Below are 144,179 nucleotides of genomic sequence, written 5' to 3'. Positions count from 1 at the left end.
AGGATTATTAGGATATATTTCCAGGAGTTGGATGGCTAGGTCAAACAGCAGTTCCATTTTTAATTTTCGGAGGAGATCCCATACTATATTCATTAGTGGCTACATCAGTCTGCATTCCCACCAGCAGTGTACTAGGGTTCCCTTTTCTCCACATTCTCACCAGCACTTGTTCGTTGATTTATTGATAACCATTCTGGCAGGTGTGAGGTGATAACTCATTGTCATCTTAATTTGTATCTCTATGATGCTTAGTGATGTTGAGCACTTTTTTCATATGTCTACTGGCCATCTGTATGTCCTCTTTGGAGAGTGTTCTTCCAGGTCCTTTGCCCATTTTCTCATTGAATTGTTTGTCTTCCTTTTGTTAAGGTGTATGAGTTCTTTATATTTTTTTTTTTAAATTAATCCCTTATCTGATGTCTCATTGGCGAATATGTTCTCCCATACTGTGGGTACCCTTTTCATTTTGGTGATGGTTTCTTTTGCTGTGCAGAAGTTTTTAGTTTGATTTAGTCCCATTTGTTTTGTTTGTTTGTTTGTTCTGTTTCCCTTGCCCTAGGAGATTTAGCAGCAAAAATTCTGCTATGTGAGAGGTCTGAGATTTTGCTGCCTATGGTTTCTTCTAGGAGTTTTATTGTTTTGTGACTTACATTTAATCTTTTAGGTATTTTTGAGTTTATTCTTGTGTATGGTGTAAGTTGGTAGGTTAGTTTCATCCTTTTGCATGTGCCTGTCCAATTTCCCTGACACCATTTGTTGAAGAGACTTTCCTTACTCCATGGTATGTTCTTGCCTCCTTTGTCAAACATTAATTGACCTTCCCACTTGGCTCTCTAATCTTTCAGCATCACCGGCTCTTGCTGGGTGGGGCTTATGCCCAGGCTCACTCCAGTCCAATCTCCTCCTCCTCCCGCGCCCATGCAGCCAGCCAGAACCAGCTATACTGGTGCAGATTTCTAGTCCAGAACCATTCCACTGGGGTGGGGGTAGGGGTTAAGGGGTTCCTCCTCTTCGCGAGTTGGGAGGATCCCTCTTCTTTCACAGGGCAATCTGTCTGCCCCCCCTCCCCCATCCTGCTCTTTGCCAAAAGTTATTTCAGAGAGTAATCAGACTCTCAGATTCACTGCTGTGTGAACCCCTCAGAACCCTCCGCTGGTCTGGAGTTCTGTGTGTGGCCCCTCTTACAGACACTGTTGGGGTGCAACTTCCCAGGCTGGTGTATTCAAGCACTCACTTTTTTGCCTGAGATAGTGCAGTGTAAGTCTCTCAGGTGGACCAAATCACTACTGGTCCTCACTTCCCAATACTACATGGGCTCCCCTTCCCTTCTATGTTGCTCTGTTTTGGGGGTTCCTGGTTGGACCCAAAAGCCCCATGCTTCCACGGGGCAGCAGGCTGGGCTCCCTCACCTTTCCTCCTCCTTCCCAGCCATGCTGTGCTGTGCGAGTTGGCTCGCCCACTCTGTGTCTTCTGTCTCCTCTCCGTGCTCCCTGCTCACATTATTTCAGATCAGCTATATTTTGGCTGGGTTTTCAAGTCGAATGTTCTGTAGTTTAGCCACAAGCCTGGTCCGGTACTGGGAGCAAGGGGACCGAACTTCCCTAGACTGCAGCCATCTTTTTCCTTGTTTTTAATAGAGAAACAGAGTCGTGACAACTGTCTTCATTATGTTACCACCAGGGCTAGTACATTAGTTTATACTTTATTAAGTCTTGCTGTTATTACTACCAACCCCCAAAGTGGACTGTTGATCTTGGAACTAAACTCATTTTTCTGCCTTCACATTGCTACTATAATGAAAAGTTTCAAACACAGACCTAAAAATTACACTCCTTGCTGGTAAAATTCCAATGATTCTATGAGGCCTCCAGCATAAAATGCCAATTCCCTTCATAATCTGTCACCAGAATTATTTTCCATTTTTATCTTTAACACTCATCAGCATGTATAGTAGACTACCGCCACACTCAAGTAGAGTGTGATTTATGCAGGAGGAAATGTGTGTGTGTGTGTGTGTGTGTGTGTGTGTGTGTGTGTGGTATGTTACTGTTCAAAATAAACTATAAATGAAGGTCCACTGATTGGTTTTCCTGAGATTTTTCATAAAGTCACATATTTTATTGTTTTTTTAAATTAATTCTTTTTCATTAAGACACCTATTTTAAATGTAACTTGACAGGATATTGAACCAGACTGACCCAGCTTTTTTCCCCCTGCCATTTATTCATTTTCCCTGGTAAATAAATTTTGTTCTGTGATTCTACAATCTGATTTTGATCACACACAACTCAGAATTGTGGAATCTAAGGAAAAAAAACAAAACACACACACACACACACACCAAAAAAAAACCAGACATAGCATCCTAAATTTTGACTCTGCCTCTGATTTGGATTTAGACCCATATTTTCCCCAGACTTTTTGGATGTTTCACCTCCCTTTCTTTGTTCCCCTTGCAGTTCTGCTATGGAAAAGTCGACACCTAAGGTAACAGAGGCAGTTTCAGAGCCCACAGTCACAAAGGAAAATGAGGTAAAGGATAGCGAACTCCGAACTACTCCACAGAAGGGGAAGCCGGTCAAGAAGGTGAAATGGTCAAGAGATACAGTAGACAATGAGCACTTGGGCCTGTGCTCACCTAAATGCTGCATTTAAGAAAAGCCTCGAGCCTTTGCTGAAAGCTCCTCAAAGAGTGGAAAAGAGGATGAGGAGACCCATGATGTCATACTATGTACCTGGAATCATCACAAGGGGGGTTGTAGTGCCCTTTCTTCCAGGGCTCCTAGCACTTCATCTACAAAACTTTGAGACCAATCTCAACACCTTCCTTCCCCTATGAAAGGCTAAGCTTCACTTAGGCTCCCCTATCCATCAAACTGAATGGCAATATACCCATGTTAATACTCGGGTATTAAAGAGTTTGACTCTTTTTTGATGTGTGCTTTCTCTCTCATTTGCCTGATGGAGAAGGTATCAGTGGAGGGAAGCAGAAAAAGAAAGAAAAGGGTCAATAGAATACCCGAAAGCTCTCGTACTACATGGGTACTATTTTCTAATTCAGTGTCTCAGGCTCTCCAAGCTACATGTGCAAACTTTTCTTCTTTAGAGACCTAGATTGTGTTCCTATCTCTTTCTGGTCAGCCTATTGTTATCACACCCCAAACCCCACTTCCCCCAGAGCTACCACTTTGTTTATACTTGTTACCCATCATAGTATATCATCTAATGCAGTGGTTCTCAACCTTTTTAATGCCGCGACCCTTTAATACAGTTCCTCATGTTGTGGTGACCCCCAACCATAAAATTATTTTTGTTGCTACTTCATAACTGTAATTTTGCTACTGTTAATGAATCGTAATGTAAGTATCTGTGTTTTCCGATGGTCTTAGGTGACTCTGCTAGCGGTTCTCAACCTGTGGGTCGTGATCCACAGGGTGAGAACCGCTGCTGTAGAGCCTAAGACAATCGGAAAACACAGATACTTACATTACGATTCATTAACAGTAGCAAAATTACAGTTTTGAAGTAGCAACAAAAATAATTTTATGGTTGGGGGTCACCACAACATGAGGAACTGTATTAAAGGGTCGAGGCATTAGAAAGGTTGAGAACGACTGATCTAATGAGTGTCAATTTATTCTTTTGTATCAAGAGCTTATTCATTTGCCTTATATTTATTCATTTCACCTTATTTTTGCTTTCATCTTGGGTGGTATCAATGTCCCTGTCAATGAGGCTTTATATAAATTGAATATTTTACCTTCACTCTTATTCAGCAAACCACAACAATGATTATACCATGGAACTGGTCATCATTAATACTTTTCAATCTCTAAGTTTTATGTTTAGAGATCTTACTTTATAATTCCAAACTCTTTTTACTCTGTCTTTCTTCGCATACAAAGCTATTCTGTGACCTCATGGAAACTCCTAGTTCCCAAATCTGTGCTAATCTCCCAATCTATCAACCTCCTGGGTTTAACTCATTTTCCACCCAAACCTATGACCTTTCACTTCAACAGCATCCAGTGTTTTCACTTCCTCCAACTTTTGCACAACCTCTCTTGCAAATTTCTAGGCATGATACATGGCTAAGAAATACTCAAAGTATTGGTGAACTTGGAAAAGCGTGATATCAAAGAAGCATCAGGGAAGTATTAGGAGACAGAATAAATAATATCTTGAATTTATTGAGTACTTTATATGTGTCTAGCATTGTCCTCAGGGTTTTATGTGTATTAACTCATTTTGGGAATGAGTTATGGGCAAGATTGCTTTTGCGACATTCTCTTTTTCTTGTCCCTCTGAGATTCCAATTTAAAATTATGTTAGCTATTCTTCTACATTTTATTTATCGTCTTTATTTTCCATCTTTTTTCAAATTTATATGAATTGTTTCTTCTTACCAGTCTTTTAGTTCACAAATAGCTTTTCAGATATATCTAAAAAACAAACCCATATGTTCAATTTTGCATTTTGTTCTTTCCCATTTCTATAAATTCAATTTAGTACTTTCCCCAATTGTTATGTTCCCTATTATAGTTTTGAACTCCTTGCTTAAAAATTTCTGGCTTGGATTTTCTTTCCTTTTACATTCTAGGCATAGTTGTTTTACACCCTGTGTCTGATAATTCCAGCATTTACAGTCCCCGTGGATTTGCTTCTGTTGTCTAACTTTCTCTCCTGGTTTTTTGATCATAGTTTCTTGTTTCCTTATGTGTCTGGCTTTTCCCTTGATTTTACACTAGACTTTGTTTTTCTAATATTATATGTAGAAATTTGAGGCCCAAGATGATGGTATGTTCCTTCAAGTAATTTTTTTCTGTACCTTTCTTTGGACACTAGAAATCTGGTATTATTTTAACATAAATTTAGGGCTTACTATTTTCTGGGCTTTTTTTAATCTGTAAATATATATATATATATATATATATATATATATATATATATATATTATTTCTTTATTGATTAAGGTATCACATATTTGTCCTCATCCCCCCATTCCCAGCCCACACCCCTCCCCACACATGCCCCCACCCCCCTGTTGTCCTTAACTGCTGGTTAGGTTCATATGCTTGCACACAAGTCCTTTGGTTGATCTCTCCCCTTTACCCCCACCCTCCCCTACCCTCCCTCTGAGGCCCGACAGTCTGATCCATGAATTTAAGCAGGACTACAGTCCATCAGAGCTCTAGTTTGGTTCATATTTTTCCTTATTAATGTAGTTCAGCCCATTGTGTTCAAAATCAAAGCCATCTACTCTTGGTGGACTGTAGACTCTAGATTTCATCCACACAACACAATGACATAACCAAAAATACAGATAACCTCTCAACCATGACTTTAGAAAAACAAATGTTTCTCTTCTTCAGGTCAAAGTCAGGCTCAAGTGCTGAATTCAGCACTAGATTCCTATTTTCTTGTGGATACTATCTACACTAATAAAAGAGTAGCATGCAAATTAACCATCATTCTGCTACACCAAGCCACGCCCACCAGCCAATCAGGAGTGGGTATGCAAATTAATCCAACCAAGATGGCTTCCGGCCACAGAGCTGGAGCAAGCAGGAGGCTTTGGTTGCCCTGGCAATAGAGGAAGCCAAGCTTCCCACCCACCCTGGCCAACCCTGGCCTCTGCTCAAGTTTCAATTATAGAAAATAAATAAATCCCAAATACCAGGGCCTCTGCTTGGGTCGCCGGGGGGCGTGGCCAGCCTACAAACCACTACAGGCCTCTTACCCAGGCCGCCCCACGCCCCAAGGGAACCCCCACCCTGATCCGGGACACCCTTCAGAACAAACCAGCCAGCCCCCACCCGTGCACCAGGCCTCTATCCTATCTAATACAAGGGTAATATGCAAATTGACCATCACTCCAACACACAAGATGGCTGCCCCTATGTGGACACAAGATGGCTGCCTCAAGATGGCCAGCAGGGGAGGGCAGTTGGGAGGGACCAGGCCTGCAAGGAAGGGTAGTTGGGGGTGATCAAGCCTGCAAGGGAGAGCAGTTGGGGGGAACCAGGCCTGCAGGGGAGGGCAGTTGGGGGGGACCAGGCCTTCAGGGGAGGGCAGTTAGGGGTGACCAGGGTGGAAGAGGAGGGAAGTTGGGGGCAACTGGGCCTGCAGGGAGGAGCAGTTTGGGGGGGGACCCAGGGCCTGTAGGGGAGGGCAGTTGGGGGTGACCAGGCCTGTAGGAGAGGGCAGTTAAGGGTGACCAGGCCTACAGGGAGGGCAGTTAGGGGCAATCAGGCTGGCAGGGGAGCAGTTAGGCATCAATCAGGCTGGCAGGGGAGTGGTTAGAGGGTGAGCAGGCTGGCAGGCAGAAATGGTTAGGGGCAATCAGGAAGGCAGGCAGGCGAGCAGTTGGGAGCCAGCAGTCCTGGATTGTGAGAGGGATGTCTGACTGCCCATTTAGGCCTGATCCTACCAAGATTGGGCCTAAATGGATAGTCAGACATCCCTCAAGGAGTCCCAGATTGGAGAGGGTGCAGGCTGGGCTGAAGGACACCCCCCCATACATGAATTTTGTGCACTGGGCCTCTAGTCTCTCTTTTTATGAAATCAGCTTTTATTCCCACTTAGTTTTATTGAGATATAAGATTCGTGATGCTGAGTATCCTATCTAATAATAGAGTAGTATGCAAATTAACCGTACCTCCGCGACAAAAATGGCGGCCCCCATAGCCACAAGATGGCGGCGACCAGTACGCTCAGCCCCGCCGGAGTTCCCCAGTCCCAGGGAGGGCTGCCGCTGAGAGCCGGGCAGCCCGGGTGTCCGGCTGGGAGGTGCCGGGGACCCCATGCTACCATCCCCTCCCAGAAGCAGCCCCCGGTGTCAGGCTGGGAGGCGTCTGTACCCCACGCCACCATCGCCTCCCAGAGGCCGCCCGGGGTGGCCGGCTGGGAGGCTTCCGCCCCCCACACCGCCATCGCCTCCTGGAGGCAGCCCGGGGTGTCCGGCTGGGAGGCATCCGCGCCCCCACGCCGCCAACCCCTCCCGGAGGCAGCCCGGGGTGTCTGGATAGGAGGCGCCCAGGACCCCACACTGCCATCCCCTCCCGGAGACAGCCCGGGGTGTCTGGCTGGGAGGCACCCGCGCCCCCCAGGGAGCGAGTCAAGTACTGATGATTCTACCAAAGGAAAAGTTTAGAGAAAGAGAGGATAGAAAAGGAATAGAAGGAGAAAAGTAAGAAAGGACAAAAGATGAAACATCAAGAAAAAGAAAGAGAAGAAAAAAAGGAAGAAACAACCACAGGATATCCCCTTTCCAAGTCTCATGAAATTCCTGTTTAAGGAGTTTATTTTATGACTCCTTTAGTTTGGGTTTACATTTTTACTGTTTTGTCAAGACCACAGCAGGTACACTGTCCAATGTTTTTTTTAAATAAATTTTATTGATTTTTTACAGAGAGGAAGGGAAAAGGATAGAGGCTAGAAACATCTATGAGAGAGAAACATCGATCAGCTGCCTCCTGCAGTATGTGCCCCCAACCAAGGTACATGCCCTTGACCAGAATCGAACCCGGGACCCTGAGTTTGCAGGCCGACACTCCATCCACTGAGCCAAACCAGTTAGAGCTGTCCAATATGTTAAAGAAAAACCCTATCTAATAAAGAGAGAATATGCAGGGGAGGGCATTTGGGGGTGACCAGGCTGTCAGGGGAGAACAGTTGGAGATGATCTGGCTGGCAGGGGAGCAGTTAGGCGTCGATCAGGCTGGCAGGGGAGTGGTTAGGGCAGTGATGGCGAACCTATGACACGCGTGTCAGCACTGACACACGTAGCCATTTCTGATGACACGCGGCAGCATGCTGAGGATGAAACATTTGCTGCTCCTGAGGATGAAACATTTGCGACTAGAGTCTTGGAGTTAGTTTTTTCCTCAAAGTGACACACTACCCGAGTTGTGCTCAGTTTTTTGGCGAAGTTTGACACACTAAGCTCTAAAGGTTGCCCATCACTGGGTTAGGGGGTGATCAGGCTGGCAGGCAGAAGTGGTTAGGGGCAATCAGGCAGGCAGGCGAGCAGTTGGGAGCCAGCAGTCCCGGATTGTGAAAGGGATGTCTGACTGCCTCTTTAGGCCCGATCCTTGTCGGGCCTAAAGAGGCAGTCAGACATCCCCCGAGGGGTCCCAGATTGGAGACTGTGCAGGTTGGGCTGAGGGACACCCTCCCCCAGTGCACGAATTTCGTGCACCGGGCCTCTAGTCTTTTTATATGGCTATTGGCCACTTGTATATCTTTTTTGGAAATACCTATTTTAAAATTTTTCCATTTTTTAATCAAAATATTTGCTTTTTCTTTTTTGTTATTTTTTTTGCTAATGAGTCAATGTAGTTGCTTATATATTTTGGATATTAACCTCTTGTCAAATTATGGTCTGCAAACATTTCTCCCATTTCTCAGATTGCTTTTTCACTCTGTTGATTATTTTCTTTGTTCTGAAGAAGCTTTTTAGTTTGATGTAGCCCCACTTGCCCATTTTTGTTCTTGTAGCCTGTGCTTTTGGGGTCATATCGAAAAAGTCAAGACCAGTGTCATGAAGCTTTTTCTCTGTCTTCTTCTAGGAGTCTCTAAGTTTCAGATATTACATTTAAGTCTTTCATCCACTTTGAATTGATTTTTGGGTATAGTGTAACATGACAGTTGACTTTCATGCTTTGTATTTGGTTGTCTAATTTTCCCAATACCATTTGTTGAAGAGGCTATTATTTTCCTGTTGTGTATTTTTTGCACCTTTGTTGAAGATCAATTGACAATGTATGCATGGGTTTATTTCTGGTTTTTCTATTCTGTTCCATTGCTCTATATATCACTCTTTATGCCAATGTCATACTGTTTTGATTACTGTAATATGTTTTGATATCACAAAATGTGATGGATCCAGCTCTGTTCTTCTTTTTCAAAACTGTTTTGACTATTTAGGGTCATTTGTGCTTCTAAATGAATTTTAGAATTGATTTTTTTCTATTTCTGAATAATGCCAATGGGATTTTAACAGGGATTGCACTGAATCTATAAGATTGCTTGGGTAGTATAGACATTTCAAAAATATTAAGTCTTCAGTCCATGAACTGTCTTTTTATTTATTTGTACCCTCTTTCATTTATTTTATCAATGATTTGTAGTTTTCAGTGTATAAGTCTTTTACCTCCTTAGTTAAGTTTATTTCTAAGCATTTCATTCTTTTTTTCTTTTCTTTTTTAAAATATATTTTATTAATTTTTTTTTAGAGAGGAAGGGAGAGGGATAGAGTTAGAAACATCAATGAGAGAGAAACATCGAGCAGCTGCCTCCTGCATACCTCCTACTGGGGATGTGCCCGCAACCAAGGTACATGCCCTTGACTGGAATCGAACCTGGGACCTTCCAGTCCACAGGCCGACGCTCTATCCACTGAGCCAAACCGGTTAGGGCAGCATTTCATTCTTTTTAAAGCTAAGATAAATGGGATTATGTCTTTACTTTCTTTTCATATTGTTGCTGTTAGTGTATAGAAACACAATGGCTTTTGTGTGTTTTTTATTTTTTCATTTATTAGTTCTATTATTTCTGACAGTTTTTGGTGGAGTCTTTTAGATTTGCTACATATAAGATCTTATAATCTGCAATTAGATATTATTTTACTTCTTTCATATTTGGGTATCTTTTCTTTTTTCTTGCCTTATTTCTCTAGCTAGGAATTTCAGTATTGTATTGAACACTAGTGGAAAGAATGGGCATCCTTGTCCTGTTTCTAGATTCAGAGAGAAAGCTTTCAGTTTTTTTTATAATTGGGCTTTTTATATGTAGCCTTCATTATGTTGATGTAACTAGTCTGATGTCTGCTTTTATTCTGAAAGTATGTTCAATTTTTTAAATGTTTTTTCTGCATCTGTTGAAATGATCTTGTGATTTTTATTTCTTAACTGTGGTATATGACTGATTGATTTTAGTATGTTGCACCATCCTTTTTGTCCTAGAGTCATAGTATATGATCATTTTAATGTGCTGTTCAATGAAATTTGTTAGTATTTGGCTGAGAATTTGCATGACTATTTATAAGGAATATTGATCTGATGTCTTCTCTGACTTTGGTTTTATGGTATTACTGGCCTCAAAGAATGAGTCTGGCAGTAAATTTTTTTGTAAAATTTTTAGGATTGGCATTAATCCTTCTTTAAATGTTTGGAAGAATTCACCAGTGAAAGCATCTGGTCTTGGGCTTTATTTTGTTGAGAGGTTTTTAATTACTGATTTAATATCCTCACTAATTATAGCTCTGTTCACATTTTCTATCTTTTTATGATTCCATCTTGGTAGTTTATATGAATTTATTCATTTCTTTTATGTTAACCAATTTGTGTAAGCTTATGATTCCTTTTTTATTCTGTTATAAATTGTAATGTATCCTCTTTCATTTCTGACTTATTTGAGTTCTCTCTCTTTTTTCTTAGTCTAGCTAATAGTTTCTCATTTTCTTTATTATTTAAAAAGACTATTAGTCTTGTTGCTTTCTATTGTTTTTATTGTCACTGCTTCATTTACTTCTGCTCTAATATGTATTTATTTTTCTTTCTTCTAGCTTTGGGCTTTTTCTTATTTTTTAAAGTATAATTAAGATTCTTATTTTTTAAAAATATAAATACCAGTATTTGTCACTATAATCTTGCCATTTAGTCTTGCTTTTGCTGCATCCCATAAGTTTAGTATGCTGTGTTTTCATTTTCACTTGTTTCATTTTCTAATTTCACTTTTTATGTCTTCTTTAACCTAGTATTTGTTCAAGAGTGCATTGTGTAATTTCAACATATTGTGGATTTTTCTTTTTTTCTCTGCAGCTCTGATTTCTAATTTTATTCAGTTTTGATTGAAAAATATACATGATGTTATATTGATCTTCTTAAAATTGTACAGACTTGTTTTGTGACCTAATATATGGTCTATTCTGAGCAATGTTTTGTGTGTTCTTAAAAATAATTTGTATTTGTTACTATTTGGTAGAATGTTCTACATATGTTTATTAGGTTGCTTGGTGTACATGCTGCTTAACTCTTCAGTTATATTGTTGTTGATGATGATGTTTTGTCTGGATGCTCTATCCATTATTAAAATTGGTGTATTAAAGTCTCCCACTATTACTGTAAAGCTCTCCATTTCCCCCCCTTAGTTTGTTCATTTTTGTTCATATATTTAGATACTCGAATGTTGGTTGCATATATTTTTTAATTTTTATATCTTTGTTGATAATTGACACATCACTATACTAGTGTCCCGGTGCATGGATTTGTGCACATTGAAAGGAAATTAATTAGAAGAAATGTTTTAATATTGCTATTCACATTTTGGTAATGAAAAGAAAATAGGATTCTACCAAGTCTCCTATCTACCTACTCTAGGACTTCTGTAATGATCAAATGAGATGAGACACAGGGAAATGCTTCATAAACATTTGAAGCATGTTTATGAATGTGTAAAATGTTTGCACCTGGCTATAAAGCAAGTCGGGTTCCTGGACTGAAGAAACTCCAAGGAGGCTAGTCACTAGTGAGAGGAAGCTGGGCATTGCTATGTGATATCATTACCTGGTGCCCACAGGCACCATTTCCGGGCTGGGCTGGGCTTGTGGATCACATTTTGCGCCATGGTGTCTTGGCAGTGTTGGCTGCGATTTTGTGGGGTGTTGCTATGGGGTGGTGGCAGGGCCTGTGTCCCACTTGGTGGAAGCCTAGTGTTGGTTTGTTGACACCAGATCCATGGTGCCATTTATTTTTAAATGGCCAGTGCTCATCATGGCAGTTCCTGCATTGAGTGTCTGCCCCCTGGTGGTCAGTGCGCTTTATAGCTACCATTTGGATGGATGGACACTTAGCCTTTTATATATATAGATAATGTCCTTCTTTGTCTTGTATAAATTTCCCCCCTTAAATTCTATTTTGTCAATATACTAGTAAGTATAGCTGTGGAAGGATAGTAAGAAGCTAGGAAAATTCCTGGGCAAGTGAAATGGGGCAACTGAGCAAAGAAAATTAAACAAGGCCAACCAGTTTGGGCAACTTGCAACCAGCTTGTGAATTGCAAGACCTTATCTCCCCTCACCAAGGACACTTGAGAAAAAATGGTTTATACTCTCCTCCCTAAACAGAAAATACATAGCTTAAATCACCTTGACCTGGGAAAATAGAGAACAAAGACCCAATTAATGCCATCTGTGCCAGCTAAACCCAAGGACAGATGAAGTCGGAAACAAATAACAAAAACCCCATTGATGCCAGGCAGACCTAAGATAAAAGTAAAACAATGAAACAGACCAAAGAATAATCCAAAACTCCCTTATATGCTCATTTTGATGCATCAGCATATTAACAGTGGACCTGGGCCCTGGCCGGTAAGCTAAGTGGTTAGAGCATAAGCCCATGCACCAAAGGGTCGCAGGTTCCATTCTCAGTCAAGGGCACATACCTGGGTTGCAGGTAGGCAACCAATTGATGTCTCTCTACACGTCTTTATTTTTTTTCTCTCTTTCCTCTTCCCTCCCTTCCTTCTACTTCCTCTAAAAATCAATGGAAAAAGTATCCTGTGGTGAGGATTAACAACAGCAAAATGCACTCGGGAAGCTGATGAATATTCATTCTACTGACACCCTCCTCCGAGAGTCTCCCCTACAGAAAAAAGGGTGAAAAGCCATCAGAACAGCCCCGGCTGGTTTGGCTCAGGGGATAGAGTGTCGGTTGCAAGTTTTGTGGGGACGCTTAGAGTGTAGAAAGAAATAATAGTTCATACCCGAGAAGGGGCATGGGCATGCTATAGTGCAAGCCTGCCCTGAGTCTTTGTCCTGAGGGTTTTTTATCCTTTTTTTCCCTGCAGGTGAGAATATTAGGGAAGGGCTTCGGTAGCATATTTGTCAGCTTTCTAGGTGCATTTTTAATATGCTGATGCATCAAAATGAGCGTATAAGGGAGTTTTGGATTCTTTTTTGATCTGCTTTACTGTTTTACTTTTATCTTAGGTCTGACTGGTTTAATGGAGTTTTTGTTATTTATTCCCTGAGTTCATCTGTCCTTGGGTTTAGCTGGCATTAATTGGGTCTTTGTTCTCTATTTTTCTAGGCCAGGGTGATTTAAACTGTGTATTCTCTGGTTAGGGAGGAGAGTATAAACCGTTGGTTCTCAAGTGTCCTTGGTTAGGGAAGATAAGGTCTTGTGATTCACTAACTGACTGTAAGTTGTTCAAATGGCCTTGTTTAATTATTTTGTCTCAATTGCCCCATTCCACTTGCCCAGCAATTTTCCTAGCTTCTTACTATCCTGCCACATTCTGACTTTCAAGGTTTCTGCTGAGAAATTCAATGATAGTCTTGTGGGTGTTGATGTTGCACAAAAAGTCAGTTAGATAATCCTTCATCTAAAAGGGTTTATTTGAGCCGAGGCCGGTTTGGCTCAGTGGATAGAGCGTCGGTCTGCGGACTGGGGGGGGCCCGGGTTCGATTCCAGTCAGGGGCATGTGCATTAGTTGCGGGTGCATCCCCGGTGGGGGGTGTGTGGGGGGCAGCTGGTCGATGTTTCTCTCTCATCGATGTTTCTGGCTCTCTGTCCCTCTCCTTTCCTCTCTGTGAAAAGTCAATAAAATATATTAAATAAATAAATAAATAAATAAATAAATAATAAATAAATAAATAAAAGGGTTTATTTGAGACCAAGAGAATTGCAATCCAGAGCGTGCAATCACATGTAAGTCTGTTAGAACAAAAATTATTTTATAGAGGAAGTGAGGAGAGCTTTATTAATTGATGTAGGTGTGAGAACGTCCCCTACAGGCCCTCCCAATTTCAGTCTTGGTTGAGGTCCACTTTATCCATTTTTTAATATTTCTCCCTTTTGATTAATATCTTTCTCTTAAAATATCAATAATCAACAGTCAGGTCTTCCAGTACTTTTTTTCTTTGATGCCAGGAAGTACTTTTTCTGGGTATTGTGTCCCAGATTGGAGGGAAAGTACATGGACCAGAAACTGCTCATGTTCAAGCTTGACAAGCAAAAGGGACAGAGCTTAACAACATGAACACACAGCAAAAATAATAACAACATAAACGTATCCTATATTATGGTTAAAAACTAGGAGCCCAAACCTGAACGTAGTAAAATAAGGGGTGTTTACTATCTTAGACAACTCAAAGCTCTTAATGACAGATCAAGCAATCAGAGATATTTCACCTTTTGCAATAGATCGGGAATTGTGATCAAGAGCAAGTTCCTTTCAAGAAAAAGAATGGAAATCAAGTAAGAAGCAAACATAAGAAAAGGATGTATAGACCAATCCTGTTGTCTTGGGAAAGCTGTCTCTTTTGAATGTTTCCTGCTTCAATTTTTGGACATGTTTGATTTCTTTCTTTTTTTTTTCCCTTCAGTTTTTTAAAATTAAATTTATTGAGATGACATTGGTTAATAAGATTATATTGATTTTAAGAGTACATATCTATGATACATGATTTGTATTTTACATTGTGTATCCACTACCCGAAGTCAATCATCTTCTGTCACCATATATTTGACCCCTTTTACACTGTGTCCCACCCCTTTTCCCTCTGGTCACCACCATGCTGGTGTCTGTGTATATGAGGTTTTATTTGTTTTTCTTGTTTGTTCATGTGTTGCTTTCAGTTTTATATCCCACATGAATGAAATTATATGGATATTAACTTTTTATGTCTGACATTTCACTTAGCATCATATTCTCAAAGTCCATCCATGTCATGACATCTTTTATTTCAAATCACTAAATAATGTGCAGGTCCAGTCAGTTTTTGGTGCCTTTTTTAGGTTTGACATGTGAATCCAAGAGTTTATTGGCGCAAGGCTTATTCAACATTACCTGATGGTGTTCTTCTCACAAAGCTAGAGCCAGCCTTTATGGAGGTATCTATTCTAGTATACAGTATCTCCAGCTTGCAGAGTGTGTTGCTTGGGTTTTTATCTCCTTGGAGCACACTGTAAAAATATTCCTCTACCAAAGCATGGTTATCTTCAATAGAAGCAATTAGGTCTTTACAACATTGAAGTATGTCAACCTTTATAAACTGTGAATGGAGAGAAGCAGGAGCCAAATGCATAACATTTCCTATTATCTCAAAGGGGTAGTGTTTATAAATTCCAAAGGTGGTGAATCTGAGATTTAAAATGACTAATGGCAGTGCTTTTGGCCAGGGTAACTGGAGGGTTTCTACACATTTTGCCAATTGTCTTTATTTTTTCCTATTTTGAAAAGTATTTGCTCGGTTTGAATAAAATAATTGCAAATAAAATTTAGCTAAAATATATAGACTGAATAGAAATAACTAGAAAAAATACAACACAGGACTTGATTTCCTTGCATTAGTCATAAAGTATGTGACAATTTAGAAAATTTCAAAATCAGTTATACTTATCTGAAAAGGGATTAATAGGAGTTACTGATACATCATAACTAGTAAACTTAAAATACAAATTTCCTCACATGCATTTCCTGAGTGAACCCAAATGATCATTATTTTTCATTTTATTGAATTTATTGGGGTGTTCACCACCCCATGCCAAGTCTCCTATCAGCATTTATCCCCCCTTTACTCTCCTCTACCTGCCTACTCCCCCACCCCTGGCAATCATTGCATTGTTATCTGTGTCCATGATTTTTTTACCCCCTTTTTTCCCCTCAGTCCCTCTAACCCCCCAACCTAGCCCTCACCCCAACTCCAATAGCTGTCAATCCACTCTCTATCTATGAGTCTGTATCAATAAAAATATATTTAAAAATAAAAAGGGGGGGAGGCCAGGAGGACAAAGGGAAGAAGAAACTTTTTCTTGCTTTGAAGAGCAAAATAATTTGTGTTTTTTTTAAATATGTTTTTATTGATTTCAGAGAGGAAAGGAGAGGGAGAGAGAGATAGAAACATCCATGATGAGAAAGAATCATTGATTGGTTGCCTCCTTCACACCTCCTACTGGGGATCGAGCCCGCAACGCTGCAACCTGGGCATATGCTCTGACCAGGAATCGAACCATGACCTCCTGGTTCATAGGTCAATGCTCAACCCCTGAGCCACACTGGCTAGGCAAGAATTTATTTGTATTAGAGAATAAACAGACCGTGCAGGTATGTCCCTCCACTCTGCTGTCAATGGTGCTCATCTGCCAACCAAACATTTCTTTGAGTCACAATGGCAACTTTCCTTAGGTTTCTAAGTTAAGGCTGGTCTGTTAGGTTAAAAAAAGGGGGGACACACTACTGTCATTCAACCCTTTGTATCTCTCTAGATTCCTTAATGTGTGGATAAGGCCAAAAATAGAATAATTGATTAATTAAGTCTTTGTTTTCTAAAAGCAAATAAAATAAGGCAATTACTGCATTCAAGTAAACCTGAGGAACTGAGGGTGGGGAAAACAATATGTTGTAATACTGGCCAAACAGTACAGAACTGTTGAAGCACCTGACCAGTAAAATGGGTTACCTGATCATTTTGTAGTTTGAGAGGGGTTCCCCACAATAATATTTTCTAACGGACTTTAGCCACAAAAGAGGCAGTAGCCTGTCTACAAAGGAAAGCTCTAGTTCAGTGAGCAAACACACAGACCATGACTAAAGCATATTTATATCCATGAAATGGGGGGATCTGTACGAAATCCACTTGCCAAAACTTGACTGGTCCATTAGGCAATGTAAAATATCAATGAGAGGTACAAACAGGCTTTCCTAGGTTATACTTTAGACAAGTGGGACAAGAGAGGTAGGCACTTTTTGTGGCCTTATTATTTTCCCACAAATATTGATGTATTTTTGATATTAGGCAAATAATAGTATGGAGTAACAATTTTATAGCCTCAGGTAGGACTTGGTTGTTAATGGTTTGGCCCAAACCAGAGCTTTCTCTTTTTATCAAACCAACAATTGTTGGATTCCACATGTGAGTGAAATCATATTGTACTTGTATTTCTCTGACTGGCTTTTTCACCTAGCCAGTACTTGTTTTTAAAAAACGATCATTTGTTTTTCCATACAGTAATGCCTCAGGGTTATACTAAGGGCCCTTTTGTTTTCCACAAGTCCTTAAAAATGATCTGGATGATATAAGTTTCTTGATATGGAGTGCACTGTGGATTCTCCCAATATCAGTTGAAAAATTTGCCCATAAAGAGCATGGCAGCTGATACAATAGGCACAAATGAACAGTGCTTTCAAATTCTTTCCTTTCATTATAAATGAAGGAAATACTGGTATATGCTGAAGTTCATTTAATTCACCTCAATAGGTCTTTGAAAGCTACTGTCAAGTTCTAGATTTATTTCCCCCTTTTCAGGAGAAAGAAATTCTGACATGATATTTTTCTAAGAAGTCTTGGCTTAATAAATGAATAGGGAGAAAAGGGTGAGTATCTCTTAAAGTGCCTATACAAAATAGGATAGATTTAGATACAAGGACTTGTAGAGGTGTATGAGCAATCCCCACTATTTGAACTGTTTTAGTACTCTGAGCCAGGGGCAAACACACAGACCATGACCATGTTTTATAGGAGTGATCTGAGCATCAGAGGTGTCGCAATGTTGTCAATAAGGACTCCAAGAGATTTATGCTCAATTAGGAAAAAAGAGTATTGAAGCCTATTAAGAGGGGGCTTTGGGAGAGCCCCTGTAGTTCATTGGAGCCCCGTCACTTGAAATTAGGACAACTGGAAGGCTGGTTATAATTCCAAAGGAACCTGAAGTGGTGACATTTGTGACAATTTCTTTTCCAATGTTCTGGCTCTTTGCAACAATAGCATAAACTGGGGTTTTGGTTTTGCACTGGGTCCTTTAAATTTTCAAGCTGAAAATTTAAAATTTTAACAGTCTGACTTCTATGTGACTCATCTAGTGTGTGAGCAAGCTGATATGAAACATTAACTAAATCTGGAGTGGACATAGTTTACAATTCAATTTTGTTTCTTTTGAGTAAAAGAAAAAAAAAGTCAGTTCAGCCTGTTAATAAACAAAGTTGAAGGCTCCCTGAGTGGATTCAGCATCTGAAGGAAAACCAGGATTTTCTTTGAAAATAATCTGAAGTCAATTATACTAATTATGAGCAGTTTCATCAGGCTTTGTGTATAAGCCTAAATTTTATTCCCATCAATAGCCTTTGGGAAAACCCCAGGCACTGCCCAATGAAGGTATTTAGCAATTGCATGAGCCTGGTCATGTAATAAATAAGTCAGCAGGGTGGTCTCCTTGTTGTAATGCTAGAGATTCTTTAGGATTTCCTCAATTGTCAGTTTTCATCCAATGTCGAACCTGAAACTCACTAACAAGCATGTGGGCTAACTGATATAAAGCTGAAAATCCCTCAGTAAAGTCTTGAAGATCCTCAGTTACTTTAGGAAACTCTTAATGATGACTCACAATTCAGCCACAGCCCAGGAAACATAATAAAGCTGAGGTTTATTAGGATACTCAGAAGGCTTAGGTGAAAAAATAGAGGTACTGACAGGCTCCGAGAAGGAGGGAGTGGGGAAAGATTCAGAGGAGGGGGAGGATGGCATAGGAGGCAGAGCCAGAGACAAAGAACCTGAAGGAGGCAAAGAAGAGGGCACTACAGGTGGAGCCAAAGACAAAGGACCCAGGGAACTGAGGCAAGATGGTTCCAGAAGCAAGAAACCCAAGGGTGTGTAAGACATCTTCTCTTTCTTTTTTAAAAAAATATGTCTTTATTGATTTCAGAGGGGAAGGGAGAGTGAGAGAGGGAGAGAAACATCCATGATGAGAGAGAATCATTGATCAGCTGCCTCCTGCATGCCCCACACTGGGGATCGAGCGGGCAACCCGGGCATGTGCCCTGACCGGGAATCGAACCGTGACCTCTTGGTTCCTGGGTCGATGCTCAATCACTGAGCCACACAGGCCGGGCATTTTTCTTTAAACATTTATTTGTCTCAGTTAATCTTAAATTTTTACTTTGCAAAGAGACAACAGACTCCTGGAACCCCCAAATACAAATCAAAATGTGTTCCATTTAGTTTTGCCAATTCCCAGAGCTATGATTGTCCAATTCAGTGTTTTTAAAAAGTAAGTTTGGGGATTTTATAAGTTCCCCATAAAAGCCATCGGTATTCTGAATTGCTTTTGGCCAAATAAGTCCCTTTATTTCGATAAGGGCATGAGGCTTGACCATGGCTTCAAAACAAAACTAGCCAGTGTCTCTGTAGGGGAGGCACCCCAAAAGTATTTAGATAACTGAAACCCCATTTCTCAGATTTTTTTTCTCTGGAACAAAAGTCCAAAACAGCCTAAACAACTTAAGTAGCTTAAATCATTTAAACAGCTTAAATAGCCCTCACAGCTTGCAAGCCCAATACCAGTCAGTCCAACTTAGAACAGTGTGATTCTGAATGAATTAGGTCAAAGGCTGAAGCAACAGTTTCAAAGAGACAACTCAGTCCTGTGGGAGTCAGGTCAGAGGCTGAACAGCAAAGTCCTAGTAGGTCAGCTCACAGGCTGGTCAAAGGCTGTACGACACTTTGAAATGAGACTGTCTGGTCTAATACGAAAGCAACGACTAGCTAATTTTAGTAGAAACAGTTTTGTTCAAGGGAATCATCAGGCTGGAGGATAGCCAGTCTCAAGAAACAGCCTGATCCTGAAGAAATCAGGCCAAAGTGTCATATCAAAGTACTTGCAGACAAATGGCCTTTAAAAGAAAAGTATGATGCCTCTGAAGAGATCTGTAATAAAGCCTGGAGAGCTTCAGAATGCAAAGAGAGAGGGATCTTGTATCCAGGAAAAAAAACTTTCCCTTAAAGTATTGGGTGGGTGGGCAAGAACATGAGCGAGATCAAGGGACTCTGTGGCTGCCTCTCCTGTTTGTTCTCCAGCCATAGTTATTGGGGGAGGGGGAGTCATTTCTGGATCCACCAGTGAGCCACTAAATATGTTTACCTAAGTCAAAAAGTCAGCCAGATAGTCCTCCAACAAAATTGTTTATGGAAAAAAATGTCTCAGTTGTTGACAAAAAGCATCTCTCGGGCCACAAACAAAGGAGAGAATGTGCCAATTTACCACTAAACCTTGTGTTGTTAACATCTCAGGAAATTGTGCTGTGAGTATTTTTGTGGTTTTTTTTTTTTGTTTTGTTTTTTTGCTTTTGTTGCTGGCTAAATGCATGATGAGCACAATTTAAAACACAAAGAGGCCATCAAGAGTGATAATGTTGCTAAGCGTGTGAAAAAAACAATGATCACATGCAATTGAAGACTATTGTTGATTTGGATAAATTGAAAGTAGTTAGCCAGTGATAGCAAGCAAAGATGCTACATATTGACCTCCAGAAAGACACCCCTGAAACAAGTGCTGAAAGTGATTCCTTTAAGGCTAGTTGAGGGTGATTCAATAATTTAAAAAAATATATATATATATATATATATATATATATATATATATACATTTTATTGATTTTTTTACAGAGAGGAAGGGAGAGGGATAGAGAGCTAGAAACATCAATGAGAGAGAAACATTAATCAGCTGCCTCCTGCACACCCGCCACTGGGGATGTACCTGCAACCAAGGTACATGCCCCTGACCAGAATTGAACACGTACCATTCAGTCCGCAGGCCGACGCTCTATCCACTGAGCCAAACCGGTTAGGGCTGATTCAATAAATTTAAGAAGTGTTTGTTTATAGATTAAACAGTACATTAAACATATCTATACTAATAAAAGGGTAATATGCTAATTAGACCTGGAGACCTTCTGGCAGACCTTCCGGACATCCTTCCGGACAAAACTATGGTGGTGGGGCCGAGGCAGAGGAAGTTAGGGGTGATCAGGCCAGGAGGGGAGGGTAGTTGGGGGTGGTCAAGCCCGCAGAGGGGCAGTTGGGGGTGAGCAGGTCAGGAGGCAGAATTGTTAGAGGTGATCAGGCAGGCAGGCAGGTGAGCAGTTAGAAGCCAGCGGTCCCAGATTGCGATAGGGATGTCCGACTGCTGGTTTAGGCCCAATCCCACAGGCAGTCGGACATCCCCTGAGGGGTCCCAGATTAGAGAAGGTGCAGGCCTGGCTGAGGTAACCGCCCCCCCCTTGCACAAATTTCATGCACCAGGCCATTAGTACTATATATAAGAAAGGTTAAAACAAAATCAATTGGGGGGTCTGGAACAAATTAGTTCAATTTACATTATTTCTAATGGGGAAAAAAAATGATTCCATTTTCTAACAAATGGCTTCTCAAACAGGCTTCCGGAACTAAGTTCGAGAACCTACTAGTAGGTTCCACTGAATATATGAGTTCTTTCTGTAGGGCTTTGCAATTGACAGGCAGAAGAGCTCCCCCTACAGATCCTCCTGATTCTAGTCTTGGTTGGGGTTTTTATTTTATTTATTTTTTTACATGGGGGAATCTCTCATATGTAAAAAGTTACATTTCTTTTTCCACTAACAAAACACTCTAATTGTATTTAATATTTGACAATTTTATTATAATGTCTCTTGGTGTGGACTTCATGGGTTGATCTTCTGTGATTGTGGGGTTCCTTAAATATGTATCTATATTTCCTTCCCAAGATTTGGGAAGTCTTTTGTCATTACTTCTTTTTTTAATGTTTTTTTTTAATTGATTTTAGAGAGAGAGGAAGGGAGAGGGAGAGAGAGATGGAAACATCAGTGATGAACAACTAGAATAAAAGAGAGGGGTACGCAGGATGATGCTGATGCCGGTGACCCAAAGTCCACACTTTAAGAACTATGGCTCAGGCGACACAATGGTGGCCTGGAACGTGCTCGGCGCAGTTCCCCCGGCGGTCTCCGGCTGAGGGGACGGCTCCACTCGCTGCCGAGCACGGACAGACGAGCCCCTGGGAGACATAGGGAGGGAGACTCCGTGCTTGCTGACCTCCGAGTCCTTCAAGAATCTCAATGCCCCGAAGTGGCCAGGTGCGCACGCTCAGCGACTGGCCACCGTTGCAGACCCAAGGGCCGACGCAGCGACACCGGACCAGCCCACCGCCGGGCACCGGGCACACCAGAGCCTTGCCGAGCCCACCGCCCAACGAGTTCTGCGGCAGCCGCCCTGGAGCTCTGAGAAAATGACCGAAGGAATTGCTGAGAGGGAATTGACCAACAGGAATTGGGATCAAGAAGACGAAACCCCGCTGAGACCCGAGTCCAGGCGAGCCTGCGAGCCTCTGGGCTCAGATGTGGTCACACGCCTCTGGGTCTAGGTGAGGCCTCACGCCCCTGGGTTTGGGTGAGGCCACGCGCCCCTGGGTCCAGGTGAAGCTGGATTCCGGGTTCGGGTGAGGCCATGTGCCCCTGGGTCCGGGCGAATCTGAACCCTGGGTCCGGGTGAGGCCGTGGGCCCCTGGATCCGGGTAAGGCTGGGTCCCGAGTACGGGTGAGGCCGTGAGCCCCTGGATCCGGGTGAGACCACGCGACCAGGGGTCTGAGAGAGGTAACGCGCCCCTGGGTCCGGGTGGCTTCGTGCACCTAGGTCCAGGTGAGGCCACGTGCCCCTGGGTCTGAGAGAGGCCACGCACCCCTAGGTCCGGGTGGGGCCTCGTGCACCTAGGCCCGGGTGGGGCCTCGTGCACCTAGGCCCGGGTGGGGCCGCGTGCCCCTGGGTCTGGGGGAGGCCAGGCGTCCCTGGGTCCGGGTGAGACCGTGTGTCCCTGGATCCGGGTGAGGCCTCGTGCGCCTAGGCCCGGGTGAGGCCACGTGCCCCTGGGTCTGGGGGAGGCCAGGCGTCCCTGGGTCCGGGTGAGATCGTGTGTCCCTGGATCCGGGTGAGACCTCGTGCACTAGGCATGGGTGAGGTCACGTGCCCTGGGGTCTGAGAGGCCAAGCGTCCCTGGGTCCGGGTGAGACCATGTGTCCCTGGATCCGGGTGAGGACGCGTGCACCTAGACCCGGGTGAGCCCAAGTGGCCCTGGGTCTGGGAGAGGCCAAGCGTCCCTGGGTCCGGGTGAGACCATGTGTCCCTGGATCCGGGCGAGGCCTCGTGCACCTAGGCCCAGGTGAGGCCAAGTGCCCCTGGGTCTGGGAGAGGCCAAGCGTCCCTGGGTCCGGGTGAGACCATGTGTCCCTGGATCCGGGTGAGGCCTCGTGCACCTAGGCCCGGGTGAGCCCAAGTGGCCCTGGGTCTGGGAGAGGCCAAGCGTCCCTGGGTCCGGGTGAGACCATGTGTCCCTGGATCCGGGTGAGGCCTCGTGCACCTAGGCCCGGGTGAGCCCAAGTGGCCCTGGGTCTGGGAGAGGCCAAGCGTCCCTGGGTCCGGGTGAGACCATGTGTCCCTGGATCCGGGTGAGGCCTCGTGCCCCTAGGCCCGGGTGAGCCCAAGTGGCCCTGGGTCTGGGAGAGGCCAAGCGTCCCTGGGTCCGGGTGAGACCATGTGTCCCTGGATCCAGGTGAGGCCTCGTGCACCTAGGCCCGGGTGAGCCCAAGTGGCCCTGGGTCTGGGAGAGGCCAAGCGTCCCTGGATCCGGGTGAGACCATGTGTCCCTGGATCCGGGTGAGGCCTCGTGCACCTAGGCCCGGGTGAGCCCAAGTGGCCCTGGGTCTGGGAGAGGCCAAGCGTCCCTGGGTCCGGGTGAGACCATGTGTCCCTGGATCCGGGTGAGGCCTCGTGCACCTAGGCCCGGGTGAGCCCAAGTGGCCCTGGGTCTGGGAGAGGCCAAGCGTCCCTGGGTCCGGGTGAGACCATGTGTCCCTGGATCCGGGTGAGGCCTCGTGCACCTAGGCCCGGGTGAGCCCAAGTGGCCCTGGGTCTGGGAGAGGCCAAGCGTCCCTGGGTCCGGGTGCGACCATGTGTCCCTGGATCCGGATGAGGCCTCGTGCACCTAGGCCCGGGTGAGCCCAAGTGGCCCTGGGTCTGGGAGAGGCCAAGCGTCCCTGGATCCGGGTGAGACCATGTGTCCCTGGATCCGGGTGAGGCCTCGTGCACCTAGGCTCGGGTGAGCCCAAGTGGCCCTGGGTCTGGGAGAGGCCAAGCGTCCCTGGGTCCGGGTGAGACCATGTGTCCCTGGATCCGGGTGAGGCCTCGTGCACCTAGGCCCGGGTGAGCCCAAGTGGCCCTGGGTCTGGGAGAGGCCAAGCGTCCCTGGGTCCGGGTGAGACCATGTGTCCCTGGATCCGGGTGAGGCCTCGTGCACCTAGGCCCGGGTGAGCCCAAGTGGCCCTGGGTCTGGGAGAGGCCAAGCGTCCCTGGGTCCGGGTGAGACCATGTGTCCCTGGATCCGAGTGAGGCCTCGTGCACCTAGGCCCGGGTGAGCCCAAGTGGCCCTGGGTCTGGGAGAAACCAAGCGTCCCTGGATCCGGGTGAGACCATGTGTCCCTGGATCTGGGTGAGGCCTCGTGCACCTAGGCCCGGGTGAGCCCAAGTGGCCCTGGGTCTGGGAGAGGCCAAGCGTCCCTGGGTCCGGGTGCGACCATGTGTCCCTGGATCCGGATGAGGCCTCGTGCACCTAGGCCCGGGTGAGCCCAAGTGGCCCTGGGTCTGGGAGAGGCCAAGCGTCCCTGGGTCCGGGAGAGACCATGTGTCCCTGGAACCAGGTGAGGCCTCGTGCAACTAAGCCCGGGTGAGGCCAAGTGGCCCTGGGTCTGGGAGAGGCCAAGCGTCCCTGGGTCCGGGTGAGACCATGTGTCCCTGGATCCGGGTGAGGCCTCGTGCACCTAGTCCCGGGTGAGCCCAAGTGGCCCTGAGTCTGGGAGAGGCCAAGCGTCCCTGGGTCCGGGTGAGACCATGTGTCCCTGGATCCGGGTGAGGCCTCGTGCACCTAGGCCCGGGTGAGCCCAAGTGGCCCTGGGTCTGGGAGAGGCCAAGCGTCCCTGGGTCCGGGTGCGACCATGTGTCCCTGGATCCGGATGAGGCCTCGTGCACCTAGGCCCGGGTGAGCCCAAGTGGCCCTGGGTCTGGGAGAGGCCAAGCGTCCCTGGGTCCGGGAGAGACCATGTGTCCCTGGAACCAGGTGAGGCCTCGTGCAACTAAGCCCGGGTGAGCCCAAGTGGCCCTGGGTCTGGGAGAGGCCAAGCGTCCCTGGGTCCGGGAGAGACCATGTGTCCCTGGAACCAGGTGAGGCCTTGTGCAACTAAGCCCGGGAGAGGCCACGTGCCCCTGGGTCTGGGAGAGGCCAAGCGTCCCTGGGTACGGGTGAAGCCAGATTCTGGGTCGGGTGAGGCCGTGCGCCCCTGGATCCATCCGGGTGAGGCTGGGTCCCAGGCCCGGGTGAGACCACGCGCCCCTTGGGTATGGGTGAGGCCACGTGCCCCTTAGTCCGGGTGACGCCGTGCCCCTGGGTTCGGCCAAGACCAAACCAGAGGGAGTCGGACCTCCATTACCACCATTTGTCCACCATCCAGAGCTGAGGGGTCAGTGCTGACATGTACACATAAGGAACTGCTGGACATTGAAATTGGGTCTCAAAAGAACTGTTGGTCCAGGGGGAAGCTCGCTACAGATTGATTCATTTGCCTGTCAGCATAACTATTATTGCTCGTCTCACATTCAGTTCTTATTAGTATATATCTAGTGACATATGATCTCGCTCATCTAGGGGAAATGATGAACAACATAGACTGAGGAACAAGAACAGAACCAGAAGCAAGGAGGCATCGATCGGACTATCGGGCCTCAGAGGGAGGATAGGGGAGGGCAGGGGGAGGGTGGGGGGAGGGGGAGAGTTCAACCAAAGGACCTGTATGCATGCATATAAGCCTATCCAACGGTTATGTTCAACAGGGGATTGGGGCATGCGTGGGGAGAGGGGTGGGATGGGAATGGGGGGATGAGGACAAATATGTGACACCTTAATCAATAAAGAAATTTAAAAAAAAAAAAAAAAGTGGAAAAAAAAAAAAAAAAAAAAAAGAAACATCAGTGATGAGAATCATTGATCGGTTGCCTCCTGCATGCCCCACACTGGGGAGTGAGCCCACAACCCTGGCATGTGCTCTGACCAGGAATTGAACCAGTGACCTTCTGGTATATGAGACAATATTCAACCAACTGAGCCAGACTGGCAAGGGCTGTCATTACTTCTTTTTATCCACAGCTTTATTGAGATATAATTTACACATAACATTGTATAAGTTTGAGGTGTGCAATTTGTTAATTTGATATACATATATATTGCAAAATGTTTACCAAAATAAGGTTAGCTAACATATCCTATACCACACATAACTGCTATTTTTTTGGTATTGCTATGATGAGAAAATTAATATTCTACTCTCCTAGCAACTTTGAAGTATGCAAAACAGGATTTATCTTATACTCACCATGATGTACATTAGATACCTGGAATTAATTCACCTTATAACTAGAAGAAGTTCTCATTTACCAGCATCTCTGCCTTTCTCCAACCCTCAGGCTCTGACAACCACTATTCTACTACTTTCTCTTCCTATGAGTTCAATGATTGTGTATTTCTCATATAAGTGGCATTATACAGTATTTGCCTTTTCCTGTCTGATGTGTAAAGATAGGTTGTTTACTTGAGATTTTTCTTGTTTCTTGAGGTAGGCATTTATTGCTATGAACTGTTGTCTTAGAATTGCTTTTTCTGCATCACATAAAGTTTGGTAATTTCATTGCCTGCAGAAGGCCAACCCTTCAAGACTGGGAGAAGTGGCTGTTTCGTGATTACAAATGAACATGGAGAGTCAAGCAAAAGGAAGCAAGAAAGGAATGTGTTCCAAACAAAAGAATAAAATAAAACCTGATAAGAGTACTTAATAGATGGGCTCTGGTGGCCAAAGTGGTTTGCATTTTTGGTCTGTGGGACTGTAATGATCCTAGAGCCCATTCCTGCTTTGAATACTACCACTAAATGAGCACTGCACAGATAGCAGACTTAAACATACCCCAGACATTCTCAGAAAGGGCGATTTTCTTGTTCAGGAAATGTGACCTGATTGGAGGCTTCTGACCTGGCACACTTATAGTGGACTATAGGGGTACTCTCAGAGAACAGAGATCAGTGGATGAAGTCTTTGTGCTGTCTCTCTGTCTCATTGTTCCTGTCTGGTGCCCTGATTTTTGCAGTTGTTGCCAGGGAACAACACCTCCATATCACCTGGCTCTGGTGACCAGCTGGGCTTACACTCAAATGTGCCATATGACTCTAACCAAAGGTGAAAGAGTTCATAGTAGCCACCATTCACAGGGCACAACAAGAGGCACTAGACCAAGAAGCTCAGTCTTTCTGTGAAAGGGGCCTATTAGCTTATCATCATAGCTGCAGCCAGAGGGGCAGTCCTTTAAGTAAGCACACAACTTGGGGATGACTGTAAACCTTTCCTGAGACCTCAGTGGGTGAACACATTCCAAAGCTCTGTTGTTACTAAACCTCCAGTTTTTATGGCCTGCAAAGTTTCTGAAGAAATCTCATAATGTTATTGAGGTTCACTTGTACATAACAAGATTTTGTCCTTTTGTTGCTTTTGAGATTCTCTCCCTACCTTTAACCTTTGAGATATTATCTATAATGTGTCTTTGTGTGGGTATCTCTGAATTAATGTTTTAGGAACATTCTGGTCTTTCTTGATAGGGATTCCTGTGTTCTTTTCCCACGCTAAGAAAATTTTCAGCCATTATTTTTTCAAATTATTTTTCCCCTTTCTCCCTGTCTTCTCTTTCTAGAACTCCTAGGATACAATGTTAGTCCAGTTTGTTTTCCCATAAGTACCTTTCTCTAACGTTACCTTTTTTGGTATTATTTTGTCTTTTTGCTGCTCTGTCTTAGAGTTTACTGGTTCTTTATTATGATTTAGCTAGTCTAATATTGAACCCTGCTAGTGTACTTTTTAGTTTGGTCATCTTTAGCCCTATGCCTTCTGTTCATACTTTCATATATTTTCTTTCTCTTTGTTGAAGATCTTCCTTCTTTCCCTGAGTTCAGTGAGTGTAAAACCCAGGTCACCAGACCTAAAAAGCAGGACACCAGAGGTGTGTAAATGTTCCCTCTGAGAGATATTGGTAACAGAAGGAGATCACAAAGATGGTACCCACTGGCTGGAGTAAGGCAGAAGGGGGATGCAAAATGGCACCTGCTATAAGCATAAAGAAAAAAAGAAACAACAGAAAATGAAAGAAAAATTTAAAAATAATAGAAATTTTTAAAAGATGGTGTCTGCTAGCTTTAATAAGGTGGAAGGAGAGATCCAAAGATAGATGGCACCTGCCAGCTAGAATAAAATTGGAACCACCAGAAACAATAAAAAGAATAAAAAGGATGATGCCTGTTGGTTTTGGCAAGGCAGAGAAAGAGAACAGAAAGATGGCCTCTACCAGCCTTTATCTTGGAAGTCCCCGCCTCTCAGACCAATGTTTTAAAATTAATAAATTAGTCTATTCTGGGTGCTACATCAAAGGCTGCTTCTGAACTAAGTTCTTGGATGGGTGAATCTGAATGTGAGCCCTTTCAGAGGCTTTTCTCACTTTGCCACAACACTGTAGGTCTTGTAGGTATAAGTCCTATTGGTCTTCAAAACCAGATGTTATGGGAGCTCGTCTCTCCACTGCCAGTCTTAAAATTTGGCATGTCTGCTGTGGGGTACAATTTATTTCCTTCTCAAAGAGAAGGTCCAGGCTTTGGGGGACACCATGCTGAGGATGGAATTTATGACAAGATTGTGTCTCAGCCTTTTTTACCCTCTTCAATGTGATTTCCCTCTCATTTTCCCAATGGGAAAGGGTTGCTTCTCTAGTTAGTTTTTTCCAGAGGAAACTGCTCCATATGAAGTTGTAGATTAATTCTGTCTGCAGGGTGAGGTGAATTTAGAATCTTTCTACATCATTATCTGGAACTGAAACCTTCCTTGTTTCTTGATGTTGGCATTGATTATTATAAAATGCCCTCTTAAAACTGCCCCGCTGCATCCCATCACATATGGTATGTTGCAGTTCCATTTTCATATCTCAAGATACTTTTAAATTTCTCTTTTGATTTCTTATTTGACTCACTGGCTATTCAATAGCATGTTCTTTAATATCTACATTTGCAAATTTTCTAGTTTTTTCAGTAATTTATTTCTAGTGTCATACCATTGTAGTTTGAAAGATGCTTGATATGACTTTAATCTTAAATTTGTTAAGGCTTGTTTTGTGGCCTAACAAGTGATTTATCCTGGAGAGTATTCCAGGTGCACGTAAGAAGAATGTGTATTCTGTTGTTTTTTGGTTAAATGTTCTGTATATATCTTTGACTTCATATGGTCTAACATGTCCTTCAAGTCCAATATTTCCTTATTGATCTTCTAATGATGTAAGTAGGGTATTAATGTCCTCTACTATTGTATTGCTGTTTATTTCTCTCTGTCTCAATTATTGTTTTATATATTTAGGTGCTCTTATATTAGGTGCATAAATATTCAGAAATGTTATATCCTCTTGTTGGAATATATATATATATATATATATATATATATAATATGTATTATATATATGTATATATATCCTATCTAATAAATAGGGAATATGCTAATTGACCCTCACACCATTGCAAAGATGGCGGTGCTCACAGCCAATAAGGAGGGAATATGCTCATTGACTGTCGTGCTCTCAAAGATGGCAGCACCCACAGCCAGATGATGGCAGCGCTTAGTCCCCTCAGCCCCCCTGGGGCAGCAGGTGGGCCCAGCTGCTCCACACGCCTGCCTCTGGAGTCCCCCAGTCCCCTCAGCCCCCCAGCCACCCAGGGCATGCCCGAGGCACAGGCAAACCTCAGATGGCGGCTGCCCAGCCGCCCAGGACCAGCCCGAGGTGCAGGCAAGCCTCAGATGGCAGCTGCCCAGCCGCCCAGGGTAACCAGGGCCGGCCGAAGCTTGCACTGCCGGCAGTGGCAGCAACAGAGGTGTGATGGGGTGTCGCCTTCCCCTGATCGCCAGGTCACCTCCCGCCCCTAAGGGCTCTTGGACTGTGAGAGGGGCCGGGCTGAGGGACCCCCCCTCCAGTGCATGAATTTTCATGCACTGGGCCTCTAGTATATATATAATTTACAGAGAACTCATACAACTTAACAAAAGGAAGAAAAACAATCCAATCAAAAAATGGTCGAAGGATCTAAATAGACACTTTTCAAAAAAGGACATACAGAAGGCCCAGAGACATATGAAAACATGCTCAAAGTCACTAATCATCTGAGAGATGCAAATCAAAACAACAATACAGTACCTTCTCACACCTGTCAGAATGGCTATCACCAACAAATCAACCAATGACAAGTGCTGGCGAGGATGTGGAGAAAAGGGAACCCTCGTGCACTGCTGGTGGGAATGCAGCCACTATGGAGAACTGGTGCAGCCACTGTGGAGAACAGTATAGAGTTTCCTGAAAAAGTTAAAAATGGAACTCCCATTTGACCCAGTAATCCCACTTCTAGGACTATATCCCAGGAAGCTAGAAACACCAATCAGAAAGAATATATGTACCCATATGTTCATAGCAGCACAATTTACAATAGCTAAGATTTGGAAACAGCCTAAGTGCCCATCAGCAGATGAGTGGATTAAAAATGGTGGTACATCTACACAATGGAATACTATGCCGTTATTAAAAAGAAGGAACTTTTACCATTTGCAACAGCATGGATGAAACTAGAGAGCGTTATGCTAAGAGAAATAAGCCAGTCAGAAAAAGATAAATATCACATGATCTCACTCATATGTGGGATATAATGATCAACATAATTTGATGAACAAAAATAGATCAATCTAGAGACAAATGGTAGGGGAGGGGGATTTAGAGAGCAACCAAAGGACTTATATGCAAGCATATTTGCATAACCAATGGACACAGACACTGGGGCGGTGGAGGCTTGCCCTGGCTGGGAAGGGATGGGGGAGGGAGTCAATTGGGGAAAAAGGAGACATATGTAAAACTTTAGACAATAAAAAAAAGGCTAAGTGACTCATCTTACATCTGTCCAACCATCCTACTGTCTGACCGACCAGCCGGCTGGTACATATGACACTTACTGGCAATTTAAAAATAAATGTTGACTTGTGCATGCGCAATACATATAAAACTCTCACTGGCGCCAATCTAAACAAAGTAGGAATATTCCTACCGGAACCCGTTTCCGTACATGGTCAGGTATATACTGCTTTCTCTCAGGTTTGAAGAGCATGTGACATTAAAATTAAAGTTGTAAATACTTCATCACAAGGGAAATTAGTCAAGCACTCTGAAAGTGTTTTTACTCTTAATGTGATATACAGGGAGATATTAGAATAAGTTTAATCAATTTATCAGTCATTGTTTTTATCAATGATGTTTTTATAGCATGTTTTTGTTGTTTTTATGTCATGTCTTTGTTGTTATATCATGTTGTTATTGTCTATTAATCAATTTATATATTATTTTCATATACATTTTACTAATTTTTTTCATCTCTGACATTCTATTATAAAGAAAGGCCAACTAGTGATATTAAAACATTTCTTCTAATTAATTTCCTTTCAATGTGCATGAATCTGTGCACTGGGCCACTAGTCATTATATAATGATCTTTTTGGATCATACTACAGATTTTTATTATGTTTACTTTATCTTATATAAGTATAGCTACCCCAGGTTTCTTTCACCCATTTACAATGAATGGTTTTTCTCACCCCTTTATTTTCAGACTTTGTGTGTCCTTACATCTGAAGGAAGTCTCTTTTAAGTAGCATATATTTGGGTCTAATTTTTTAACCCATTCAGCCACATTATGTCTTTTGATTGGAGAATGTAATCCACCTAACTAAAGTAATTATTGATAGTAATGTACTTATTGTCATTGTGGTCATTGTTTTTGGCTTTTTACTAGTTTCTCTCTTCCTTTTGTCTCTTTCTCTTTTCCTTTGTAATTTGATGATTTTTGTAGTGATATGCTTAGATTACTTTCCCTTTATCTTTTGTATTTACTCTAACTTGTGTTGCGTTGTGGTTACAATGAGAAATTTATAACAGTCTATTTTATGTTGATAAAAACTTAAGTTTGAACCCACTTTAAACATCAATGATGAGACAGAATCATTGATCAGTTGCCTCCTGCATGGCCCTACTGGGGATGGGCCCTCAACCCAGGCATGTGCCCTGACCGAGAATCGAACTGGCAACCTTTTGGTTATTGGGTTGACCCTCAAGTTGTTTTTCTTTTGTTGATTTTAAGTTTCTCTCCTTGTCTTTAACTTAAACACTTTAATTATAATGTACCTTGGTATAGGAACCATTGATTCGTTGCATTTGACAATGTCTGGCCTTCTGTGATCTGGATGTCTCTTTTCTTCCTGAGGTTAAAAAACTGTTCAGCCATTATTTTTTCAAATATGTTTTTGTACCTTTCTCTCAATTTTCTCTGGGTTCCCTATAATGTGGATATTATTATACTTTATAATGTTCTATGAGTCCCTTAAGCTATCTTCCCTTTTCCTCATTCCTCTTTTTTCCCCCTGCTCTGATGGGGTGAGCTCCACTGTCCTGTATTTGAGTACACTGATTCTTTCTTCTCCTTCATCTAGTCTGCTATTGAACACCTGCATTATATTTTTCAGGTCAGTTATTGAATTCTTTATCTTTGTGACTTCTAGTTGGTACTTTCTTATATTTTCTCTCTCCTTGTTGAAATTTTCACTTTATTCTTCTACTCTTTTTCTTAGCTAAGTGTATATCCTTTGGACCATTATTTTGAACTCTTTATCAAATAAATCACTTATCTCCTTTCCAAAAGGTCTTTTTATGAGGATTTAATTTGTTATATTGTTTGGAATATATTTCTTTGTTCCTTCATTTAACTTGTCTCTCTGTTTGGTTCTATGCATGAAATAAAGTATCCCCTTTTCCCAGTCTTGAAGAAGTAACCTCATATAGTAAACATAATTGTTCAACTTTGCCCTAACTCATAGTTGTATCTCAAATGTTTGTGACTATCCCAGCCGCCTACTTTATTTTTAATGGCTCCTAGTAGTTCAGTGTGTGTTAAGACTTATCATTGTCTCAAAAGAAAGGATCTTAGTCAGCACCCAGATTCAGGCTGCTGGGAGCAAGACACTTAGGCAATATATTTTACACTGTTTAAATATACTTCTTTGAAGGGAAGACTGATAGATTGATGTTGTTTTTTCAGTCTAATCCCTCTGTCCTGAGCCCTATGGTAATAGACAGTTAAATTCTGCTCCTTTCTTTGCTACTGTCCCATTGAACCTATAAAACCAAGTCCTGTTGGCCATTAGAGATAAGCTATGTAGAATGGCAAACACAAAATCTAAAGCACCAGATATGCACACAAACTCCTTTCTGGAAGACACTAATGATCTTGACTGAAGCAGAAGGAGAACACAAAGATGGCACCCATCACACTTCCTGGTCTCTTCAGAGAATTGCAGTTAACTAGCCCCTAGATGTGTGTTTAATTAAAATCCTGCTCTCGCCGAAACCGGTTTGGCTCAGTGGATGGAGCGTCGGTCTGCGGACTCAAGGGTCCCAGGTTCGATTCCGGTGGAGGGCATGTACCTTGGTTGCGGGCGCATCCCCAGTGGGGGTGTGCAGGAGGCAGCTGATCGATGTTTCTCTCTCATCGATGTTTCTGGCTCTCTGTCCCTCTCTCTTCCTCTCTGAAAAAAATCAATAAAATATATTTTAAAAGAAAATCCTGCTCTCTGGTTACAGCTATAAAAATAAGGTTTTAGACTTCATTCACAAATAACAGTAACCCGGAGCAAAAGAGGAAAAGAGCACAAAGATGTTTCCCACTGGCTTCCATCCAGAGAGTACCTCAGTGGACTGCTAGGTGTGTGCCAATCCAGAAACCTTCCCCGCCCAAACCTCCAAGGTAAGCCTCTTTCACAGAGAGACCACGGGTGTTTTAAATCTCCGTGCTTTGGGGATGATAGCTAACCACAAACTGTCTCTCTGTTTGTTACAATCCATTGGGGCCCATGAACACAAGCCTTCCTGCCAAAAGTAGTCAGTCAATCAAGGGGCACATCTTGGTCAACAAGCACAAAAACCAGGGCACCAAATGCTTGTACAAACAGGGATACCAGGTGCATGTAGACGCTACTCTGGGAGATACAAGCACTCTGGAGCACCTCAGATGGAGCACATGAATATAGTACCTGCCCTCCAAGGTCTCTGCAGAGAATTATAGCCAATCTTTAGATGTATGTCTAATTAGCAGCCTAGCTCCCAGGCTTCTGCTCTAAAGATAAACTAAAAGGTATCTTGTATAGACAGACTAGGCACCATAGTCTGTTGCCTCTAGCTGTGCTCTGGGGTTGGTAGCCAGTGAAAAAAATTCTTTATCTGTTAGAGTCCTGTGGTAACTGTAAGCATAAGCCCCTCTAGCCACTTAGTCAGGCAGTCTAGTCGTTTAGAGGTATCAGCAGCAGCAGATGCAAAAATTGGGGCACAAGGTGAGTGTGCAAGCTCCTTTATGGGATAGATCAGTGACCTGGGATGAGGCAAAGGGGGAGGGGGTGTGCAAAGATGGAATCTGCTGGCCTCTGTCTTTGGATAGTATATTAGTAGATAACCGGATGTGTGTTGACTTAGATGCTTGCCCCTCAGACCAATGCTTTAAGGTAAGCAAATTAACCTCTTTCACAGGAAGTCTGGGTGATTTTTCAGTTGGCAGCCTCTGTGCTGGGCTCTGGACCCTGGGATGTGTTAGTTTTCATGTGAGCCCCTCAAGAACTATTTCTAAGTTTGCCATAACTTTTTACATCCTGTGGACTCAAGCCCTTTGGCTTTCAACACTAGATGTTTTAGGAGTGTCTCTCCCAAGTGAGAGTCGTAAAAGTTGGGCTGTCAGGTGTGGGGTTCAAAACCTTGATTCCTCAGAAAGAGTTGAGGGTTGTAAATTTCATCCTGATTGTTGATTGCTGTGCTGGGGATGGCCTTTGGATGATATTTTGTTTCAGCATCTCCTACACACTGACAGCACTTGAAGTGAGTATTTCCTGTTTTTCCAATGTGTAACAGTAGTTCAACTAGTTTTTTGTTTTGTTTTGCTTTGCTTTCAGAGGAAATTGTTCCTTATGCAGCTGAAGATTTGGTTATGTCCATGGAAATAGGTGAGGTCAGGATTCTCCTACATTGCTCTCTTGAATTGGAATTTACAATAAGGTTTTATACTGAACTTGTACTGGTATATTATGACACCATCAGACTTGATAAGTGATGTACATATAATGTAATGTAATACCTACAGCAAACACTAAAAATAAAAACTATACAAAGATACATACTCAAAATGTATAGAGCACTTCACCCCAAAACAATAGAATGTCCGCTTTCTATTGTTTTGGGGTGAAGTGCTCTATATGTTGAGGTTTTGGGCCACAAAACCTCAACATATTTAAAAAGTTGGAATCATGTAGAGTGTATTCTCTGACTGCAATGGAACCAAAATAGAAACCACTAACAGAGAGAGAACCAGACGTTCTCCAAACACTTAGAAAGTAAGTAGCATATTTCTACATAATACATGCATCAAGGAGGAAGTCATAAGGGAAATAAACAAATCCAATGAAATGAACAAAAATAAAATTACAACGTATCAAGATCTGTGGGACACAGGTAACATCAGTGCTGAGAGGGGTTTTCATAACACTAACTGCTTCATTAGAAAACAGGAAAAGTCTCAAATCTGTAATCTAATCTTTCTACTCAAGAATTTAGTAAACAAAAAGAAAAGCAAAACAAGTGTAAGAAACATATGGAGGAAAATAAAGATAAGTGCAGACATCTGTGAAATAAAAAAAAACAGAAAGATAATAGAGAAAAATCAATGAAATAAAAAGCATGTTCTTTGAAAATATCAACAAAATTGACAAAACTCCAGGAAGGCTTATAAAGAAGAAAGAGAGAAAACAAATTGCTAATACTAGAAGTGAAATAAGTAATATCACTACAGAGCCTGCAGGCCTCAAAAAGATAATAAGGGAATATTATGAACAACTATAAACACATAATTTTGACAAATAGGTGAAATGGCACACTTACTCAAAAAACACACCCTACCACAGCTCACACAAATAAAACAGATAATTTAACCATATAATTTAATAGTTAATTGAATTCATAATTTTAAAATTTCCCCAAAAGAAATATCCAGACCCACTTGGTTTCAATGGAGAATTATACTAACTGTTTAAAGAGACATTAACACCGATTTCATATAATCTCTTCTAGAAAATAGGAGGCAAGACTTCCTAATTAATTTTATAAAGATATTATTAATCTGATACCAAATCCAAATAAAGACAGACTAATGAAGAAAACTACAGACCAATATTTCTTGTGGATATAGATGCAAAAGTCCTTAATAAAATATTAGCAAATAAAATTCAGCAATATAAAAAGAATTATAGCCCTAACCGGTTTGGCTCAGTGGATAGAGCGTCGGCCTGCGGACTCAAAGGTCCCAAGTTCGATTCCGGTCAAGGGCATGTACCTTGGTTGCTGGCACATCCCCAGTGGGGAGTGTGCAGGATACAGCTGATCGATGTTTCTCTCTAATCAATGTTTTTAACTCTCTATCCCTCTCCCTTCCTCTCTGTAAAAAATCAATAAAATATATTTTTAAAAAAAGAATTATATACCATGACTTTGTAGGGTTATTCTGGAGATACAAGGCTAATTAAATATTTGAAATAAACTAAGCCATTGTTTTGATAGCTTAAGAAATAAAATTCAGCCCCGGCTGGTTTGGCTCAGTGGATAGAGCGTCAGCCTGTGGACAGAAAGGTCCTGGGTTCATTTCCGGCCAAGGGCACATGCCTGGGTTGTGGGCTCAATCCCCAGTTGGGGGACGTGTAGGAGGCAGCCGATCAATGATTCTCTCTGATCATTGATGTTTCTATCTCTCTCTCTTCCCTCTCCTTTCCTCTCTAAAATCAATAAAGATATATTTTAAAAATAAATAAAATTTATACGACTATATCAGTCAATGTAGAAAAAATTTGACAAGATTGGACACCCATTCATGATTAAAATGCTTAGAAAAATCAGCAGAGAGGGGAACTTCTACTAAACAAAGACCATCTGAAAAACCTTCAGGTAACGTTATACAAAATGGTGAAAGTCTGAGTGTTTTTCCCTTGAGATCAGGAAGAAGATCTCATATTGAATACAGTGCCAGAAGTTCTAGCCAATAAATAAGGCAAGGTTAAGGAAAATTCACACAGATCAGAAAGGAAGTTGCAATTGGCATGATTGTTTATATAGAAAGTCTATATAGAATCTATAAAAAACATTTAGTAATAAGTGATTTCGCCAAGGTTGCTTGTATTTGTATATGCTAGCATGGTACACATGGCCACCAAAGTTAAACATACAATACTATTTATAGTCACTCAAAAAAATAAAATAGTTGTAAATATAAAGAAATGTACTGGACTTGTTTCTGAAAACTACACAATGCTGATGAACTTAAGGATGATCTAAATAAATGGAGAGGTAAACTACATTCACTGATTGGAAGAGTCAACATAAAGATATGGATTCTCTTCAAATGAATAAATATACAGATTTAACAAAAATGATATCAAAATCACAGCAAGAATTTGTATAGATATAGATAATATATTATTCTAAAATTTACACGGAAAGACAAAGAAGTAAGAATAGCTTAAAAGTTTCTGAAAAGTAAAAGTAAAACATGAGAAATGTTCAATTTCAAGACGTTATCCAGTTCTCATAATCAAGATTGTGTGGTATTAGTGAAAAGATAGACAAATAGAATAATGGAACCAAACAGAAGACCCCAGACACACTCAAATATGCCAAGTTGATTTTTTTAAATAAGATGTAAAAACAATTCAATGCAGAAAAGATAGGCTTTTCAGCAAATGGTGTGGGAGCAGTTGGATCTATAAGCAAACAAACAAACAAACAAACAAAAATAACTTATACCTGAATCTAACCCCTAAAAATTAACTCAAACTGGATCATAAAGTTAAATATAAAATTATAAAATTTTAGAAAAAAATAAAAGAAAATCTTAAAGCTCTAAAGTTTGATGAATAATTCTTGGAATTGACCCCAAAAGCATGCTTCTTAAAGGGAAAAATTGATAAATTGAATCAAACCAACATTTAAAAACTTTCGTTCTATGAAAGAATTGGTAAAGAGGATGAAAAGCCAGGATACAAATATCACATGTCTGACAAAGGACTAGTGTTTGGGTTATATTAGTATATGGAAATCTTAAAACTCAACAGTTAAGAAAATCCAATTAGAAAAGAGACAAAAGAAATGAAGAGAATTTTCACTGAAAAGAATATATAGATGGCCTGTGAGCACAAGAAACATCATTAGCCATTAGGAAAAAGCAAATTTAAACCAAAATGAGATATCACTACATACTGATCAAAATGCTTAAAGTAAAAAAAGAAATAGTGGCAATAACAATTGCTGATGAAGATGTAAAAAACTGGAACACTTACACATCACTGATAAGAAATATCAAATTGTACGGACACTCTAAAAAACATTTTGTAAATTTCATTGAAAATTAAACAAAAGGTATTTGCTACATGACCTAACAATTATACTCGTGGGCAATTATCACAGAAAAATTAAGACTTATGTTCACACAAAAATCTTTACATGAATGTTTACAGCAACTTTATTTATAATAGCCACAAATTGTATACAACCCAGACACCCTTCAATAGGAAAATGGTTAAATAAACTGGCACATCTATATCATGGGATGCTACTCAACAATGAAAAGAAATAAATTATTGATATACTAAGTAACCTGTATGAATTTATAGTGAATTATGCTAAATGAAAGTACTCAATCTTAATTAGTTACAATAATGTGTCAGTTATCTATAATAATAAAAGCATAATATGCTAATTAGACCAGATGTCCTTCTGGATGACCTTCCAGACGAAGCCAGTGCTGCAAGGGAAGGAGTGAAGCCTGGGTCCTGGGTGCTAGAGGGAAGCCGGTGCCGGAAGCCGGGGGAAAGAAGGTCTTTTCTTGCACAAATTCTGTGCATCTAATTTTATATAATACTAGTGGCCCGGTGCACAGATTTGTGCACAGATTCATGCACATTGAAAGGAAATTAATTAAAAGAAATATTTTAATATCGCTATTCGCCTCTTCTCTATAATAAAAGTGTCAGAGGTACGGTGTGCCAATAGTTGGTCTTCAGACATATTCTGTCGACAACAACTCTTTATTTCAGCTTCAGAATGTCAACAAAAACAACCAAATTCATGATCAACAATGACAGATCAAAGCATACCCTTGCGATTGGTGCCAGCAAGAGCTTCATATGTATTGTACATGCGCGAGTCAATGTTAATTTTAAATTGTCAGTGCACGTCATATGAACTGGCCGATCGGTCAGTTGGATGGTTGGACAGATGGATGGTCAGTCACTTAGCCTTTTATATATATAGATTTATGAAATAAAATCATAAAAATGGAGAACAGATTAATGGTCGCCATGAGTTAAGAAGGGGATTGAGCCGAAACCGGTTTGGCTCATGGATAGAGCGTCGGCCTGCGACTGAAAGGTCCCAGGTTCGATTCCGGTCAAGGGCATACCTTGGTTGTGGGCACATCTCCGGTGGGGGTTGTGCAGGAGGCAGCTGGTCGATGTGTCTCTCTCATCGATGTTTCTAGCTCTCTATCCCTCTCCCTTTCTCTCTGTGAAAAATCAATAAAATATATTTAAAAAAAAAAAAAAAAAAAAAAGAAGGGGATTGAGCAACATGAAAGTAGGTGAAGCTATACTAGTAAAAGGACAACATGAGAGATCCTTGTGATGGTAGAAATGTTCTGTATCAATACCAATGTCCTCATTATGACATCTAACTGTAATTTGGAAGCTGTTATCATTGGGGAGAATGGTATTTGGAATTTCTCTATATTATTTCTTAAAACTGCATGTGAATCTAAAATTATCTCAAAATAAGGAGGGCATCTCCACACCAGAAGTCTGTAACTGGGTTGGCAAGGCCAGAGCCAGCACCCAACATCTTTCTTAGCCTGCGTGGGCCTAGTCTGGGTTGTCATCCTGGTTCCGGCTTTCACAGGCTCTGAGCCTTTGCAATTATTTCAAAAATAAAAAATGTGGATTTTAAGACAAGAAAGTGATTGAACTGGGTGTGGGACCAGGCATCACGCGGATCTTGGCAGCAGTGCAGGGCAGAGAGCTGGCTGCCTGAGCAAGCCCAGAAGGAGGACTAGAGCAAAGCTGCCAGGCTGCATAGGAGGTAGACTAAAGAAGGCCTGATTCGGCTGCTGTAGGAAGGAAACATGATGGTGTTAGTTGAGGTAAACTGTGAGACAGATTTTGTTTCAAGAAATCTAAAATTTCAACAGTTGATCCAGTAAGCAACCCTTGGAACCATGTTGCATTGTCAGAGACTCTCCATGTGCAGTAAAGGCTTCTTTTATTTATATACTAGAGACCCAGTGCACGAAATTCATGCACTTGTGTGTGTGTGGGTGGGGGGGGGGGGTGTCCCTCAGCCCAGCCTACGCCCTCTTGCAGTCTGGGAGCCCTTGGGGGATGTCTTGACTGGTGGCAGTTGGACATCCTTAGCACTGCTGCAGAGGCTCAGGAGAGGCTCCTGCCACCGCTGCTGCACTCACCAGCCCTGAGCCCAGCTCAGGACTTCTCGCTGAGCAGCACTCCCCCTGTGGGAGTGCACTGACCACCAGGGGGCAGCTCCTGCATTGAGAGTCTGCCCCCTGGTGCTCAGTGCATGACATAGCGACCGATTGTTCTGCCATTCAGTCGATTTGCATATTAACCTTTTATTATATAGGATAAAGTTTAATTAAAAATATGATAATATAAAAATGTATTTAAATAAATATAAAATATATTTTAAAAACAAATTTTCTTGGTGTAGGGTGTATATGCATTCAAAATCCTATCATTTCTTATTAATTTACCTATTTTGCTACCATTTATCAAGCCACACAACCTTTGACTCCCCTAACCTGGTGTTTGTGGTTGCTGAGGTATGTTTGTTTTTATGTTAGTATTTGTGAAAGGGTAGCAGGAATAATTTTGTTTTCATAGCTGTGATTGTGTGCATGTGCATCCATGTGTAAAGTCTTGATATTTTTATCATAAACATATGCTTACTGAAATGAGTATATATACTGAGTGGCCAGATTATTATGATCTCTGAACACATAATAATCTGGCCACTCAGTGTGTGTGTGTGTGTGTGTGTGTGTGTGTGTGTGTGTGTGTGTGTGTGTATACATATATTAGAGGCCCAGTGCATAAATTCGTGCATGGGTGGGGTCCGGCCAGCCTGGCCAAGGGGAGGGGACATGGATGGTTGGCTGGCCTGCCTGCTGGTCGAACTCCTGGTTGAGGGGACAATTTGCATATTAGCCTTTTATTTTATAGGAAATACACTGAGTGGCCAGATTATTATGTGTTCAGAGATCATAATAATCTGGCCACTCAGTGTATTTTCAAATGCATTCTGGTTGTGCTTCTGTGGGTGGTAGTGGGTTGAGTATTTTGTTTGAGTGTGAGAGAGCACTCTGTTAGTTCTCAAACAAAATTATGATAGTTCCATTTACTCATTAAATTATTGAATCAACATTCTTTGAGTGCCTACCCTGTTTCAGGCTCTGATGATAGAGAGATGACTTAAAATTTTTTAAATATAAAAAAATATAAAATGTATTTAAATGAATTGAAGCTATATAAAAAATATTTATTGATTTTTTAAACTTTTAAAAAAGGGTCCTTACCCTAGGGAATTTCCACTCTTTAGGGAGGAAGGATATTTCATTATAGCACAGTGCACTGAGTGCTGTGACAAGGCAACATATGGTGTGTTGTGGAAATGCAAAGTAAGAGTCAGATCAAATCAGACTGGAGATGGTAGTGGGCAGAAATAGCTTCCTGAAAGGTATGGTGTCTTAGTTGAGTCTTAAAGTTTAAATAGTTGTATATTTAAACAACTATGCAGGGGTGCAAGAAAAAGGGGGCTGAAAGTAGACACCAGCTAATGGACTGTTATAGAGCATATGTAATTTAGGTCAGGATCTTCATGGTGGGGGCAGGGTCAGTGTGAGAAATACCTCCAGGAGTGCACAGGATAATACATTGGAGTGTGTGGAAATACTAAGACTTTAAAAAAAAAATCCTCTACCTCAATTTCTTTCTTTGTATTCTATGATGTACATTTTATATTTGTCTGTAGGATGCATTCTTCATATATGCATTAGCAAAATTCAATGCAGTCTATACATAACTATGTACATATATATTAGGGAGTATGCTTGTTTATTATTTTTATGCCAGTTATTTTAAACTAGAGGCCTGGTGCATGAAATTCAGGCACAGGTAGGGTCCCCAGGCCAGGCCGATCATGTTCCCTGCCTCCCCGCCTCCCCGCCTCCTCCTTCCCTCACACCCTCAGTGCCCCGCCACCACTGGTCACCCCCATGTTCTGTGCCACCCCCTGGTGGTCAGCACACATCATAGTGAGCAATCAAACTCCTGGTCTCCTGGTTGAACGCCCAACAGGACAATTTGTATATTAGCATTTTATTATATAGGATAGCAGTTGCAGTTTGCAGACCGCTGTTGTAGGGAATTGCAAGTAGTTTGGAATAGTTGGAGCACAGGGTGTGTGTGTGTGTGTGTGTGTGTGTGTGTGTGTGAGTAAGGAACTGGCAGGAAGTAAAACTAGTAAAGCTAGCAATCACCCTACCCTTAATGGTCTCAACTCCATGCTAGGATTTATCTGAAGAGTAGAAAAAAAACTTTCTGCAAAAAAATTTTCAAAAAAGAGGGGTAGCATAGGTGAATTGTGAATTGATAGATTGTTGAGAAAGGATACTAAGGATAATATTGGTGAATGTAATCACAATGGGAAAGTTTAACAGACTTGTTTACATAAGTATTTAAATTATCTTTATGTTTTAACATAACTTTCAATAATATCAAATGAAAAACAACTCATTGGCTCAGCAGGTATAGCTCAGTGGTTGAGTGTTGACCTATAAACCAGGAGGTCAGTGCATGCCTGGGTTGTGGGCTCAGTACCCAGTAGGGAATGTGCAGGAGGAAGCCCATCAATGATTCTCTCTCATCATTGATGTTTCTATCTCTCTCTCCCTCTCGCTTCCTCTCTGAAATCAATAAAATATATTTTTAAAAACTCACCGAGGAAAAAAAATCACTGAGAAAAATACTATAAACAAATAAGGTATATACAAGATTAACACCCTCACTAAATTAAGAACTCTAAACTCGCAAGGGATATAAACAGGCTGGAAATTAACAATAGAAGATAAGCAAATAACCCATAATCATATGAAAAAGGTGTTCAGCATTATTCTAAATACAATAAATATAAATTTGAAAAACACTGAAAATCAATTCTTCACCTATCTATAATAATAAAAGCGTAATATGCTAATTAGACCAGACATCCTTCCGGACAACCTTCCGGATGAAGCCAGCGCTGCGAGGGAAGCCAGTGCTGGCAGCCAGGGGAAGCAAGGCCTACTCTTACACGAATTTTGTGCATTGGGCCTCTAGTAAAATTATAAAAATAATAATACTCACTTTCATGAGGATATGAAAGACAGGCCAAATGTATACAGTATAAACAGAAGCATAAGTTACTTCATCAGAAAATAAAATAAAATTTCAGTGTAGTGACTGGTTTTGAAAAGGGTCAGATTGAAGGCATCATAGCATCATTTAAGAAACTATCACATAATTCAGGCCATAGCAGTATAAATGGAGAGTAGAGAACACACTGCAGACATGCTAATATGTAAGCTCTATAGTGGAAACTGAAATTTAGGAAGGAGCCAAGGATAACTCCTGAGCCTCCACCATTGATTACTAAGTGGATTGTGGAGTTACAGAAATCCTCCCTGACGTTAATAGGAAGATTACACCGCCTTCACAAACACGCCAACATTATTTCTCATTCTTTTTCCTCTTTGGGTCAAAATGTAATTTCTCCCATCTCTTAAACTTAGACTGTGTTTCTTTGCCTATTACAAACAGATATAAAGAGCTGGGAAAGCGAACTAGTGCAGCTACTGTGTAAAACAGTTTGGAGTTGATTCAAAAAATTAAAGATGAAACTCCCTTATGATCCAACGATTCCACTTCTGGGAATAAATCTGAAGAAACCCAAAACAATAATTCAAAAGACTATATGCACCCCTATGTTCATTGCAGTGTTATTTATAATAGCCAAGATTTGGAAGCAGCCCAAGTGCCCATCAGTAGAAGTGGATAAAAAGTTGTGGTATATTTATAGAATGGGCCATGAAAACATAAGGAAATCTTACACTGTTTGACAGCATGGATGGAACTGGAGAACATTATGCTAAGTGAATAAGCCAGTCAGAGAAAGATAAGTACCACATGATTTTACTCATATGTGGAATCTAGTGAACAAACTAAACTAACACACAAAATGGAAACAGATTCATAGAGAGAATAGACTGAATAGACTGACAGCTGTCAGAGGGGAGGGGCGTTGTGGGGCTGGGTGAAAAAGGTGAAAGATTAAGAAAAACAATTAATGGACACAGACAACAGTATGGTGATTATGAGAGAAAGGGGATGGAGGGAAGTACAAGAGGGTAAAGGGGGGATAAAGGGTGATGGAAGAAGACTAAACTTGTGGTGGTGAACACACAATACAATATACAGATGATGTATTATAGAACTGTACACCTGAAACCTATACAATTTTATTAATCAATGTCACCCCAATAAATTCAATAAAAAAGAATAAAAGAGCTATGATGCATTGGGAAGTCATTATAGAAGCTTTATATACATAGTTGGCTTACTTTTCATAACACCATGAGATAGCTGTTATTCATATATATATATATATATATATATTTATTTCAAAAAAGAAAGGAGAGAGAGAGAAAGATAGAAATATCCATCTCTATTGGAGAATCACTGATCGGCTGTCTCCTGCATGCCCCACACTGGGGATCGAGCCCGCAACCCAGGCATGTACCCTGACTGGGAATCGAACCCTAACCTCCTGGTTCACAGGCTGATGCTCAACCACTGAGCCACGCCAACCGGGCGAGATAGCTGTTATTCTTATTTTACAGATGAGTAAACACAAAGGCATTATGTTATTTATACAAGGACTGTGTGCATGATTTAGGATTTGGATCCAGATCTATTGCACCATAGACTCAGATAAAGCTCATTTACAGCCCTAACTGGTTTGGCTCAGTGGATAGAGCGTCGGCCTGCAGACTGAAGGGTCCCAGGTTTGATTTGGGTCATGTACCTTGGTTGCGGGCACATCCCCAGTAGGGGTGTGCGGGAGGCAGCTCATCAATGTTTCTAACTCTCTATCCCTCTCCCTTCCTCTCTGTAAAAATCAATTATATATATATATATATATATATATATATATATATATATATATATATAAAAGGTCATTTACAATCTAGATAAAGTGTCAAAAGTTAGGCAAAGGGAAGACTTTCCCTTTGACAAATACTCTCCCGGGAAAAGAAGATTCACGCAGCTATAGATTTTGCTCAAAACTGTAATGCAGCCTAGATTCTGACAATCTACTATCAGCTGTGTTTAGTGGACCTGTCAGAGGTGCCTATCATGATTAACCTGCATTCCACTGGGCGCTTCCAACTAGGCTAGAATTGCTGTGATGACATCTTTCAGTATCTAACTTATTCAAATGAAAAAAATAGTTCCTGGATGACCTTTGCATTTCACCTACTCAAGGCCTTAAATGCCAAGCTCAAGGCCTATCTTCAGCATTCATTCTTTCATATATTCATATCTTCAACCTACAAACTTATACTAACCGCATGACAAGCCTCTGACAGTTCAAAGATGAATGAGAGTGACTCTGTTCACATCTAGATGAGGAGTAGACAGAAAAATCCACCATGGAAATAGAGGGTTATAAGTGTTTTGACATTGTTAATCTGTAGAGTGTGGTGTCACAAGAAGAGTGGCAGGAAACCTAGTTTGGTGTTCAGGGAAGACTTCTTGGAGGAGGCGGTACTTGTTCTGAGTCAGACGGAGAGGATATGGGTGGGGCACGCATATGCAAAGATATGGAGGGGAGAGAAACGCTTTAGGTAGTTTAGTTTGGCAGGAGCATAGCACCTGAGGAAAAGAATGGGCTAGGGATGAGGTACGGAGGTTTTCAGACACCAGTCATTAGATATTTGAATACCAGATTGAAAGATGAGACAGAGGGCCCAAGACTAGGACTGCAGGCTTTATTAGAGGAGAAGGACCCTGCAGGGCTGCCTTGCAAAGGAAGAGAGCACATGTGCAGGGGTGAAGGTGCCTTTTGAGGGGAGGAAAGGGAAGGGATGGGGCTTAGGGTACTAGGCACACGCTGATTGGTGGTTTCATATAAGGCACATGATTAGGCACTTAGGTACTTAGGAATCGGGGGCTTAGGGTATTTGGCAGGTGCTGATTGGTGGTTCAATGTACAGTCCATATAAGGTGCCTGGTTAGGTGCTTAGGAATGTTCAGGCTGCAGGTGCAGTTTACGTCATACTCCGTCCATCAATTGGGGGAAGGGAGGATCTATCACAGATGAAGTAGATGGGGATTGAACTTGAAGAAAGTGGGTGATCACTGAAGAGCCATTGGCAGGGGAGTAATCTGATTGGATTTATATATTGGGAAGAACACTCTAAATGAAGGCAGGGTAATCAGTTGGTTATCTGTAGAAGTTCACTGAAACATTAATGAGATCTGAGCTAGGGCTGAGTGAGGAGGGGAAATTATTAACTGGACTTGGTGGCTACTCATGAGGATGAGAGAAAAAGAAGGATCTAAGGTGATTCCCAGATTTTGGGCATGGCTGACTGGGTAGATGAAAATGCCGCTTATGAATTTGCAGGAGTAGCAGGTTTGGGAAGATGAAGAGTTTTGGGCACGTTGAAAATGGCTGGATCTGTGTGACATTCATGCAGACATGTCAAACAGGCACTGAATTTAAGTATCTGGAGAGAGATGTGGACTAGATTTTTATTTATTTATCAGTACCACCTGTTTATGATTTCACACGGATTAAATACTATGGATATAGATAATATGTTCCTGAGGTGCTTGTTATTTAGTTGAACATACTACATATTTACATGCAAAGACATATTTACACTTTTTTTTCACAGGTAAAATGAAATCAATGATAACACCTACCATTTATACTATGTGCCATGATTTGTGCCATTGAATTACCTAGTGTTTACCATAACCCTTTGATGTAAGAATAATTACTCCTAGTTTTCATTAGAGCCGAGTATCGAAAACGTAGCATAAACTGGCCAAGGTTAGTTCGTGGCCGAACTGGCAACTCCAAAGGCAGTGTTCCTTCTTTTATCTCCCTTCTCTGGGTTGGGCTCCAGGGGCACTAACAATGGATTGCGTTACACTCAGCCAGTTGCTGGGAAGACTTTACTCCGCCCCCATCCCTGGCCCAGAACCCAGCAGGTGATGACAAGTCGGCTCCTGTGGAATTGTGGGTAGATCTCGGACTCACAAATGAAAGGATTCCTAAACACTTCCCTTGCTTAGTCTCTCCGGCTCCTCTGGCCGAGGGTGCACGGAACCGTCCAGCACTAGGACCCGGCGGAATCCCAGCCGCCATGGCGCCTCTGTTCACCGCCCGGCTCCAGTTGCTGCTTCTGCAGGCGATGGGCTTTCTCATTGGCCTAATAGGCCAAGTCGCTCGAGCCTTCGGCGGCCCCAAGTTTGGCTCGATGACCACACCGCCTGTGACTGAACCATTACTGCTGCTTTCGGGGGTGCAGCTGGCCAAGCTGATCCGCCAGAGGAAGGTGAGCGGGCGACGCGCGCTGATTCCAGCGGGACCGGGCCGACCGGGCTTTTCGGGGCAACTTCATCCCTGGGCGTTTGGCGGCGGTGGTTGTTGTGGTAACAAGTTGGGGTTTTGTGGGGACACATTTCCTTTCCACTCCCCGTGGGGCGGCGGAGGAGAGGCTTTGATTGGGGATGAACGGAGACTTCTGGGAGTTGTAGTGTTTCTACCCCGAGCATTTGCAGTGGGCGTCGGTGGGGCTGGGTTGGCGCCGCTTCACGTTTCTTCGTGTCCTTTTGCCCTGTTTGTGTGTAATAATTGTGCGGGGATAAGTCGGGTGCGGTTTACAAAATGATCCCAAGGGAAATCCATCCCCTCTTGAGCTCCCCGATCCTGCTCCCGCCCCCGCCCCCACCCCCGCCCCCGCCCCCGCCCTAGGTGATGCTTCTTTTTCAAGGGATTAAAATTTTAAAAATCCTCACCCGGGGATATATTTATTTATTTATTCATTTAAATTAATTTGAGAGAGAGAGAGAGAGAGAGAAATAGAGAGAGGTGAGAGAAACATCCATCCGTAGCCTTCCGTGCATGCCAGGACGGGGGTGGGGGAGGGGGTGGGGGGTGGGGCGAGGGATCGAACCCGCAATCCTCTTTGCTGGCCGGGTGGGCGACGCTCCGACCAACTAAGCCACCTGGCGGGGGGGAGGGGGGCGGCTCAAGGGATTTTTATATTAAAAAATGTGTACCTGCTGCGGGTATACCTGCCATCGGATAGTAAGGCCCGTGACTACCGTATAGTCAGTGTAGAAGTTCATCTCAAATGCCGCGCGGGCTGTTGAAGCATGTTCTGTTTCACTGATGCAGGTGTCTAGGTAATATACCCATTTTACACACGAGAAACCCGAGGTAAAACGCTTTGCACAAATACACCCAAATTGGTGGGAATGCTTAATGCAAACACGTAAGCAGCTCAAACAATTGCAAGCAGGACCGTCTATTTCTGTGCCACAGGAGTAGTTAGTTCCCTAGAGATCTGGGGTTATAGTCTAGTGTCCGTTCTTTATTCCCCTCTTGTCTTTATCCCTCTCTTGTCTCATTTGTTTTTCCTCATTGCTTTATTGTTAGAATCTAGAATGCCTGTTTATACTCCTGATAACCTTTCAATGACATACTCCGCTGTTTCCCTCTCTCCTCTCCTAGCCTTTTGTGGGGGAGTGAGATGTAGTGGAAAGACATTAGCTTTCAAATTTGGGTCTGCCTCTTCAAAGCTCTGTCACCCTGGGCAAGGGTTGCCATGACAGTTGCAAATAATGCGTGTCAAGCACCTGGCACATAGAGGTGGAGGATAGCGATTAGAAGGATGAACTCTGGAACCAGGCTGCCTGGCTTGAGAAATCCTGCCTCTCCTACTATTTAGTAATGCAATCTTGGAAACATCCCATAACCTCTCTGTGCCTCTGATATTCTGCAAGAAAAACAGATTTGATTATAGAATCGACCTTAAGGGCCCTAGCCGGTTCGATTCGCACAGGGGATAGAGCATCTGCCTGCGGACCGAAGGGTCCCAGGTTCGATTCCTGTCAAGGGCCCATGCCTGGGTTGTGGGCTCAGTCAGACGTGCAGGAGGCAGCCAATCAATGATTCCCTCTCATCATTAATGTTATCTCTCCCTTCCTCTCTGAAATCAATAAAAATGTATTTTAAAAAAAGAATTGTGAGGGTTAAGATCATATTATGTAAACCTATTAAAAATACCACCTGGCATAATCCTATGTCTTACTATTATTACCATCATCGGGTAATCATTATTGATATGTTATGCTCATCTATGAGAAGATATTATCTACATATACTGTCTATAAAAATGTTCTTAAGGTAAGAAGTGGAGAAGATATAGTCTTATTTGTCCTAGTTCTCTCTCAATCCCGCCAAATTTCTACCTCTGTCAATGTCCATATTAACAACTTCTGCCTTTTTCTTTCTTTCTTTCCTTCCTTTTTCTAGAACAGTGGTTCTCTCCGGGGGACTATAACAATGTCTGTTGACATTTTGGGCTGTCACAACTGGGTGAAGGTGCTTTTGCATTGAGTGCATAGAGCCCATGGATACTGCCATGCACAAGTGACTCCACTGCATAGCAAAGGATCGACTGCCCCAAAATGTCAGTAGTACCCAGAATGAGAAAAACTGCCCTGGACCATTTAATGTTTGAGAAAGTTGGCCTCCTTTCAGTCCTACTGCTAGGGACTAGGAGGAAGCCATTAAAAAGATTCATGCCGAAACCGGTTTGGCTCAGTGGATAGAGCGTCGGCCTGCGGACTCAAGGGTCCCAGGTTCGATTCCGGTCAAGGGCATGTACCTTAGTTGCGGGCACATCCCCAGTAGGGTGTGTGCAAGAGGCAGCTGATCGATGTTTCTCTCTCATCGATGTTTCTAACTCTCTATCCCTCTCTCTTCCTCTCTGTAAAAAATCAATAAAATATATTTAAAAAAAAAAAGATTCATGATGATTTTACCTATTTTTTATGTGAGACTAGTCAGTTTCAGTTGCATTTTTTGGTCACATCTAAGGTTCCAGATGGAATAATAATAGTTATCATTTATATAGCTTATACTGTATACTAGGAACTCTCTGTATTTTATCTTCAATTCTCATATTAAAAGGCAAGAAATTACTCTTAAGATCAAGATAAAAGTGTAAATATAAGGGATTTGACACTGTTGCCTATTTATTTTAACAGGGCTAGCTCCAACAGGCTCTATGTACTTACTCAGATGTACTTACGTGCATTGAGATATTATCTTTTGGTCCTGGCGTACATGAATGCGTGCGTACATTCTATACACTGGGTGAAGGAAAGTCGTAAAGTTCTGGTACATTCCGTTTGCCTTGAGACCTTCGTCAGAAAATTCAAGTTTCTTCCTGTTATTTTACTGAACCCCGGTTTTGCTATCTGGATGGCAATTGCCTTTTTGAGTCTTTATACTAATACCGTAGGCTTGAAAAGGCCATTAAGTCACTAATCTGTTTTCCTTATGTCTCTGAAGGCCAAAGGTTGGCCTTTTATTTTTCTCCCTAAGGATCAGGACTTGGGTACGTGACTTAACCCCTTTGAGCTGCAGATTCCTTAATTGTAAAATGGTCATAAAATAGTATAACAATGTCTTCATAAAGTTGTCTGGCTACTTCAATGGAATAATGGCTATGAAACCCTTAACACATGCTCAATAAAAGTTAAATAGTATTATAGGTTTCAGTCTTATCTTTCAGTAGGAAACAGGAAATACACTCATGGATGCTAGCTTTTATAGAGGGATATTTTATTTTGTTTTGTTTTCTTGTCCCTGCCACTTTATTTTGGTTTTATCAATCCCATTCTCATTACCTACACTTATGCTGCTAAGACAGATATTTTGCTTAGATGTTTAAAAATTGTATTCTCATAACAACCTTTTGAGATTGCATAATTAATTATCACCATCTTACAGATAAGGAAAGCAAAGTTTCGACCTCTCTAGTAACTTGTCCAATGTCATACAGCTAAGAAGTGATAAAGCTAGGTCAGTTTGATTCCGTTGCTGTGTTACTTCATGCTAATCAGTTCTCTGAATCGTCAGTTTCCTGTGAGTCAATGTCAACTCTATATGTGCTTGCCTTTCGATTCATAGTCTCTGTTTCATTATTCAGAATTCAGGCTACCACTATTCAACTTCCACAACCTCAGTTGGCCTCTACGATTGGACCTCACAAAAGGATATCAACTTATCACTGTCGCCACTATCCATAAATGGGCCATTGTCTTTGTACACTTGGAAGTCTGATTTTGTTGGTGATCCCAAAGGTGATGAAGTGTTTTTTTAATGTGTTTTTATTGATTTTAGAGAGAGAGAGAAAGGGAGAGGGAGAGAGAGAGAGAGAGAGAAACATGGATGAGAGGAGAACATCAATATCGATTAGCTGCCTCCTACACACACCCCCTGCTGGGGATCGAACTGGAAACCTAGGCATGTGCCCTGACTGGGAATTGAACCAGTGACCTCCTGGTGCATGGGTCGACACTCAAACTCTGAGCAACACCATCCAGGTGGTGGTGAGGTTTTAAAGATATAATTCCCACTCAGAAGTCACCTAATGATATGTAAATGAGGATATCCTCATGTTATTTTATTTTATTTTTTCTTTTGTTAATCCTCACCTGAGGATATTTTGAATTTTAGGGAGAGTGGAAGAGAGAGGGAAAGACAAACATCAGTGTGAGAGAAACACATCGATTGGTTGCCTCCGGTATGAGCCCTAACCAGGGTCCAGGCTGGGGAGGAGCCTGCAACCAAGGTACATGCCCTTGACCAGAATCAAACCCTGGACCCTTTAGTCCACAGGCGGACGCTCTATCCACTGAGCCAAACTGGCTAGGGCCTCATGTTATTTTTAATAGCAAATGCTTGTAAAGCAAATCAGGGTCCTGATTAAATTTGTTATAGTGTGTGTGTGTGTGTGTGTGTGTGTGTGTGTGTGTGTGTATTATAAAAACCCAGTGGCCCTAACACCATAACAACCAAAGACCCGCATGGGTGGGCGGGGCTGCGTGTGGGTGGGTGGGGCCGAGTGATTTCACATGCTGGGCTTCTATATATATGTATTAGAAAATTATATTACAAATAAGAAGGAATAAAGTGACTGTTTATGTCCAAGATATGGAATGAGTTCCAGGACATAATGTTGAATTAAAAAATAAACTGTGCAAAGTGTGGAACAATTTATATAATATACTGTCATTTGTATGAAAAAAATCTTTTTGCTCTCTCTCTCTCTCTCTCTCTCTTTCTCTCTCTCTCTTTCTTCCTCTCCCTCTACCCCCTCCCTCCCTCCTCTCTCTGTTTCTTTCTAGGAAAATGCATGAAAACTGATATAGTAGTTGATTCTGGGGAGAACTGTGAGGGAATGTTAGATGATGGGTGGGGAGGTCCTTTAGCTTTTGAAACATATGTGCTTATATTATCTACTTACATTAATATAATCAATACTCAATAGCCTGGCCCACGTGGCTTAGTGGTTGAGCATTTGTTGACCCATGTACCAGGAGGTCGCTGGTTATCATTATCTTTTTTATTTACTTTTTAAATTTACTTTATTTTCCTATCATTTTACATTGGCTAGCTTATGTCCTATTATTTTTATGAAGAATACATTTACAACAGCTTTAGCTTGTGTTCTGTAGGTTTTGGTAAGAAATGTTCCTCTTTTGGTGAATTTCTGTATAATTTTCTATTTTAACCTTTTGCACTCAGATGTCGAGTGTGATTCGACACGGTTAGCATCGGTAGCAGCTCTTTTTATACTCTTTGAATGTATCAATAATTTGAAATATTAAAAAATCCAAATAAATAAGTTTGTATGAAAAGAAACTCCAGTTTTTTATTCTACTGCCGTGCTTTGTAAAATCTGGGGTATTTTTTTAAAAATATATTTTATTGATTTTCTACAGAGAGGAAGGGAGAGGGATAGAGAGCTAGAAACATCGATGAGAGAGAAACATCGACCAGCTGCCTCCTGCCCGCAACCAATGTACATGCCCTTGACCGGAATCGAACCCGGGACCCCTCAGTCCGCAGACTGATGCTCTATCCACTGAGCCAAACCGGCCCCAGCAAAATCTGGGGTATTTAAAAAATTAAATCCCAAGTAGAATAAAGGAATCGAGAAAAAAGCAAGCGAGTGCAAAGGGTTAATTTTGTTTATCTCTTAGACCCATTGGTTATGTGGAAGAGTGTGTTTTGAAATAGTTAAGCCTTCTTAAAATTATATTTTTCTTACTTTGGTTCTCTAGAATTACTAGTTTATGATTATTGATTTAATTGATAGGAACTCTTACTAACTTTTGTGACTTAAGATTTTCTTCGTGTTTAGATAAATACATTATCATTTTCTGTTCATGATTCATGAACAAAAAGAGTGTTTCTTTTTGATGGAATAAAAGTTCTCTCTATGTCCTTGAACATATTGGCTGTATTACTAAATTCCTAGATATAAGCTTATTTTTGACTACTTAATTTGTCAGTTTCTGAAAAAGCTATATTATCTGTTACTATACTTGTATTTCTGGTCAAGCTCTCTTTATATTCTTAGGAGTTTATGCTCTATGTATTTGCCTGCTTTTTAATACAAAAAGTATATTACTGTTATATCATTTTAATGGATTGTAATATTTCATGTTTCAGTGGTGAAATTTGCTTATCAGATATTAATGATATCACATGTGCTTTCTTGTTTACATTTATCTCATATATCTTTGCCCATTCTTTTATTTTTAACCTTTCATTGTCGCTTTGTACCAGATGAATGACTTGTAAACAATGTATAGCTGAGTTGAGCTTTAAAACAAAACAAAACAAAAACAAACAAAAAAGCCCACAGTTTTGATGTCTCTGCTCTTTGATAGAGGAATTCAGTCCTCACTTATTATGATGTAATTTGCTTAATTCCTTCCATTTGATGTAATGTTTATAATTTATTATACCTACTTTCTCACTTCCCTTTCCTTACTTTTTTCTGGCTTGATCTAGTTTCTTTTCTTTTCCTTTCCTTTCCTGTTTATTTGGGAGTTTTACTTTGCTTTTTAATTTCTTAATGCTTATTGCCCCAGGTATAAAAATTATCATTAAAACTATAATTGTATATAATAGATAAATGCTAATCCCTAAGAATCCCCAGGTGTTTTATTTGTCTTACCTCTCCTCATATTCCTAAACTAAGATCCTTGGCCTAGGGTTGCCAGATTTAGCAAAATAGAATGCAGGACACTCAGTGTAATTTTAATTTCAGATAAGTAATGAATAATTTTTAGTAAAATTATCCCCATGCAATATTTGGGACCTACTTATACTAAAAATTATTCGCTATTCATCTGAAATTAAAATTTAACTTGGTGTCCTTTATTTTATCTGGAAACTGCATTAGTGAGCTTTGTCTCCACTCCTCAACTCCTAGAATTTGCAAAGGTGATATGTAATGTTAAATTTCAGGGTATTGCTATGAAATGGGTATCTATCGTTATACTAGTTATTTTCTAGAAAAATATTTACTAGTTGAGTATATACACATAATATCTCTGGACTCCAATTTCTATTTACTAAAGGGGAGCTTATGTCTTTTATCCCTACCCATTGTTCAGAGCCTTCTAATACTGGCATATGTTGACTTTTTTAGCTTCAAAGTAGACATCTTTTACCTCACAGTGGACTGGATAATTCATTGAAGATGTCTTAAATAAAAAGTGCTTGTTGAATGGATAAATTGTTCTTCAAATAAACACCTGTTAAAAAATTATTGTATTTTGCAGGTGAGATGCATAGATGTCATTCAGGCTTATATCAACAGGATCGTGGATGTGAACCCACTGATCAATGGAATTGTCAAGTACAGGTGAGCATTTTTACTGGCATGGTTTTGGTCCTGTTTCTGTGGCCATGCCATCTTGGCATATTTCCTGGACTCCTCTTCCTCTGTGTCCTTCCTTTGGTTTCTCACTGGGACCTACCCTAACTTATAATTCAGCACTTTTTAAAAATATTTCTTTATTGATTTCAGAGAGGAAGGGAGAGGGATAGAGAGATAGAAACATCAATGATGAGAGAGAATCATTGATCAGGCTGCCTCCTGCACGCCCCCTACTGAGGATCGAGCCCACAACCTGGGCATGTGCCCTTGGCCGGAATCGAACCTGGGACCCTTCAGTCTGCAGGCCGACGCTCTATCCACTGAGCCAAACCAGCTAGGGCTAATTCAGCACTTCTTGCCGTTTGTTGAGCTTTTATGTTTCTGACTGCTTCCTCACACCTCCCAGTGACTTTAAGATCTTTGATGACAAAGAATACATTTCATTGGTTTTTACATATTCAACACCCAGAACAAGGCCTGAACTTGGTAGGCACCATTGAGCGCTTATTGAAATAATGGGTTTTTGGTAGCAACTCTAGTAAGAGAATGCTCCATTACTACCACACATTCCAATGTGGATTTAGTATAGTAGATGGTATTTTAAAAAGATATTATACACTGAGTGGCCAGATAATTATGATCTCTGAACGCATAATAATCTGGCCACTCAGTGTATATCCTATATAATAAAAGGCTAATATGCAAATTGTCCCCTCGACCAGGAGTTCGACCAGCAGGCAGGCCGGCCAACCACCCATGTCCCCTCCCCCTGGCCAGGCTGGCTGGACCCCACCCATGCACGAATTCATGTACCGGGCCTCTGATATATATTTTTTATATGGCCAGATTATTATGTGGCCAGATTATTATGCATTCAGAGATCATAATAATCTGGCCACTCAGTGTATATGTGATTTCTGTGTCTCAGTTACCAAGTAAACTCTTCCAGGGAGCTGTGAGGTATTAGAGGGACAAAATTTGGATTTGTTTTCCAGTGGCATCCTACAGAGCACAGTTCTTATCATGCCACGATCTAGAGCGACATTTTCCAGATCTCATTCATATAGTGCCTTCAAGATTTTTGTCTTGTTTGTGTAGCAACTCTATTGTTAATTAATATACTTATTAAATTGCATCACTTAAGTCAATTATTTTTAAGTGAAAGATTATATTACTATAAAAATTGAAAAATATCACTTGCCAGTTACTGTACATGTAAATTAAATGAAAACCAGCATTATGAAATTATAAATATTTAAGATATTTTTATGAAATACACTACTACATGAAATAGATTGTGCTTTATAGTTACTTTATACATTTTTGGTAATTTTTATAAAGAATGGACTCCTTATTAATATATTTTTATTGATTTCGGAAAGAAAGATAGAAACATCAATGATGAGAGAGAATCATTGATCGGCTGCCTCCTGCACACCCCACACTGGGGACCGAGCCCACAACCCGGGCATGTGCCCTGACCAGGAATCGAACCATGACCTCCTGGTTCCTGGATTGATGCTCAACCACTGAGCCACACTGGCTGGGGCACTTTATACATTTTAACTTTAATCATTTCAAAAGCTTTTCCATAAAATACTACATTTGCTATGTTGTAAATGTGAAAAGTGTGACCCAGAGAATTTAAGTTACTTGCCTAGTGTCATACAGGTAGCATGTGATAGAGCCATGATCCAAATATGTAGACATCTGGTGCCAAAACTCACAGAAACAGAAGTACAGAGTGTCTGTATGTTCCAGAAGTTCTCCCTTGTCCCCTTTCTTTTTCTGTGGACCAGCTCTACACTGGTACCATCCTCCCAACACTTTTTTTAGCAGATGTTTCCCCAGATTCTGCACTGGGTTTTTATTTGAAATGTAATTTGTTGACAGTATATCTTTAAATATTTGAGAAAAGGAAATTCTGTTGCTTTTATTTTTCTATTGTATTTTAAGGAATGTGAGTCATAAGGAGGGAGGTCTTAGGTTGTAGAACTTGTGTTTCTGTGTGAGGGTACTAATGAAGATCTGAGAGAGAATTAAATTTCTGTCCTCGTTGAAAATGATGGGGGAGCCTACACATAGGTGAATGGAGAGGTTGCTTATGGGAGTAGGGAGAGTGGGGCAGGGCAGTAGCTGTGAAAGGATTGAAGATTTGGAGAGAGAAAAGCCATGGATTGAGAAATAATTTTAGGAAGTTTAGTCATGCTATGTGTAACATCAGTGGTTTTCCCTTAAAGTATACCAAAATGGCTTTAACTGTGCTAATTATGTTTCTATTGTATTTGTAATTAAAATATTGGCATTAGAATGAAAAATATATGGCCCTGGCCTATGTGGCTCAGTTGATTGAGCATAGTCCTGCAGGTTCAATTCCTGGTTGGGGCACATGCCCAGGTTGTGGGTTCGGGGTACATGCAGGAAGCAACCGATTGATGTTTCTCTCACATCGATGTTTCTCTCTCCCTCTCCCTTTCTCTCTCTCAAAATTCATAAACATTTTTAAATGAAAAATATATGTAAAGCATGCAGCACAGGCCCTTACATCAATCAGTCAGTGTTAGCTATTGGTATTGTTATGGTTGTTAATATAATAGGAGCTCCATAAATGGAACTGTCCTCATGATTATACACAGTTCTACTGCATTGCCATCCCCCTGTTTACTGGACACTAAACTGACTCTCAAGGCAGTTCAGTGCTTAAAGTCACACAGCTACGAAATATAGTAGCAGCAGAAAATATGGACTCTAAATCTGCTGGTTCCTAGCTTCTCTCTACTCTTGAAAAACTAATCAGAAAATGTTTACCACTTTATCAACTTCTCCCAAACCTGTTCTTCCGCCCAGTCACACAAGCCAGACACCTGGGTGTAACCCTTGGCTTCACCCCTCTTTGCCAAGACGATCTGCCCACTTCAATTAGTCAACAAGTTTTAATGGCTCTTCCTTATTTCCTGTGATGCCAGGCATTTCCTGTTTCTTCATAACCTATTCCCTAGCTACTACTCCATGTCCCCTGACCTATTGTGCTCTCTCTCTCATCTCCCTAACTTTGTATATGTTGTTCCTTCTGCCTGGTATCCCTCCCCTCTCCTTATCTCTTCCACATTTGGCCGAATTATTTCCCAGGGACTCAGCTCCGGTCTCAATTGCACTTTATTGAATCATCTCAGCCTTTGTGACGAGTCTGCTTCTGAGCTCCCAGGGCACATGGTGCTCTCGCCATTTTTGTTTCATTCAGGGTCCAGAACCACACTATTCTGAAAAAATATATTATACAGAATTGTTGAAATAGGTTTTTCAGGAATGAAAAAAAAAACAAAAGTGTGTAGCACTGGAGCAACTCAGAGATAATGAATGTGGGAAACAACGGAAACAACTACCACCCCTAGATCTGAGAGGACAAAGGGAAAATATGGCATTGTCAGAATTAAGAAGGTAAAAAAAGATTCCTGCAGAGCTAGGACCTAGACGCATATGAGGAGGGTAGGGGGCTGCCTAGCTGCTGCTGCCTCAAAAGCTTACAGAGGAACCCTCATGGAGCTATGATTCAGACCTCTGAGGGGCAGCCGCCTGATACTGGTACTTCTCAGGGGGTGCCGTGAGACTGGTTCTAGGGTATGGAAAGAAATAGGAAGCTCGGACTAACTAGATTTGCCTAGATCAGGAGTGGGGAATGTCTGATAGGGCCCGTGAAATCATTTGGTTTGGCCCTGCCAAGGCATTAGGGATGAATTAATTAAGTGTTTGACCAAACATAGCAGGCTAATTTTTAACTTGGTAATTTTGTATGGCCCTTGAATGATGTTATAAATATCCAAATGGCCCTTGGCAGAATAAAGGTTCCCCACCCCTGGCCTAGATGAAAGGCTGCTGTTGGGACAATATTATCAGGAACAACAAACAAAGTGGAAGAAGCAAATCCCTTCACTCTTTCCTTGCCTTTCAGTCTATAGCACCCTGTAATTGAGGCTCTAAGAAAGCACTAGCTAGCAAAAAAAAACACCACACCAACATCCCTGAGTTTTCCCAGTTCCATCATAAAGTGGGGGTATAGCCAAAACCGGTTTGGCTCAGTGGATAGAGCGTCAGCCTGCGGACTGAGGGGTCCCAGGTTCGATTCTGGTCAGGGCACGTACCTTGGTTGCGGGCACATCCCCAGTGGGGGGCGTGCAGGAAGCAGCTGATTGATGTTTCTCTCTCATCGATGGTTCTAACTCTCTATCTCTCTCCCTCCTCTCTGTAAAAATAAATAAAATATATATTTAATAAATAAATAAAGTGGGGGTATAGAATGCTTGACTCAGAGTTGCATTGCCATCCTATATAATAAAATCCTAATATGAAAATCTGCTGAACTGCAGAACAACAGGTTGCTATGACACGCACTGACCACCAGGGGGCAGACACTCAACGCAGGAGCTGCCCCCTGGTGGTCAGTGTGCTCCCACAGGGGGAGCGCTGCTCAGCCAGAAGCCAGGCTCACAGCTGGTGAGTGTGGCGGCAGTGGCTGGAGCCTCTCCCACCTCCGCGGCAGCACTAAGGAGCAGCGAGCAGAGCGGTAAAGAGCAGCAGGCAGGCGAACATCCCCAAGGGGTCCAGGACTGCAAAAAGGTGCAGGCTGGGCTGAGGGACCCCCCTCCCCCAGTGCATGAATTTTGTGCACCGGGCCTCTAGTTGTGATCTTAATTGTCTCACCCACCGGACATTTGTTCAATGCCTACTATATGCCTGACACTGTGGTAGGTATTGGAAGGTACAAAGGTGAACAAAACACAGGCCCTGGCCTCTTTTACCTCCTAGTCTGGTGGTTGAAACATACAAATAGCTATTGTTTACAGCATAGTGGAGCTAAGGCTCTGTAAGAAGAGAACACTGTGGGGTGGAGGAGGTGTACCTATCCAGGTCTGGAGAGGTGTCATGGAAGCTTTCTGGAGGAAGTGATGCAAAAACAAAATTCTGAAAAATTAGTACAAGTAAACCAGATGATGATGGCAGTCTGTATAGCTTCTGCTATAGAGGTGAGGTGGCTGTACAGCTTTTCACCAGAGATGGAATCCTCCTTGGATTTGGCTTTCCTAGACCCTGCTCTAGTGAGACCATTGGGAGTAGGCAGGATATATAGTATTAAAAAGGCCTCTCATCTCTGGCCAGTGTGGCTCAGTTGGTTGAGTGATGTCCCATGCACTGAGAGGTCACCGGTTTGATTCCCAGTCAGGGCACATGCCCAGGTTGCTGGCTCAATCCTCAGTGGGGGTGTGCAGGAGGCAGCTGATCTATGTACCTCGGTCATCAATGTTTCTCTCTCCCTCACCTCTCTCTCTCTCTCTCTCTCAAATCAATAAAAACATATTTTTTTTTAATTTTCTTTCTTGATTAAGGTATTACATTTGTGTCCTTATCCCCCCCCCCCCCGGCCGCTTACACCCCTACCCCCTCCCCTGCTCATACCCTCACCCCCTAATGTCTGTGTCTATTGGTTAGGCTTATATGCATGCATACAAGTCCTTTGGTTGATCTCTCCCCCTTACCCCCACCCTCCCCTACCTTCCCTCTGAGGTTTGAGCATCTGATTGATGCTTCTCTGTCTCTGGACCTGTTTTTGTTCATTATATTCCACAAATGAGTGAGATCATGTGATATTTATCTTTCTCTGACTGACTTATTTCACTCCGGTCCATCCATACTGTTGCAAATGGTAGGAGTTCCTTTTTACAGCAGCATAGTATTCCATTGTAAAAACATTTTTTAAAAGGCCTCTCAGACCTCAGTAAAGTCTTTCACTCACCACACTGTCTAGCCTATTTATCATTCTGGTGTTGCAGCCTCCCTTAGGATGTGTTCTCAGTCCATCTCTACAGAGGCCGGGGTGAGGATTCTTTTCTTCTGGGGCACCTGCTTGTAGATAGGCTAAAATTACAGGACTTTCTTTGGTGTCAGCGGTTTAGTGCTGCCTGTGGCCCTGAGCCCACGTGTAATGGTAGTTAGTTTTCTTTCTGCCCATACAACCTTCTCTTAGAGTTCTTTGCATTTGCTGATTAGGTGTGGCTTAGGTTTTGAGGCAATATCAACAACGGGGCTTTTAAGGCCTTTGGAAAGGCCTCTGCTCTAGACTTGGAAGGAATAGGACTTAGGAAGCTGACCACCCTGTGCTAACTGGCTGGGAAATTTCTAGGTGTCAAGTGTCCCAGGAACTGTGTCTCACCACCAACAAATCGGCTGCCAGTAAATGGTGTTGATAATATCACACTAGTAAGACATGTTGAAGAAATACCTGCTGCAGTTCTTCTCATTGTATTTTCTGATATAAAGGCTTGCAGCCTATTTCCTAAATTTTATGTTGCCAATTCTCTTAATTCTGTGATTTGGGCAATTTGGCTTTGACTTAGTCTGCTAAAACCCTAATCCTTTGACTTTCCTGACAGATTTTGTTGACTGTCAGGAGAACTGCATGGTATTAGTAATGATGATAGTAATAACCTTCTTTTATTGAGTGGCTTCTGTGTGCTCGGTACTGTATTTTATGCATTGGCAAAGCATGTAGGTCTTATTGTTTTACTAGACACCCGGTGCACGAAATTCATGCACAGGTAGGATCCCTAGGCCTGGCCGGTGATCAGGGACAATCTGTGGGGCAACTGGTGGGGCGATGGGGGTGGGGAACCCCGCTGGTACCTGCCTTGGTGGGCCTGGTGCCGCCCACTCGCCAGCCCCGCCACCCGCCACTGCTGCAGGTCGGCTCCCTCTGTGGGGTGACTGGCAGGGTGATCAGGGGCCCCCTGCTGGTACCTGCCTTGGCTGGCCTGGGGCCTGCGGGCTGGGGGCAGCTCTTCCATTGAGCATCTGCCCCCTGGTGGTCAGTGTGCATCATAGCGACCAGTTGTTCCGCCAGTTGGTCGATTTGCATATTAGGCTTTCATTATACAGGACAGATGGTGAAATGGAGGTTTAAGGAATTGTTACTTAGAAAGTCACATATCCACCTCAAATAAGCCTGTCTCCAAAGTCTGGATCCTGACCACTCTAATAGAGAGCCTTTAAGTGGACAAATTCTGTGTATTTTTAGTAGCCAGATTATAATATTTTCATTTTTTAAAATACATTTTTATTAACTTCAGAGAGGGAAGAAGAGGGAGAGAGTGATAGAAACATCAATGATGAGAAAGAATCATTGATTGGCTGCCTCCTGCACACCCCACACTGGGGATCGGGCCTGCATCCTGGGCATGTGCCCTGACCGGGAATTGAACCATGACTTCCTGGTTCATAGGTTGACACTCAACTAGTGAGCCACAATGGCTGAGTGTATTATAATATTTTCAGATGAATATCTTGCTGTACCTAACTGGCTATCATAATGCTCTTATTTTTTTCACATAAGCAAGCTTCTGCAAAATGTAGTCCACAATTCTTTTCTCTGAGTCTTTATCTCCTGTTTACACTGACACTGAAATCTAGCTTCTGTCCCTACCACCCAATTAAAAGTGCCCTGCCAACTCTGTTAGTTTAGATGCTTTTCACTGCAAATAACAGAAAACCCAACTCAAAAGGACTGAAAACAATAAGGAAAATATCCCATTAAACTGGAAGTCCTTAGGTAGATTAGCCACATAATTAACTCAGCAACTGAAAAAAATATCATCAATAACTTATGTATTCAGTCCTTTGCCTTGGATATCCTGGATTGTCAGACTTATTTTCAGGCTAGATCTTCTCATTGTTATAAGATGGTTGTCATATTTCATGTCTCAACGGCCAAAATTGTGGCTAGATGCCTATAGGTATGTGCAATACCCTGGGGTCTTAGACTTTGCTTGACAAATGCTAACGAATTGACCTTGGACATAGCTCTATATATATAGAAAAATCTATGGTTTCTAAATGGTTATGCTTATTTAGATTTTTTTTTTATTGAAACAGACTGACTATAATCTTCCCAGTTTGATTGGTCCAAAAAGCACTATCCTGATTGGTCAGAATGGAGCCTCTTGGATTAGTTGGTGAAGATCCTGATGAGGATATAGCTGCACAGCTCTGTACAGGGAAAGGCTCTGTCCTATTGGTTGAAATAGGATTCTGGGGACTTCTCCACAAGGGCTTGCTCAGATGGCAGAAATACAGTGCGGGAAGGCAGTCTAGTGCAGAGGCAGCAGTTCGGTGCAGGTTTCTCCGTAAAGTGCAGTTTGCATGAGAGGCCCCTGTGGAGAAATGGCTGCTAGGCCCTGTTTTTAAAATTTGAGCTCAGTTAGCCATCAGGAGCCTTTCTTAGAACTATATTCTTTCTCAAGGTCCACAGCTTTAATGTAGCCCTGTTTTTCTAGGTTTGAGGCAGCTAAGAAGGAGGCTCGTGATATAGATAAAAAGCTTGCAGAGAAGTTGGAAGATGATGCCACCCTGGAAAAGAAATGGCCCTTCCTTGGGGTTCCTTTGACAGTCAAAGAAGCTTTCCAGCTGCAAGGTACTGTTCTTTTTAATTTTTATTTTATTGTATTGATTTTAGAGAGAGGGGAAGGGAGAGGGATAGAGAGATAGAAACATGGATCGATCGGCGGCCTCCTGCACACCCCCTACTGGGGATCAAGCCCAAAACCCGGACATGTGCCCTGACCAGGAATCGAACTGGTAACCTCTTGGTTCATAGATCTATGCTCAACCACTGAGCAACACTGGCTGATCTGTATTAATCACTTTTACTTATTAAATTTGTTCACATACTTTTCATTCAATATCTCATTTATTCCTATGTAAACTGAGAATCAGAAAAGTTAAAAGACTTTCCCAAAGTTTGTAGAGTTGGTAAGCTACAGAGATATGATTTGAACTTAGTTCTGATTCCAAAGCCTGTGCTCTTTCTATTGAGTCATATCACCTGTCAGTACTAATAAAATCACCCACAATAGCTGGGTTGGTTCATTGGAAGTGCTCAGTAAATTGTTCCTATTTTTATTTAATAACATTTTAACTTCTTTTTCTTTTTTAATATATTTTTATTGATTTCAGAGAGGAAGGGAAAGAGAGAACTAGAAACATCAATGATGAGAGGGAACCATCGACCGCTGCCTCCCGCACACCCCCCACTGGGGACCGAGCCCGCAACCCGGGCATGTGCCCTTGACTAGAATCAAACCCGGGACCCCGGAGTCCGCAGGCCGACACTCTTTCCACTGAGCCAAACCGGCTAGGGCTTAACTTCTTTTTCTTGTGGACTTTATAGGAATGCCTAATTCTTCTGGCCTTGTGAATCGTCGTAATGCCATTTCCAAAACAGATGCCACTGTAGTGGCATATCTGAGGGAAGCTGGTGCCATTCCTCTGGGCATAACCAACTGTAGTGAGCTGTGCATGTGGTATGAATCCAGTAACAAGGTCTATGGTCGATCCAACAACCCATATGATTTACGGCATATTGTAGGTGGAAGTTCAGGTGAGTATAACATTTGTTAGTGAATTACTGAGGAAGGGGTACAAATACTATTGCACAAACTTCTGGGAAAGTCATAATTAGGTGTTTATGGTAAAGGCCATTATAAAATTTGTCATAGGTTGATGAAGAACATTGTATACAATGAATAGTCATACTATTGGTCCGTGTGTGTGTGTGTGTGTGTGTGTGTGTGTGTGTGTGTATGTATGTGTGTGTGTGTGTGTGTGTGTGTGTTTGTAGGGAGAGAGAAAGGGCACAAGGGAGAGAGAGAAAAACGTAAGTTAGTGAAGCTCGTTTAACTTGAGAATTTTATCTTCCTGAGACAAAGGTGATAAAATACTCTAAGGATACTAAGAGTATTGATAACTGTGCTGTATATCAGGAACTGTACTAAATTCAGGAATATAGCAGATATAGTCATGGAAATCCTCTGTAAGAAGGTGATTTTTATGATGAAATCCAGAGGATCAGAGACAGCTAACCACTCAGTGGATGTTGGGGTAGTGGGTCAAGCAAAAATAATCCTAGTTACAAAATACAGAAAGTGCAAAAGCCTGAGGTGGTAACATGTTTAGTGTGTTCCGTGAACTGAAAGAAACCCAATGTAGTGAGCAATACAGGAGTTAGTGATGAAATTAAAAAGTTTTGTCTAGGTCAGATAATGTAGAGGAACAAAAGCTGAAGCAAATAGAGAAATTGCAAGTCTATTTTAGTTGTCCAGGAGATAAATGATAGTGGATTCAACTAGTGTTTGTGTAGATGGAGAAAGGTAGATGGGACACAAGATATACTATCTTTTTTTTTTTTTTTTTTTTAAATATTTTTATTAATTTTTTACAGAGAGGAAGGGAGAGGGATAGAGTTAGAAACATCGATGAGAGAGAAACATCGATCAGCTGCCTCTTGCACACCCCCTACTGGGGATGTGCCCGCAACCAAGGTACATGCCCTTGACCGGAATCGAACCCGGGACCCTTCAGTCCGCAGGCTGACGCTCCATCCACTGAGCCACACCGGCCAGGGCAAGATATACTATCTTAAAGGTAGACTGGATCGGCCATGACTTGATGATAGATTAGTAATGGAGAGGTGGGTATAAAGTGAAAAGAGAAGTAAAAATCATAGGGTTTCTGACTAGAGAGATGGTACAGGCATTCATTCAGATGGAGAAAATGGGAAGAGGAGGGACAAATGGGGGCAGCATGATTTAAGAATACCACTTTGAACATTTTATGTTTAAGATGTTTGTAAGACACCCGACAGAGTTGTCAAGTAGCCTATATAAGACAGAGTAGTAATCTGGGTTTAAAATAATTTAGAAGTTATCATCATAAGCATGGTACAGTATCTAGTCTATAACCTATTAGAATGGATGCAAAAAAAAAAAACAAAAAAACCCAAGGTGTGTATTGATGATGATGAATTGGGGCTCATGATAGAGCTTTGTCATTTTCAAGGTTAAAAAAAGAGGCATATCTAGCAAAGGAGATTAAGAATGCGCAACAAGTGACGTAGGAGGAAAACATCAGAGAGTATATTAGAGACTAGAATTTACATGGCTTTTATCAATCCTAAAGGCATATATGTGGGTTAGTAAAATATGGTGCTTAAGCTAGAGCCAAAGAGAACATCGACAGTTTTTGCTATGTGACCTTGGTAACATAATGAAGGTGCAGTCAGTGTGTCAGTTTCCTCAACTTATAAAATGTAATGAAAGTACACTAGAAAGTAATTCGAAGTCATCTATATAAAAGCCTAAGTGACCATTTGACCGTTCAACCATTCGACCGTTTGACTGGTACCTATGGTGCACACTGACCACCAGGGGGGCAGACGCTCAGTGCACAGGCATGGAAACATGGAACAGACTGATGAATCTCAGAGGAAAGAGGGGACGGGGAGGGCCGGAAGAGATTAACTAAAGATCTTATATGCATACTAGAGGCCTAGTGCACCGATTTGTGCACTGGTGGGGTCCCTCAGCCTGGCCTGCGCCCTCTCACAATCTGGGACCCCTCAGGGGATGTCGGAGGCCCAGTGCATGGATTTCGGCCTGATCCCCACTGGCCAGGTCAAGGGACCCCACTGGTGCACAAATCCATGCACCGGACCTCCAGTATGAATATAAAGATCTCTGGTAAAGGAAAATATATGAGCAAATATAATAACCATTATTTGCAAATAGTAATCTAATTTATTTATTGTAAAGGAGTATTTTGCATTTCCCATAGGTGGTGAGGGCTGTACCCTGGCAGCTGCCTGCTCAGTGATTGGTGTGGGCTCTGATATTGGTGGCAGCATTCGAATGCCTGCATTCTTCAATGGTATATTTGGACACAAACCTTCCCCAGGTAATATTAATATAGTGGTAATATTAATATTATAATTAATAGCAACACAGAAATGTGGTACCTACCAGGATAATCTTACCTAGAAGTATGGTCATATATATTTATCAATATTAAAAATAGCTACTATTATTGAGCATCAGCTCTGTGTCAGGTACTCTACAAGTTGTCTACCATAACTAATTTTACTTATTCTCTAACAGTAAACCTTTCAGGAAGAAATTATACCTATTTGGCAGATGACAAATTCAAAATTCAGAACAAATAAGTAAACCTGCACATAAGGGGTATAAATGTCTTTTCAAATTACTGGGTTTTTTTTTCTTCTGATAGATACTCAGTAGTGAAATTGCTGGATCCTATGTAAGTTCTACTTTTAGTTTTTTGAGGAATCATCATACTGTTTTCCACAGTGGCTGCACCAGTTTGCAATCTAACCAAGAGTGTACGGGGTTCCCTTTTTTCCACCTCCTTGCAAACACTTGTTATTTGTTTTATTTTTTGTAACAGCCGATCTGACCGGTGTGAAGTAATATTTCACTGTGGTTTTTATTTGCATTTCCCCGATGATCAGTGATGTTGAGTATCTTTTTATGTATCTGATGGCCATCTGTATGTCTTCTTTCAAAGAATGTCTATTCAGATCCTCTGTTCATTTTTAATTGGATTGATTGTTTTTATGTTGAATTTTATGGCTCCTTATATATTTTTATATTAACCCTTTATTGAGTATATTACTTGCAAATATTTTCTACCATTCAGTGAGTTGACTTTTCATTTTGTTGATGTTTTTCATCACTGTATAAAAGTTTGTTAGTTTTATGTAATCTCTTTAAAAATATTTTTTATTGATTTTAGAGAGAGAGGAAGAGAGAGAAACATCTATGTGAGAGAGGACCATCAAGTGACTGCCTCCTGTACACACCCCTAGTGGGGATCGAACCCACAACCTGGGTATGTGCCCTGCCTCCTATACACACCCCTACTGGGAATTGAACCAGTAACCTTTGGGTGTGTGGGACGATGCTCAACCAACAGAGCCACACCTGCCAGGGCAGTGTTTTGTAATCTTACTTGTATATTTTTGCTTTTATTGTTCATGCCTGGGGAGACATTCAAGAAAATATTACATAGACCAGTGTCAAAGTTTATTGCCTATGTTTTCTTCTTGAAATTTTATGGTTTATGGTCCACTATTAATACATTTTAAATTTATTTTTGTATGTGGTGTAGGAAAGTGGTAGTATCTTTTTTTGTTGTTTTTTGCAAGTAGCTGTCCATTTTTCTCAACACCATTTATTGAAGAGATTCTCTTTTCCCCGTTGTATATTCTTGCCTCCTTTTAAAAAATATATATATTTTATTGATTTTTTACAGAGAGGAAGGGAGAGGGATAGAGAGCTAGAAACATCCATGAGAGAGAAACATCGACCAGCTGCCTCCTGCACACCCCCTGCGGGGGATGTGCCCGCAACCAATGTACATGCCCTTGACCGGAATCGAACCTGGGACCTTTCAGTCCGCAGACCAACGCTCTCTCCACTGAGCCAAACCGGTTTCGGCTTCTTGCCTCCTTTGTCATAGACTAATTAACCATCTAAGCCTGGGTTTATTTTTGGGATCTAAATACTGCTTCAGTCATTTATGTGTTTGTTTTTGGACCAGTACCACATTATTTTGATTACTATAGTTTTATATTTTGATTACTATAGTTTTATATTTTGAAGTGAGGAAGCATGATACTTCCAGTTTTGTGCTTTTTTCAAGATTTCTTTCACTTATCCATTTCTTCTAGGTTATCCAATTTGTTGACATATGATTGCTCATAGAAGTCTCTCATGGTTCCCCATGCATTGCTGTAGTAACAATTGTAATGGCTCCTCGCCTACCTATAATACTCTTGTTATTATTGATTTTTGACAGTTTTATTATAATACTAGAGGCCCGGTGCATGAAAATTCATGCCCTTGGGGGGTTGGGGGGGTGTCCCTCAGCCCAGCCTGCACCCTCTCGCAGTCCAGGACCCCTCGGGGGGTGTCCACCTTCCGGCTTAGGCCTGCTCCCCAGTGGATCAGTCCTAAGCTGTCAGTCAGACATCCCTCTGGCAGCCTGTGAGCCCTCCCGCCACCGCCGCTGCTCTTGCAGCCATCAGCCTGGCTTGTGGCTGAGTGGAGCTCCCCCTGTGGGAGTGCACTAACCACCAGGGGGCAGCTCCTGCATTGAGCATCTGCCCCCTGGTGGTCAGTGCACGTCATAGCGATGGGTCGTTCCTTGTTGTTTGGCTGTTAGGGTCAATTTGCATATTACCTCTTTATTATATAGGATTCTTAGAGACCTTTTTGCATTGATATAATAGACTGCTCTATTAGAATTATGGACTTCTATGTGCAAGTCCTTCCCCACATTTGGGAAGTGCTCATCTATTATTTATTTAAGTAAACTTTCTGCCAACTTTTCCTTCTCTTATCCTTCTGGAACCCCAGTTATCAAATGTTTGCCTTTCTCAATGAAAACAATAGCTCTCATAGGCCTTCTTTGCTTTTTTAAAATCTTAGTTCCTACTCCTAATCAAACTTTATTATTTCTATATTTCAAGTCATTTATTCTTTTCTTATCTAGTCTACCCATCATTCTTTATCTCATTTATTGAATTCGTCAGATCCATGTTTTCTGTTTGGTCCTTTTTTTATTATTTAAATCTCTTTGGTAAAGAAAGCCTTCTGTTTATCAATTCCATTCCTGATTTCATTGTTTTTGTGAGTTTCTGTAGCTTGTTGAATTTTTTATACCAGCTATTTTGAATATTTTGTTAATTAGGTTACAATATTTTAGGCCTTCAAGTTGGTTTCTAGATAATAATAGTTACTTTTATAATACCATATTTCTTGATTTTTATTTTTTTATTTTATTTTATTTTTTTAAATATATTTTATTGCTTTTTCACAGAGAGGAAGGGAGAGGGATAGAGAGCTAGAAACATCGATGGGAGAGAGACATCGACCAGCTGCCTCCTGCACACCCCCCACCGGGGGATGTGCCCACAACCAATGTACATGCCCTTGACCGGAATCAAACCTGGGACCTTCCAGTCCGCAGGCCGACGCTCTAGCCACTGAGCCAAACCGGTTTCGGCTATTTCTTGATTTTTAAATATTTTATGTGTATGCACTTCTGCTTTCTCATTTGAAGTAGCAGATGCCAACTTAACTATGCTTTCCCCCCCTTGCAATGCACCAGGCTGGTTATTAGAAACCTTTCTTTTATATTCCCAAGGGTGATGCTGTAGCTAAGTTTGTGGTCCTTCCTTGTCCATTGATTTTGACCTGTTTTTTTAGCATGCTCCTTTTCTATCGGAACTTGTTCTTGCAGATGCATTTGGAAGCACACACAAGGAGCCAGCAGCAAAACAGGGTTAGGTGTTGGTTTAGTACTTGGGGCTCTGGTAGTGCCTGTGGGCTCTGTGAGTATATCTTCAAATTGGGGGGGGGGGGTACTCCTAGATCAGTGGTTCTCAACCTTTCTAATGCCGCGACCCTTTAATACAGTTCCTCATGTTGTGGTGACCCCCAACCATTAAATTATTTTCGTTGCTACTTCATAACTGTAATTTTGCTACTGTGATGAATCATAATGTAAATATCTATGTTTTCTGAGGGTCTTAGGCGACCCTGCTAGCGGTTCTCAACCTGTGGGTCACCTAAGACCATCGGAAAACACAGATATTTACATTACGATTCATTAACAGTAGCAAAGTTACAGTTATGAAGTAGCAACAAAAATAATTTTATAGTTGGGGGTCACCACACCATGAGGAACTGTATTCAAGGGTCGCGGCATTAGAAATGGTGAGAACCACTGGCCTAGAGGCTTGTGATTGGACTTCCTGCTGAAGTCTTGAAGCAGACAACAGGAACTGTGTTCAGTTCCCTTTGCTATTCTTATCACATTCCTTCCCTTTCTCCCCCACTACCCCTGTCATGGAGGTCCCTCCTCAGAAATGTGGGTGCTGCAGGATAGAAATGGGTTTCTCCAGCCACACTCTCACATTTGGGGTAACAAGGCAGTCACTCATCACTTTCACTTTCCGTCTTCTTTGTGGATGAGGTCATAGTATTACACTTATTGTACTGGAGTGATCACTTCTGCTGCAGTGTTGCCCTTTAAGGGGAGGACTGCCTAATGAGTTTCTCCCTTTTCTATGCATCCAATCTTGCCTCTAGCCTGCATCAATTGCTTGCTGGAATCTCCTCTCAGCCTACCTGGACTGCCACAAATTGTCTTGCCAGTGGGCATCTGCCCAGGTTTGCACTCTCCAGTCCCCCCCAACCCCCCCCACCACCCCCACACACACACACACATCACAGTGAGTTAGAATGGGGCATCCTCATTGACTCTCCTGGATCCACAGTCCTTACCAAGTTCTTGCTTATTTTTAGATGCAAAGGTGGGTTAGAAAACTTCCATGTCCCTTGGTGTAATGTGCCGAGGCCATTTCGTTCAGTTAAGCAGTAGCTAATTAGTTGATTATAATAAAAGGTAAGAAAATAAAAACAACCTATGCTACCCTGATGCTGCTGTCCTATTTGATATTTCTTAATCTTTCTGGTTTCAACAACTACACTGTAGACACTACAAATTCATGTCACCACAGGGATAAGTAAGAAAAAGCAAGGTAAAAAAAGTACATGCAGTCGGCTACTATTGGCACCTTCAAACAGTTCAATCTGCATTTATATATTTAATACATTCCTGATCCTTTTCATTGATTCACTTGTCCTTTTAAAATTATTAATTACAGTGTAAATTCAATATTATTTTGTATTAGTCTTAGGTGTGCAGCATAGTGGTAAGACAATTATATACTTTACAAAGTAGTCCACGTAATATTTCAAGTATCCACCTGGCCCCATACATAGTTATTACAATATTATTGACTGTATTCCCTATGCTGTGCTTTATATCCCCATGACTATTCTGTAACTACCAATTTGTTCTTCTTAATCCCTTCACCTTTTTCACCCAGCCCTCCCCTCATTGTCCTCCCCTCTGGTAACCATCAGTCATTTTTTCTTATGAATAAAAAATTTCCAAAATACTTATATTTTACCTTTTTTTTTCTTTATTGATTAAGGTATTACATATGTGTCCTTATCCCCCTGTTGCCCCCCGCCCCCCACTCATGCCCTCACCTCCTGTTGTCTGTGTCCATTGTTAGGCTTATATGCATGCATACAAGTCCTTTGGTTGATCTCTCCCCACTTACCCCCACCCTCCCCTATCTTCCCTCTGAGGTTTGACAGTCTGATCGATTCTTCTCTGTCTCTGGATCTGTTTTTGTTCATCAGTTTATGTTGTTCATTATATTCACACAAATGAGTGAGATCATGTGATATTTATCTTTTTCTGACTGGCTTACTTCGCTTAGCATAATGCTCTCCAGTTCCATCCATGCTGTTGCAAATGATAAGAGCTCCTTCTTTTTTACCGCAGCATAGTATTCCATTGTGTAGATGTACCATAGTTTTCTGATCCAGTCATCTGCTAATGGGCACTTAGGCTGTTTCCAAATCTTAGCTATGGTAAATTGTGCTGCTAGGAACATAGGGGTGCATATATCCGTTCTGATTGGTGTTTCTAGTTTCTTGGGATATATTCCTAGAAGTGAGATCACTGGGTCAAATGGGAAAAAATACTTTTAAAATACATATAACAGATTAATTTGTCTATCTCTTACTATTTGTTATCTCTTACTTTGGATTGGGCTTTTACTCATGCATTTTAAAAACCTTATACAAACAAAAATTAGAAATTTGGAAAACCTACATCTACCACCATGAGCTTAACAGCCTTGCAATAATTAAGACTTTTCTTAGAGATCAGTGGTGATGTGAATGAATTTTTTAAATATAAAATGAACATAATATGTAATGTGTATTTTAGTGAATATTTTTCAAATCACTAATGATTGGTATTACAAAATTATGAATTATAAAATGATTGAATTGGAGCAAGAGATATACCAATGGATTTTAGTATAACAGAATATGAAATTCATTGATAAAATTTCAGATTTCTTATTGTAAATAGCCTATCAGAAACAGGACTTGACCTGATTTGATATAATATGAACAGAGAATATGAAAAATTATCTGTTAAGATTTTTAAAATACTGCCTTTTCAAATAAATATCTGTATGAGGCTGATTTTCTTTTTTTTCTTTAATTTAAATTTTATTTTTCAATTACAGGTTACATTCAATATTATTTTGAGTTGACGATGTACACATGTAACTACACACATAATTACAAATATAAACATTTCAAAGTCTGCTTATAGAATTGGGGAAGATTTGAGAGAGATAACATCCAGCAAATAAAACTGGAAAACACACAGTCCTTCAAAGAAGATCTCGAAGACTCTATATGTGAATTTTTTCCTCCTCTCCCTTCCCTTAAAAATTATTCCCTTGCCAATTGGTTCTCTCTGCCCTTAACTTCATTCTGGAATAAAGCAGGTCCTAGAGATGAGGCAGTGAGATATCATACATCTCCCTCCTTAGAAGTCATAGATAATTATTTTGGAAGTTAATTTTATTTCATTGTGTTCAGCCAGCTTGATTGGAATCAGAATGGTAGAGTGCAAAGAGAACCGGACCAATGTGAACTGAATTTTAGGTCACTGTGCCACAAACTACTTTATTTAGTCTTGGGCAGGTCATTTGAATTATGAGATTGATTTTCACTATATATTTCAAACAAAATTACATATTGTAAAACAGAATGCAGAGCAGAGAGGACAATTTAGGTTTTTTTCTTTTAAATAAAACACTATATCGATTTGCAAAAATGTAAAAGGATGACCTCTTCACTAAATATATTTTTGTGTTAGAAAATATAGTTATTTTTTATAAAATATGTTTGTGCTAACGTATAATGGGTTTACTGTTATTTTTAAACAAATTAACACAAATATTTTAGCATCTTTTCAGTTTTTATTTCTAATATGTTAAATATTGATATGTTTAACTTGTATAAACAAAAATTCTTTAAGGTCCCCCATAATTCTGAAGAGTTTAAAAGGAACCTGAAGCTAAAAGTTTAGAGTCACTGGTTTAGTGATTGATAACAGTCTGGGGAGCTAGACTTCAGGTATTCTGTCACTTAGTAACTATGTAATATTACTAGTAGACAGATACTTGATGTCTGCCTCAATTGTCTCATCTGTAAAATGGGTATAGCCAAAATATCTACTTTATAAGGTTGTTATGAAAATTAAATGAGTTACTGTTGTAAAGGTCCTAGAAGAGTATTTGTCAAACAGTAAACGCTATGATTTTTTTTATACTAAAAAAGAGGGCCTATATGAAAACACCCATAGTTTCCATCATACTTATTGGTGAAAACTGAAAACTTTCCTCTGAAGATCAATAACATGAAAAATATGTCTGCTCTTGCTGCTCCCATTAGATATTGTTCTGGAAGTTCAACCCTCCAAGTTTAAGGAAGATTAAACATGATGCCATACAACATTCAGGGATCATGTCTTTTTAAATTAAATTTATTGGGGTGACATTCATTAATAAGTTTATATAGGTTTCTAGTGTATATTTCTTTTTTAAAATATATTTTATTGATTTTTTTTTTTACAGAGATGAAGGGAGAGGGATAGAGAATTAGAAACATCGATGAGAGAGAAACATCGATCAGCTGCCTCCTGCACACCCCCTACTGGGGATGTGCCCGCAACCAAGGTACATGCCCTTGACCGGAATCGAACCTGGGACCCTTCAGTCCGCAGGCCGACGCTCTATCCACTGAGCCAAACTGGTTAGGGCTCTAATGTATATTTCTATGATGCATGATCTGTATAGTGTATCATGTGCCCAAAGCCCAAAGTCAAATCATCTTCGTCACTGTGTATTTGGCCCACTTGCCCTTCCCCTTTTACTATCTACCGCCCCCAACCCCCATCCCTCTGGCAACCTCCCTACTGTTGTCTGTGTCTATGAGTTTCAGTTTTGCAACAACACCAATGGACCTTGAGAATATCATGTTCAACGAAGTAAGTCGGTCAGAAAAAGCTAAGAATCATATGATTCTACTCCTATGAGGGACCATGTCTTATTCTGGACAGCTAACCCGAGTGTCTAACCTTTCAGGTGTGGTCTCCAACAACGGTCAGTTTCCTGTGGCTAAGGGAGCCCAGGAGCTGTTTCAGTGCACTGGTCCCATGTGCCGCTATGCTGAAGACCTGGCCCCCATGCTGAGGGTCATGGCAGGACCTGGAATCAAAAAGTACGTTAGCTGCTTTGCTTCATTTTCTCTCCTTCCTGTCCAGACAGCCCCTTCTCCCTTCGTTTATTAGAGACATCGAGGTAAACGTGTAGTCTTCGACCACAGAATTGGTCTTTGGTTTTTCTGCGAGAGAGTTTTTGTGTAGGTGGATGTCATGCTGCGCAAACTGGGAAGATCGTTGGTAAAAATAAGTTACCGCGTGACAATATTACGCAAAGAGAGGCCTATTTGGGGAATGAAAGCAGTTGGATTCTTGTTGTCGTTCTTTTGGCGATTTGAATATGTAGACATCCCACTTTAAATTAAGCCTTTCTGGTACTTCTTCTATCGGTCACCACACGTGTTTTCCAAACATTTATTGGGACATTGATACAGCCTAGAAATCTCTCTATTTCCCTTTATAGCTCTTTTTTAAAAAAAATATATTTTATTGATATTTTACAGAGAGGAAGGGAGAGGAATAGAGAGTTAGAAACATCAATGAGAGAGAAACATCGATCAGCTGCCTCCTGCACACCCCCTACTGGGGATGTGCCCACACCAAGGTACGTGCCCTTGACCGGAATCGAACCTGGGACCCTTCAGTCCGCAGGCCGACGCTCTACCCACTGAGCCAAACCGGTTTCGGCTATAGCTCTTTTTTACACTTGGCACAGCAGCAATAAATGGTCCCACTTTCTACTTTACCAAGAAAATGCAATCTGGAACTTTCTTCAGTTCCTTACATCAAACTTTCTAGTTCCCCAGCCATTAATGTCTCATTTCCCCTTTAGAGTACATAAAATGTCTCTCTTTTTGCTTTGGTATTAAATACTTTGACCCATGCTCCGGATCGCATGTTCCAGTACTCTCTCAGATCTTTTTTCCATTACTGGTTAAACATACCTGAACTACATACTGGTTTTCACCTATCCACCGCTATAATTTTTTTGGTCCAAGTTCTCTGATCTTATAACTGGTGACCCCTATTGACTATTCCTTCCTTCTTGAATCAATCTCTACCTTAGGATTTTGTACTTCACACTCTTCTGATATAGCTCCTACATCTATGCCTTTTCCTTTTTATCTCTCTTGGTTGTTCATCCTTAAAATACTGGTACCCTAGAGCAGCGGTCGCCAACCAGTGGTCCGCGGAACACTGGTGGTCCGTGAGGTCCGAAAGGTTGGCGACCACTGCCCTAGAGGATCTTGGCTCAATTCATTCTTCTCTCTTTCCCCAACCTCCCAGGAAGACTCCATTTACACCTGCTACTTCAATTTCCTCCCGTACATTGAGGATTCACAAATATACATCTCCAGTTGCTTCTTTTCACCTTAGCTACAGGAATGTATATTAACCAGCATCCTGGGCATCCCAAGGACTTGGATCTCAGTGTGTCTAAAACGGATTTTCATTCTCCGTCCAAACCCCACAAAAATGATTTGCTACTTCTGTTCTTCCCCAGTTCCAGTGACTTGTACTATAATCAACCCAGCCACAAAAGCCTGGTTCCCCATCTCTGTTACTCCTATGTCTAAGCAATCTCCAATGAAGATTACCTCATAATTATTTCCCACATCATTACATTTCTATCACCATGGTTATAATTCTTGTGTAGGCTACAATAATTTCTCACTAGAGCCCTCTGACTTTTTACTCCATCTTCAGTTTTGACCATTCTATACTGTCCGTTCTCATGTAGGCAGAGTAATATTCTTAATTGAAAATATGAATTCTAAAGGCTTATCACTATTTCTGGCACAAAATTCTGGGGGCGGGGGGAGCCCCACTAAAGCAAATAATTGTTAGGATTGAACAAGTGAGTGTATATATAAGTAATTTGTTCATACCAGTTTCTTTTTATTCCTCCATAGATTAAAACTGGATGAAAAGGTACATTTAAAGGGCTTGAAATTTTACTGGATGGAACATGATGGTGGCTCATTTTTAATGTCCAAAGTGGACCGAGAACTCATTCAGGCTCAGAAAAAGGTAATTATAAATAGAATCTCTTTAATGGAATTCATATTTAGGCCAATAGATGCCATTCTCAGCCTATTCCTTTACTGTCTACCAGATATTTCTGTGTCAGAATACAGGATTAAGATGATCACAGTAGTTGTACTAAGTAACTTTTGGTGTGATTTTTATAGCTATTTTTTATGTTTTACATGTTTTTTTAATAATAAAAAGGAACATTTAAAAATAAAGTATAATACAGCAAAGAACGAAATTGCTCAGAGGTAACTGCTATTACTATTTTGTCATATCTGTCCAGTTATTCTTATATGCTTATGTGTAGATGTAAATTTTTTATAATTGAGATCACATTGCATATGTAACAATTCTAATCTGGTTTTTATTCTTTAAATACTTCTATAATAATGAAACAGATTTGTCATTTTAAAAGCAAAAGCTCATTCAAAGAAGAATAAAAAGAAGAACCCTGTCAAATTTTAAAAATACTTAAAAAAAAAAAATGACAGTAGCCGAAACCGGTTTGGCTCAGTGGATAGAGCGTCAGCCTGCGGACTCAAGGGTCCCAGGTTCGATTCTGGTCAAGGGCATGTACCTTGGTTGCGGGCACATCCCCAGTAGGGAGTGTGCAGAAGGCAGCTGATGATGTTTCTCTCTCATCGATGTTTCTAGCTCCCTGTCCCTCTCTCTTCCTTCTCTGTAAAAAATCAATAAGATACATTTTTTTAAAAAATGACAGTAAATAAACATGGCACTATTAAAAATAGTACAGATCATTATTTGGAAAACATGTAATTTTATATCTCTAACATCAAGAAAATTTATGTGAAATTCTCACAGTAAGGTTAACAAGTGTCTTGATTAAAGTCATGTAATCCCTAAATCAGAATCAGCCTCATATACCAGAAACAACTAATAAAATATGACTTTACAACACTTACAAATTAGTTGAAACATATCTGTGAAACCTAAAGGAAGACAATTATAAACTTGAGTGCTATAAAAGATAGCTTTAGCCCTAGCTGATTTGGCTCGGAGGATAGAGCATCGGCCTGCGGACTGAAGGGTCCCAGGTTCAATTCTGGTCAAGGGCACATGCCTGGGTTTCGGGCTTGATCCCCAGTAGAGGGCGTGTAGGAGACAGCTGATCAGTGATTCTCTCTCATCATTGATGTTTCTATCTCCCCCTCTTCCTTCCTCTCTGAAATCAATAAAAATATATTTAAAAAATAATAAAATAAAAATTAAAAAGATCACTTTAATATACTAAGACAGACATGGCAGTCCATTGTCTCCTGGCTTGAAAAGTTTCTGTTAAAAAATCCACCCATAGCCTTATGGGAGTTCCCTTGTATCTAACGTCTCTCTTTGCTTTTGCTAATCTTAAATTTCTTTCTCTTTAACTTTTTTCCCAACACTTATTTTTATTTTAATTATTTTTCAATTCCAGTTGGCATTCAATATTATATCCAACACTGATTTAAAAAAAAATTGGGGCAGGCAACACTGTGGTTTTTATTTTTAAATCCTCGCCCGAGGCTATATTTATTGATCTAAAAAAATATTTATTGTTGAAAGTATTACATATGCCCCCCCCATTGACCCCTTCTAGCCCATCCCCCTCACCCCCCAGGCCTTCACCACCCTACTGTCTGTGTCCATAGGTTATGCATGTACGCATACAAGTTCTTTTGTTGATCTCTTCCCACCCACCCATCCTCCCCCGCCTTCCCTCTGAGATTTGACGGTCTGTTCCATGCTTCTTTGTCTCTGAATCTATTTTGTTCATTAGATTCCACATATGAGTGAGATCATGTGATACTTGTCTTTCTCTGACTGATTTATTTCGCTTAGCATATTACTTTTAACAACTTAATGATAATCCATCTTGGTGTAGCCCTAATTGTGTTCAACCTATTTGGGATCTTTAGGGCTTCGTGAGTATGGATGTTCATTTCTTTCCCCAAGATTAGGAATTTTTCTGTCATTATTGCTTTAAATATACTTTCTGTCCCTTTATATTTATCTTCTCCTTCTAGAATTCCCACAATATGAAACTTGTTTATTTTCATTGTGCCCCATAATTCCCATCGGCTTTTTTCACGCTCCTCTAACTGGGTAATTTCTAATGTTCAGATCACTGATTCTGTCTTCTACATGGTCAAGTCTACTTTTGAAACTTTCTATTGAATTTCTTCAGTTCAATTATTGTATTTTTGAATTTCTGGGTTTTTTATTGTTGCTGTTTCTTTGTTGAACTTCTCATTTTGTTCATGTATTATTTTCCTAATTTTGTTTAGTTGTCTGTTTGGTGTTTTCTTATAGTTCATAAAACTTCCTTAAAAGGATTATTGTGAATTGTCTGACAGTTTATTGTATTGGTCTCCATTTCTTTAGGTCACTTGCTGGAGCTTTATTTGTTTCCATTGGTGGTGTCACATTTACCTGTTCTCTCAAAACTTGTGGAGATGGGTCTTTTGGGGGCTTGTACATTTTTAAAATCCAGTTCCTCTGTACATATGACTACTTTTTAATGTCTTAATTTCCCTAAATGTCTCATCCTTGCTTCTTCTCAAGCCCTTAGTTGGTTTATATTATTGCTCTGCCTGTAATATCTTATACCCAGACACCCACAGGTCTGCAGTAACCCTGCAACTCTTTTATGCCACAGCTCCAACCACTGCTTTTGATAGCTTCCAATCTGATATACAAATTATGCCTCTATTCCCATCAGTGCTCCTGTCAGGCAAGAGATAAACCAGTGCCCCCAGGCTGCCTCTATATTAACCAGAACTCTACAAGCAAATGCCACTCCTCATTTCATTCCATCCTAAGGTAGAAGTTAGTAGTTGGGTGGTTTCCTCCCAATCTGTCTGCACTGTACCAGGAAAGCGATGGGACGAGAATGAGCAAAGTTACCATGAGATTTCTTAGCATTTTGGGTACAGCTTTTATTTTTCGGTCATTTGTTTTATTGCTGAAGTTTCTTAACTGGTTTTCAGAGGCCCCACAGAGCTCCTTTGGTCTTGGTCTGTATGTTGGTGTTTCCATGATGAAATGAGTGCCTAGCCCGGCCAGTGTGGCTCAGCGGTTGGGCATCAATCCAGGAACCAAGAGGTCGCCAGTTCCATTCCTGGTCAGGGCACATGCCTGGGTTCTGGGCTCGATCCCCAATAGGGCATGTACAGGAGGCAGCGGATCAATGATGAGGGTGATATGGTGGTGGTGGTGGTAGTGGTGGTGTTCCTCTCTCTTTGATGTTTCTATCTCTCTCTAAAAACAGCCCTAGCCAGTTTGGCTCAGTGGATAGGGCATCGGCCTGCGGACTGAAGGGTCCCAGGTTCGATTCTGGTCAAGGGCACATGCCCAGGTTGCAGGTTCAATCCCCAGTAGGGAGGGAGCATGTAGGAGGCAGCCAATCAATGATTCCCTCTTATCATTGATGTTTCTATCTCTCTCTCTCCCTCTCCCTTCTCTGAAATCAGTGAAAATATATTTTAAACTAACTAACTAAATAAATAAATAAGTAAATGAATATCAATAAAAACAGATTTAAAAAAAAAAAAAGAAACGAGGGCCTAGCACTTTCTTGTCAGCCATCTTGCTTACACCACTCTCCAATGACATCTCTTTTTCCTAAACATGTTTGTCTATTGTTTTATCTTCGTTTTCTAAGGTTGTGGATCACCTGGAAAATACACTAGGAGCCTCAGTTCAACATGTTAAACTAAAGCAAATGAAGTATTCTTTCCAGTTATGGGTCACAATGATGTCAGCAAAGGGACCTGATGGGACGGTATGTTCACTACTTTCCTTCCTTCTTCTTTAATAAATATTTACGGACCTTCTATTGTGGGCCATATGTTTTCAATATGGAGGAATGAAGTTAATAAGCAAATAGGTGACATCGGTCAATAATTAAAGATTATACAGCTTGGTGAGTGCTATACCAGTATGAGCATATATGGTTGTAGGATCAGAGAGGGCGGGCCCATCTCTATGTGGAAGCCAGGGAAATCTTCCTGTTGGAGGAGTTGCTATCCACCGATACGTGAATAATTTGGAGGCCTTAATCAGGTAAAGAAGTGATAAAAGGTGTTTCAAGCAGAGCAGGGGCGTGAGTTTTATTCCATTATACCATGTGCTGGGTATCAGAGCATTCAGGCTTCAGTAGAGCATAAAGTGATTAGGTAATCCCAGTTATCAAGATCCTACTTTGCCTCCCCATCAGAGGGTTTTAGGGTTATGCACACAGCTATCTGCTTTTCTACAATGTAATTTCACCCTCCTGTTATTTGCTAAGTTTGGAAGCTGATGTGGGTACTTGTGAAAGATGCTTAGTTATGATTTCTTCAGGCCTGTTGCGGATATTAAATATGAATTCTTTAAGAGTAATAAGTTGACATTATGAAGAAATAGAAAAGTTATTTTCAAGTCTGTTAACTTTTTTACATATGCTGGCCATTAGGAGTGTGACAGACCCAAATTCAAATCGCAAGTCACTTCTTAGCTCTGTTTTCTTCATGGTAGGGGAGTTCTTATCTATTCTTCACTTGACTCATCTGTGAAATGAAGCTGTTGATGCCTGTGTTACAGGACTATTTTCTGGATTAAGAATATTTCTTGTAGCCCTAGCTGGTTTGGCTCAGTGGATAGAGCATCGGCCTGTGGACTGAAGGTCCCGGGTTCATTTCCATTCAAGGGCACATGCCCCGGTTGTGGGCTCAGTCCCCAGTAGGGGGCGTGCAGAAGGCAGCCGATCAATGATTCTCTCTCATCATTGATGTTTCTATCTCTCTCTCCCTCTTCCTTTCTCTCTGAAATCAATAAAAATATTTTTAAAATAAAAAGAATATTTCTTGTAAAGTTCCTGACATTTAGTAGCCCTACAAATAAGGGAGCACTTTCATGATCCCTTTCTACCTTAAGGAAAATAAATTGTCACTATATTTGTGTTTAAGAGACCAATATTTTCTTTTATATAAGCAGTTTGGACATCTCTCAGAATAGGAAGTTCATGTAAATCCACAAGCTTGGATGTTTGAATCTGACATGTAGATTCATAATCAGAGTATGAACAAAACTAAATCAAAGATCAGTAACAAAAATTGTATTCTGAGTGTATTTTCAGGAAATACTCTCTTATAGCTTAGAGAAGCTTATAACATAGGTGCGAATTGTTAAAATTGGTCCTGAAATAAAAAACCTCAAATAAGACAAAAGGGCGAAAAATCTGGTCTCCACTCACCTTGAACAATGATACCTGACTCAGAGCTGCTATTCATAGGCACTCTACCATGTTGCTCAGTGATGATTCATCTGTTAAGAACAGGTACATTATATTGTTGGTACTTGAAGCTTTTTCTATGGAAAAAGGATGTGGCCATTTTCTCAACCATACTTGTTTATGGCCATTTTGCCGCTTTATTATAAGAGGTTTATTGAGTTATCACTTCCACACCATGTAAATCACTCTTTTAAAGCATATGGTTAAATGATTTTTAAAACATTTGCAGAATTGTGAAACCATCACTACAATCCATTTTAGAACATTTTCAACACCATAGAAAGAGACCCATACTTACTATCAGTCACCCCCTCCAGTATCCTCACCACTCCTACCCACAGTCTTAAGCAAAAACTAATCTACTTTTGGTATCTATAGATTTCCTTACTATAGGCATCTATATATATATAAAAGCCTAAGCAACCGTTACAACCAGTCGCTATGACATTCACTGACCACCAGGGTGCAGATGCTCAATGCAGGAGTTGCCCCCTGGTGGTCAGTGCGCTCCCACAGCCAACCTCCTGCCGCCAGCCAACCTGCCATAGTCCCTCCCCCTGGCTGGCCCCAATCGGGACTGGGTGAGATGGCCCCGATTGGCCCCAATCACCAGCCAGGCCAAGGGACCCCCACCCGTGCACAAATTCATGCACCGGGCCTCTAGTTTCAAATAAATGTAATCATACATTATGTGGTGTTTTGTAACTAGCTTCTTCATGGTCAGCAAACTGCGGCTCGCAAGCCACATGCAGCTCTTTGGCCCCTTGAGTGTGGCTCTTCCACAAAATACCACGGCCTGGGCGAGTCTATTTTGAAGAAGTGACGTTAGAAGAAGTTTAGGCTTAAAAAATTTGGCTCTCCAAAGAAATTTCAATCATTGTCCTGTTGATATTTGGCTCTGTTGACTAATGAGTTTGTCAACCACTGACTTAGCAATAATGTTTTTTTTACATTTTATCCATGTTCTACCTTGTATCCAGCACCTTATTTCTTTTTATGGCTAGACTAGAGGCCCGGTGCACGAAATTCATGCACGGAGGGGGGTTGTCCCTCAGCCCAGCCTGTACCCTCGCCAATATGGGACCCCTCAAGGGATGTCCGACTGCTCGTTTAGGCCCGATCCCACCGGTCCCCAAACGGGCAGTCGGACATCCCTCTCACAATCCAGGACTGCTGGCTCCCAACTGCTCGCCTGCCTGCCTGCCTTCCTGATTGCCCCTAACCGCTTCTGCCTGCCAGCCTGATCACCCCCTAACCACTCTGCTGCCAGCCTGTTTGCCCCCAACTTCCCTCCTCTGCCGGCCTGGTCACCCCTAACTGCCCTCTCCTGCTGGGTTGATCACCTCCAACTGCCCTCCCTTGCAGGCCTGGTCCTTCTCAACTGCCCTCCCTTGCAGGCCGGGTGCCTCCCAACTGCTCTCTCCTGCTGGCCATCTTGTGGTGGCCATCCTGTGTCCACATGGGGGCAGGATCTTTGACCACATGGGGGCAGCTATATTGTGTGTTGCAGTGATGATCAATCGGCACATTACTCTTTTATTAGATAGGATAATATTCTATTGAATTAATACATTTTGTTTATCTATTCATCAGCTAATTGCTAGGTGGCTATTATCCATAGTGCTGCTATGACCATTCCTATTCACATGTTTGTCTGAACCATACTGTTTTTGAGAGCATACTTGCATTTCCTGTTTTAGCCCATCAATATGTTTATTTTTACATTTTAATCTTTTCCTTTCCCAGTTCTTTTTTTTATTTTAAATTAAATTTGTCGGGGTGACCTTGGCTAATGAAGTTTTCTTCACTCTCAGGAACCTATGAAATTTGTGGATCTGCTTAGTGACCATGGGAAGCCTGTCAGTCCTCTGTGGGAATTGATGAAGTGGTGCCTGGGCCTATCAGCGCACACCATCCCTGCCATTGGTATATAAACCATCTTTTCTCTGGTGTGCTGTCTTTAGGGGCGGGGAGAATATCTTACCACACCGCAACACTGAGGAAATAGCTATACTAGTATTTGTCAGAGTTCCTTTCCTTCAAAACAATCTTGACAGTATTCTAGTCACTGGTGTCCTCTTGGTTGTGCATAGCCATGAAATTCCAAGGACAGTGGTACACTGATATGAAGCGGTTAAGGAACTCTTGAGTTATCTTATGCCATTGTATGCCAAAGCAATCGCATTTTATCATCCTAGGTAATGTCAGGGGCTTAGCTGAGCTGTTCTGTGTTGAAAGAGCCAATTACAGCAACACGACAAAATAAAAGTAACAGTGCAGCTTTTAGTGGCAGTGATAGTAGGAGCAGGAGACTAAAACTGGAGAAAACAACTCCTCCCTTTTCCATTTCCCCTATGAAAATTCGCACCAGCCAAGGATCAAAGGATCAACCCAAGTGCGGAGATTTTCTCACTGTTAAAGGTTGCCCTTGAACAAAAGGCTCCAGCAGTTTTACAGACCCTGAGGTCAGGAATAGGATAAGGGAGAGATACTAGGAGTGGAAAAGTCCTGAGTGAGTAATCAGAATAGGGAAAAGTGTCTTCAAGGTTTCCTCTACTTCTCCCATAAATATACCTGAAGAAGCCCAACCGGTTTGGCTCAGTGGATAGAGCATCGGCCTGCGAACTGAAGGGTCCCAGGTTCGATTCCGGTCAAGGGCATGTACCTTGGTTGCAGGCACATGCCCAGTAGGGGGCGTGCAGGAGGCAGCTGATTGATGTTTCTCTCTCATTGATGTTTCTAACTCTATCCCTCTCCCTTCCTCTCTGTAAAAAAATCAATAAAATATATTTTTTTTAAAAAAGGTACCTGAAGAAGACCTCTGCCAAAGGCCTCAGCTAAAGATATTTAGGTGCCTTGGCTAAGAATGCAAATATGTACAAAAGCATCACAGGCTAGAGAGACATTTCAATGCGCTGTCTGTGCGCCATATCTGGTTTGGAGAGGGCAGCTTTCCAGATAAATCTTTTATAATTGCTAATGGCTTCACTTGAAAAATCCCACAGAGATTTTAGCACAAGCTAGACTCTTCAGATAAAAATATTCCAAACCATATTAAAGAATGTATTCATAAAGATGTACCTTGCAGCATGTTTTATAATAACAGAAAAATAGAAGCATCCTAAATGTTTAACAACAGAGGAATAGGTAGCGAATTATGATTCATAGATAGGATACAATTGTATGCAGGCACTTAAGACCAAGTTTACGAAGCTGTGTTGATAACACGTATTTATGTATATTAAAATGGTGAGTGGAAAATTGTACATATAGTTGTATAGAAAAGTACATGAACTAAGTGTACTAACATATTTACAGTTATCTTCCATGGGCACTGTATTTTTTGATGAGTTGTTTAGTCTACTTTAATCTTTTGAACTTTTCTTATTTTCTACTAGAGGCACTGGTAGGGCCCCCTAGTGGCTACTGGCTGCCGGCCGGGTACTCCCTCCCTTCCCCCGGCCACCTGTAGCCACTGGGGCCTCCCTCCCTTTCCCTGATCACCTGCCGCTGCCAAGGGCCAGGGCCTCCCTCCAGCCGGCCCCGCCCCCTGGTCGAACTCCCGGAAGAACTCCCAGTTGAGGGGACAATTTGCATACTATGCTTTTATTATATAGGATTGAGAACAATAAACTTATTTTTAAAATAAGTAAACTCTATTTTAAAATACGTAAATATTAATCTTAAATACTAAATATGTATTAATCATTTATGATATATACTTCAAAATATGTATGTATATGTATGTATTAATGATTTTTTCATAAAATATAATTTAAATCTTGAAGATACATTAAATAGAATCCTCTAGAAATATAATTCCATTATAAAGTTTTCTAAGAATTACATGCATGAAGATGTTTATTGCAGCATTTAAGTTTCAGAAAAAGTTTATATGCCCAACAATCATGGGCTAGTTAAAGAAAAGCCTATTTACATTCCTACAATTAAAATATTATACAGTCATACAAATCCTTATGATATAGCATTCTGTGGGAGAAGCTAGGAAGCCAATATATAGCATTACTAAAAAAGATGAGGAGTTAACATTCAGTGATCAACAATGTTCATGTATGGGTAGCCAGGCTATAAGGTTTCTTTTTCATCACTTTTTAACTTTCTCAGTGTTATAGAATAAGAAAAGATAAAAGTAGTCCGGCCCGTGTGGCTCGGGGGTTGAACATTGGCCTATGAATCAGGAGATCACAGTTCAATTCCCAGTCAGGGCACATGCCCAGGTTGCAGGCTCAATCCCCAATAGGGGGCATGTAGGAGGCAGCCAATCAATGACTCTCATCATTGATGTTTCTCTCTCTCTCTCTCTCCCGTCTCTTCTTCTCTGAAATCAGTAAAAATATACTTTAAAAAAAGAAAAGATAAAGAACACTAGGATTTAAAATGAAGTTTCATACCTTGTTACATGTTATCATTCTGTAGGACTGGCCTTGTTGGAAGCAAAGATCAAATACAGTCCTGAGAAATACAAAAAGTTTACGGCAATGAAAGAAAGCCTGAATAAAGAATTGATGGAGATGCTGGGTGATGATGGTATCTTCTTATATCCCTCGCATCCCACAGTGGCTCCCAAGCATCATGTTCCTCTGACAAGACCTTTCAACTTCGCTTACACAGGTACCTAGTATTCCTTATACTCTTTAATCTTAAAGAAACAGATATTTTTCCAAGAAAAGTGTTCTCTTCTTTTGCTGTCCAAAGATGATGTGTAATTAAAAACAAATGGCAAACCTAGCTGGTTTGGCTCGGTGGATAGAGTGTTGGCCTGGGACTGAAGGGTCCCAGGTTTGATTCTGGTCAAGGGCTCATGCCCAGGTTGCATACTCCATCCCCAGTAGGGGGCATGCAGGAGGCAGCCGATTAGTGATTCTCTCTCATTGATGTTTTTTCTCTCTCTCTCCCTCTCCCGCTCTAAAATAAATTTAAAAATTTTAAAAAATAAATAAAAATGGCAGAAAACAGTTGCTCTTGTCATATGTGGAAGATGATTTGCTAATATCTGCATTCTCCCTAAGAAAACCCTGCAAGTGAGTATGAGTATCACGTTTTACAGCCCTGGGCTTCAGGGAGGTTCAGTGACTTGTCTCCAGTAACACAGCATGAACTGACTGAATCTAAAGGCTGCCATGGCCAAAACCGGTTTGGCTCAGTGGATAGAGCGTTGGCCTGCGGACTGAAGGGTCCCAGGTTCGATTCCGGTCAAGGGCATGTACCTTGGTTGCGGGCACATCCCCAGTAGGGGGTGTGCAAGAGGCAGCTGATCGATGTTTCTCTCTCATTGATGTTTCTGACTCTCTATCCCTCTCTCTTCCTCTCTGTAAAAAATCAATAAAATATAAAAAAAACAAAGGCTGCCATGGCTAGTCTGATGCATAATATGCCAGGTCAGCTGTGTTACCAGGATTTGTGGCTTCCCAGGAAATACCAGTACAAAATATAATTCTCCAAGATGATCACCTGTTTGCCTAGCTATGATCACTTCTGAGTTGGAATCATTCTAGTATTCACCCATGTGTTTCAGTTTCAACTGGTTTGGGAGCTGTGTCTGGACCATGGTTATATGAGGTCTAAAGGCGCCTGAAAATGTACCAGGTCGGTTACTATGGTTCCTGTAAGGTCTCTTCCAGGGAACCACACTATATACTTTCCTGCTCTAAAAATCTATGGTCCACTTGAACTTGGAATTTGGAGCTTGGTTTATTTAAGTGCAAATACTTGACTCTCTTAGTTTTTACCTGTGTTTCCTGGTGCAAGACACTGAATGTTTCTGAATCTATTCCTTCTCTAGGAATTCAGGGTAATCTGTACCTTGCATTGTTGCTGTCAGGAGTAAATTAAATAGTGCATGTAAAGTACTTGGCGTAAGGGCTTTGGAGGATGAGGGGGAGAGGGTATCCAATGACAGTTTATATCATCCTTCATTGACTCCTCTTTACACTAATTCTTGGCTTTGGTCACTCATTTCCAATTCCTTGAATCTTTGAAACAAGTTTCTGCCTAAGTTTCTATCCCCTAGCTACTCAAGTTTTGAAGACAGAAAACATCATTGTCTATAGCAGGGGTGGGGAACTTCCAGCCCGCGGGCCATCAGAGGCCTGCAAAATCATTTAGTCTGGCCCTGCCAAGGTATTAGGGGTGAATTACTGAAATGGTTGACCAAATATAGCAGATTAATTTTTAAGTTGATAATTTTGTATGGGCCTCGAAAGATGTTATAAATATCCAAATGGCCCTAGCTGGTTTGGCTCAGTGGATAGAGCGTCAGCCTGCGGACTGAAGGATCCCAGTTTCACATCCTGTCAAGGACACATGCCAGGGTTGCAGGCTAGATCCCCAGTAGGGGGCATGCAGGAGGCAGCCGATCATTGAGTCTCATCATTGATGTTTCTCTCTCTCCCTCTTCCTTTCTCTCTGAAATCAATAAAAATATATTTTAAAAATAAATAAATAAGTAAATATCCAAATGGCCCTTGGCAGAAAAAATGGTTCCCCACCTCCCTAGTCTATAGGAAAGAACCTAAAGAGAAAATTACCAGTTACAACTTTTTTGGTTTGGTTTTGTTCTGCTTTTGTTTTTATTTAATTTATTTTTATAAACATTTATGTTATTTATTAGCTTTCTCACTAATTATTATTAACACCGGAGATTAGTCTAGTATGATGTTCCTTGAGATTAAAAAGAGCAACTCAGTCTGAATTTTAGCCCGAGACCAACTCATTTTTGAAAACCTGGTTCATATCTCAACTCTGACCACTCTCATACTCAGCCCACAGTGAAAGATCCATCTTTTGAGATTCTCTACCACTATTTATCTAAATCACTATTTTGTTGGTTTCTGAGAATATTTCTTCTTGTTTTATTAAAGATCTCTTCATGTTTGTGTCTTAACTCTCTGTCTAGATTGCATTCCTTGAGGAAAGCAGTTATTTTGCAAGGTTGTTTTTTTTTTAAGTTTGTGGTTTCTGTGAGATATTCAGATGGAGGTGTCAAATAGGAATTTGGTTATATAGGTATGAAATGTGGGTCAGGGAATAGAGGTGTGAGGTCATCTGCTCATCGGTGATGATAGCTGAAATTATGACAATGGCCGAGATTCTCAGATAGATGTGTAATAACAAAAGAACAGAAAAGGACAGACTTAGACCACCCATATATTCCTCTCTCTGATGCTTATTCCTCCCAACAGCCTCAGTAGGCAGGAGTCCCAGAAACCTCCCACTCTTGACAATGCAAATGGCCTTGCCTATTTAATCTCGTTGGCCTCCCTGTCAACACAAGACAGCTCAGGAGAGCTGGCGCTGCATAGTTTATTTATCCCAGTCTGTTAGGCTCGTGTGCATTCATGATGTTACAGATGTTGGAGAAACAATACATCCCACGGGGCCTTACAGAAGCAGATAGCAAATCCCACTTGCTTACCCAAACACTTGCTCCCAGCCCTTCTGGCAAAATTCCCAAGAAGAAAATAAGGGGATGTGGGAGGAGTGTGTTTTATTGGTGAGGCGCAGCAGCAGCCAGCTGTCTCCCTAATGATTATTTGTAATCATACAGAAATCTGTTCAACTAAGGAATTCAAGCTCAGAAGGAACTCCTCCTTGATAATACACATCACAGCCCCACACAGTGTTTCCATAATTTACTGTATCTCTGCCCTGGGACTGTTGGAAGCACAACAATGTAATTCAAAGCTTCCAAGAATAAATGAAAGTTGAATCCTGTTCTATAGTTAAGGACACCGTGTCATAGAGACCCGCTTGGTGACTCCCAGAGATCAATTCTCACACCAGAAATTACACTCCTGCTTCCTATTTTTAAAAACTATGTTTTTTTATTGATTTCAGAGAGAGGAAGGGGCAGGGTGAGAGGGATAGAAACATCAATGATGAGAGAGAATCATTGGTCAGCTGCCTCCTGCACGCCCCCTACTGGGGAACAAGTCGGCAACCCGAGCATGTGCCCTGACTGAGAATCTAACCGTGACCTCCGGATTCATTGATTGACGCTCAACCACTGAGCCACACCGGCCCAGCTTCTGCTTTCTAATTTTTATTCCAGAATTCTACCTGAGTCTTAACAATAGTTTCCTAAAGAACTTAATCTTGCCGAAACCGGTTTGGCTCAGTGGATAGAGCGTCGGCCTGCGGACTCCAGGGTCCCGGGTTCGATTCCGGTCAAGGGCATGTACCTTGGTTGCGGGCACATCCCCAGTGGGGGGTGTGCAGGAGGCAGCTGATCGATGTTTCTCTCTCATCGATATTTCTAGCTCTCTATCCCTCTCTCTTCCTCTCTGTAAAAAATCAATAAAATATATTTTTTTAAAAAAAGAACTTAATCTACCTTCTAAAGGCTTTATCATTCTCAGCTCATGAACCAATATAGCACCAAGGCTTATTAGTAAGCTGAAACCAAGTGAAGGATGATTTTGTACAAAACTAGCCTCAAACTATTCTGTCTATAAATTTCTCTGCAACTTTTATACCCTATCCATTGTTCTAGTATACCGAATGCCAAGGTTGAAGTTAGTCGCAATTGAGAACTTTTTCCTGTAGTTCAAGCCTAAGCACATTTACAGAGTTCCCATTGTGAACCAGGTGATATGCCTGGTAATATGGATACAAGATCCGTGACAGATAATAGTGACATTTATCGAGTATCAAGTATCTATTATGTGCCAGATACTATGAGCTAGAAATGCTTTACATTATTCACTTAAGGCTCCCAGAAATCCTTCATAGCAGATACAGTTATCCTTCTAAAAAAAATAAGAAAAACAGCCCTGCCGGTGTGGCTCAGTGGATTGAACGTTGACTCATGCACCAAGTGGTCACTGGCTCAATTCCTGGCCCAGGTTTCGGACTCGATCCCCAGTAGGGGATGTGGAGGAGGCAGCTGATTGATGTTTCTATCTCTCTCTCCCCCTCTCCCTTCCTCTCTCTGTAAAATAAATAAAAACATGTTTTCAAAAAGTGAAGAAACAGGGTGACTTAAGGAGGGGTCAGAGTCAGGGCTGGAATCCAACTGCATTTCATCTTACTTCAAAGCCAGTGTGGTTTCCACTATATGCTTGGTTCAATAATACCATTATTTTGCCTTCATTTCCTCCACTGAAGCTGAAAACTTACTAGGCTTGGGCAACCTTCTGTCAACAATGTAGAATTATAAGATGCCATATAGCTTAGGATTTCAGCTGTGTTTTTCTTTTTCCTATAAAGCAATACTCTTCTCAGTTGCTACTCAGGCAGCTGTAATATTTTTATACTTATCTGATGCTTACAAGATGTATAAATGCACTAGGATATTTAATTTCTGCACTTAGTTATTTTATGGCAAAGCTGAGGATGCTACATGTACTTTGCAGGATTGTTGGAAGGATTAAATGTGGAAATGTATATAAAGTGCCTTACAAGTATTAATAATAGTGATAATAACATTATTTATTGAAGCATATGTTTATGTTTACTTTAATATAGGTAATTTTAATATCTCTGTTTTACTTCATAACAATTGCTGTATATATATGTATGTGTATGTATATATGTATATATATGTATACTAGTACAACAGGTATAAGGATATATATACATCTATATGTGTATATGTGTAGATTTACATGTATATAAATATACACTGAGTGGCCAGATTATTATGATCTCTGAATCCTATATAATAAAAGGCTAATATGCAAATTGTCCCCTTGACCAGGAGTTCAACCAGCAGGCAGGCTGGCCAGCCACCCATGTCCCCTCCCCCTGGCCAGGCTGGCCGGACCACACCCATGCACGAATTCATGCGCGCGCGCGCACACACACACAACACACACACACACACACACACACACACTGAGTGTCCAGATTATTATGCATTCAGAGATCATAGTAATCTGGCCACTCAGTTTATATAGAATCAGTAGAATTCAGAGTACAAACATAAGTCCCTATATTTATGTTCAATTGATTTTTACAAAGGTTCAAAGACAATTTCATGGGGAAATAACAGGCTTTTATTTTTTAAAATTTATTTTTACAAGAGGCCTGATGCATGAAGTTCGTGCAAGAGTAGGCCTTCCTTCCCCCAGCTGCCAGCACTGGCTTCCCTCTGGCACCCGGGACCCGGGCTTCCCTTGCAGCCCCAGCTTCATCTGGAAGGACAGAAGGACTTCCAGTCTAATTAGCATATTAATCTTTTATTATTAGATGGATTTCAGAGAGGAAGGGAGAAGGAGAGAAAGATAGAAACATCAATGATGGGAGAGAATCATTGATCAGCTGCCTTCTCCTGGGATCGAGCCTGGAACCCAGGCATGTGCCCTGACCAGGAATCGACCCATGACCCCCTGCTCAACCACTGAGCCATGCTGCCCCGGCATAACTTTTCAATAAATAGTGCTGCGATGACTGCATGTCTACATTCAAAAGAAATAAATCATACCCCTATCATATACCATTTACAAACCTAAATGTAACAGACCTAAATGTAAAAGCTAAAACTACAATAAATTTTGAAGAAAACATAAGAGTAAGTCTTTGTGACCCTGGGTTCGACAAAGATTTCTTAGATTCAGCACCAAAAATACCAGCAATACCAGAAAAAAACGATAAATTGAATTTCAACAAAATTAAACATTTTTTCTTTATAAAACACCAAGAAAGTAAAAAATTCACAGACTGGGAGAAATTATTTGCAAATTATGCATCCCTAAGTGATTTATATTCCAAGTACATGAACTCTTGAAACTCAATAATAAGACTAAAACTCAATTTAAATATGGACAATGGATTTTAATAGGTATGATTACAAAGAAGATATTCAAATGGCCAATAAGTGCATGAAGAGATGCTCAACATCATTAGTCAGTGGGGAAATGCATATTTAAAAACCATAGTGAGATAACTGTACACCCACTAGATGAGCTATAATCAAAAATAATTGTTAACAAAGATGTGAAGGAATTGGAGCCCTCATACATTGCTGGTGAACATATTGCAAAAATGTTGCAGCTTTTTTGGAAAACATTTGGGCATTTCCATTAAGAGGTTAAATGTTAATTAATCATATGACCCAACAATTTCACTGCTATATAAATACTCAAGAAAAATGAAAACGTATCTCCTTACAAAGACTTGTCCATGAATGCTTATCTATAGTAATAAAAGCATAATATGCAAATTGACCGAACGACCAAACAGCAGAACGACCATCTGGACGACCTTCCGGATGACCACACTAAGACATGCACTGGCGCCAGGCCAGCCAAGGCCAGGTGCAGTGCAATGGGTCGGGGGGCCTTGCCATTGCCCCCACCGGGGTAATCAATGGGAGGGGTGCTCCGTGATCGCCCTAAAGAGGGAGGCCCAGGCTACCAGGCTGGCGGTGCTGCGGCGGGTGGGCGAGGCCTCCCTCTGTGGGGTGATCATTTTGGGGGCCCCGCAATCAATGGCCCCACAGAGGGAGGCCCAGGCCAGCCAAGCGATTGTACCCCATGCCTGTTGCCCACAGAGGGAGGCAACTGGTAACAGGGGAGCAAGGGCAGCGCCGCACAGATGGCAAGCAGTGGCAGAGGCGGGGCCTGCTGTCACCAGCCCATGGAAGGAAAGCCCCAATAGGCCCTGATCGCCCGCCAGGCCTAGGGACCCTACCTGAGGTGTCTTAGATTGTGAGAGGGCACAAGCCAGGCTGAGGGACCCCGCCCCCTCCCATGTACAAATTTCATGACCGGGCCGCTAGTCGCAACATAATTAACAATAGCCAAAAGGTATTAATTAACCCAGTTGTCCATCAGCTGGTGAATGTATAATCAACATTTTATATATCTATTCAATAGACACACTCTTTGGCAATGTAAAAGAACCACTTGGATGAACCTTGAAAACTTATGCGACAATGGACACAGACAACAGGGGGTTGAGGGCATGAGTGGGGGGTATGGGGGGTAATGGGGGAATAAGGATACATATGTAGCACCTTAATCAATAATGAAATTTAAAAAAATTATGCGAAGTTAAAGAAGGACAGACACAAAAGACTACATATCATATGATTCCATTTATAGTAAATGTCCAGAGTAGTCAATCTATAAAGATAAAAATATAGATTAGTGGTTTCTAGGGGATCGGGGAAAGGGGAATGGAGAGCAACTTCTTTTATGTAGTTTCTTTTGGGGGTGATGAAAATATTCTAAACATAGAATGTGGGTACGGCTACACAATTCTGTAAATTTATTATCATTCATTTGTACATTTAAAACAAGAAATCTTATTTTATGTAAGTTATACTACTATAATGCTCTATAAAACCATGTATGAGACAAATAATTATAATTTACAAATCTAGACTACCACACAATTATACTCCAAATTTTTATAAATGAAAAGAAAATTCATAATGCAATAAGATATTGCCCCATATTAGCATTTACACTAATTTTTCTGAAGATGCTACAAAGGGCAAGTTAGGAGTAGCATACCAGAAAACACCTCTAGCTCTCATTCGTATTTTCTGTAATCACATCCTGATTTGAACTTTTACTAGCCCAGTAATTGTAGCTATGTTATCTAACTTCTCTGTTCTTCAGTTATTTTATCTGTAAAATAGGAATAATTAATAGTTTCTGTCTCATGGGTTTTGTTGTGATAATTCAAATGTTTCATTCATATCAAGTCCCTAGGTGAATCCAGCAGATAGTAAACTCTACCTATATGTTTGTAACTATTATCATCATCACTGTACAATTGAGAGGAGAAAAGAAGTTTTCAAAAACAGGTCTTGATTTCTCACATTATTCTTGTTTCACTCAGGTATCTTCAGTGCCCTGGGTTTGCCTGTGACCCAGTGCCCATTGGGTCTGAATGCCAAAGGACTTCCTCTCGGAATCCAGGTCGTGGCTGGACCTTTTAATGATCACCTGACCTTGGCTGTGGCCCAGTACTTGGAGAAAAGTTTTGGAGGCTGGGTCTGTCCTGGCAAGCTGTAGAATGTACCTTCTCACCGTGTGTGAGTGTGTGTCTCTATTTCTAGGTTGGGTGAGATCAAGCACCAATAAGCAAGTTAAGAAGAAACAACTGCAGAATTATCACTTGTTCAGTTATTCTTCCCACTGTTCTTTCTTTCACCAAGTATTGACTTTAATAAAGTGCTAATAAATGGTTCCTGCCCTCAGTTACCTGAGGAGCTGGGCAGGTAAATGAATATGTGCAATAAAGTGATCTATATGCTGTTATGGTGTCTGTTTTACATACAATGGGGAGATCACAGAACGGAATATTCAGTTTTAATTAGAGAATCATAAGCCACTTCATAGAGAAGATGATGCTTAAACTAAGAACTGGAAGACAATTATGTATTTGCCAGGCAGGCCATGAAGTTAGGTAATTCCACTTAAGAACTGTAGTGACAAAAACAAGACATGAAAACTACGTAGTGAATTGTAAGTATAGGAGCTGGAGAGGAGTATGGAGGCGGAGGAGAATGCGGCAAGAAAAGCTTCTCCAATATCATCAAAAAAATATGTCAGTTCTATCCACTAAGAGGGTCTAGAAGCAGTACCCGTTTAGTACAAATAATCTCATAGCACCCAGATCTTCATTTCCAAATACCTTTTTCCATTAAAGAGAACTGGGGCTTTTTAAAAATATATATTTTTTTATTTATTCCAGAGAGGTAGAGAGAAGCATCCATGATGAGAGAGAATCATTGATCAGCTGCTTCCTGCACACCCCACATTAGGGATTGAGCCCGTAACCTAGGCATGTGCCCTGACCGGGAATTGAACCGTGACCTCCTGGTTCATAGGTCGATGCTCAACCACTGAGCCATGCTGGCTGGGCAAACCAGAGCTTCTTGAAGAAAAAGCTGATTCCAGGACTGAGAAACTGTAAGGTGAGCCTGGAACAGATAGCTGTGCCAGGAAGTTACAAAGTGCTCAAAACTGAAGGAAAACATATCAAAATGACACAGGAACAATTTGAAGCTCTCACTGGATAAACATGGGACAAGTTTAATACCAAAATGAATGACAGTGATGGATTATAACTCAGATTGGAGTGGAGGTGAGGGAAAGTAGATATAGATATTGATATAAAACAGATATAGGTGCCCTAGCCAGCTTGGTTCAATGAATAGAGCATTGACCTGTGGACTAAAGGGTCCTGGGTTCATTTCTGGTCAAGGGCACATGCCTGCGTTGGGGGCTTGATCCCCAGTAGGGGGCGTGCAGGAGGCAGCTGATCAATTATTCTTTGTCATCATTGATGTTTCTCCTTTCCTCTCTGAAATAAAAAATACATTTAAAAAAATAAAATAGATACAGGTAATACGTATTTTGATTTCAAAATGACTTTCTAATGCTTGATATATACAACTATCAAACAATAGAGATATATAAAATTAGATATTTATAGATTTTTATAAATAGTTATATATGTTTATATTTTCTAAATATAAATGCTAAATAAATCCATATAAATAAAAAATGCATATGATATATAAAATTATATGTAATATAAAATACATAAGAGGGTTAGAAATACGTAAGATTTAGAAAGTCATCGCAACTATCTAAATAATATTTAATTCAGATATGATTCATCAATGGATGCTAAAACCATTGGATAAAAATTGGGGAACAATTTTTAGGAAACTGAAAAGTTGTTTCAGTCCTAAAATATCTCTTGTAAATACTTATTAATTACAAGATATGGGATGTTGATTTTCAAGTGGAGATATATAGGAGACACCACCTTAATCAAATGATCAGAATTAATATGAACAACCAAAAAAATTAATATGAACAGCCCTGGCCAGTGTGGCTCAGTTGGTTGGAATAACATCCCGTGCACCAAAGGGTCACAGGTTCAATTCTGGGTCAGGGCACATTAACCAGGTTGCTGATTTAACCCGTGGTCGGGGCAGGCACGGAAGGCAACCAATCAATATTTCTCACATGGGTATTTCTTCCCCCCTCCCCTTCCTCTCTCTCTAAAATCAATGAAAAAATATCCTCAGGTGGGGATTTAAAAAAATTTACATGAACAATAATAAGACAAATTAATACCATGTGTCTTCTGGTGAAATACTCCAAAAAGAAGAAGGCTATATCATTACTTCTGTGATGTTCCTTCCAAAAATGTATCACTTGGGGGGAAGTTCTGTATGTGGGGACAGGACGTACACTGAGTGGCCAGATTATTATGATCTCTGAACGCATAATAATCTGGCCACTCAGTATATATATATATTAGAGGCCCAGTGCATGAATTCGTGCATGGGTGGGGTCCGGCCAGCCTGGCCAGGGGGAGGGGACATGGACGGTTGACCGGCCTGCCTGCTGGTCGAACTCCTGGTCGAGGGGACAATTTGCTCATTAGCCTTTTATTATATAGGATATACACTGAGTGGCCAGATTATTATGCGTTCAGAGATCATAATAACCTGGCCACTCAGTGTATATGGGAAATCTCTGCCCCTTCCCTTCAGTTTTGCTGTGAACCTAAAATTGCTCTAAAACAAACTAAACTCTTAATAAAATGAAAATGCAGGGTCTACGATTATGAAGAATTTCAAAATGGCAACAGCAGAGCATTGAACTGAGCCGGGCAGTCTTCAAAGCACAGTTGCATGCCCAGAAAGCCAGTCCCGCTGCCCACTGCATTCCTGAACGTCACCAGAGAAAAACAGAGAAGCTGAGTCATGTCCTCCGCAGAGCTCCGTGGGGAGCCCATTCATTTCCTCCATCAGATCACAAGGACTGCCCTGATGGTTTTCCTCTACTCCAACTTTGCCTATAGTTCTGAGAGCTCTCATCTCCTTCCAGTAAATCCTCTTTTGGTTTTGTAAACAAAGAAACAACAAAAGAGGGAGAGGGAGGGAGGGAGGGAAGGAAGGAAGGAAGGAAGGAAGGAAGGAAGGAAGGAAGGAAGGAAGGAAGGAAGGAAGGAAGGAAGGAAGGAAGGAAGGGTGGGTCAGATAAAACCAAATTTGTGGACACTTGCCCAGCCAGTGTGGCTCAGTGGTTGAACGTCGACCTATGAACCAGGAGGTCACAGTTCTTTTTTTTTTTTTTAATTGATTTTTTACAGAGAGGAAGGGAGAGGGACAGAGAGCTAGAAACATCGATGAGAGAGAAACATTGACCAGCTGCCTCCTGCACACCCCCTACCGGGGATGTGCCCGCAACCAATGTACATGCCCTTGACCGGAATCGAACCTGGGACCTTTCAGTCCGCAGAACGACGCTCTATCCACTGAGCCAAACTGGTTTCGGCCAGGAGGTCACAGTTCAATTCCTGGTCAGAGTACATGCCTGGGTTGTGGACTCAATCCCCAGTGGGGGGCATGCAGCAGGCAGTCGATCAATGATTCTCTTTCATCATTGATGTTTCTATCTCCCTCTCCCTTTCTCTCTCTGAAAGCAGTAAAAAAAAAATTATGGACACTTTACAAAATAAAAAGCCCATATTTTTTTAAAAACAAATAAATGAATTAGATCAAGGAAAGGCTGAGAAACTGTTCCAGATGAAAGGTAGCTAAAAACACATAACTCAATACAATGTGTGATCTTGGATTGGGGGAAAAAGGTGAAACAAAGGACATTAGGACAAATGGCAGAATGTGAATATGGGCTTTATACAGATAATGTGGCCTGTGGAAATTTCTGAATTTATGCTTGCACTGTAATTATGTAAAAGAATATCCTTATGTGTATGAAGGGAGGAGCTGAGAGCAGGTGAGGGGGTTGCTGTGTGGGTGAGACATGGTATCAGGGTCAAAACTTGGAAATAGGAGAGCATCCAGATATATAACTGACTTTATGTTGTTTTCTGTCTCCAAGATACCTTTATAATAGTAATAAAGAGCTTGATTTACATTACTTTATTTAAAGCTTCCCAGATCAACCCTGTGAAGTACAGGTATTGTTCTCACTTCACATATGAGGAAACTGAGGCACAGAGAGGATTAATTTTTTTTGTCTGAGATGACACAGCTTGGAAGTGGCAGTGTCTATCCTATGATCCAGATTTTTCTGCCTCCCTCAGAAAAATCTACAATGTTTATTGTGTCAGTTAAGATGTTTTTAGCTTTAAACAAAAGAAAATCTTGATTCAAACTAACTTATAGTCTATAGAACAGGCATTCCAGTGGTAGGGTGAGTTCCAGGCAAATTTGGTTATAATTACATCAGGGATGGTACGAAGGGCCCAGATCTCTGGCTCCCTGCTCTGCCATCCTTTTTTTTTTTTTTTTTAGAGAGAGTGGAAGGGAAGGGGAGAAACATCAATGATAACAGGGAATCTTTGATTGAGCCTCCTGCATGCCTCACACTGGGGATCAAACCTGAAACCTGGGCATGTGCCCTGACGGAGAATCAAACCATGACCTCCTGGTTCAAAGCTCTACCATTGAGCCATGCTGATCCGGCATGTATGGTGTAATCTTGTCTATAGTATCTCTGTGCATGCATATACATATACGTGTATTTTTCTGTTTGCAAAAATTTGTTTTATAAAGTATGTATTCTTTTGTATATTGCTTCTGTCACTTCAAAGTATAAGAATATCCAAATGCTTTAAACTTTAATATTTAGATTTTTTAAATTATTAAATAATAACATGAAAGTTCAGCAAGGAATTATAGAACAATATTTATCTAATTTCAGATAAGGCAAGGCTTTCTATAAGCAGAGATACAAAAACCCATATTTGGAAAATCTGATTTGGCCTCTTAAGCATAAAACTGTTGCCCTGATTTAGCTCAGTGGATAGAGCGTTGGCCTGCAGACTGAAGGGTCCCAGGTTTGATTCTGGTCAAGGACACATATCCAGGCTTGATCCCCAGTAGGGGGCATGCAGGAGGCAGCCAATTAATGATTCTCTCTCACTGATGTTTTTATCTCTCCCTTCCTCTCTGAAATCAATAAAATATTTTTAAAATAAAAAAAATATATTTTTTTAAAAAAGAATGAAAATGTCTTTACAGAAAAGAACTCCATAAAAATTAAGTGGTAAATGCAAATTGTTAAAAGAAGCTTTTAGCAATCCATGAGGTGAAAATATATGTAAACCTTTAAGAAATCAGTGAAGAATATGAAGCTGTACCTTACTGGAAAATTTTTAAAATCTCTTCTGCCCTCCAGTAATCAAAATAAAATAAAATAATGAGATACCACACTGTTCACATTTTTTAAAAAATATTTTTTTATTGATTTCAGAGGGGAAGAGAGAGGGAGAGAGAGACAGAAACATCAATAATGTCTCTCTCATTATTGATTAGCTACCACCTGCATATCCCACACTGGGGATTGAGCCCGAAACCCGGGAAAGTGCCCTGACCAGGAATTGACCCGTGACCTCCTGGTTCATAGATCAAGGCTCAACCACTGAGCCACGCCGGCCAGGCTGTTAACCTTTTCAAATCGCTACAAGTTGGAGGTAAATGATTGTATTTAGGACTGCTCACATTGAATTTCCCCACACACTGGCATTGAGAATGTGTGAATGCGTTACAATCTCTAACACGCGGATCAAAAAGCCTTTAATTCGGTCATTTCCTTTATGGAGAAACATTCTCAAGGAAAACCTGAAGGCTGGGGCTTTGGTAAGCGGCCAGGTTCACGGAAGACTCCGAGGCAGGGGGCGGAGCCACCGCGGGGGGCGGGGCCATCGGAGTGGGGCGGGGCCACGGGCTGTGGCGGTTAGCTGGGGGCGTGGTCTCGCTGGGGGCATGGCAGGGCGGCCGTTATAGAACGCAGGACCTCTGTGACGTTTGTAACGGTCGCTCAGGGTCTCAGTGAGACTTGGGCATAAGCTGAGGTGAGGGACGCCAGAATGCCTTGGCAAGGAAGTCTAAAACAGTCGCCCTAGGCCAGAATCTGACCGTCTTCCTCAATGGGGAACTTGAGCAGTCGCATCCTGGGGGGCAGGAAATTAGACCCAACTGATCCCCATCAGCCAGAAGCCCGGGTAGGCCCCAGAAATGTACCCTCCCGCCGGAAACGCAAGCGGAGCTTACCCTCTTGGGACCCAGAGCTCGAGAACAGCCGCAGGTCTCTAGGCCCAGAAGAGAATTTCCCGCAAGCGGCCTCTACCAGCCAGAGTAAAAAAGCGAAGATCACATCGGAGTACGCTTACCAAACTTTCTTTCTGAATGGGGAAACCAGTGACATTACCATCCGCGCGCTGGGGAAAGTGTGGTGCTTACACAAAAGGTATCTACGTCAGTCAGGCTACTTTGCTACTCTGTTTAGAAATTCTTGCGATGACTCTGACAAAGATATCATCGACCTGGAGATTAGGGACCACAACATTGACGTCGAGTCCCTGAACTTCGTGCTCGGTTCCTTGTACAGGGATGAATATGACTTCCAGGAGCCCCTTCGAGTTCCAAGAGTTTTGGCAACGGCGTGCCTGCTTCAGGTAGAGGACTTGATTGAAGAGTGTGAGGACATCATGAAGGAGGCAGTTGACGTGAAAACTGTATGTGGCTATTACGCCACAGCAGAAGCCTATGGGGTAGAGTCTCTGAAGACAGAATGCTTTAACTGGCTTCTCCACAATCTGATGACTCATCCAAGTGTTGAACTTTACAAAGAAATCAGTATAGATCTCATGAATCAGCTCATTTCTTCAGCTGACTTACTAGTGATACAAAAGGAAATAGATGTGTACACCACACTTAAAGAGTGGATGTTCCTTCGTCTTAACCCGGCTTGGAAAGGAACCATGCAGCAGCTTTTAGACCAAGCAAACGACTGGTTTTCCAGGCACAGAGGACGTATTACCAGCATGGCCTTCCTGGAGACCAGACGAGGCAAACCATATCAATCGGTGTTTAAAAATTTGAGGTTTCAGCATATCATCTGCGACCTGGCCTCCACGAAAGTTATTGAGGAAGATACTCTAATACCTTCAGAATGGTTATCGACAGTTTATAAACAACAATGGTTTACCTTGCTGAGAGCACAACAAAGCAGGGAAATCGGGCCGCAATACACCAATGAAACAGAACTTGAAGAATACAGCATGAGATGTGGGAAAATCGTTGTCAAGAAGGGGAAATTCTCCTGGAAGTGGTCGGGTTTCAACTTCGGCTTTCCTTTGCACGTCATCTTCACCAGCGATTACATAATTTTCAAGCAAAATCTCGTCACTAAGCCAAGTGTGGATTCAGTTTGCTTACGATCTCTAAGAAATATTGCATTCAGATTAACTCTGGTATATTTTGATTCTAGTGGAAAAGTAATTTTCAGCAAAACAACCGGTTATAAAACTCTTACCTTTGTGAACGATGAGGACCACCTGGTAATGAAGTTAGATAGCAAAGTTCTGAGCTTTCCTTTATATATATTCTGTAACTTCCTGTTTACATCACTAGAAAGTCCAGAAAATTGATCAGCTTGTTAAGTAGGATATATTAGCATTTTTTAACACTTCTGATGTTTCATTGCCTTCAATGGCCCTACTGTAAAACATGATAAAGATGACATATAATAAAAATCAAATGTGAATGACTAGCTTTATTTTATTTCTATGGATTTAAGGGAAAAAAAGTTTATTTCAAAGGAAGTATCTGTGAAACCAAATAATTATTAATGCTGTCATTTTTTGCCTCTTATTTACCATCAACAGGCAAGCTCTAAATGGAAATGCAAGCCTACATTTCCAAGGCATAAAAATAAATTTATTAGTTAGACATGTTTTACCCTAACTAATATTGAAACAAAATATAGAATTCTTTCCCTGGCTATAATTGTTGTGCAAATGTGGTTTTTATTGTGGCAATATTAAAGGAGAGAGTCAGTCATTAGGTAAAACCTGTGATTAGGGACGCTTTTGTACTCTAAAATGTACAGTTTTAAATAGCCAAGCGATCTCAGGTTTTATAATATTACATATTATGTAAGTTAGTGTTATTTTCCAAATAATTTAACACATGGCCCAGTTGCTTTAGGGTTTGGAGAACGCATACTGCTGACAGTTTATCTGCAAAAACTATATTTTCCCCCACACTTAAAGAGTGGAACAAGGATTAAAGAATATATAAACATAGTACATAATTACATATTATATAAATACTAGAGGCCCAGTGCATGATTAAATCATGCACGTGTAGGGTCCCCTAGGCCTAACCTGCCATCCAGGCCGTATCCACTGCCCCACAAAGCCTAGCACGCTCCGCGGACACTGCTAGCAGCCTGCTCCCCGCTTTTGATGGCAGGGGGTCCGCTGGTGCCGGAGCGGACACACAGCTCCCCGCTTTCGATCGCGGGGGAGCTGGGTGCCTGTCCGCTGGTGCACCAGGCCTTTCAGAAGCCTCCTGCGCGGCGGAGGCTTCTGAAAGGCCTGGTGCACCAGCGGACAGGCACCCAGCTCCCCCGCTTTTGATGGTCCGCGGCAGGACGTGGGCTCCCTGCCCCAGAGGCCCCTTCTGTGCCACAGCACAGCCATGGCGCAGACGCTGAGCTCACGTCCTGCTGGCCTAATCGGCCACCCCGGCCACCCCGAGTCCCGCCCCTCCGCGCCTCCTGGCCAATTGTGGGCATAGCAAAGTTACGGTCAATTTGCATATTTGTCTATTAGGTAGGACTAGAGGCCAGATGCATGAAATTCATGCAAGAGTAGGCCTTCCTTCCCCTAGCTGCTGGCATCGGCTTCCCTCTGGCACCTGGGACCTGGGCTTCCCTCACAGCCCCAGCTTTGTCTGGAAGGTCGTCCGATCTAATTAGCATATTACATTTTTATATATCGATAGATAACATAATATATTATCATATAGTATATAAATATATATCATAAAATATGTATTGTAAAACGTATATAATTATATAGTAACACATATCCTATATAATAAAGAGATAATATGCAAATGGTCATCATGCCCTCACGCCAACACATGGTAACAGCTCAGACACTCAATACTGGGGAGAGAGGAATGGGGAGCAGCCAGGCACAAATGAGCTCATGAGAAAGGAATGGGGACCAGCCAGGCTGCGGCGTGGGAGAGGGACAAGCCACCCACCCTGCAGTCCTAGGCACCAGCAGCTGGGGCTGCAGCCTGGGAGAGGGACAAGCCACCCGCCCCATGGTCCTGGGCGCCTGTGGCTGCAGTCTGGGCAAAGCCGCCCACCCACAGTCCCATGTGGCTGTGGCTAGCCCGGGTGAAGCCAGCCCAGGTCCTGGGTGCCTGCAGCCAGCCAGAGGGAGGGAAACCCGGGTCCTGGGTCCCGGGTACTTGTAACCAGCTGGAGGAGGAAATCCTGGGTCCCAGGTGTGGGGTGAGGCAGAGGCAGTTAGGGGCGATCAGGCCAGCAGGGGAGCAGCTAGGGGCAATCAGGCAGTCAGAAGTGGTTAGGGGAGATCAGGCAGGCAGAGGAGTTAGGGGTGATCAGGCAGGCAGGCAGGCAGGCAGGCGAGCGGTTAGGAGCCAGAAGTCCCAGATTGCAAGAGGCAGTCAGACATCCCCCGAGGGGTCCCGGATTGGAGATGGTGCAGGCCGGGCTGAGGGACCTCTCCCCTCAGTGCACAAATTTCGTGCACTGGGCCTCTAATAAATACATAATGTTAGATACAATATTATAGATTACATATAAATAAATACATGCAAATAAATGTTTTTATTCCTTGTAAAAACCAAAGAAATAATTTTTAAATGGTTGAATAAATACTGTAATCTAGAAGCAGCCCAAGTGCCCATTAGTAGATGAGTAGATAAGCAAGCTGTGGTACATTTACCCAATGGACTACTACATTAAAATACTGCAGTAAAAAAAAAAAAAGGAAATTTCTGCCCTTTGTGACAGCATGGATGGGCCTGGAGAGCATTATGCTAAGTGAAACAAGCCAATCAGAGAAAAACAATTACCATATGATTTCACTCATGTGGAATCTAATGAACAAAATGAATTACCAAGCAAAATAGGAACAGACTCATAGAGAGCTCAGGGGTGGGGCTGGGTGAAGTGGGTGGGGGGATTGAACAAAAAAAGGAATAAAAGGGAAAGAACTCTTGGACACAACAGTGTAGGGATTGCCTGGTGGATGGGTGTGGGAGAGGTGAAGTGTTAAGGAGGGATGAATGGTGATGGACGAAGATTTGACTTGGGGTGGTGAACACACAATACAATGTACAAGTGATGTGTTGTAGAATTGTGCACCTGAAACCTGTATAATTTTGTTAACCAGTGTCACCCTGTTGGAGAGTGGGAATTTTTGAGCATGCTTCCAGAGAGGCCGTGGACTATGCCCCAGATAGAATTGTCAGTGCTGACACCAGGCCAGGCCTTGAGATAGGATCTCATGGCCCCTTCCCAGCACATAGGCCTTCTTTCACAGAACACTGTCAGCTTTCTGAAGAACAGGATGACCCTGTGAATAACATGGTCGTCATTGGCATTATCCTGACGTTGCTTGGGAAAAACTGTTTTGTCTTGGGCTACTTGTTCTGCAAAAACCGGATGTGGTTAATGTGCTTAAAAGCGGTCCTACACAAAGGGTCGCTGCTGCTCTCTGGTCTCCCTGCGTGGAGAATGGCAGAGCAGTCGCCGGGTCGTCCGGCCACCCGGCTAATAAAGGCTCCCTAAATTTTAATTTGGTCTGGGCTCCAGTGGTCGTTCACTCGCATCCGCTCCATAACAACCCCAATTAATTAAATAAAAATAAACAAATAAAATAAAATGTATTTCCGTAGATGCCAGTTATTCCTATGGATATCCAGATAGGAATAATTTCAAAGTATCTTCACCTTTTTCTTTTTGTGTTTATATTTGGCTTACTTTTTATTTTGCCAGAGTTTGTTCTGCTTGTCTGCAGAGTATTTAAGGTGACATTTATTTCAAAATAGAAGACAATAAGACACACAACATTATTACTTCAAAGATATGTCTTCCAAACAGTCCCTGATGTAGGAAGAGAGGGCCAGTCTGTCCAACTAACTGGTGCAGCTTTCAAAGATTTTACCGCCCCTCAAATGCTGTTTATGTTGGTTTCCCCGCCCCAAAACTCATATGTTAAAATTCTATTGCATGCAGGTGTGGCTCAGTGGTTGAACATCAACCTATGAACCAGGAAGTCACGGTTTGATTCCCGGTCAGGGCGCATGCTCAGGTTGTGGGTTCAATCCCCAGTGAGGGACCTGCAAGAAGCAGCCTATCCATGATTCTCTTTCAACATTGATGGTTCTATCTCTCCCTACCTCTCCATCCTCTCTGAAATCAATAAAAATATTTAAAAATTTAAAAAGTATTTGTTTAAAAACATTTCTAACCACCAAGGTAATGGTAGTAGGCTAGGCCTTGAAAGGTGATTAGGTCATGAAGGTGGAGCGTGCATGAGTTGTATTAGTGTTTTTTTTTTTTTTTATAAAAAGCTCCCCAGAGAGTTGCTTAGCTCCTTCCACTCTGTGTGGATAGAAGGAGAAGTCTGCAAACCAGAAGAGGGACCTCACCCAACCTCAGTAGAATCCCGATCTCAAACTTCCAGTTTTCAGAGCTGTGATAAATAATTTGTTGTTTCTAAACCACCCAGTCTGTGGTATGTTTTTATAGCAAAACAAATGGACTAAAACACTTTTTTCTGATAAGACATCAGATGCCATTTTTACCTTTCTCTATAGGTAAGGCAACAATTCAAGCTCTTTCTTTCTTTCTTTCTTTCTTTCTTTCTTCTTTCTTTCTTTTTTTTTGTCACACATCTACTTTATTGTGAGCAGCAGGCGGGACACCTCCAGCAACAGTAAAAAAAAAAATAATTTACAAAAGCAGGGGTTCAGTGCAGCTGCCTGGTTGGAGCCTGTGGGAGCTCATACATAGATGCCAACCCAGAGCAGCAGAAAGAGGACCCCAAAGCCCATGAACAGCGAGGCCACCAAGGAGATGAGGAGCTCCTGGTAGATGTCCCGAGTGTACTTGGTGGACGTGACCTCACAGACGAAGAACCAGGCGGTGAAGAACATGCCAATGGCCAACAGCACCACGGTCAGATGGGGGAAGGCGGCTGGGTTCACGGGGCTGGTGTATCTGCTCATGGCCTTGAGCTCCATTTTGCCGGGCACTGGGTAATCTGCCACTCCCTCAAGCTATTTCTAAGATTTATATGGAAATACTGGTACATAGGACTTAGACTATTCAAAGTTAGTTTGAATATGAATAGTGACATTTGAGAACTTACACTGACCACCAGGTTGCAAGACTTAGCATGAAGCTACAGAATTCAAGAAAGTATGGCATTGGGACAAAGTACAGGGACACAGATCAATTTAGCAGAAGAATCCAGAAATAGACCCACATGGATACAGTCAATTGATTGTCAACCAAGGTGCAAAACTCATTTCAGCGGAGGAAGGATACTGTTATCAGGAACTGATGCTGGAACAATTGGATACCCATAAGTTAAAAGAAATGACCACTAGCCCTGACCGGTTTGGCTCAGTGGCTAGAGCGTCGGCCTGCAGACTGAAGGGTCCCAGGTTCGATTCCGGTCAAGGGCATGTACCGTTGGTTGTGGGCACATCCCCAGTGGGGGGTGTGCAGGAGGCAGCTGATTGATGTTTCTCTCTCATCGATGTTTCTAGCTCTCTATCCCTCTCCCTTCCTCTCTGTAAAAAATCAATAACATATATTTAAAAAAGAAAGGAAATGACCATTAAACCTTACCTTACACCATATGCAAAAATGAACTAGAAATGGACATTGGAATTAAATGTAAGAACTAACACTATAACATTTCTAGAAGAAAGGGCAGGACAAAATCGAAGTGAAATTGGATTTGACAAAAATCTCTTAAATAAGCCATCAAACACATGGAGTATAATATACAAAATCAATAAATTGGACTTGATCCAAACTAAAAAAGTTTGTTCTAAAAATACACTTTAGGCCCTAGCTGGTTTGGTTCAGTGAAAGGGTCCCAGGTTCGATTCCGGTCAAGGGCGTGTACCTTGGTTTCGGGCTCCATCCCCAGTAGGGTGCTTGCAGGAGGCAGCCGATCAATGATTCTCTCTCATCATTGATGTTTCTCTCTCTCCCATTCCCTTCCTCTCTGAAATCAATAAAATAAAATAAAAATTTTAAAATACATAAATTAAAAAAATAAAAATACACTTTAGGAAAATTAAAGATAAGACAAATAATGAGAAAATATATACAAAATATAACCACCAATAGTCATAATGAACAAATATTTTAACAGAAACTTCACCAAATAAAAGGATGGCAATTAAACCCTTGAAAAGATGCTCAATATTATAAGTAATTAATGACATGTTAATTAAAATTAAAATGATAGACCACAACACATACATTAGAATGGCTCAAAATAAAAATATTGACCATATCAAGGCTCCATAAGTATGTGATCAGAGTATATGTGGTTATGGGTATTTGGAAACACTTTGTCAGTTTCTTAAAATGTTAACACACCATACCGCTGTTCTTAAGTTTTTATCTAAGAGAAATGAAAGCATAGGTCCACACAAAGACTTGTACATGAATATTCATAGCAGCTTTATTTGTAATAATCAAAAACTAAAAACAACTCAAATAATCATACAATGAAATACAGAACAACAGAAATAAATGAATTATTGCTTAAAAGAACAGGATGAGTAATTCTCAAAATAATTATGCTGTGCTTTAAAAAAGAGGGATAAAAAAGCCCTGGCCAGTATGGCTCAGTGGTTAGAGAGTCTCAGGTTCGATTCCCAGTCAGGAGCTGGTGTCTGGATTGCAGGTTCTATCCCCACCTCTGGGGTTCGTGTGTGTGTGTGTGAGACAACCAATTGATGTGTCTCTCACATAGATGCATATATGTTTCTCTCTCTCTCTCCCTCCTCCTCCATCCCTTCCACTCTCTCTAAAAATCAATGGGAAAAATATCCTCACTCCTCAGGTGAGGATTTAAAAGAAAGGACAAAAAATAGAATATAGTGTATGTTTCCATTTAAATAAGATTCAGCAAAATGCAAATTAATCTATAGTGAAAGCAAATTAGTGTTGCGTATGGATAGGGGTGCGGATGGGTAGAGAGGAAAGCAATACATAGGAAAACAAAGAAACTTTTAAAATATATATAATTTCATTGACTTCAGAGAGGAAGAGAGAGATACAAACATCAATGATGAGAGAGTCATTGATTGGCTGCCTCCTGTACACCCTGTACTGGGGATCAAGCCCGCAACCCAGTCATGATCAGAATCGAACCCAGGACCCTTAAGTCCACAGGCCAGTGCTCTATCCACTGAGCCAAACTGGCTAGGGCACAAAGAAACCTTTGAAGGTGATGGTTATGGTCACTATTTTGATTGTAGTAAGGGCTTCAGGAGTGCATACATAAGGATTTTTGTTAAATTTAAGAAATAGAAAAACATGTTTGGAATGAAAGATCTCTGAAAACAGTGCATTAAGGCCTAAAAGTTCTTTGACAATTTATTAGCCAATTCACTTTTCTTTTAAGTGAATAATAAGTCAAAATCTTGAAGACTTACTTTTTCTATTTGTTTTGCTATTTTTTATTTTATTTTCAATTACATTCAATATTATTTTGTATTAGTTTCAGAGGCAGTGCAGTGGTTAAACAATCATATACTTCACAAAGTGTTCCCCCTGATATTTCCAGTACCCACCTGGCACCATATATTATCTTTATTTTAATGTGCCATTGCTTTTTTTTTTTTTTTCATTTTGGGTCATATAGTCCAACTATTTCTTCATATGCTACAAAATGTACCTTTTTCTTTACTGTTAGTAATGTGTCTCTCAAGCAAGGTCTGGCTTCTCAGTTTAATGGCCCAGGAGCCTGTCTGATTCTGATGTGAACCACTTGGGGGCACAATTATGTGTCAGAAGTCTGACATTTAAGGAACACTCTGTCTTAGGTACCTGTGGCTGGGAAATGAAAAAGTGAGGAGCAGTTATGGCAAATACCACTTGGTGAGGCAAGTATGCTAACTGGGTTGGACTGTTCCATTACCAAAATATTCCACCCAATCCTTGTCCAGAGTTTTGTTAAAAAATATATTTTTATTAATTTCAGAGAAGGGAGAGACATTGAAATATCAATGATGAGAGAGAATCATTGATTGGCTGCCTCCTGCACGCCCCTTACTGGGGATTGAGCCCACAATCCCGGCATGTGCCTTTGACCGGAATCGAACCCGGGACCCTTCAGTCCCCAGGCCGATGCTCTATCTTCTGAGCCAAACCAGCTAGGGCCACAGTTCATTTATTTTTTTAAAAAATACAGTTTTATTGATTTCAGAGAAGGGAGAGGGAGACACACTGAAACATCAATGATGAGAGAAAAATCACTGATTGGTTGCCTCCTGCACGCCCCCTACTGGGGATGCAGCCTACAACCCTGGCATGTGCCCTGACTGGGAATTGAACCTTGACCTCCTGGTTCATAGGTCCAGCCTGAACCTCTGAGCCAACCCCGCCCGTAGTCCACAGTTCTTCAGTTTCCCAATACTTCCTCATACTTCAAGATCCCACTTCATAGTTGCAAGGCAGCTCACAGTCGACCTTTTGGGGAAGTGCTTCTTCTTGGAAAGGTTAAGTTCATGTGTCTGATAGGCTGAGGAAAAGGAAGCCAGGGGGAGGGCACTAAAAAGCTCTCCTCGGCTTGGGTCTGGAGAGTTTGGGAAATACTGACAGAGACAAAAACCAGTGACTATATGAATCCAATGGGCTTTGAAGGAGGGACCTTGCATCCGCATATATGAAATAACTGATGTTAAATTAATTAACCATTTGCCAAGCAAAGTAACCGTTTGCCGAATCAAAGTAACCATCTGAATTATGAAACTCTGCCGGGCCAGTGTGGCTCAGTAGTTCAGCATCGACCCATGAACAAGGAGGTCACGGTTTGATTCCCGGTCCGGGCACATGCCCTGATGTGGGCTCGATCCCCCAGTGTGGGGCGCGCAGGAGGCAGCCAATCAATGATTCTCTCTCATCATGGATGTTTCTTCTCTCTCTCCTTCTCCCCTCTTCTCTGATATCATTAAAGATTTCTTTAAAAAATATATATCGGGTACCAAATTTTCCTGGTCAGGACAGTTGTGGATACGGAAGTTGCCCAGAAAGCAAACAAACAAAAAAGACGTCCCTTTCGGGAGGATTGCCGGCACTGGGTAGACTGAGGCTGACACAGACTGTCCTCTGAGGAATACCGCGCCGTCCAGCCGTCCGTCCGTCCGTCCGTCCAGCCGATCAGTGCTCACACGGGAGAAGCACTAGCCCGGGCTGAGCCCCGGGGGGTGGGTGTTGGCGGTGGGTGACAGGCAGGGTGAGGGGGACCCGGGCTGCAGTGGGCAGACAGACAGACACACCTCTGGGCACTGCAGCCGCCTCCACGGGAGCTGTCAGCGCCCTTCACCTGGGAGGCGGCGGCGTTCCCCCTGAAGTGACTGGGGGGGCGCGCGGGGCGGGGGGCAGCGGGCGCCGCCGCGGGGCTTTCCAGCGCGTTCGCGGCCCCGGCCCCGGCCCCGGCCCCGGCCCACGGCGTGTAAACGGCCGTGGCGCTCCCACGTTTTCGGAGCTGATAGGGCGGGTCCGTGCGCGCTGCACTCGCCTCCGGAGCGTGTTCGGGCCCGCGGCAGGGGGCGGGGTCGCACCTCCTCCCGGCGCCGGCGCCAGCGGAGCCTGCGGACGCCGCCATGGAAATCCCGGGGCTGCTCCCGGCCCGCGGGGCGCCTGCAGGCCGGCGGCGCCCGCAGCCCCGCGGGCGGCGGCCGCGTCCACGGCGCCCTCGACCCGCGGGCCGGCCAGGCCCCCGCGCGCCGCCTCCTGCTGCTGCGGGGCCCCCAAGATGGCGGGCGCGGGCGGCGGCGCCAGGAGGCCCGCGCGGCCTCGCGGGGCCCAGGCCCCAGCCCTCTGGCGCCCAGGCCCGGGCCGGCTGCGGGGGCGGCGGCGGCGGCGGCGGCGGCGGCGACGACTTCTTCCTGGTGCTGCTGGACCCGGTGGGTGGCGACGTGGGGCCCGCGGGCGGCGGCGGCCAGGCCGCGGGGCCCGTGTGGAGGGAGGAGGCCGGGCCGGGCCCCGGGCCCCGTGGGGGCGAGGGCGGCGCGAACCCCGCGGGCCGCCCCGCGCCGGGGCCCCGCTGCCTGTCGGCGCTCCCGGCCGCGCTCCCCGCCCCGGCGCCGGCCCCGCCGCGGGCCGCCCCGCTCCCCGGGCCGGGCCTGGGCCCCGCCGCGGCCTTCGCGGGCACCGTGACCCTCCACAGCCAGAACCTGCTGCTGCGCTTCGAGAACGGCGTCCTGACCCTCGCCGCGCCCCCGCCGCCGCCGCCGCCCCCCCGCCGCCCCCGCCGCCCGCCTGGGAGCCGGGGGTCGCGCCCGCCCCGCCGCCCGCGCCGCAGCCCGCGGGCCCGATCGCGCCCCCGGCCGGGGCCCCGCACGCCGCGCAGCCCGGCGACTGCCCCGAGCGGCCGCCCGACCTGCTGCTGGCCGAGCCCGCCGAGCCCGCGGAGCCCGCGCCCGAGGAGGAGGCGGAGGCCGAGGCGCCGGCCCCGGCCCCGGCCCCGGCCGCCCCGAGCCCCCGCGCGCCGCCCCTGGGCCCCGCCACCGCCGCCGCCCGCCGCCGCCGCCGCCGCGGGCCTGCTGCTGTACCTGTGCCCCGAGGCGCAGTGCGGCCAGACCTTCGCCAAGAAGCACCAGCTGAAGGTGCACCTGCTGACGCACAGCAGCAGCCAGGGCCAGCGGCCCTTCAAGTGCCCGCTGGGCGGCTGCGGCTGGACCTTCACCACGTCCTACAAGCTCAAGCGGCACCTGCAGTCGCACGACAAGCTGCGGCCCTTCGGCTGCCCGGCGCAGGGCTGCGGCAAGAGCTTCACCACCGTGTACAACCTCAAGGCGCACATGAAGGGCCACGAGCAGGAGAACTCCTTCAAGTGCGAGGTGTGCGAGGACAGCTTCCCCACGCAGGCCAAGCTCAGCGCCCACCAGCGCAGCCACTTCGAGCCCGAGCGGCCCTACCAGTGCGCCTTCTCGGGCTGCAAGAAGACCTTCATCACCGTCAGCGCCCTCTTCTCGCACAACCGCGCCCACTTCCGCGAGCAGGAGCTCTTCTCCTGCTCCTTCCCGGGCTGCAGCAAGCAGTACGACAAGGCCTGCCGCCTCAAGATCCACCTGCGCAGCCACACGGGCGAGAGGCCCTTCCTGTGCGACTTCGACGGCTGCGGCTGGACCTTCACCAGCATGTCCAAGCTGCTCAGGCACAAGAGGAAGCACGACGACGACCGCAGGTTCCTGTGCCCCGTGCAGGGCTGCGGCAAGTCCTTCACCAGGGCCGAGCACCTCAAGGGCCACAGCATCACCCACCTGGGCACCAAGCCCTTCGTGTGCCCCGTGGAGGGCTGCTCCGCCCGCTTCTCCGCGCGCAGCAGCCTCTACATCCACTCCAAGAAGCACCTGCAGGACGGGGACACCTGGAAGAGCCGCTGCCCCGTCTCCGCCTGCAACAAGCTCTTCACCTCCAAGCACAGCATGAAGACGCACATGGCCAAGAGGCACCACCTGGGCCCGGACCTCCTGGCGCAGCTGGAGGCGGCCAGCGCGCTGACGCCCAGCAGCGAGCTCACCAGCCAGGGCCAGAGCGACCTCAGCGACGCCGAGCTGGTGTCCCTCTTCGCCGAGGGGCCCGGGGGCGGCGGCGGCGGCGGCGGCGGCGGGGCGGGGGCGGCGGCGGCGGGCAGCCCGGGTCCGCCGCGGTGCTGGACACGGCCCTGGTCAACTCGGGCATCTTGACCATCGACGTGGCCTCCGTGAGCCCCACGCTGGCCGGGAGCCTCCCCGCCGGCGGCCACAGCAGCGCCTCCGTGGGGCAGCCCGTGGACCCGCGGGCGCTGATGGCCACCGCCGACCTCCCTCAGAGCCTGGACACCTCTCTGTTCTTTGGCACGACGGCCACCGGCTTTCAGCAGAGCCCCTTGGACCTGGACGACGGGTCCGGCCCGGGCGCGGGGCCCTTGGGGTCTCTGGGCTCTTTGGCCCTGAAAACCTCCGGCCAGGAGCCCCAGGCCCTGACCCCCAGCAGCAAGCTGACCGCGGACACCGACGCGCTGACCCCCGTCCAGCACCCTCTGCGAGAACAGCGTCTCCGAGCTGCTGACGCCCTCCAAGGCCGACTGGGCCGTCCACCCCGACTCGGACTTCTTCGCGCAGGAGGAGGACGACACCCAGTTCGGCTTCTCGCATCCCGCAGGGAGCCATGGCTGCCCCAAAGAGACGGACCTCATCACGGTGACCGGCAGCTCCTTTCTGGTATGAGCCCGCGCCCTGCATTCCTCGCCACGCCGCGCGGCGCCCGTGTCTTCGTTGCACGCGATGTTGAGGACGCTCTGGACTCGGTGTGGAACTGCGGCCCTTCCTCTGGGCTTTCAAAGAGAACTCGGCCCCGGGCTGTGCATTTGCAGGTTTCAATTCTGACCTTGAATCTGGAACTGTTGAGTTGAGTGACCCTGAGCAAGTCACTTAACCTATCTGAGCCTTAATGTCCTTATTTATACAATGAGGTCGTTTCAATAGATTGCTTCTGAGGTCCTCTGAGCTCTGTATTTTCATGGTATTGTGCTCTCTTTTTTTGAAAAGCTTAGGACATTTTACAATGATTAACTATTGCATGTGCTCTAACGTGATGAAAAATGCATTGAGAGTTAATGATCAGAAATTGTGGCACTGCTGTTAAACGTTAAAAGTAATGGAAATTTTACACAATGCCAAAGCATTTCTGAAACGTAGTGGTAGAGCTTGAACATTGGACGATAAAAAGATAAAAATACGGGCTGGTTCTTTTTCTCTGTTTATCTTTACAGCCTCTTTTTTTTTTCTGTAAGATTGTGTTGTTGTGGAATGTGCCAGGGCTTTGCTATAACTCAGTCCCAGAACAAATTGACTTGTGTTGTTGAATAAGTGGCCTTAAGTAAGTTCTTTAGTCTCCCCAAACCTCAGTTCCCTAACGGTAAATCGTCATTGCAGTGTGCATATACATGGTGCATCCTGGCCTTTGTCTACCCCAGCACTTAGTGTTGGGAGGGAAAACGTTCCGTGTTTTGGCATGTTTTAGTGAATCTGTATCACATTTCCGGCCCCTCTCCTTCCTTCCTCAAAGAGGATAAATTGGCATAATTTAATATCACACTTATACAGTCAATAAAGTTGTCTGAAGCTTAAGGAGCAGGGAAGGAAATCTTTCCCCCCCACACACAGATTAAGAAGGATTTTTGTCCCCACAATTCTTGTATGACATTGTCCACATGAGCATTAGACCAAATTATAGTGTCTTTGCTCTGTATTCAAAGGCAGCCCATAAAGTGACTAGACAGCCTGTAGTTCTGAGAAAATCTGGGAATGGACCGGAGTGAGATTCTCTCCCCTCTCTCTCCAGAGAGCTCATTGTGTGCCTTCTCCCAGAGTTGGAATGAGAGGTTTTGTTTGCTTTTTGAGTAAATAGTGGCTGTCTTATGTGAGTATAGCATTTTATAGTTTATATAGCATTTTCAGAAAAGTTATATTTGATTCGCACAATTTTATGAGATAGTTGTGGCCAAGATCTCATAATAATTCATATTAAAATCTACCTAACTTACATTACAATTGAATATTTCTCAGTAACATATATATAGTATATGTATATATATAGTATATGTATATACATATGTGTGTGTGTATGTGTGTGTGTGTGTGTGTATAGTCCCCCCCATTCTACTCTTCTGAGTTTCATGATCACTTTTGTTTATAACCCACTCTTTCTGTTGCACCTAAATTTATGTCTGTTACCTTCTGCCAGCTCTGCTCCCTCTACAACCTATTCTCCAGCGCATGCACACCAGTCCTTGACATCATCTCTTTTTAAAAAACTGTATTTTTATTGATTTCAGAGAGGAAGGGAGAGGGAGAGAGAGATAGAAACATCAATGGTGAGAGGAATCATCGATCAGCTGCCTCCTGCACACCCCACACTGGGGATTGAGCCCGCAACCCGGGCATGTGCCCTGACTGGGAATTGAACCTTGACCTCCTGGTTCGTAGGTTGATGCTCAACCACTGACCCACACTGGCCGGGCGCCATGATCTCTTTTTTAAAAATTTAATTAGATTTTTTTTTTCATATTCACCATCTCTCAGCCTTTATCATCATGGCCCATTTTTTTTTTTTTTTGGTCATAAAATTTATGATAAGTCTGTGTACTAAAATTATTTTCTGGATTTAGATGCCATTGTGTTTATATATGAATCAAATAATAGGGACATTTTATGTAAGATTTTAGTGAGAGATGTATTTCTTTTACTTTTCTAACTTTTTTACCGTGTAGTTCTGCTAACAAACACTATTAGTTGCTCTGAAACATTCTAACCCAGTACTGTTTGCATGTAGATGTTTGTGTATAGTACTTATCATAAGCAGTTTGGCAGTGCACTTTAAAATTTGCCACTTTGAAATGTATCTGTACCGTCTTTCTAATTTTTAAATTGGTTATACTCATCTTGTGAACAAGGAAAAGTATACATAAATTTGTAATTCAAACAAATGGTCAGAGTTTGATTGTTTCTACTCATTTAAAAGTTCTCCCTCAGCACTTTGGAAATATTTTTAAGTCCATTTAAAAAAAATGTGTTATTATTAAGTTCTCTTAACTATATGCTTCTTCTTTTCTTGCAGATAGGAATGCGGAAGCCTGAGGTGAGCATTCAGGTCATAGGCATCTGTTAAGATATATAACCATAAAATATTTTAAAATCTGTTCACTTTGTTTCCTTACTTCATTCCTATGACCTCCCATTCAACACTATAGAAAATATACTTGTTACATTCTGTGGAATTTTCAAAGGACAAATTTTACTTTTCTTGAAGATAACCTTGTAACTGTTTGTGGGTTCACAGGGTTTCTTTCAGTGTGTTCAAAATATTTCTCTTTTAATACCATTTTCCCAACATGATGATGAAAATGGCATGAAATGTAGTCAGACATGTGACTACAAGTGAATGGTTACATTTCTGTTGGTGTTGGCATACATTTTCCCTTTTAAAAGAATGGGACATGACTTAATGTTCATTATCTCATTTGCCTATTGTGCCTCTTCAGTCCTTGATTTATTAAAATGTTGTTAATTGAAAACATGCTTTTGCAGGAAGGTTTGTGTCCAGGGGACTCTGTTGGACATGTTCCTCATGAGTTAAAATACATTCACCCTGAGAAGTAGATGTAAATGATAGAATATGAGGATCATTTTTCTCTGTGGATTAAATGCTTTCCATTCCCATCCAGGAAAAATAAGAGAAAGCTTTGGTATAGCGGTATTTTTTACTATTTCTTGATTCCAGATAAAGCATTGATTAACTCCCTGTTTGGGAATATTCATAAGCCCTTAGTAATTATTGATATCAAACATTTCCACTTGATGATTTGATAATAAAACCTAATTTAGATACAGTTCATTCAAAATATGGGATAATTGAAGTACAAGGCTGAGGTTAAATTTATGTATTTATGGTTTTTAAAAGATTTGCTTATCAATTTTTTTAAAAAGTGAAGTGTGTGTTGGGGATTTAGAGAGCAGATTATGTAAGCACTTTGACAGATCACAACTACATATAACAAGCAAGTCACTCATTACAAATGAATTTTTTATGTTTGTCAAATCTGAATTGATGGGTGTTTGGTAAAAATTTTAAGCTAGGGACCTTATTGTATATTTTAAATTAATATACTGACTACATGCAAAATATAAGGTATAGTAGCAGGGACATAGATAAGAGGAGTCAAATGTGAGCCGCATCTTCACTTTAGAGAGGACATAGGAATTCATATATTAAACATTTCACAGCTAGATAATAGCAGCAAACGTTTTCTGACACCAAGTTAATGGCTTAGAGGAAAAGGAGGGCTAGTAGCTATGGTTTAATGGATGGTTCTATGTAGTTATATAGAGAAGAGAGTAGATGAGTTCCAGCCAAGGAGAAAAGCAAGAATTTGAGATAAAATTGACCACACAACACTGGTAAAGGTAAAGAAACCTAGCTTGTACAGAGCTCCTGTTTGTTAAGTGCTGGGTGTTGGGGTTAGATTTCAGTATGGAAGCAAATTCTGGGAGCTATGAAAAGCAGTCACAGTGGACAGGACTTTATTCTGGACATGGTTAAGAGCAGTGGTTGGCAAACTGCGGCTCACGAGCCACATGCGGCTCTTTGGCCCCTTGAGTGTGGCTCTTCCACAAAATACCACGGCCTGGGCAAGTTTATTTTGAAGAAGTGGCATTAGAAGAAGTTTAAGTTTAAAAAATTTGGCTCTCAAAAGAAATTTCAATCGTTGTACTGTTGATATTTGGCTCTGTTGACTAATGAGTTTGCCGACCACTGGTTAAGAGCCAGTGAAGATACCTAAGAAGGGAAGTCAAATGAGAATATAAAAAAAGGTGGGGCAAAAGTAGCTTTACAGTCGTTCGTATGGAAAATAATACAATAATGAAAAAATAATACAAGATTAAACTCTTTCAGGTACTTACAACTGTAAACCTACTTTTGCCCCACCCTGTATAGAAAGTGTAATATAGTAGGCATGTGCAATGTGGATTAATTGAGGGAGATAGAAAAATCATTTAGAAGTTCATTGTAATAATTTCAGGATGTGGTGATGAAGGCTAGGACTGGAGTTGTGTCAGGAAGTGACAGATATTGGAGATGTTTCCAAACTGGAGAAACAAATATAATTGGGGGACTCATTGAATACATGGGACATCCATCAGAAAAAGAAAGACATAAATTATTTCTAGCCCAGCCGCGTGGCAGGACTAAGGATTTCTTAGAGACTATAAATTGCATTTCATTAACATGAACAAGAAGTTTGGGTATTGAATTTTTTTGTTGTTGTTAATCCTCACCCAAGAATATTTTTCCATTGATTTTTAGAGAGTGGAAGGAAGGAGGAGAGACAGAGAGACATCGATATGAGAGAGAGACATCGATTGGTTGCCTCCCGCATGCACCCCGACCAGGGCTGGGAATTGAGCCTGCAACCGAGGTATGTGACCTTGACCAGAACCGAACCCAGGACCCTTCAGTCCAAGGGCCAACACTCTATCTACTGAGCCAAACTGGCTGGGGCTGGGTATTGCATTTTTCAGAAATATATATGCAAAAAAGATTAGGGCATGTTTAATTCATTGGGCAATGATAAGTCTTGGTTATCCCTAAATAAACACTTAAGTATTGTGGAATATATACACTATTAGACAGCGGGGACCTTTCATTTCCCTTGGCTCCCTCATATACTCTCAGATTCACATTTCATATTTGCGCTCCTATTTGCCTGAATATTTACAGACTTCAACCTCTTACAGTACCCACCCAGAGTACTCTGCGTCAAAATGAGCTATCTCCCCTGACACTTCTTTCTTACTACTACTCTCTTCCCTACTCTGGGTATCAGTGGATGTTTTATGTGGTACTTAATATAATAAATCATTTCTCTATAAACTGGGAAATGCTGTTTAGTCATTAATCTCAATAGTTCCGCAATACTAACTTTGTTAGATTGAGGGATTTTTTAAAAAATATCTATATTTTTATTTATTTCAGAGAGGAAGGGAGAGGGAGAGAGGTAGAAACATCAATGATGAGGGAGAATCATTGATCAGCTGCCTCCTGCGCATCCCACAATGAGGATGGAGCCAGCAACCTGGGCATGTGCCCTGACTGGGAATCGAACTGTGCCCTCCTGGTTCTTAGATCAACACTCAACCACTGAGCCATGCCAGCTGGGCTGGATTGAGTTTTACCTGTATTTTTCTTAGAATGGAACAGACAGTACTAGGATTGTCCAAAACTAACTTCCATGTGGTCCTGAGGGTTTCTTACTCATAATCGCGGTCACTAATGAACATGGTATGGGAACTCAGTCACAGGAACTACATCCTCTGTTATCTACATACATATTATATATATGTATTTTCTCCTAACATATTTTCTCTTTTTCATTGTTACCCTTACCACTAATGGTGATAACTCGGAAGGAATGGAGTCCAAAGAGTGGAAAAGTAAGTAGGTAGCATAAATAACTACCTGGCAATTACATTTTGTTTGATGGTGGATTTGTTGTTACGCATTGTCAACAGGACACTTCACCTCATTCTAGTTGTCTGCTGACATTTATGGAACTACAAAACACATTATCTGTGACTTAGCTACATCAAATAATTCATTATTTTAAACAAAACTGATAGTGATTCTTTGGAGCATTAATAGGGTGTGAATCCCTTAGGAATATCATATTGTTACCAGCTTATTAAGCAGCTAGTAATTATTGAGTCCTACTCTGTGTGAGGCACTATGAGGTATAACACAAAAGTATATTTCATTAATTTGTTCAAACTTATTTTTTCCCTTTTTAACAATTTTTTACATAGCATGTATTGGGGTGACATCTATATATATAAAAGTGTAAAATGCAAAGTGTCCCCTCAGGTGTTCGATTGCTCGCTATGATATGCGCTGACCACCAGGAGGCGGTGTGGGATGAAGGAAGGCCTCAGCCAGCAGCTGGGGAAGGGAGGCCCCAGCTGGCAGCTTCTAGGGACCCTACCTGTGCACAAATTTTGTGCACTGGGCCTCTAGTTGGTTAATAAGATTATATAGGTTTCAAGAGTACATATCTATGATACATAATCTATATATTGCATTGTGTGCCCACCACCCAACGTCAATCATCTTCCATCATGTATTTGGCCTCCTTTACCCTTTACTGCTCCTCCAACCCCCTTCCCTCTGATAACCATAATACTGTTGTCTGTGTGTATGACCAACATTTTTTGAGCATATATTTGACAAGTTATGTCCTTGTGCTCACACACATTATGATCTAGATGTAGAAATAAAAATCAAGCAATGAAAAATAATATATAATCAAGTTCTAAATAGTTACATTTTGGAATAGTAGAGAATAGCAGTTGTTCTTAGAGTATGGACTAAACATTGTGATGAGGAAAATTCAATGCACAGATTATCAAAGCTATTAAAAAATTCTAAGCATCTAAAATTTAATTTGGGACACAACAAATAGAGTGAACTATCCTATTAAAATATAAACAGAATTTTGGGTGGTACCTTAAGTAATTATATCAAAAACCTTTGGGAAATAAATGTTAAATTATGTTTATTCTCATTTATTCTAGATTGGAATCCTGGATGTAATAAATGTTTTATCTGATAGTGATCTTTTGGAAATCATATAAGATAAATAAATTATATATATATATATATATGTGTGTGTATATATATATATATATATATATATATATATATATATTGATTTTCAGAGAGGAAGGGAGAGGGAGAGAGAGAGAGAAACATCAATGATGAGAATCATCTATCACCTGCCTCTTTAATGTCCCCCACCGGGGATTGAGCCCACAATCCGGTCTTGTGCCCTGACTGGGAATCAAACTGTGACCTCCTGGTTCATAGGACCACACTCAACCACTGAGCCACACCAGCCGGGGACAAATAAGGTATTTTCAAATGAGGAAACCATAGTGCTTCAATGAATGGTATTAAGCTAAATAAAATCCCTTGCCTCATATTAGACACAAAAACAATATTTAATTTTCTGAAACAAAAAACAAGGACCTTAATTTAAAAAGTAATAGTGTCATGTAGCTACACTAGTTGAAAAGAAGGTAGATAAGTTTCTTGAGCTATTTAGGACTGAAGACTGGAATTTAGCATAGAGAATCCTGAGAACTCGCCAGCTGTGGAGAGAGGGTAATCATCAAGCAAGCATTTAAGATTCTGAATAAAATGTAAGCAGCTTAAGCCATTTGGAAAGGGGAACAAAGTCCACATAACAAAACTCTTGAGTGACAAGCAACACTACGTCTCCAAGATGTAAAACCGTTCAAAATGATAGCAAAAACAAAGACATTTCAACTCTCAGACATATTAACTCTGGAATAAAGCCAAGAGATCAATCTTTATCAGGATCTATTTCCCTTTCCTGTTTATACATACAGTGCAGGGATATAACTGTAGTGAGACTACATTTTGCTGGATGGGGAAGAGGGAAACTGGTCACATGTCTGTTTGTGGGGGAAATCAGCCAAAACAAAGAGCTGAAATGGAAATTTCACAGGCAGTGACTCAGTGAACAGAGCTGCAGTTCATTCCAGGCTAGTTCCAATTTTAGAATATTTGCTGCTGGTCGCAGTGAGTGCTTTTCCCCCTTACCAATTCATGTTGGTATTAGCTAGTTCATGCTAAATTTAGCACTTGGTGTTTCTAAGGAAATGCAACATTTTCCCCCTTAAGACACATTATATTCTAGCACTTCATAGGGCCAATTATTATTTTTAATTACCAATAACAGCAATAAGAATTGTATCACGTGCCATGACATAGTAAAGAAAAAAAATGTTACATTTTTATTACTTTTGCCTCACGTTTTAAAATGTTGATTAAGTAAAATTTGTTTCTTTTTTAATTTGAGGACTCACTTTCTCACTTGGAAATGTCACTTTCTTTTTTAAAAAATATTTTTATTAATTTCAGAGAGGAAGGGAGAGGGAGAGATAGAAACATCAATGATGAGGAGAATCATTGATTGGCTGCCTCCTGCACGTCCCACACTGAGGATCAAGCCTGCAACCCAGGCATGTGCCCTGATCAGGAATCACACTGTCACCTCCTGGTTCATAGGTCGACACTCAAACACTGAGCCACACCAGCCGGGCGAAATGTCCCTTTCTTTATATACTTAGAAAGAAACAGAACTTGGGAGCATTGTGAAAGTAAGTGTGCATAATTATAAGTTTAGAAAGTTGACTACTTTGAAAATGGAGAAACCTAGGCTAGCTGTATACTTGACTGGATAACAGAGAAGGCTTGCAGAAAGAAATGAAGGACAAATTCTTTGGAAAAAAGATTCATTTCTGATATTAAATCAGATTTTGTATTTATCAATCTTGCTGATTAATCTCATATTTTAGCCCATTTTAGTATTAAGTCTTTAGAGGAGACCTTAAAAATTTGGCAGACTTTGTATGATATTTAATTTCAATAATAGACATTGGACAGGTAGTCCTTTTTCACTGCCAAATCTATGTATCACACAGTATACTGAACATTGTAAAGGCTCACTGCAGAGATCTTGTTTGCAAAGTGATTCTGATTGTCCTTTACCTTAGATTCTTTTTTTTTTGGTGGGGGGGGGAGTTTCTCAAAGCTAAAATGTTACCTGGATTTGCAAAAATTATTGAAGATTGTTCCCAAAAGCATAAATGAGAAAATAAAATTTAAACAACAAAAAAAGGGGTTAAGTTTGCTCTATAGTCAAGTGTTTTGGCTTTTGCTAAGTGTTTTTGGTCAACAACATCTGGGTAAATGCACAATGGCAATTTTGAAATATGCTCAGTATTTTCCAGTTACAATTTCCAATATGAAAACTTCAAATAGACGTTATTGCAACATTGGTCATCTGTCTGTCTAATACCATCTGGCTTTCAGAAGTAAGAAGTGAAAAGTTTTCCAAATTTAGGCCCTGCTGATGAAATGCCAATATATGGTCAAATTAGATGCTATGGATTATTTTATATACTAGAGTCCCAGTGCACAAAATTCGTGCACTGGTAGGGTCCCTAGCAGCTGCTGGCTGCTGGCCAGGTACTCCCTCCCTTCCCCCAGCTGGCCACGCTCCCTCGTTGAACTCCCTGACAACCTCCAGGTCCAGGGAACAATTTGCATACTATGTCTTTATTATATAGGATAAGACAAATAATCTTAGTAGTTAGTACTTTTAATTATTTCTACTCTAAATAATTTTTAAAGTATGTTAAAACTAAATGTGAATTTTTGATCCATGCCATTGAAGTTGCTAATTCATTTTTCTTTTGATTTTCTGTTGTAACATCAATGGATTATTCAATTCAATAAGCATTTAGATAACCTATAGGTTATCAGCTTTGAAGCTGATTGTATATTTTAATCATTTCTTGAATTATTTTTAAGCTACTATATACTGCAATGTTTATTTGTAAAACTTACTATTTTTATAATTTTTAAAAATGAACCATAACATATATTACAAACAGATCATAAGAATATATGTCCATGAATTTTAACAAAGTGAATACATCCATGTAACCACTTGCCAAACCCGAAACAACATAAATGCCCATAAACAGAATATAAAAATAACTATGATATAGGCATACAATAGAACTCTGTACAACACGAATAAATAAACCATTTCTATATGCAAAAGCATGGCTGAAGCAAACAAAATGTTGAGTAAAATAAGTCAAACACGAAGACTACACACCATAAAACTCAGTCTGAAGATTTTCCCTGAAATGCAGTGTGAGAAGCTTCCGTCGGAAATGCCTGCTAGAACCTAGTTAGGAATTTGTGCCCAGTTAACTATGAGGAGTCCTTCGTGGTAGATATATTTCTTCTCAAGGACCACATCCCCCTTTTGATAAAAACCTGTCAGCTTGTCCCACGTCAGTGCAGAAGTGGTTTGGCTAACTGCTCCGTCTAGTCCCTCAGTGTGACTCTTGGGTTGAGCAGTGGCCCACGGAGCACTAGAGCCATTTGCTTCCAAGAGGTCTCTCAGGCACCTGTCAAATTCAAGGAAATTTGACAGGCTCCTATAAAATGGCCAAGTCAATATGGGACGGGTTCATGTATAAACAAAAACACTCAATTCATAACATCAAGAGAAATCAGGTCTAATCCACAAAAGGTAGTTAGCATCAGGAGTAAATGTTTTAACTATTGTGGATCATTTCTATCCATCCTGTAAACATTTTTCAAGTCTTTAGAGGGGGATGAGGCACCTGTTTATACAAAACATCAATAGGTTACAAACGAAGACATTTATTTATTTAAACATATTTTATTGATTTTTTTACAGAGAGGAAGCGAGAGGGATAGAGAGCTAGAAACATCGATCAGCTGCCTCCTGCACACCCCCTACTGGGGATGTGCCCGCAACCAAGATACATGCCCTTGACTGGAATCGAACCTGGGACCCTTCACTCCACAGGCATCAGCTCTATCCACTGAGCCAAACTGGTTAGTGCCAAATTGTGGGAGCCAGATATAAGTTGACCTGGTCCTTGCACCTGTAGGGGCTAGCGAGGCTGGCACCTACCCGCACAGATTTCCCAGGCCTGTTTGGATGGCAACTAATCAGTATAACGAGAGCAGCCCCTGCCTACAGAGCTTTCCCAGGGTTTGTTCATATGACTGCTATCAGTAGGATAAGAGCTACTTTCATGGCTTACCAAGAAATATGTATCCAACTAGTGAGATTTATTGTAACAAGAAACCTGTCCTTCAACTTATCCCTCCAGTAGTGATTTTAGAGAAACAAAGAATGTTTTCCTTGTGAGTGATTCCCTGCTTAGTGTCTCATGTATAAAAAGCACTGTATTACTAATAAAAGTCGCCAGAGCTCCCCGAGAGTTCTTTGACCTCCTGACCCTGCTGTTTCTCTTGCTTTTGTTTCTCTTATTCTTTCTATTTCTCAATTCCCACCTCCCTACCTCAGCCCGGTTCAATCGTCAGGCTGGACCTGACACCAAATGAAGAATTTTAAACAAATTAGCAAACCAGATCTTAAAATAGACCCGAGCCAAGTTGAGAGCCAGCTGAAAATATAGAAAATTTAAATCCCAACCAGCCTTGAGTGCTAAAGGCAAAACTGGGGAATGCCCTTTAAGGGATTTTGCAAGTTTAAGGAGATTGTTTCTATTGTACAAACTCTTCCTTGGGGAGTGAGAAAATAATCAAGGATAATTCTATTGTCAAGCACTACCCTGGCTAAAGAGTTTAAAGGTGTTGGCTGAGCTTGAATGGCTCTAGTTGTTGAGCCAGCAAATCCCCACAGTTCTGGTTAGATTTCACATAATTTTGTCTGCGTGGTGGCAAGGCCAGCCCATGAGTCTATAACTCCAAGTAAGCAGTAGAGCCCATATTAATCTCAAAATTCTACTTGCCATCATTTTGGATTGATCAAGATTCAGCTACATCTAAGAATGGTTAAAAGTAATGGAACTGACAAATCAGGAGCTATAATTAAAACCATAGTCTTACATGGCCCTATTGATGACATTTAAAGTTATACAACAAGAGTTATCTGATAATTACATAAACTAGTATTAGAATTTAGAAAAAGCACCATTTACATATACAGAAGTACCGGGATCATATCAGATTTACAGAGAGCTACAATAATCTGTATACTATGCAACTAGTTATTTGTGACATTTGTAATGGTTAATAAAACAAATTTTTATGAACATACTACTAATATGTAGGAAACTCCACCAATTAAGTAAGCAGATCAAATATTTAAGGCTAAGACGTAATATTCCCAAATTTCTAGGCATTTATTCCATTGTCAATGTGGTTTTACCTAGATGTTACCCCATTTTAAAAGAACATTTAAATACTTTTTCCTTTTCAATATATCATTATGCTTTCAGGTGTGAGAGAGGACAATTCCATTTCTTTACCAACTTACCCATTTTTATGAATCTGATAGTTTTATTACAATATTTAGGCTAAGGTAGGTGTTCTGAAGAATCCAATGAACTGAACTTCCAGCTCACAGACTATTGCTGGCATTGTACAATGAACCTCTCTCCCAGAAAGCCATGTCTCTGGTAGAAACATATTCCTGGAAAAATGATTGAGAAGTTAAGACTAGCTGCCAATGAAGTCATACTGTTCTCTATTTGTCACGTAACGGTTTGACCTTCTATATTAAATGAAATTCCTTGGCGAATAGAAACAGGCCTCATTATTTTCTCATATCCTCTATAGTACCTACTAAAGGAGAACAAACTACTTAGGCCTCTTTACTTCTTTCTCTTAGTCACTAAGAGATAATATATGGGCATGAATACCATTTTGATATAAGGGGGAAAGGTTTTTCTTTCTGCTCTAAGAAAGTGCCATTCTATCACATGACACACTCTAACTCCAATAATACAATGTACAGAATCATTAACTCCCTTTTTTTTTTAAAGTAAAGAATCCTTCCAGATTTTTATTATTTTTCCTTAACTTTTATTTTTTAAACTGTTTAAATTTAATCTTTATTGTTGAGAGTATTAAATATGTCCCCGTTCTCCCCCATTGACCCCTTCTAGCCCGCTGCTGTCCCAGGCTTTCACCACCCTATTGTCTGTGTCCATGGATTATGCATATATGCATACAAGTGTTCAAATTATGTTAAATGTTGTCCATATAATAGTTCACACAACAAAAGTTAGGCTTGCCCAGCCGTTGAGCATCGACCTATGAACCAGGAGGTCATGGTTTGATTCTCGGTCAGGACACATGCCTGGGTTGTGGGCTCGATCCCCAGTAGGGGGTGTGCAGGAGGCAGCTGATCAATGATTCTCATCATTGATGTTTTTCTCTCTCTCCCTCTTCCTTCCTCTCTGAAATCAATAAAAAATTATTAAAAATAACACGTTAGGTGTATTCTCTTTGACTTCACGTAAAAAGCATTCCAATTTTTAAACATTGACATGAGGTCAACACCAGGAACTCACAAAGGAAGTAATCTTCAAAATACTGAACTCTATGTAATTAGCCTCGAGAGTGAAGTAAGACACATTACAGCATGAAGCTGGCAGCCTAATTACTGTCAAGAAATTACTCCTATCTGAAGCAAATTTTCTTATATTTGAACTTTTCCGTTTTCCATTTAAGACAGTGGTCGGCAAACTCATTGGTCAACAGAGCCAAATATCAACAGTACAACGATTGAAATTTCTTTTGAGAGCCAAATTATTTAAACTTAAACTTCTTCTAACGCCACTTCTTCAAAATAGACTTGCCCAGGCCATGGTATTTTGTGGAAGAGCCACATTCAAGGGGCCAAAGAGCCTCATGTGGCTCGTGAGCTGCAGTTTGCCGACCATGGATTTAAAGTATTGGGAAAAGGACAATACACATTCTAAAATATTCATAGCCGAAACCGGTTTGGCTCGGTGGATAGAGCGTCGGTCTGCAGACTGAAGGGTCCCGGGTTCGATTCCGGTCAAGGGCATGTGCATTGGTTGCGGGCACATCCCCGGTGGGGGTTGTGCAGGAGGCGGCTGGTCGATGTTTCTCTCTCATCGATGTTTCTAGCTCTCTATCCCTCTCCCTTCCTCTCTGTAAAAAATCAATAAAATATATTAAAAAAATATTCATAAAGATCATATGCAACTGTTTTTCTTAGCCATCAATTTTCCCTTACCATGTTGCTCTAAATTGAAATGCAGGTCTTTTCCACTTGATCAAATATCAACACAGGGGTTAAAAATCCTTCTAGCAAGATAAAAGGAAAGAGTCACATTTAAAATGGTAAACTTTTCCTGAACAATTAGCAGCATTTTATCCTACCAAGATATACAAACTTGGCTTCATTGACTGGTCAGAAACCGGGGAAAAGGTATATAGGTCCCAAATAGCACCTGTACAAGGGAAATGTGAGGCTACAACTCCTCCTTAATAACTAATTATTTTCCCATTAGGTGGTTTGTGAACTAACTGGATGGCAACTTTGATGGTAGAGAAGGAGTGTGCTGAATGGGGATGTTTCCTGCCATAGTGGCTTTGCAGAGGGGTTTTGTAAAATCTACAGTAAAGTTGGGGATGATTGAAAAATTGCTAACAAGAATAACAATGGGTCAATCAGGTTTACCACAGGTAGAGGCAGGCACCAGATGTCAATCCATCATTCAGACAGGTTCCCTGAAGAGGCTAAAGCTTGAGAGTATCATGTCATATTTTTATGCCAAGGTTTTCCACTTACAGGAATTAAAACAGAAAATAATGGCCCCGCCGGTATGGCTCAGTGGTTGAGCATAGACCTAAGAACCAGGAGGTCAGGGCTCATGCCTGGGTTTCGAGCTCAGTCTCCAGTGGGGGGCATGCAGGAAGCAGCCAATCAATGATTCTCTCTCATCATTGATGTTTCTATCTCTCTCCCTCTCCCTTCCTCTCTGAAATCAATAAAAACATAGTTAAAAAAGAAAAGCAGTAGTAGAAAACACACGAATGGACAGCAGAAACTGCCAAGCTCATTTTAATGCACAGTAAACTAGAAAGGTAATGTAACATCCAGATTGGTGCTGGCCAACAGAAATAAAACAAGAGCAATATATGTAATTTTAATTTAAAAAATTGTGATAATATGTATAATTTTAAGTTTTCTATAGTCACTCTCTGAAATCAATAAAAATATATTTTTAAAAAAGAGTTTAGGTCACAGAGACAAATACACTTCATAATCTATTCATGTTCTATGTTTTGCTACTCGTGTTGTATTATATTAATTATACTACCTGGTAAAATTAAAGCCAAGGCAAATATATTTTTAACTTATGATCAACAGAGCCCATAGGATCAGACTTCTTTTTAAGTCATCATGTTATTGTATTTTCAGTTGGCAAGATTTTAAAATAAAAATCAATATCAGAAACAAAAAGAAAATAGGATTAAATTAAAAGATGTACCATTATTTAAAATGCCACCAACAGAAATTAAATTGCTTACACTGAAATTATAAAGGCTTCACCATTTTTCTAGAAAATGATGTTGAAAGAGAAATCATTTGAACAAATTTGTTCAGTGAAACTGTGAGCTCATCTATATATATATATAAAAGCCTAAGCGACCGAACGACCAGTCGTTATGATGCGCACTGACCACCAGGGGGCAGACACTCAACGCAGGAGCTGCCCCCTGGTGGTCAGTGTACTCGCACAGTGGGAGGGCCTCTCAGTTGACCAACCCGTCCTGGCGGCCCCCCAGCCTGGTGGTGGCCACTCACTCCCTCAGTAGTCCTGCACGTCCAATCTCCGGAGAATGGGCCAGGCACCCAGTGCCACCGGCATGATCCTGACAGCGCCGCTGGCCTCCTGGAAGTCGGCCTCAGGCACCGCGGCCGCTTACCCTCCCTAGACGCTCAGCAAGGAATAATATAAAAGCTGCCGCCAAGTGGCTCCCAACAACCGCCGCAAATGTCAGTGGGACAGATCCAGATCCCTGGCTGGCAAGGGCATCCCACCGCCCACCCGGAGGGCCAATCACATCCCAGCCCTCACTCCCAACCCCCTCAGGACCCCACCCATGCACAAATTTGTGCACTGGGCCTCTAGTAGATAAATAACAGGTTTTGAAAAAAAGCAACATTTGTCCTTTGAAAATTCCAGCAAGGAGTATTAAAAACATAGATTATTATTTTTTATTGGAAAGAAGTTGGTTTAAGGAATTAAAAAATGAAGTCACAGTATTAAGTTCTTTTCATGTTTAAATAATTTATTTAATGTTTGCTACTTGTGTGTTCATTTTAATACATAACACACATATCTGTCAGACATGAAAAATAGTGGTCTATTTAAGAGGCTTTAATGATTGACAATATTTTTTGAAATGTACTTTATGAATATAAATATTTCCAAAGTAAAGAGAGAAAATAAGTGAATAAGTAGACACAATGAAATTCTGAGCAAAAAGTATGACTAATTTCTGTTCAATAAATGAATACAACCACTGTAAAAATATATGTGTGTATACCCAACACACACACTACAGAAACATTTCAAAGTGGAAAATATTTAGTGCACTGCCGAAGTGCTACAATAACTGCCATCCATAGACATTCACATGCAAACACTATTGGACTAATAAACTAGAGCAAGTATTAATTAGCAGAACTCCTTTGCAAAAACATTTAAAAAATGGAAATAATGAAACCGAAATCTACTTCTCATCTGAACAGTATAGAAAATAATCTCCTGTTATCTGCATCACATCACATACACACGAATTATTATCTAAGCTCAGAAAATAACTTCTTACTGTACACACAGAACTGCAGTGTATACTCAGCAAATGTCATCATTGGCAGAAAATGGGCCATGAGGCAAATGTCTGAAGGATAGTGGCAGGAAGAGATCTAACTACTTAAGAAGAAAAAAGAAAAGTCTGGCAAGAACCGGAATGTGCATGCAAAAGAGTGGAGTGGGAAGAAAGCAGAAAGTAATCAACCAAATTAAAGTGGAAAACAGCAGCTAATTATAACACAGGAACGAGTCGTGAAAGTTGGATGAGTGGGAAGGGAGAGGCGAAAAGAATTTTTCTTTTTTTTTTAAAGCTGTAAGTCACTGGCTAAAGTCCACTTTGAATGTGAGTTGGACTTTAGTTCCACAAAATTCAAAATGCCCAATGGACACAGACCACCAGGGGGTGAGGGCATGAGTGGGTGGGGGGGGGGACAATGGGGCGATAAGGACACATATGTAATACCTGAACCAATAAAGAAAAAAAAAATTAAAAAAGAAAAAAATTCAAAATACTCTACTCATATAAGGCGACACTTTACACAATATTCAAATTCAATCTTTCCTTCCAACTCTGGGCAAGTGCAAACAATGAGCTCTCCAGACCGGACAGGAGGAACCCTGCTCCATTCTCAGTGACTCACGCAACGGCAGGATCCACAGTCACAGTGAAGTCTGACTTTGGAAACAGAGAGAAGATGGTGTCAAACTGACCTAATGGAGAGGGATGCGGAAGTAACTGTGAGGAATGTCTCCCAGCATTTCCCCACAGAAACTCCTGGGGAGGGAACTGTTCATCGGAGGGAATACATAGATTCCCGATCCTGCTTCACCTTAACCCTTAAAAACCTTATTGTCTGAACATGAACAGGACTAAATTATTCCACTTTTTCCCTTATAGCAGGAAGGAATAAGAGGGTAAAAAGATTATGTAAGTTCATCAAAATACACCCACACAAATATTTTTCTTTACATATTAATAACTGGAAAAGTCTAAGGGGTGTTAACTATGTGTGTGCATTTCTATGGCCATTTGACAGCTAGGAAACTGAGGCTTGGTGACACTAATTTATTCAAGGCCACTCATCCACCACAAATTTGACCCTGGGTCCATTTCATGTCAAAGACCTAGCTGGCCATTTCTACAAGCCTCCCATTTCAAAAGAGGTCAGAAAGATAAACTTGAGGACAGCCAACATATTTTTGTTATCTTTTCTTCTCGCTAGTTCTATCATTACTTAAGAAAATATTTTGGCATTGAATAATATTTCTATTAATCTTTTACAAATGCCTTAAACAGCATATCTTCCTCCGCTAACAGTAACTCTACAAGAACAATTCATGATATCCGAAGCACAAGTAATCATGAATTAATGCAATGAACAGCAGCAGCTGTGGATATCTCGAGATTAACACGAGACATTATGTGCTACTGATAAATGAGCACAACATAGCCTATAAAACATGCCTGCACAAAAAGCCGTATTTCCAGTCTAACCAACTCCCTAGATCCAACTATAAAGTTAAGGAAACAGAGAAAAGAGGAACTTAACACCAGAGGGATGTCATCAACAAAACCTAAGACGGTGGCAAATGGTACATGTGAAACCACCTCATTCTTTCAAGGAATAAAACTGCAAGAAAAGTAGGCAAAGGGGGAAATATATAGATTAAAAAGACACCTCTGGGGGTGATCACTTTGTAACTTATTTAAATGGCAGGTAACTATGTTGTACAGTGAAATATGTTGTATGACAAATGTAATTGAAAAATAAAAAGTTAATATTTTAAGAAAGAATAAAAAAGACACTTAAGAGACTTAAAGTATTCTAATTATTAAAAATATTAAAACAACCTAGCATTTATGAAAAAACTGGATATTGGAACCCTGACGGAACATTTATTACTACTATTAAGAAGTTACTGTTAACTTTAAGTATGATAATGGAATTGTAGGGTTTTTATTTTCCTAAAAGAACCCATAACGTATAGAACTATACATTGAGTATTAACGGTTGAAATCAACCATAAAATGATGTGATGTCTGATATTTACTCCAAAAAATACTGCAAGAGGGTTAAAGTGGAGATTAGCTAAACAAAATTGTTCATGAATTAATAACTGTTGAAGTTGGGCGCCAAAAACATAGATGCTTATTGTGTTTTATGCATGTTTTTTGAAAAAGTACATGCAACACCGTTACTGAAAATGTCATTTTTTTATGAAAAGAAGTATATTATCAAGGAATCACAGAGCTCAGAGGACCTCAGAAGCAATCTATTGAAACGACCTCATTGTATAAATAAGGACATTAAGGCTCAGATAGGTTAAGTGACTTGCTCAGGGTCACTCAACTCAACAGTTCCAGATTCAAGGTCAGAATTGAAAGCTGCAAACGCACAGCCCGGGGCCGAGTTCTCTTTGAAAGCCCAGAGGAAGGGCCGCAGTTCCACACCGAGTCCAGAGCGTCCTCAACATCGCGTGCAACGAAGACACGGGCGCCGCGCGGCGTGGCGAGGAATGCAGGGCGCGGGCTCATACCAGAAAGGAGCTGCCGGTCACCGTGATGAGGTCCGTCTCTTTGGGGCAGCCATGGCTCCCTGCGGGATGGGAGAAGCCGAACTGGGTGTCGTCCTCCTCCTGCGCGAAGAAGTCCGAGTCGGGGTGGACGGCCCAGTCGGCCTTGGAGGGCGCCAGCAGCTCGGAGACGCTGTTCTCGCAGAGGGTGCTGGACGGGGTCAGCGCGTCGGTGTCCGCGGTCAGCTTGCTGCTGGGCGTCAGGGCCTGGGGCTCCTGGCCGGAGGTTTTCAGGGCCAAAGAGCCCAGAGACCCCAAGGGCCCCGCGCCCGGCCCGGACCCGTCGTCCAGGTCCAAGGGGCTCTGCTGAAAGCCGGTGGCCGTCGTGCCAAAGAACAGAGAGGTGTCCAGGCTCTGAGGGAGGTCGGCGGTGGCCATCAGCGCCCGCGGGTCCACGGGCTGCCCCACGGAGGCGCTGCTGTGGCCGCCGGCGGGGAGGCTCCCGGCCAGCGTGGGGCTCACGGAGGCCACGTCGATGGTCAAGATGCCCGAGTTGACCAGGGCCGTGTCCAGCACCGCGGCGGACCCGTGCTGCCCGCCCCCGCCGCCGCCGCCGCCGCCGCCGCCCCCGCCCCCGGGCCCCTCGGCGAAGAGGGACACCAGCTCGGCGTCGCTGAGGTCGCTCTGGCCCTGGCTGGTGAGCTCGCTGCTGGGCGTCAGCGCGCTGGCCGCCTCCAGCTGCGCCAGGAGGTCCGGGCCCAGGTGGTGCCTCTTGGCCATGTGCGTCTTCATGCTGTGCTTGGAGGTGAAGAGCTTGTTGCAGGCGGAGACGGGGCAGCGGCTCTTCCAGGTGTCCCCGTCCTGCAGGTGCTTCTTGGAGTGGATGTAGAGGCTGCTGCGCGCGGAGAAGCGGGCGGAGCAGCCCTCCACGGGGCACACGAAGGGCTTGGTGCCCAGGTGGGTGATGCTGTGGCCCTTGAGGTGCTCGGCCCTGGTGAAGGACTTGCCGCAGCCCTGCACGGGGCACAGGAACCTGCGGTCGTCGTCGTGCTTCCTCTTGTGCCTGAGCAGCTTGGACATGCTGGTGAAGGTCCAGCCGCAGCCGTCGAAGTCGCACAGGAAGGGCCTCTCGCCCGTGTGGCTGCGCAGGTGGATCTTGAGGCGGCAGGCCTTGTCGTACTGCTTGCTGCAGCCCGGGAAGGAGCAGGAGAAGAGCTCCTGCTCGCGGAAGTGGGCGCGGTTGTGCGAGAAGAGGGCGCTGACGGTGATGAAGGTCTTCTTGCAGCCCGAGAAGGCGCACTGGTAGGGCCGCTCGGGCTCGAAGTGGCTGCGCTGGTGGGCGCTGAGCTTGGCCTGCGTGGGGAAGCTGTCCTCGCACACCTCGCACTTGAAGGAGTTCTCCTGCTCGTGGCCCTTCATGTGCGCCTTGAGGTTGTACACGGTGGTGAAGCTCTTGCCGCAGCCCTGCGCCGGGCAGCCGAAGGGCCGCAGCTTGTCGTGCGACTGCAGGTGCCGCTTGAGCTTGTAGGACGTGGTGAAGGTCCAGCCGCAGCCGCCCAGCGGGCACTTGAAGGGCCGCTGGCCCTGGCTGCTGCTGTGCGTCAGCAGGTGCACCTTCAGCTGGTGCTTCTTGGCGAAGGTCTGGCCGCACTGCGCCTCGGGGCACAGGTACAGCAGCAGGCCCGCGGCGGCGGCGGCGGCGGCGGCGGTGGTGGCGGGGCCCAGGGGCGGCGCGCGGGGGCTCGGGGCGGCCGGGGCCGGGGCCGGGGCCGGCGCCTCGGCCTCCGCCTCCTCCTCGGGCGCGGGCTCCGCGGGCTCGGCGGGCTCGGCCAGCAGCAGGTCGGGCGGCCGCTCGGGGCAGTCGCCGGGCTGCGCGGCGTGCGGGGCCCCGGCCGGGGGCGCGATCGGGCCCGCGGGCTGCGGCGCGGGCGGCGGGGCGGGCGCGACCCCCGGCTCCCAGGCGGGCGGCGGGGGCGGCGGGCGGCGGCGGCGGCGGCGGCGGGGGCGCGGCGAGGGTCAGGACGCCGTTCTCGAAGCGCAGCAGCAGGTTCTGGCTGTGGAGGGTCACGGTGCCCGCGAAGGCCGCGGCGGGGCCCAGGCCCGGCCCGGGGAGCGGGGCGGCCCGCGGCGGGGCCGGCGCCGGGGCGGGGAGCGCGGCCGGGAGCGCCGACAGGCAGCGGGGCCCCGGCGCGGGGCGGCCCGCGGGGTTCGCGCCGCCCTCGCCCCCCCGGGGCCCGGGGCCCGGCCCGGCCTCCTCCCTCCACACGGGCCCCGCGGCCTGGCCGCCGCCGCCCGCGGGCCCCACGTCGCCACCCACCGGGTCCAGCAGCACCAGGAAGAAGTCGTCGCCGCCGCCGCCGCCGCCGCCGCCGCCCGCAGCCGGCCCGGGCCTGGGCGCCAGAGGGCTGGGGCCTGGGCCCCGCGAGGCCGCGCGGGCCTCCTGGCGCCGCCGCCCGCGCCCGCCATCTTGGGGGCCCCGCAGCAGCAGGAGGCGGCGCGCGGGGGCCTGGCCGGCCCGCGGGTCGAGGGCGCCGTGGACGCGGCCGCCGCCCGCGGGGCTGCGGGCGCCGCCGGCCTGCGGCGCCCCGCGGGCCGGGAGCAGCCCCGGGATTTCCATGGCGGCGTCCGCAGGCTCCGCTGGCGCCGGCGCCGGGAGGAGGTGCGACCCCGCCCCCTGCCGCGGGCCCGAACACGCTCCGGAGGCGAGTGCAGCGCGCACGGACCCGCCCTATCAGCTCCGAAAACGTGGGAGCGCCACGGCCGTTTACACGCCGTGGGCCGGGGCCGGGGCCGGGGTCGGGGCCGCGAACGCGCTGGAAAGCCCCGCGGCGGCGCCTCCCGCCCCCCCAGTCACTTCAGGGGGAACGCCGCCGCCTCCCAGGTGAAGGGCGCTGACAGCTCCCGTGGAGGCGGCTGCAGTGCCCAGAGGTGTGTCTGTCTGTCTGCCCACTGCAGCCCGGGTCCCCCTCACCCTGTCTGTCACCCACCGCCAACACCCACCCTCCGGGGCTCAGCCCGGGCTAGTGCTTCTCCCGTGTGAGCACTGATCGGCTGGACGGACGGACGGACGGACGGCTGGATGGACGGCGCGGTATTCCTCAGAGGACACAGTCTGTGTCAGCCTCAGTCTACCCAGTGCCGGCAATCCTCCCGAAAGTGACGTCTTTTTTGTTTGTTTGCTTTCTGGGCAACTTCCGTATCCACAACTGTCCTGACCAGGAAAATTTGGTACCTAATATATATTTTTAAAGAAATCTTTAGCCCTAACCGGTTTGGCTCAGTGGATAGAGCATCGGCCTGCGGACTCAAAGGGTCCCAGGTTCGATTCCGGTCAAGGGCATGTACCTTGGTTGCGGGCACTTCCGCAGTAGGAGGTGTGCAGGAGGCAGCTGATCGATGTTTCTCTCTCATCGATGTTTCTAACTCTCTATCCTTCTCTGTAAAAATAAATAAAATATATTTCAAAAATAAATATTTAATGATATCAGAGAAGAGGGGAGAAGGAGAGAGAGAGGGAAACATCCATGATGAGAGAGAACCATTGATTGGCTGCCTCCTGCGCGCCCCACACGGGGGACCGAACCCGCAATCGGGCCATGTGCCCTGACAGGGAATCAAACAGGTGACCTCTTAGGTCCCAGGTGGATTCTCAGTCGCTGAGCCACACCCAGCTGGGCCCTGATTTTGTTGTCTTTCTCTGGTGCAGAGTTTAGAACCAGTAAGAGATGGGGCCAAAACAGAGGAGCACTTCAGCCTTGAAATGCACAGCCTGGAGGATGACGCCGTTTACACTGAAACCTGCAAAACCCAACCCACTCCAGGGTTCTTCCTGTACAGGGCCCAACCTAAACCCACCCACTCTGCACTTCCACCATTGCTTCTGCCATGGTCAATGTTGTGTCCAGTCTCAAAGGAGAATAAGGCAGTCCCAAGCTTACTCTAGACCAGTGGTTCTCAACCTTTCTAACGCCGCGACCCTTTAATACAGTTCCTCATGTTGTGGTGACCCCCAACCATAAAATTATTTTCGTTGCTACTTCATAACTGTAATGTTGCTACTGCTAATGAATCGTAATGTAAATATCTGTGATTTCCAATGGTCTTAGGCAACCCTGCTAGCGGTTCTCTGTAGAGATTCATGAACAGTAGCAACATTACAGTTATGAAGTAGCAACGAAAATAACTTTATGGTTGGGGGTCACCACAACATGAGGAGCTGTATTAATGGGTCGAGGCATTAGAAAGGTTGAGAACCACTGCTCTAGAATCTCTAGCTCAGGGAGGTCTCTCGGCAGGAGCAGCTGTTGAATGTGATAAAGTGAAACCCTAAGTCACTGCAGTGAAGTCTCCCAAGAAGAATGCACAGATGACCACGTGCCATACACCCCACCCTCACCTTCACCGCCCGCACCTGCTGGCATATAGTTGTGGAGGCCCAGTCTCACTGTAATGCATTTGGCCTGTGATGCCTCATGATCTTATCATTGATGATGATGATCCCCCATTTTCTCATCAGTGAGTTGGGAATCGATATAAATATAGGGTGAAATATCTGGCAAGAGAGAGGTTTAGATACATGATTTGATTATGGGGTACCTAGAGTTTAAAGAATCCCTGCTTCCCCCCTCTCTTAATGATAATGTACACTTGCTCATCTTTGATTAGGAGATCAAGTTTTTCATCCATAACAATTGAAACCTCATCAAAATTTCTACTTCACATGTTTTTCTTTGTATTCCTTTTTTGGGGTGGGAGTTGAGGATGGGGACGTGTTTTTCAACTCTGAGATACAGAGGAGTACACACAACATATCTGCCAAGTAGATACTTTATGAAAGCAAACACCCATGTGACCAGGAGACCAAGGTCAAGAAATAAACTGTTGCCAGTCTTCTAGAATTCCTTCCAATCATAACCCACTCCCTCTCCAATGGATATTTTTTATTATCCTGACTTTGTGACAATCATCTCAGTGCTTTTTCTTAATAGGTTCCCACTTTATATTGTTATACACTGAGTGGCCAGCTTATTATGATCTATGAACACCTAATAATCTGGCCACTCAGTGTATGTATATATTAGAGGCCCAGTGCATGAATTCGTGCATGGGTGGGGTCTGGCCAGCCTGGCCAGGGGGAGGGGACATGGGCGGTTGGCCTGCCTGCCTGCTGGTCGAACTCCTGGTCGAGGGGACAATTTGGATATTAGTTTTTTATTATATAGGATATACACTGAGTGGCCAGATTATTATGCGTTCAGAGATCATAATAATCTGGCCACTCAGTGTATAAACCAAATTTTACTGCATGCTTCCTTTTATAGCTCCCTCTGCCATTCTGTATCAAATTTGAGAGACTTCATCCATGTCTTTCACAGTAGCTATAGATCCTTTGTCTCTATTGTTGACTAGAATTCCAGTGTATAATTTTAGCAAAGTGATTATGATCTGATTATGCCATTCTATAGTTGATGAACACTAATGGTTGCTATTAGTTTATGACCACTGCTGTGAACAATGCTGCAATTAGGCAAGAAAAGAAATAAAAGCCATCCCATGTGAAAAGAACGATGTGAAACAGGTTTGCTGATGACATGCTCTTGTACATAAACAAATCTTAAAACTCTTCACAAAGACTGTTAGAACTAATAAATGAATTCAGTGTAGTTCCTGAAAACATCAACATATGAAAACTAGTTGTATCTAAACATTAACAATCAACTATCTATAATAATAAAAGTGTAATATGCAAATCGACCAAACAACTGTCCGGACATCCTTCTGGACGACCTTCCGGATGAAGCTGGGGCTGCAGCTGCGCGATCAAGGCAGCCATCACGGCTGTGAGGGAGGGATCGAGGCATCCACCGTGGCTGCAAAGGCCTACACTTACACGAATTTCATGCATCGGGCCTCTAGTCAAAAATAAAAATAAAGGAAATAATTTTATTTATTTATTTAATCCTCACTGGAGCATATTTTTCCATTGATTTTTAGAGAAAGTGGAAGGGAGGGGGAGAGACAGAGAGAGAAACATGGATGTGAGAGAGACACATGGATTGGTTGCCTCCTGCACCAGCCTGGACAAGGGACAGTGATTAAGCCCACAACCCAGGTACCTACCCTTGACCAGAATTGAACCCGGGACCCTTCAATCCAAGGGCCAACACTGTCCATTGAGCAAAACCACCTAGGGTGGAATAATCCTATTTACCATAGCATAAAAGGGTATAAAATATTTAAGACTAAACTTAACTAAGGAAATGTACATGGGAAACTACAAAACATTGATGAAAGTCAAAAGACAAAAATAAAATGGAGAGACATATTCGTGGATTGGGAGATTTAATAGTGTTAAAACATTCATTTATGAAATTGAACCCTTATCTAACATCCTTCCCAGAAATTAATTTAAAATAGGTAAAAACAAGTTCAATACCTCAAATTGTAAAACTCCTAGAAGAAAATATTAGGGAAACTTCTGGACATCAATCTGGCCGATGATTTTTTTTGATGTAACACCAAAAGCACAGGCAAGCAAAAGCCAAAGTAGACAACATCTAACTAGTTTGATGTGTCTATCAAACTTAAAACCTCTCTGCACAACAAAGGAAAAACACAACTCATGGAATGGAAGAAACTACTTGGCAACCATATAACTGATAAGGGGATAATATTGAAAATATATAAGGAATTTGTACAATTCAATAGAAAAAAATACAAATAACTCAACTAAAAATAGGCAAAGTACTTGAATAGACATGCCTACAAAGAACCCTACAAACACCAACAGGTATATGAAAAGATGCTCAGTATCACTAATTACCAGGGAAATGCAAAACAAAAGCACGATGAGGCATTGCCAGACACCTGTTAGCGTGGCTAAATAAAAAAAGAAGATAAAAAGTGTGGATGAAGACATGGAGAAATCGAAACCTTTTTTACACTATTGATGGGAATGTAAAATGGCCCAGCTGCTATGAAAATAGTATGGAGGTTTCTCAGAAAAGTAAAATAAAACTACACGTCATCTAGCAATCCCACTTCTGGGTATATAGCATATATACAAGAATAGCCCTAGCTGGTTTGGCTCAGTGGATAGAGTGTCAGCCTGCAGACCAATGGGTCCTGGGTTCAATTCTGGTCAAGGGCATGTACCTTGGTTGCAAGTTCCTCCCCAGTCCGGGCCCCAGTCAGGGCTCCTGCAGGAGGCAACCAACCGATGTGTTTCTCTCACATCGATGTTTCTCTCTGTCTTTCCCTCTCTTTTCCACTCTCCCTAAGTAATAATAATAATAATAATAATAATAATGATAATAATAATAATAACAACAACAACATACCCACAAGCATTGAAATCAAGATCTTTAAAAGATATTAGCACTCCCAGCATTATTGCAACATTGTTGACAATAGCTAAGATGTGAAAGCAACTTGAATGTCCATTAACAGATAAACTAATAAAGAAAATGTGGGCCCTAGCTGGTTTTGCTCAGTGGATAGAGCGTTGGCCTGCGGACTGAAGGGTCCCAAGTTTGATTCCGGTCAAGGGCATGTACCTTGGTTGCGGGCACATCCCCAGTGGGGTGTATGCAGGAGGCAGCTAATGCATGTTTCTCTCTCATCTTTGTTTCTAACTCTTTATCCCTCTCCTTTCCTCCTGTAAAAAAAAAAATAAATAGAATATATTAAAAAAAAGAAAATGTGGTATATACATACAGTAGAATAAAGCCTTAACACACAAGAAAACCTTTCTTGCTGATCACCATGGATAGCCTTGAGGACATAATGCTCAGTGAAACGGGCCAGTCACAGAATAACAAATACTGTATGATTCCATTTATATAAAATCTATAATTGTCAAACTCATAGAGGCAGGGATTTATTTTTATTAAGACATTATTTTTAGAGCAGCTTTGGATTCACTGTAAAAATTAGGGGAATGTACAGAGATTTCCTATATAACCCTGGCTTCGTGTATGCATAGTCTCCCCCATTAAAAGCATCCCCTATCAGAGCGGCACATTTATCACAATTGATGAACCTGCTTTGACACTTCATAATCAGTCAAAGCCATGGTTTATATTACAGTTTACTCTTGGTATTATACATGCTGTTGGTTTGAACAAATATATAATGACATATATCCATCATTATAGTATCATACAGAGTAGTTTCACTGCCCTAAATTTCCTGTCTCCTGCCTATATATCCTTCCCCCAGCCCCTGGCAACTGCTTATCTTTTTACTTTCTCCATGGTTTTGGCCTTTCTTGAATTTCATTTAGTAGGAATTATACACTATGTATTCTTTTCAGACCGGCTTCTTCCACTTCATAGTATGCATTTACAGTTCCCGCGTGACTTTTCATGGCTTAATGACTCATTTCTCTTTAGCACTGAATAATTTTCCATTGTCTGTATGTACCATAGTTTACTCATTTATCTGCTGAAGGACATCCTGATTGCTTCCAACTTTTGACAATTCTGAGTAAAGCTGCTATAAACATGTGTGCTGGTTTTTGCGTGGATATTTTTTTTAATATATTTTATTGATTTTTTACAGAGAGGAAGAGAGAGGGATAGAGAGTTAGAAACATCGATGAGAGAGAAACATCGATCAGCTGCCTCTTGCACACCCCCTACTGGGGATGTGCCCGCAACCAAGGTACATGCCCTTGACCGGAATCGAACCCGGGACCCTTGAGTCTGCAGGCCGACGCTCTATCCATTGAGCCAAACCGGCTTCGGCTTGCGTGGATATTTTTAAAAATATATATTTTATTTATTTTTTTACAGAGAGGAGGGGAGAGGGATAGAGAGTTAGAAACATCGATCAGCTCCTCCTGCACACCCCCTACTGGGGATGTGCCCACAACCAAGGTACATGCCCTTGACGGGAATTGAAACTGGGACCCTTCAGTCCACAGACTGACGCTCTATCCACTGAGCCAAACCGGTTAGGGCTGCGTGGATATGTTTTAATCTCATTTTGGTAAATATGAAGGAACATGGTTGCTGGATACTCAGAGTATTAGTATGTTTTGTTTTGTAAGAAGCCACCAAACAGCCTCCCAAATTGGCTGTACATTTTTGCATTCCCACCAGCAATGAATGAGAGCTCTGCTCTTCCACATTCTCACCAACATTTGATGTAGTCAGCATTCCAGATTCTAATAGGTGTGTAATGGCATCTCATTTTGCTGAAGAAACTGAGATTTTTTTTTCCTTTTATTTCTTACATTTGAACCTTTAAGGAACATATACCATAAGATATACCACTATTTAGTAAAAATCTATTCTACTCCTAACCTTGGTTGCGGGCACATCCCCAGTAGAGGGTGTGCGGGAAACAGCTGATCGATGTTTCTCTCTCATCGATGTTTCTAACTCACTATCCCTCTCCCTTCCTCTCTGTAAAAAAATCAATAAAAAATATTTTTAAAAAATCTATTCTAGTTTTTAGGAAGCATACGTGTCACAAACCATCTTGTTTCTACTCATTAAAACTTAACTAAGTTTATCAAGAAGGTAGGCCCTGATCTATGGGATCCTGAGCCTTGAGGTTTTGAATGTTCTGATTATTGTAAAAACAATTTTAAGTGGGGAGAAACCAAGATGGCGGCATAGGTAAACACCTAAACTGCTGCCTGGCACAACCACTTCAAAACTACAACTAAAAGACAAAAGGGACATCATCCAGAACCACAGGAAGGCTGGCTGAGTGGAAATTCTACAACTAGAAGGAAAGAGAAAAGCACACTGAGACTCAGAGGAGCTGCGGAAGTAAAGTGCAGAGTACGGAGATGTGCGCACGCACGAAGAGGGCTGGCAACTGAGTATGCGGCCGGTTTTTTCAATTGGGAGGGAGACACAAGCTCCCGACTGCTCTGAACTCCAGTTCCAGGTGAGACTCTGGGGACCCAGACTCATACGGGGAGAAACTGGACTGTCTGGCAGCGGGTGGGACTTGAGGGCAGCTTTCTCTCAGAGGTGCTTGCAGCGATTACCAAGGGACACTGAGACCAGGGGGCCTCTTAGGGCAGGGCTAACAGGAAGCCATTGCTGTTTGATCCGCCCTGAGACCCCGCCCCTCCCAAGCTGTGCGCAGAGGCTTTTGCATATGGATGGCCTGGTCTTTTGAAATTTAAAATTACCTAACAAACTGCAGCTGAGTCAGAAAGACCCAGAACATCCAAAAGAAGGCCCAAGGCCCCACAGCAGCTTACATTGCTTCACAGCTGGGCCTCATCTGGGCACCTCCAAACCCTAAACTGAGAAGAGGAATCTGCATATCTCTCTGTAGCTCC

At 42.5% G+C, this 144,179-nt stretch overlaps 5 protein-coding genes across 6 annotated transcripts; 3 read left to right on the top strand and 2 right to left on the bottom strand.

Moving 5' to 3' along the window:
* Positions 1-47,504: 47,504 nt before the first annotated feature.
* FAAH2 (fatty acid amide hydrolase 2) lies at positions 47,505-95,749 on the top strand. 2 transcript variants are annotated; one of them, XM_054713693.1, is made up of 12 exons: positions 47,505-47,792; positions 55,114-55,196; positions 63,533-63,669; positions 64,426-64,635; positions 66,867-66,986; positions 75,142-75,277; positions 77,132-77,249; positions 80,911-81,030; positions 84,336-84,447; positions 86,959-87,153; positions 88,058-88,128; positions 95,332-95,391. In XM_054713693.1, exons 1-11 carry the CDS (start codon positions 47,601-47,603, stop codon positions 88,105-88,107), a joined length of 1,473 nt encoding a protein of 490 aa, XP_054569668.1. In that variant the 5' UTR covers positions 47,505-47,600; the 3' UTR covers positions 88,108-88,128; positions 95,332-95,391. The 2 variants fall into 2 exon arrangements, with proteins under 2 accessions (XP_054569668.1, XP_008157747.2); XM_008159525.3 differs by lacking the exon at positions 88,058-88,128 and having other exon boundaries at positions 95,332-95,749.
* A 5,649-nt stretch (positions 95,750-101,398) lies between these two features.
* On the top strand, positions 101,399-103,002 carry LOC103302497 (germ cell-less protein-like 1). The gene has a single exon (XM_008159534.3). The coding sequence runs from the start codon at positions 101,416-101,418 to the stop codon at positions 102,916-102,918; it is 1,503 nt and encodes a 500-aa protein (XP_008157756.2). The 5' UTR covers positions 101,399-101,415; the 3' UTR covers positions 102,919-103,002.
* A 4,299-nt stretch (positions 103,003-107,301) lies between these two features.
* LOC103302486 (transmembrane protein 258-like) lies at positions 107,302-107,565 on the bottom strand. Its single transcript, XM_054718408.1, has one exon. The coding sequence runs from the start codon at positions 107,561-107,563 to the stop codon at positions 107,324-107,326; it is 240 nt and encodes a 79-aa protein (XP_054574383.1). The 5' UTR covers positions 107,564-107,565; the 3' UTR covers positions 107,302-107,323.
* Positions 107,566-112,177: 4,612 nt separating this feature from the next.
* LOC129148558 (zinc finger X-linked protein ZXDB-like) lies at positions 112,178-117,054 on the top strand. Its single transcript, XM_054713678.1, is given in 7 exon segments — positions 112,178-112,221; positions 112,223-112,427; positions 112,430-112,819; positions 112,822-113,065; positions 113,112-114,161; positions 114,212-114,585; positions 114,587-117,054. Coding segments are annotated over 7 exon segments (2,508 nt in total). The 3' UTR covers positions 114,788-117,054.
* A 16,777-nt stretch (positions 117,055-133,831) lies between these two features.
* Positions 133,832-136,490, bottom strand: LOC103302495 (zinc finger X-linked protein ZXDB). Its single transcript, XM_054713671.1, is given in 2 exon segments — positions 133,832-135,859; positions 135,861-136,490. Coding segments are annotated over 2 exon segments (2,598 nt in total). The 3' UTR covers positions 133,832-133,891.
* Between the last annotated feature and the right edge of the window lie 7,689 nt (positions 136,491-144,179).

This window comes from Eptesicus fuscus, chromosome 1 (genome assembly GCF_027574615.1).
Source record: "Eptesicus fuscus isolate TK198812 chromosome 1, DD_ASM_mEF_20220401, whole genome shotgun sequence".
NCBI classification, from domain to species: Eukaryota; Metazoa; Chordata; class Mammalia; order Chiroptera; family Vespertilionidae; genus Eptesicus; species Eptesicus fuscus.
Note: the sequence above shows the minus strand (reverse complement) of the source record. Positions and strands in the feature narration are given on the sequence as shown.

What these genes read in the sequence shown, in the direction of transcription:
- FAAH2 (XM_008159525.3), top strand. Translation starts at nt 47,601, where the DNA reads ATGGCGCCTCTGTTCACCGCCCGGCTCCAGTTGCTGCTTCTGCAGGCG. An exon ending in AGAAGCTTTCCAGCTGCAAG is followed by an intron (nt 63,670 to 64,425) that starts GTACTGTTCTTT and finishes TGGACTTTATAG; the next exon opens with GAATGCCTAATTCTTCTGGC. An exon ending in TGGACACAAACCTTCCCCAG is followed by an intron (nt 66,987 to 75,141) that starts GTAATATTAATA and finishes CTAACCTTTCAG; the next exon opens with GTGTGGTCTCCAACAACGGT.
- LOC103302497 (XM_008159534.3), top strand. Translation starts at nt 101,416, where the DNA reads ATGGGGAACTTGAGCAGTCGCATCCTGGGGGGCAGGAAATTAGACCCA.
- LOC103302486 (XM_054718408.1), bottom strand. Translation starts at nt 107,563, where the DNA reads ATGGAGCTCAAGGCCATGAGCAGATACACCAGCCCCGTGAACCCAGCC.